At 45.5% G+C, this 144,179-nt stretch overlaps 1 pseudogene; it reads right to left on the bottom strand.

Moving 5' to 3' along the window:
- Positions 1–62,895: 62,895 nt before the first annotated feature.
- On the bottom strand, positions 62,896–136,344 carry LOC126416902 (PHAF1 protein CG7083-like; annotated as a pseudogene).
- Positions 136,345–144,179: the final 7,835 nt, after the last annotated feature.

The following is a 144,179-nucleotide window of genomic DNA, read 5'->3' as shown; positions in this document are numbered from 1 at the left end:
CAAAAAGAATACCACAACTTTAAAAATGTGTATTTAATGAAAGGAACATAATATAACCTTCTGTTATACATCATTACAAAGAGTATTTAAAAAGGTTTTTTTTCACTCAAAAACTAATTCAGAGATGTTCAATATGGCCCCCTCCAGACACACGAGCAATATCAACCTGATACTCCAACTCGTTCCACACTCTCTGTAGCATACCAGGCGTAACAGTTTGGATAGCTGCTGTTATTTCTCGTTTCAAATCATCATGGTGGCTGGGAGAGTTGGCCGAAACACCATATCCTTAACATACCCCCATAAGAAAAAATCGCAGTGGGTAAGATCAGGGCTTCTTGGAGGCCAGTGATAAAGTGCTCTGTCACGAGCTGCCTGGCGGCCGATCCATCGCCTCGGGTAGTTGACGTTCAGGTAGTTACGGACAGGCAATTCTCTAACATCTCCAGATACTGTAGTCCAGTTACAGTAGCACCTTCGAAGAAAAAGGGACGAAAAACTTTATTGGCTGAAATGGCACAGAAAACGTTCGCCTTAGGCGAGTCACGTTCATACTGAGTTGTTTCCCGCGGATTCTCAGTGCCCCATATACAGACATTGTGACGGTTGACTTTCGCGTTAGTGTGGAAAGTTGCTTCATCACTAAACACAATCTTTGAAACGAAAGATTCATCTGTTTCCATTTGAGCAAGGATAAAATCACAGAAATCGATTCTTTTAATCTTATCAGCTGCAGACAGTGCTTGAACCAATTTCAGACGATAAGGTTTCATAACTAACCTTTTTCGTAGGACTCTCCATACAGTTGATTGTGGAATTTGCAGCTCTCTGCTAGCTCTGCGAGTCGATTTTCCTGGGCTGCGAACAAATGCTTGCTGGATGCGTGCTACATTTTCATCACTCGCTCTCGGCCGTCCAGAACTTTTCCCTTTGCACAAACACCCATTCTCTGTAAACTGTTTATACCAACGTTTAATACACCACCTATCAGGAGGTTTAACACCATACTTCGTTCGAAATGCACGCTGAACAACTGTCGTCGATTCACTTCTGCCGTACTCAATAACACAAAAAGCTTTCTGTTGAGCGGTCGCCATCTTAGCATCAACTGACGCTGACGCCTAGTCAACAGCGCCTCAAGCGAACAAATGTACAACTAAATGAAACTATATAGCTCCCTTAATTCGCCGACAGATAGTGCTTAGCTCTGCCTTTTGTCGTTGCAGAGTTTTAAATTCCTAAAGTTGTGGTATTCTTTTTGAATCACCCTGTATTTATTCGAATGGGGCAGTAGCAGGTAGACGTAATGTACATGTATAGACAAGCAAATGATTACTACTGAGACGACACTTCGTATCATATGAGGAGCAAGACAGTCTGCGCAGAGACACACCGTATCCGGCTGAGGCTATCTCGGCCGATTCGCCAAAGGGATTAACAACTACAGCAACAATTAACCGTCTGGCCAGTTAGCCCGATCTCTATACGGCAGATAAGGATGAACCATAGCGACCTTGAAACAAGTCTCGCCTTCAGCCAGCACCAGCCTCGCGCCTTATTTAAACGAGCACGCAGTTCGCTACAGTCAGTTATCTGTGTTATGCTGCTACAGGCACCAATGATCGCATTTTGGTATATTCTATCATTCCGTGTCTACACTTGGCCAGACCTCCTTGACACTGTTCACGAAGCTGACTTTGGCTTGTGAGGCAGACTTGTGTTTTCGTGGTGTCAGTAGGAAACGTTTCTCAGTAACTGATTCTGTGTTCTCCCAATCATAACAATTATAATTTCAGAAAAACTGGATGATTTATTCAAGAGGAAGCGTTCACAAATTCAGCAACTTAATAACGCGCCGGTCCGCTTCAGGCCCCTCTGTTTGGCATTCATTGACGGAGTTGTTGGGTGTCCTGCTGAGAGATATCGTGCCAAATTCTGTCCATTCGGCACTTTAGATTGTAAGAATCCTCAGCTACTTGGAGGGTCCTGCGCATAATACTCTAAATTTTCCCAATTGGGGAGAGATTCTGCAACGTTGCTGGACAAGGTATGATTTGGCAACCACGAAGACATCTGTGGGTGGACATTATCTTGCTGAAATGTAATCTCAGGATGGGATGCCATCTATGCCAACGAAACGGAACGTAGAATATCGTCAACGTATCGCTGAGATGCTAGGGTCCCGAGGAAGACAAAGGGTCCCGCTATGAAAAGAAACGACATCTGAAACCATCACTCCTGGTTGTCGGGTCGTATGTCGGGCAATAATCGGGTTGGTATCCCACCACTGCCTGGAGTGGGTCCAGAGACCTCTTCGGCGTGGAATCTCATGACTGGAGTAGAATTGTCTTCAGTGATGAGTCCCACTTCGAACTAAGCACCAGTGACCAGAGAAAATGTATCTGGAGACGGCGGAGAGGAGTGGGATACTAATCTGATATCACCTGCCATACGATCTGACAACAGTTAGTAATGGTCTGCGGCTTCACTTCTGTTCATAGCAGGACAATTTTGGTTATCATACGCGGTACCAGAGCATATGTGGTCTAGGAGTAGCGTCTTTGATTCATCATCAAAAACTTCTACGGTCCCGGGTTCGATCCCCGCCACTGCCTAAATTTTGATAAATAATCAGCATTGGCGGCCGAAGACTTCCGGCATAAGAAGTCAGCCTCATTCTGCCAACGGCCTTGTCAAAGAGGGCGGAGGAGCGGGTAGAGGTTCAGGGCACTCTCTTGTCCTAGGGGTGGGAAATTGCCCCTAAAGGCGGAAAAATCAGCAATGATTAACGGCATGAGAATGCAGAAGGCAATGGAAACCACTGCATTAAAGACACGTAACGTGTATCCACAGGACATGTGGCCTGTAATTGAAGAAGTGTCATGATGATCTCTCCATTGGCAAAAGATTCCGGAATAGTCCCCCATTCGGATCTCCGGGAGGGGACTGCCAAAGGGGAGGTTACCATGAGAAAAAGATTGAATAATCAACGAAAGGATAACGTTCTACGAGTCGGGAAGTGGCATGTCAGAAGCTTGAATGTGGTAGGGAAACTAGAAAATCTGGAAAGGGAAATGCAAAGGCTCAATCTAGATATAGTAGGGGTCAGTGAAGTGAAGTGGAAGGAAGACAAGGATTTCTGGTCAGATGAGTATCGGGTAATATCAACAGCAGCAGAAAATGGTATAACAGGTGTAGGATTCGTTATGAATAGGAAGGTAGGGCAGACGGTGTGTTACTGTGAACAGTTCAGTGACCAGGTTGTTCTAATCAGAATCGACAGCAGACCAACACCGACAACGATAGTTCAGGTATACATGCCGACGTCGCAAGCTGAAGATGAACAGATAGAGAAAGTGTATGAGGATATTGAAAGGGTAATGCAGTATGTAAAGGGGGACGAAAATCTAATAGTCATGGGCGACTGGAATGCAGTTGTAGGGGAAGGAGTAGAAGAAAAGGTTACAGGAAAATATGGGCTTGGGACAAGGAATGAAAGAGGAGAAAGACTAATTGAGTTCTGTAACAAGTTTCAGCTAGTAACAGCGAATATCCTGTTCAAGAATCACAAGAGGAGGAGGTATACTTGGAAAAGGCCGGGAGATACGGGAAGATTTCAATTAGATTACATCATGGTCAGACAGAGATTCCGAAATCAGATACTGGATTGTAAGGCGTACCCAGGAGCAGATATAGACGCAGATCACAATATAGTAGTGATGAAGAGTAGGCTGAAGTTCAAGACATTAGTCAGGAAGAATCAATACGCAAAGAAGTGGGATACGGAAGTACTAAGGAATGACGAGATACGTTTGAAGTTCTCTAACGCTATAGATACAGCAATAAGGAATAGTGCAGTAGGCAGTACAGTTGAAGAGGAATGGACATCTCTAAAAAGGGCCATCACAGAAGTTGGGAAGGAAAACATAGGTACAAAGAAGGTAGCTGCGAAGAAACCATGGGTAATAGAAGAAATACTTCAGTTGATTGATGAAAGGAGGAAGTACAAACATGTTCCGGGAAAATCAGGAATACAGAAGCACAAGTCTCTGAGGAATGAAATAAATAGGAAGTGCAGGGAAGCTAAGAGGAAATGGCTGCAGGAAAAATGTGAAGACATCGAAAAAGATATGATTGTCGGAAGGACAGACTCAGCATACAGGAAAGTCAAAACAAACTTTGGTGACATTAAAAGCAACGGTGGTAACATTAAGAGTGCAGCGGGAATTCCACTGTTAAATGCAGAGGAGAGAGCAGATAGGTGGAAAGAATACATTGAAAGCCTCTATGAGGGTGAAGATTTGTCTAATGTGATAGAAGAAGGAACAGGAGTCGATTTAGAAGAGATAGAGGATCCAGTATTAGAATCGGAATTTAAAAGAGCTTTGGAGGACTTACGGTCAAATAAGGCAGAAGGATTAGAGAACATTCCATCAGAATTTCTAAAATCATTAGGGGAAGTGGCAACAAAACGACTATTCACGTTGGTGTGTAGAATATATGAGTCTGGCGACATACCATCTGACTTTCGGAAAAGCATCATCCACACAATTCCGAAGACGGCAAGAACTGACAAGTGCGAGAATTATCGCACCATCAGCTTAACAGCTCACGCATCGAAGCTGCTTACAAGAATAATATACAGAAGAATGGAAAAGAAAATTGAGAATGCGCTAGGTGACGATCAGTTTGGCTTTAGGAAAAGTAAAGGGACGAGAGAGGCAATTCTGACGTTACGGCTAATAATGGAAGCAAGGCTAAAGAAAAATCAAGACACTTTCATAGGATTTGTCGACCTGGAAAAAGCGTTCGACAATATAAAATGGTGGAAGATGTTCGAGATTCTGAAAAAAGTAGGGGTAAGCTATAGGGAGAGACGGGTCATATACAATATGTACAACAACCAAGAGGGAATAATAAGAGTGGACGATCAAGAACGAAGTTCTCGTATTAAGAAGGGTGTAAGACAAGACTGTAGCCTTTCGCCCCTACTCTTCAATCTGTACATCGGGGAAGCAATGATGGAAATAAAAGAAAGGTTCAGGAGTGGAAGAACAATACAAGGTGAAAGGATATCAATGATACGATTCGCTGATGACATTGCTATCCTGAGTGAAAGTGAAGAAGAATTAAATGATCTGCTGAACGGAATGAACAGTCTAATGAGTACACAGTATGGTTTGAGAGTAAATCGGAGAAAGGCGAAGGTAATGAGAAGTAGTAGAAATGAGAACAGCGAGAAACTTAACATCAGGATTGATGGTCACGAAGTCAATGAAGTTAAGGAATTCTGCTACCTAGGCAGTAAAATAACCAATGACGGACGGAGCAAGGAGGACATCAAAAGCAGACTCGCTATGGCAAAAAAAGGCATTTTTGGCCAAGACAAGTCTACTAATATCGAATACCGGCCTTAATTTGAGGAAGAAATTTCTGAGGATGTACATCTGGAGTACAGCATTGTATGGTAGTGAAACATGGACTGTGGGAAAACTGGAACAGAAGAGAATCGAAGCATTTGAGATGTGGTGCTATAGACGAATTTTGAAAATTAGGTGGACTGATAAGGTAAGGAATGAGGAGGTTCTACGCAGAATCGGAGAGGAAAGGAATATGTGGAAAAACACTGATAAGGAGAAGGGACGGGATGATAGGACATCTGCTAAGACATGAGGGAATGACTTCCATGGTACTAGAGGGAGCTGTAGAGGGCAAAAACTGTAGAGGAAGACAGAGATTGGAATACGTCAAGCAAATAATTGAGGACGTAGGTTGCAAGTGCTACTCTGAGATGAAGAGGTTAGCACAGGAAAGGAATTCGTGGCGGGCCGCATCAAACCAGTCAGTAGACTGATGACCAAAAAAAAAAAAAACGCCGTACCCATCAACACAACGGTACACTGACGGTATTCCACGAGCCATCCTGGGCTTACATTTCAGCAAAAACCGCAGAAGGCAAGAGTTTCTACGGCTTGTCTTCGTGATTTCCAAATCCTATCTTGACCAGCAAGGTCCACAGATCACTCCCAAATTCAGAACGTTTCGAGCATTACGGGTGGGAACCTCCAACGATCTCGGGATTTTGACGATCTAATGTGTCAGTTGGATAGAATCTGGCACAATATCCCTCAGGAGGACATCCAATAACTGTATCAATCAGAACGAAACAGAATAACTGCTTCTATAACGGCCAGAGATGGATCAATACGTTATTGACTTGCTCAGTTTGTGAAGCCCTTTCTCGTGAATAAATCATCAAATTTTTCTGAAACCGTAATAATTTGTTTGTCTGTATATGTACATCATATCTACCCCTATCTACCGATTTCCGGCCCATTCGGATAATTCCTTCATGGCACGTCGGTTTCTGCTTTTGCTGGTACAGTATTCTAATAAATTTTATGGTTTTAGACCATTTCTGAACTTTTTCTCGTTGTTTTATATGCGGAAGTTAGATTCTTTAAAGAATCAGAAGTGTGGGGCTATTGTTGAATGACCAATCAGTAGAAGGCCGATGTGGCCAAGCGGTTCTAGGCGCTACAGTCTGGATCCGCGCGACAGCTACGGTCGCAGGTTCGAATCCTGCCTCGTGCATGGATGTGTGTGATGTCCTTAGGTTAGTTAGGTTTAAGTAGTTCTAAGTTCTAGGAGACTAATGACCTCTGAGGTTAAATCCCATAGTGCTCAGAGCCGTTTCAACCATTTGAACTAATCATTAGTAGTGGTTTGCTGGCCTACGTCGTTAGCCATTTTCCCCCAACATCTATAGTCAACATTCGCTCCGCATGTTAGTGAAATTACAGTCACCTTCACCGTCAGCTAGCCCCCTGTATCTGAACACAGGGGTGTACGTGAAGTAAGGAAGGCGTGCTGGTGAAGACCCATACTGTTTCCGTTCTTCAATAACCCAAATCCATGGCATTTATAGAGGCTTATAACGAATTCGGTTAAAATTAACAGCATAACATAGAGTTACAAAAAATTCTAGTCTTATAATGAGGTTGAAACATCGCGTAGGAATATTTCCCGGTAAAATTCGTAGGACTTCTTTGATTCTATGCCACAGCGTTTACACTAGAGTGTATGGCGGAGTTCACCGGACCATTCTTTATTACTGGATATATCTGAATGATGCCAATTTCTTCAGTGTTTAAAATAGTTTGTTCCTGCGGTTTTAGTGGAGGTTTAATTCGTCTAAATAGCTCTGCTTTTTAACTAAGGATTTTGAAGATGATTATAAATTTACAATTGTTTCCAATGATGATCACTTGACCGTTTCTCACAGACATACTTTGCCTGGCTTATTTGGTGCTTTTGTCAAACAAAAATTATGTACATAACACAATGTTCGGTGTAATAGTTTTTTGCGTGTCTGTTCGTTGCCACTAACTAACACTTCGACTGATAACCATAATGGACCGCTGTCACAGTTGTGGTCTTTCTCAAGCTGAAAATAAAGTGTTGGTTGCTCACAGAAGCTAAAGATAGACATGGAAAAGATGAAACCAGACCTGCGCATACTAGCCTGAAGGAATATATTTTGCTACGTCTCAAAAAACCTTACTCACGAAAGGGGGGAAAAGTTACATCAAACAGCATTTTCACTCTCTCAAGCCCCCAAAAGAGATGAAAAAGAGTGATATCAACATTGTTGGCACTTTAAAGAGGAGTACGAGGAAGCAGCATTATCTCTGAGAAAAGAGCAGATGTACTTCATTTTAATATTCATTGATGACATTACTCTCACAGGTTATCAACAGAAGAATAAGAAAATGGGCTTATTTTAGTTTTATGCTCTGTAGTGTAACAGCTGATGAGACTTCAGAAAACATAACTCCGTAAATAATCAGTGTTTATAGTAACGCCAACATCGGCGTAGATGTGGTAGGTTCAAATGTCAGACGTATGTAGCGTAAGAGCGACTATGAGATCCTCGCACATATGTCTTGTATAACATTCTAGATCTAGCTTCGATCACTGTCCACAACTTGTAAAAGTTGATAAGTGGCTCTAGCATCTCTCGACTGTCTTTTATAATGATGTCTGCAGAAGAGTTAGTGGTACTAGTTACGAATTCTCGCTCTCAGCATATCCATATTCTATCAATTTCGTTTGCCGACAGAGAAGAAAAAAGATATAAATATGTTAAGAGGAAAACTTACCAAGCCGGTTGTGCAAGAAAAACAAAACTAGAGATAATTGTTTCACACGTAAAAAATGTGCATGTGGTTCATTTCCAAGCAAATGGATATACAAAAGGTGCAATTGAGATTCTCTGAATACACAAAGTTTCCATATAGATGTCTCTGACAAAACAAAATCTATTTGTTAGAGATTAAGAATATAATTACTAAATAGCTCGGCCATTGTATGATGAAATTTGTCACTTCTTGTTATACAATGGAATACACAAACACTTAAAATCTACGGAATTTTATATATATATATATATATATATATATATATATATATATATATATATATATATATATCACTTACTTTTCAATGGTGTAACGTAAAACTAAAATTTAGCTGGTTCAAATTAAAATGTGCCTACGTAATTATTACACATGAGATCATAATACAAGTCACATTAAAGACAATGAACACGAAATATTGTTACACTTTGTAAAGGCGTGCTTAAAATGCAATAAAACAACTTAGCGGTCAGTTGAGCTCTGTCGGGCTTTCTAGGGGATAATTTGAAGCTGGGCGTTCTTGTGTTACGATGTTCTCGTTGCACATTAGAAGTGCTCCACAAGTTATTGGATTCTCAGAATCAAAAATGGTTCAAGTGGCTCTAAACACTATGGGACTTAAATTTTGAGCTCATCAGTCCCCTAGAACTTAGAACTACTTAAACCTAACCAACCGAAGGACATCACACACATCCATGCCCGAGGCAGGATTCGAGCCTGCGACCGTAGCTGACGCGCGGTTCCAGACTGTAGCGCCTAGAACCGCTCGGCCACCCCGGCCGGCTTCCCAGAATCTATAAGACAATTTATTTCCACGCTGCTGCATTAATTATTAGTTACATGATGCTCGCATTTCAGCGATTTACTCTTGTTTTCCAGAGTAACTTATTGCTCTTCTCAAGTTAGCCTCAAGGCAACCATAACTTCAACATCCACCAGCAAGTTCAACGTTGCATCAAAACCTTGCTGTGGGATGTCTAGAATCAATTAAATCCCAGCTGGCGCTTAGGCTGCTATGCAGCCCAAGGGCTATTCACAAATCAAAGATGGAAGGACAGAAATGATAAGTACTTCTGCCACACTGCATAAGGTGGACTTCGGTGTGTAGATGCAGACTTATATGCAAATTCCTTCTGATTATCTGAATTTGACAACAAAAAGCTAACTGAAGAGAAAGGCTATTACACAACTGACACGCAACGTAGTGCTAACGAAAAGGTTCGTCACATTATAACGCATGAAACTACTCACGAACCTTACGTGGTAAACACCACACCTAAGAGTGGACTCGTAGCTCGACTGTGTACACGACTATTCATATCGCAGTCATGCAGTTCACCGCTATCGGTGCGCAGAATGTCGAATGTTGTCGTAACTTCCCGGAAACGGTCGCAGCCTTGCTACACTGGCATTTGTCATCCGGTATGTGTGGATCCATTTAAGGACGGACGGACACATATCATGGGTGAGACCTAAATTGCGAAGCTCAGATAATGGTCCAGTAATCGCCTGTCTGTCTTCCGAAGCGCGGAGTGGAGTACAGTTCAAAGCATTGCCACACCGCGCAGTCCGAGGTTACTAATTGGACCTGGGCGCATTGTCACGCGCTGCCACAAGGCACGTCGCGCGGACCACCATTATCACAGCAGGTGGCACTGCATTTAGTCTCTGGCGCTGGCTACGGCATAGCATTCTACCTGCACACGGTATAGATCCAGAACTCAACGACGGAGGACATCAAAGAACCGTCAAAAACTGCAGGTGGTAACAATCAACATGTCGCTCAGTTTAGTCGTTGTGCCGATTTACAATGAAGAACCAAAGAGGCTGCTACACCTGCCTAATATCGTGTAGGGCCCCCGTGAGCAAGCAGAAGTGCCACAACACGACGTAGCATGGACTCGACTATCGGCAGAAGTAGTGCAGGAGGGAACTGACACCATGAATCCTACAGAGCTGTCCATAAATGCGTAAGAGTACGAGGGGGTGGAGATCTCTTCTGAACAGCACGTTGCAAGACATCACAGATATGCTCAATAATGTTCATGTTTGGAGAGTTTGGTGGCCAGCGGAAGTGTTTAAACCCAGAAGAGTGTTCCTGGAGCCACTCTGTAGCATTTCTGAACGTGTGGGATGTCGCATTGTTCTGCTGGAATTGCCCAAGTTCGTCGGGATGTACAATGGACATGAATGGATGCAGATGATCATGTCAGAGTCGTATCTAGACGTATCAGGGGTCCCATATCACTCCAACTGTACACGCCCCACACCGTTACAAAGCCTCCCTGAGCTTGAATAGTCCCTGCTGACATGCAGGGTCCATGGATTCATGAGGTTGTCTCCATACCCGTACACGTGTATCCGCTCGATACAATTTGAAACGAGACTAGCCGGACCAGGCAACATGTTTCTAGTCATCAACAGTTCAATATCGAAGCGTAAAGCATTGTGTCGTGCAGTCATCAAGGGTACACGAATGGGCCTCAGGCTCCGAAAGCCCATATCGACGATGTTTCGTTGAATGGTCCGCACGCTGACACTTATTGATGGCCAAGCACTGGAATCTGCAGCAACTGGCGGAAGGGATGCACTTCTGTCACGTTGAAACATTCTCGTCAGTCGTCGTTGGTCCCGTTCTCGCAGGATCTTTTTCCGGCAGCAGTGATGTTGGACATTTGACGTTTTACCGGATTGCTGATATTCACGGTACACTCATAAAGTGGTCGTACGGGAAAATCACCACTTCATCGCTACCTCGCAGATGCTGTGTCCCATCGCTCGTGTGCCACGTTCAAACTCACTTAAATCTTTATAATTTGACATTGTAGCAGCAGTAACCGAGCTAACATTTGCGCCAGACATTTGTTATCTTATACAGGCACTGTCGACCGTAGTGCCGTATTCTACTTGTTTATATATCTCTCTGTTTGAATACGCATGCCTATATCAGTTTCTTTGGCTCTTCCGTGTACATCAAGGCGTGTTATCTATTATTTTATCTTCCTTTAGGCATTGTCTCGTGGAAGTCCTCTGCCACTCACCCTTAACCTCTTTATATAAGGCATGAAATACTCCGCTGAACCATGAGAGTTGAGTGATAACTTTTTTTATATTACCTGCCATCCCATTTCCACAGTATTTTCACTATCACCTGTGATAATTAGTTTTTAATTGTTTTTCAGAATCTTAAGCTCTCCAAAACCACTTTATACAGTGTAACGACAATAAAACAGTGAAACATTAGTTTTTTTCCACCAACCGAAACTGTTAGATACAGCAGTTGGAATATACCAATTACTGTCTGTTTATCCCTTTCATATTGAAGATCGATATCTCAGACATAAAGTTAAGGCGATATATTTGTCTAAATGGCTTATTACGAAACAGAATCGTAATCTATGACTGATTTGCTACTAACAATAATTTTTCTCAATCGTCGTAATTTTCTTTGTGATGGTATAACATACGATTTATTACATTCCGAGCAAATACGATTCAGATTTGGGATGGCGAACGGTTAATAAACTTCTCAGTCCTGTAATAAGGAAGAGTGTTGTACTTGGAGAATAGTGTACCTAGGAACACTGGCTGTTTCTTGGTCAGTGTTGAATCTAGAGATAGAATTTAAGATCACATGAAGGTATTCGCACTAGAGATAGACATAAGTGGTTTCCAGTATTTTATGTAGTTTCTGTTGTTGTGAGACCGGCGGTTGAGCTTTGTGCAACACTGGTACATATATTTAGCTCTATACATCGAAGATCCGCTTAATATAGTAAAGCTATTTTGAAGGTGTTGTTGGTTCTTCAGTTACGGAATTTCATGGTGAGTAAAATTCTGTATATTTTTAAAACCAATGATATTGTGTGTGGAGTGTTATGCTATACTTCATCAGTCGTGCACCACCTCGTATCTTGATACGGTAGAAGATCTTCTACCACGGAACATGTGACATTAGCAAATGAACTGAGTTTCTTTAACGTGTTAACAATATTACCTCTCTTGATTATGGAAGTTTGTGTTACTTTTCAAGAGCTTCTATTTTAAAATAATTTATTTTTATCGTATTTTTGATAACATTTTCTTGATTTCAGTTATTAGTTTCTGATATGTTGTAGAGCAATAATGTAAAGGTTATACTGTTAACTTCAATATTGGCAACAATTTCTTGACTGAAACATTTTGAAATTACAGTAGTTCCTAGGTACGCGACCAGTCTGTACTTTGGAACACTTTTACACATTTGGAAAATCTCTACTCTCAGGAGTAATTTTTCTAATTTCAGAGAAAGACTGAAGCTGATTAAAAGTTATTTCTACCATTTAAAAACCGAATAACCAATATTTTAAGCTATAGGCAGAAGTCGGAAAAGTGTTGCAAGGTACAATAGTCTCCCCTACTAAAGAAAACTAATTATGATTAACATTCGTTTGAAGCAATTTTGATTCTTTACCGTTTACTGTCACACGCCGTGTAGCACCGTGCAACATCTCTTTTATTCTGCACTAATACTGACCAATACTGTGGTTATCCTGTATTTAGATTGTATGAAGGCCACTTTTAACTGTCAGAATGTAAGGAAAATGTTTCTAAAAGCTGATGTCAAGTTAGTTTTTCAAATCTAGATTTTTCATTCTTGTTGTGTTCCTTCATAACTGTTCACCCGAGATATTTTTTGAACCGAAGTACCTGCAATATTTGTAAAGAAACTGCTCTACCTCCCGCGTTCTGTATCTTTCAGGACATATAGCATTTGTTCGCGAATAACTTATTCACCAAATTCTTTTTTTTAACTTTCTACTCGTAAAGAAACTGGTTACTTTTTGCAGATGTGCACGATTGTCTATCCTGTGCTACCTTCTTCGTCTCTTAGTAACTTCCACTACCTATATCCATTTGAATGTTCTTACTGTACTTTTTCCAAAGTCTCCCTTTACAATTTGTACCATACACAGTTCCCTTCATTACCTGATTGACTATGCCTTGGTGCCTAAGGAAGTCTTCTCAATTATTCCATTTTTTTAGTTAAGTTGTGCTACTAATTTCATTTTTATCCAAATGGATCAGTGTCTCTTTCTTAGTTATTGGCACTGTCCATCTAATCTTTAGCATACTTCAGTAACAACACCATTCACAAGCTTAGGTTCTCTTCCTTTCTTAGTTGTTTATACACCACATTTACTTCCGCACATGGCTGCATTCCAGGTAAATACCATCAAAAATATTTCTAAAATTTAAACTTATATTAGATAATGACATATTCCTCTTTTTCAAATATTATTTTCTTGCTATTGTTAGTTTGCATTTTATACCCCCGCAACTTCGTCCATCATCAGTTAATTTGCTTTTCAAATAGCACAACTAATATAGTACATTTTATCGCCTCCTTTCCTAGTTTAATTCCCTCAAAATCTTATGATTTTATTCGCCTGTCATCTATTACTCTTGATTTATCCTCGTCGGTGTCTTTCCAAGACACTAGCTATTCCATTCAGCTGCTTTGACCAGTCCTTTGGCGGTTCTTACAGAATTACAATATCATCGCCCAACCTCAAAGATTGTGTTTTTCTCTCTGAACTATAATTTCTATTGCAAATTTCTCCTTTGTCTCCTTCAGCGCTTGCTCATTGTACTGACTGGCCAGGATTTAGCAGCAGTATAGGCTGAGGACTGAAAGTGAGGGGGTTAGAGGTGGCCTATATATTTAGTATAAGGATACACAATTCGTTAGCAAGACAGTTCCAAACAAATGACAAACGCTGCTATTCAGAGTGTGCACAGTAATGGTAGAACCTCAACAGATCTTCTATAAACACACAATGACTATAGTAAATCCTTAATAGAAGAAAACTGCATGTAAGGCGCAAGAACAACGTATAAGGATTGTTAAATAGATAAAGGGTACTTGAAAACTTTTTGTGAGTGACAAAGACCAGTCACTGAGATTCACATAACAGTAATTAAACCCATAAGGAATAGAACAAAATTTTGTGACTGAAAAGCCAATAGTACTAAAAACAGAAGAATGAATTAAACAAGGCGAAGCCAATGCTTATGATTCATGTAACAGTATTAAAAATTCATAATAATAATAATAAAAGAAACTTGTATAAGTAAAAATTCAAATTTAATGCCACCAAAAATCAGAATAGACTGCACTCTACTCTAAACCAAAGAGTCCACAGTAATTTAGCTCTAGATGGACTTCCTTAAAAGCTATTGGAGACAAAATAAAACAACTGAAAGATAATGTGGACTAGTAACATGGCCATCGTTATTGAATTGTTTCTGAATAAAGACAGAAACAATTTTAAGTTTAGAATCAGGATTCAGGAATCCTGTTTTGAAAGAAGTGAAAATAAGGGAAGATCGCCACAAAATGCTTAGCAGATCACAGAAAAGTGAGACTGGCTTATCTCAACAAAATATCAGATGAATGAGTAATAAGGCAGAAGAGCGTCTTGTCGGTTCAGGTTCCAGAGAAAAGTAGCAACACACAAGGCATTACTGACTCTACGACTTATAATGGCCGGCTGCTTCGTGTCGGAAGATTCAAGTGGCATCCTGGAGACATTTTCGCTGGTGGCTCGGAAGCCGGATGCGAGAACCGACCTGACGCCCACAAACGAGCCACATATGAGTCACTCCAGCAAGAGGGTTAGTCATAATCTCATGCCTGCGCGATCGTTTTGCAGCTGAGTTGTGAAGCCATACGTCATGCATCTTGCTTCCATCTGCGGTCAGTTTCTTCCATTTGCAGCGATCGTCAGCGAGTTGCTCCCACTACGTGAAGAGGGCATAAGTGCCACGACCGACTGGTGGCGGCCTAGTTCAATAGCGGCTTCAAGATCAGCGATTTCACTTGTACTCTCTATGTAGCACAGACTTGGGACTGTTTATACTCAACAGATTCATTGTTTAGTATGTCACCCATTGCTTGCGACACATCTGTGTAATTGTCAAGGTATTGTAACTTTCTTATTGTAAGAAATTAATACGACTTGTTTGATTGTTTGTCTAGCGATCAGAGCGTGCAGGCTTCCTAGACACCACATAAATAATACACTGCACCTCAACAGGAAAAATGATGCACATAATTACCATACCAGAAGAAAAAAATGACTTTCATTACGCCACATTAAGATCGTCTGTAGCACAAACAGGGGTTCACAATGCTCCAACCTAAAGTTTTGAACACTTGCTCATTGATATAAAATGCCTGACGCACAGCAAAGTAAAATTTGAAGCAAAACTGAAAACATTTGTCTTTGTAAACTCCTCTTATTTTGCAGAATATAATGTATTACTGTGTGTAAATGGTGACGGGTAGAAATTACTGACTGACATCTGTGTGACTTTAAGTAAAAAACGTAAAAACTAATAAATGATCTAAACGGAGACATATTTTTGCAGGAAAAGAACGATATATAATGACTCGTTCCATATCATTACAATTTATCGTGCAAATGATACATGGAACTTGAAACCAAATAACTAACTATTGGTGTATCACAAAGCAATTGTAGACTTATACACACACACACAACAAAAAAGGTTTTGCATTACCCCAGTTCCAAGAACTCCTGAAGATAGACGTTGACTGTGGATATTGTGTCACAGACCTAGTCCCTTTGACTGTTCATAGACGTCACTAAACGCGCCCAAAGATGTAAACAACCATACAAGAGCTGCTCCTATTTGACGAAGGGAGTCCGACACCCGATAAATTCCAGTCATTCCTCCAGGAAGGAGGTACACGGCTCGTGTTGTCTGTAGTTCAACAATGCCTAGACGGTCAATACCGCGGTTCGATTGCGTCTGCATTGTTACTTTTGGCCAGGAAGGGCTCTCAACAGGGGATGTGTCCAGGCGTCTCGTACTGAACCAAAGCAATGTTGTTCGGACATGGAGGAGATACAGAGAGACAGGAACTGTCGCTCAGGCCGCCCAAAAGCTACTACTGCAGTGGATGACCGCTACCTACGGATTATGGATCGGAGGAACCATGACAACACCGCTACCATATTGAATAATGCTTTTTGTGCAGCCACAGTACGTCGTGGTACGACCCAAACTGCGTGCGATAGGCTACATGATGCGCAACTTCACTCCCGATGCCCATGGCGAGGTCCATTCTTGCAACCACGACAACATGCAGGGCGGTATGGATGGGCCCATCAACGTGCCGAATGGACCGCTCAGGATTGGCATCACGTTCTCTTCACCGATGAGTGTCAACCAGACAATCGTCGGAGACGTGTTTGGAGACAACCCCGTCAGGCTGAAGGCGTTAGACACACTGTCCAGCGAATGCAGCAAGGTGGAGGTTACCTGCTGTTTTGGGGTGGCAATATATGGGGCCGACGTACGCCGCTGGAGGTCATGGAAGGCGCTGTAACGGCAGTACGATACGTGAATGCCATCCTCTGACCGATAGTGCAACCACATCGGCAGCATATTGGCGAGGCATTCGTCTTCATGGACGACAATTTGCGCCCCCATGGTGCACGTCTTGTGAACGACGTACTTCAGTATAACGACATCGCTCGACTAGAGTGGCCAGCGTGTTCTCCAGACATGAAGGCTATCGAACGTGCCTGGCATAAAAAGGGCTGCTGATGGATGACGTGACCCACCAACCACTCTGAGGGATCTACGCCGAAATGCCGTGGAGGAGTGAGACAATCTCGACCAACAGTGCCTTGGTGTACATGTGGCTAATATTCCACGACGAATACGGGCAGCCGGCCGGAGTGGCCGAGGGGTTCTATGCGCTACAGTCTGGAACCGCGTGACCGCTACGGTCGCAGTTTCGAATCCTGCTTTGGGCATGGATGTGTGGGATGCCCTTAAGTTAGTTAGGTTTAAGACGTTCTAAGTTCTAGGGGACTGATGACGTCAGAAGTTAAGTCCCATAGTGCTCAGAGCCATTTGAACAATTTTTGAATAAAGGCATACATCAATGCAAGACGACGTGCTAAAGGGTATTAGAGGTACCGATGTGTACAGCAGTCTGGACCACTATCACTGAATGTCTCGCTGTATGGTAGTACAACATGCAATGTGTGGTTTTCATGAGCAATAAAAAGGTTGGAAATGATGTTTATGTAGATCTGTGTTCCAATTTTCTGTACAGGTTCCGAAACTCTCGGAACCGAGGTGATGCAAAACTGTTTTTGATGTGTGTACTTTGAAATCTCGAAATGAAATTCAAAAGTAAAATCAAGCAGATGATCGAAGCAGACGTACATTCCACTTGTGATACGTTTGGTTGTTACTGAAAAACTGGCAGAGTTATTAGTGAGAAATATTCTGGGAAAGGAATCAAATAGGTTACTGATGGAAAGGTAAACCTCCACCTTACACATGTTAGGCTACCATTACTAAAAGTTACGCACATACATGTTAAAAGGAAAATATCAATTTTAAGGGTCTAACATTCTGCGTGGTGTCTGTTGTTCTATGTCGTGTCTCCCTACCACTTTCGCGCAACGACGCTCTGAGCGTGTTTTTTAGGGAATTGACTAGTTTGAACCTGGGACCTGTTGCTGGTAAGGAAACGCCAGACCACACATGACATGTAGAGTTCAGAAGAGTTCAGTGAGACTAGCGATGATATAACCAAATACTTAATGATTTCAGCGTCAGCTCCACTGCACTCCCTGTAAAAGAATCTTAATACCAACTAAGTTTAGTGGAAGGGGTTCAAGGCTTTCCTATTTTTAGTTAGCTGGTAAAATAACGTCGAAAAAGCAGTTAAGTTTACCATTGGAAATTTTATTCTACTCACAAAACATTGTTTATAAATTGCACTATTGATAAAAGGAAATGTTTTGTTACAGGATGATAAAAACCTACTGCGTTCAACAAAAATGTGAACGAATATTCCCTGAATGGGTTTCCAAGTTCTACAATGGATCGAAGGATGACCTATGCCATATCACATCTTTAATCTAGGTTTAAATTAAGTTTCACAAAAGAGAAAACTATCAAAATGGTCTACAGTGACCCTCAATTATCTTTAATTACTTATCTAACTTGTCGTAAATTACAGTGGCTGATGTGGCTTCTCAATAATTATATAACAGAAAAATCATCGCGTTTCAGATTTTAACTTACGTAGGAAATGAGAATACCATGAGCTTCAATTAACGATCGACACTTGTATTACGTAAAAAGGGGATGTAACAGATGAGACTTCTGCAGTTCTAAGTGAAGCCTTATGCGCTCAAAAATGCGGCATCGCGTGCGTTCATTCCCTTGTCGGTGTTCGTCAGGGGGCAGCGGCCGGCGCAGCTCCATACAGCTCGCCGTCTCGGAAGCAACTCTCTCCTAACTTCTCCATGCTACAATTTATCGAAGTTGGCGTAAAAATAAAATATCTGGCTGTGTTTTCATCTGACCAATCAGGGTCTCAATGTTAACCTTAAGCTCCGCCTACAAAAATTCTGTCTATCCAATGAGAAACGTTATACTTTTCGTGGTGGGGCAATGTTTTTAAAGTTTGCAACGTAACAGAGACGCGAAAAAGTCTAACGCTAAAACTTGCAGCTGGTGTGGCCCTTTTAGTGTTATCGTAAGATCTATACTGTTCTTCTGGAGGGCTCTAGCTTTTAACATGGGCTGGGGGTGGTCCTGGTGGTTAGCTGGCGACGTGGGTGTCCGTCCCTTACCGTAGAGCCTTCTAGCTTAACACGGTTCTGTTCTCGACTTCTGTTCTCGTTTCTGCCCTCGGAACTGCGTCTGTCTCACGGTGGGAAGGTATGACATGCATTTAGGCATTCTTGTAGTACTCCATTTGCTGACTCGTTACTCGTATTACTTTGGTTAATTTAATGACACGATTTATTCGGAGCTATGTGACATACTACTGGATTTGCTTACCATGTCAGGGTTTTCATGGAAGGTGTTGGATTTGCCTGACACCTTATAAGGGCTGTTAAGGGTTTGGGAGCACCCTCTTAAAGCCATTTATAGCATGCCACAATGCTGGAAAATGTTTGAAAAATTATATCTTTTTTTTACCCCTTTAGTTGCTATTATTGGCCACACACTGAAGACGCAGCATAGGTAAGATTTCATAGTGAGAAGGTTGGTAAACTACGGCGAGACTTATGCACTGACAATCTAATAAAACAAGAAGTTTATTCAGCATGGAGGTATACTTCCAATATACTGCAGCATGCCTTGCTTCTTTCCTCATTCCGTAAGTTTATGGTCTCTCAAAGAATATCTAGGTAAGTTTATTGCAAATGTGAACGCAAAAAATTTTGTGCATGCGAGTTGAAAGTTGAATATGTAATGAACAAGAAGCAGTACCGGTACCAGTAAGCAAACAAACATTGGTTTCGGAGTTACACTTTCATTTCCTATCGATAGAAAGACAGTAAAAGCGGAATGAAATGTATTACGATAGCATGCTTTTCACATCGCTTCCTTCTGTTTCAGGTTATCCGAAATATAGCAGCAAATAAAAAAAAAAGAGGAACGTTAACCATGTCAAATGTGTAGTATTACTAGAGTAAATACGCATTCAAGAACAGAAGAACTCTCGAAATTGCTTTCCAGGCACTATGATATCCATGTAAGCTCTATAATTTCTTGTATTTAAACCAGTTGTTGCACTCACACTACAGAAATAGTGATCAAGAAGCAACCGTAAACAGTAGTCTGCAAATGATTTGGGCTACTTGAAATGGCGGATGGTCCGTCCACTCTGGCTTCATTGCAAAAATCGAAGATACAAGGCTTTTCTTTATGTTTTTATTTCTTAATGCTAGGCCGGCGCTCGAACGGGATCACGTGATGTCGCTTGATGTAGATAAACGACTGAGTGATCAGCACTGGTATTCAGTAGTGAGTTTGAATTTTGTTGCGAACACAGCTCTGCAGAATGCCCTTTTTAATCGAACAAAGAGTGTTTATTATTGACACGTTTTTGGATGTAAATCGTTTAAAACGTTAAATGAAAGGTTCGTGACTAAATATCCGGAGAAAACTGCCGCTGCAGAAAGTATTGTGCAGAAACTGATCACTGAATTTAGAGCAACTTTTCAGTCGTCAGCTCCAAACGTAACCGAGTAAAGAAAAGTTGTTCCCTCGAAAATATTAAAAATGTTCACAGGACTAAGATAAGAAGTCCAAGCAAATCAACTAGACGTATGTCATTCCATCCAAACATCAAACGGACGTCGTGGCAGAACATGTTGGAGCTGTTCTCAACAATCTTAGCGAACGCTTTGATGTGCCTCTGCTTAAGGATACAAAATGAGGGAGATGCAAGCAAGAAAACCTACGTATTACGCACTACGACAACACTGTTGCGAATTGTTACTCACACAGGTCTATGATGGTTATCTGGATCCGAATCTTTTGTTCTACTCAGACGAAGCATGGTTTCACCCTAGCGGGTACGCGAACTCTGAAAAAACTCGCTATTTCGCAACAGACAATCCTAGAGAATGCTTTGATGTGCCTCTGCTTGATTTGAAAGTAGGCGTTTGATGTGCAGTTTCGAGTCAACGGATTGTAGGCTCAGTTTTCTTTAACAACACCGTGAACACTCAAGCGTATGTAACTAAATTGTTGAAACCACTCATAGCATAACTAAATGAGGAAGAACGAGAGAATGCGTTTGTCCAGCAAGATTGTGCTACGATACATACTTAATGGTCTTCAATGTCATACGCCCTTGAACGTATAGCTTCCACAAACTCTCCCGATCTGTCTACCAGTGGTTTTGAATTGTGCGGTAATTTAAAGAGTAAATTCTGCAGTGACAACCCGCATACAATTCAAGAGTTTGTAACACCGAAAAGGCAGATAAAATACCTTCTGCACCCGGTAGCTGAGTGGTCAGCGCGACAGACTGTCAATGCTAAGGGCCCGGGTTCGATTCCCGGCTGGGTCGGAGATTTTCTCTGCTCAGGAACTGGGTGTTGTGTAGTCCTAATTATCATCATTTCATCCCTATCGACGCGCAAGTCGCCGAAGTTGCGTCAAAACGAAAGACTTGCAGCAGGCGAGCGGTCTACCCGACGGGAGGCCCTCGTCACACGACGTTATTACTATTACCATACGAAATTTTCGCCATTTAATAACCGTTTATAACTCGTACTGTAGTTCTGATTCTGAATCTGTAAGCCTTATTGCGGAAACTGTATTTAATACATAATCGATGTAATAGTGTATTTATTTCTGACTGTATGTAACTGATTGTAATCATAAAGAAAAAATTGTAAATTGCTGGGTAATAGCCAAGGGAACTTTATTTATAAGTACCGATAGCAACGACGAAATGGCAGTAACTGTGCCGTTATTTGTCTTTGCGTATGGAGAGTCTCTGTAGCGTTGCGAGCAGAGGGGAGGCAGAGCAGCTTGAGTCATGAATGACTGCAGAAGTGTTTGTTAGGCGCTCCCGCAGATGCGGTGTCCAGCCGTGTTCGCGCCATTGTAGGCGCGCCTAATTCGTTAACCGGCGAGTATTGAGAGCGCGGTAGGAGTGGACAGACGGAGTAAGCTGCAGTTCTAACTGTTGCCTGTCCCGTAATTATCCGTGTGTCTGAGGACGACTCGGTGTACTCAAACAGCAGCAACAGCGGAAGCTCAGGATTGTCGTCGGCTACTTTCTTTGTCGTCCGCACAGCTACAACATCGTAAGACAGTTACACGAAAAATTATAAACTGATATAGGCATTATCCAGCAGCGCTTCTTTTATAAAGTATGACTTACTCGAATAATAACCTGCAATAGTTAAAACTTGTAGAGCATCTACGTTGTCATTGTCCTGAGACATTATTACCAAGCAGGGTCCCTTTACCTTTCCACAAGCAGGGTCCCTTTACCTTTCCATACAATCACCGAGTGTCGTAAATATATGAAAACTGATCAACTACTTACTGCCAGTTTTGTGTGTTTGCCAATGATCAGTTTCAGTCTAAATTTTCTGCCCCAGTAACTGCCCATTCTTCTATTGCATAACAGAGGCTTTAATAATTTGTTATTTTGAGTACTGACGTCAGTCACTTAATTTAATGAAAATTTAGATTCACTTAAGTTAATGTAAATTTTCTGCCTCAGTAACTTTTCATTCTTGTATTGCATAACACAGGCTTAAATAATTTGCTATTTTGAGTACTGACTTCGTTCACTTCATTCACTGCACTAGCAAAACTAATAAATAAAGATGCAGCACAAATTAAGAGTGCGAAATTTAATTTCTTCCGTAATTAGCTTAGCGAGTGACTTCTGCTGGCATTGTATGTATTTTATTGTTATTATATTAAACGTAAAATCAGTTGCTTTATTGTTATTATATTAAAAGTAAAATCAGTTGCCTGTTTGCTAAAACTAAATTCAATTCAGTCTTTCAATAATCAAAAGTAAATTTCTGGTGCACTACGTTACACACAATTTGCTGAAAGTAATTTGTTTTACATAACAAAGTTTTAGTTACATTTATTTAACCAGTTACTCCATTTACCCTTACTTTCAGAACTTAGTATTTCAGAATAAGCAACTGAAAACTCAGTGGTTTCTGATTCGTTTACTTTTCTCGTGGGCTGTTGTGCTGTGGAAAAGCGTGGCAAGCCTCTGTTGCCACGCCAGTGATTATTGCTTAAATTTCTTTGCCATTACCTTTCTTAAGGCTCTGGAGATTCATTGGCCTAGCAGGCTCGCAACCGTTTAATTATCCCTGTTTAAGCTAATCGGTATTTTCTTCGTATTATCAGTAATTTTTGCAATAAATATTACTTGGTACCCTTTTGCCCCGTATGCGGTTCGTGAGCGATTGCATTATATGCCAGCCATTCCAAAATTATCATTAATATTAAACTTAAGTTCCTTCAGAAGAGTCTGTTTTTCACTTTCCTGCAACTAACAGGTGTCATTTCCCTTCGGCACCGATAGCCTTACTGTAAAATTTCGTTAGACATATGCGATCACGTTTAGTTATATGGCAGTAGAGAAGGTCTATTAGGAAGGGGGAGGTTACAAGTTTAAAACAATTATTTGCAGTTCTGCTGCGGAAATCACACCAAATGAATTGACAAGAGTTTCCAGAAACATTCTTCGGCGTGCTGAGTTGCGTATAGAAGTTTATGGTGAACGTTTTCAATACTTACTTTCAGCCGGCCGGTGTGACCGAGCGGATCTAGGCGCTTCAGTTTGGAACCGCACGACCGCTACGGTCGCAGGTTCGAATCCTGCCTCGTGCATGGATGTGTGTGATATCCTTAGGTTAGTTCGGTTTAAGCAGGTCTAAATTCTAGGCGACTGATGACCTCAGATGTTAAGTCCCATAGTGCTCAGAGCCATTTGAACCATTTGAACTTACTGTGAACTATTGACCTACTAAATGTTCAGTACGTTGTTTTTTATGATAGTAATTTACTACTCTGTGTTCTGTATCTACAATAAACGAGTGAATTGCCTTTGTGTTGTTTATAAGAAATGGGGTCTCTTTCCTTCTGATCACCTTGTAGATACGTTTTTCATTAGTAACCATTTGTTGCCCGCATCTCGTGGTCGCGCGGTAGCGTTCTCGCTTCCCACGCCCGGGTTCCCGGGTTCGATTCCCGGTGGGGTCAGGGATTTTCTCTGCCTCGTGATGGCTGGGTGTTGTGTGATGTCCTTAGGTTAGTTAGGTTTAAGTAGTTCTAAGTTCTAGGGGACTGATGACCATAGATGTTAAGTTCCATAGTGCTCAGAGCCATTTAGTAACCATTTGTTATTCAGTTGGGTTAGAAAGGCTTAAAATTGTGCTAATAAATATTAGTTCTAGGGGACTGATGACCTCAGATGTTAAGTCCCATAGTGCTCAGAGCCCTTTGAACCATTTGAACTTACTGTGAATATTGACCTACTAAATGTCCAGTACGTTGTTTTTTATGACAGTAATTTACTACTGTGTATTCTGTATCTACAATAAACGAGTGAATTACCTGTGTGTTGTTTATAAGAAATGGGGCCTCTTTCCTTCTGATCACCTTGTAGATAGTTTGTAATTGGTTACCATTTGTTATTCAGTTGTGTTAGAAAAGCTTAAGATTGTGCTAATAAATATTAGTAAAATGTACTGAACACGTAAGAATTATTTCACAAAACTAAATTTGCTTATTAAAAGCAAGTTTTATTGATAGCCTCCGTGGATTTAAATGTTTAAAAGTACGAAAGCTCAGTAACATCGAATCTGTAAGGCTTTATCACAGTTATGTTGTGCGTACCTGGAGTTTAACAGAATTGAGGTCTCCCGCGTGACACGTGGAAGTCTTTTGATGGATGCTGCTCCCTGTTACAGATGTGGTCTGAACCGAGGAAGCTGGGTGGGACGGCAGAGGTCCGTCGTAGCACAGCGGTTCGCAGTGAGAGAGTGCCGACGCTGCGGCGTGGCGCGGCTATAAAGCCGTCCAGTCCCGCCTCAGCGCCGAACAACCGGCACTAAACTCGACGGCTCCCCAGAGTCGAGTATTCCTCCAGTATCGCGGGCGCGCTATCGTTTCGTATCGTGTCGTGCCGTGAGTCACCCTAACGTTCTGAGTCTTGTATCACGTGGCTACAGTGGAGGAGCGTCTGTGTACTGCGGTACACGTGTAATTCTGTCGGATGGTTGTGCTCCTGGAGTAAGCTTCTCGCCGGATTGGCGTATCTGCCGGATCAGCATCCTCGTGGCTTCACTGTTGTAGCATTACGGAAAGGAAATACAAAATAGTTCAACAGCAACGTCAGACAATACTTAGATTAAGAAATTCGATGCAATGTGAAACAACTGCTTTACTGTAGAATATAATAATATCCAACACAAAGAACTGGGGGCGTCCGTTTTGCGGTGATATGCAGTTGTGCGAGAGGCTAACCGTGATTCAGTTGTAATAACCTACAATTATTTGCCTCCCTACCTTATAATCTTATTCTCATAAGAGCGATAGTGTTGAGTTTTTAATTATCTTGTCGATAAAATAAAGATACTTAAAGAGGCTGAACAATAATATGGAAACGCTGTACGAAGTACCAGCTTGAGCATCAATGTACACTACTGGCCATTAAAATTGCTACACCAAGAAGAAATGTAGATGCCAAACGGGTATTCACTGGACAAATATATTATACTAGAACTGACATGTGATTACATTTTCACGCAATTTGGGTGCATAGATCCTGAGAAATCAGTACCCAGAACAGCCGCCTCTGGCCGTAATAACGGCCTTGATACGCCAGGGCATTGAGTCAAACAGGGCTTGGATGGCGTATACAGGTACTGCTGCCCATGCAGCTTCAACACGATACCACAGTTCATAAAGAGTAGTGAATGGAATATTGTGACAAGCCAGTTGCTCGGCCACCATTGACCAGACCTTTTCAATTGGTGAGAGATCTGGAGAATGTGCTGGCCAGGGCAGCAGTCGAACATTTTCTGTATCCAGAAAGGCCCGTACAGGACCTGCAACATGCGGTTGTGCATTAGCCTGCTGAAATGTAGGGTTTCGCAGGGTTCGAATGAAGGGTAAGGCCACGGGTCGTAACACATCTGAAATGTAACGTCCACTGTTCAAAGTGACGTCAGTGCGAACAAGAGGTGACCGAGACGTGTAACCAATGGCACACCATACCATCACTCTGGGTGATACGCCAGTATGACGATGACGAATACACGCTTCCAATGTGTGTTCACCACGATGTCGCCAATTATGGATGTGACCATCATGATACTGTAAACAGAACCTGGATTCATCCGCAAAAATGACGTTTTGCCGCTCGTGCACTCAGGTTCGTCATTGAGTACACTGTCGCGGGTGCTCCTGTCTGTGATGCAGCGTCGAGGGTAACCGCAGCCATAGTCTGCAAGCTGATAGTCCATGCTGCTGCAAACGTCATCGAACTGTTCGTGCAGATGGTTGTTGTCTTGCAGGGATCGGGACGTGGCTGCACGATCCGTTACAGCCATGCGGATAAGTTGCCTGTCGTCTCGACTGCTATAGTGTGCGTCATTTACGACGGCGGCCGAGTTTAGGTTCGTTCTCTGCATCTGACGTCACAAAACACAGTCAGCCAATGAACAGAGAACGACGTTGCCAGAGCTCGACAGCAGTGCAGAGCATGGACGAGTGTCTTCAGTTTTAGAAACGTTCAGTCATAAAACAAGTGATTGATCAAAAGCAATGTCTTAATAGCAGACTTTCTTTTATAGAAAGTTTGGAAAAAGCATTCTTTACACCAATTGCTTGATATTCTATTAATTAATTAAACCAAACAAGCTTATTGCCTCCTAATTCAGGCGATAGCAAGGATAGGTTCAAATGGTTCAAATGGCTCTGAGCACTATGGGACTTAACATCCACGGTCATCAGTCCCCTAGAACTTAGAACTACTTAAACCTAACTAACCTAAGGACATCACACAACACCCAGCCATCACGAGGTAGAGAAAATCCCTGACCCCGCCGGGAATCGAACCCGGGAACCCGGGCGTGGGAAGCGAGAACGCTACCGCACGACCACGAGATGCGGGCAGCAAGGATAGGTGTTTGTATCATTCTCACAAAAGGCTTTTTCGTGGTTTATTTCCTATTGTACTTTGACGAAACGTGAGTAATTCATAGTCATACCAACAGTGTTTGTCGGTATTTTGCGTGATATTGTAGAGTTCTCCAGGAGTTATATTGAAGGCTGAGCTGCGTTGGCGTAATAGTTAAGGTGTTTGGATACTAAGCAAATGGCTCTGAGTTCAAACCTTGTTCGGTCCTTAAGAGTTTCTTTATTTAAAAACAATATCGAAATGTCTTACTTCATGAATTTTTTTCGTTTGAATGTAACTTTTTGATAATTCTAGTGCTTTGTCTCTTCATTATAATCATAACAAGTTTTCGGTTTTTCTAATTTTGGGGCCAAATAGTTTTTCTGAAATCGAATGGTTAAGTGTATCAAAGCAGTCGGAGCACCATGTGTCTGCACAGGCGAGCAGTGCAGTGATGACAAAATCGTGCACAGCGCCGAAGGCGGGAAGCACGTCTCTGTAGCAGCGAAAGGGTTAATGCGGCCGTTGTGGCTTTACTTCACAAACTGCGCGCTCCCCCCCAAACGTAAGTTTTCGAACTATACTATACTATGGTGCTGCTTCTCTTGGCGCGTGCGTCGTTTGCAACTGGCAACGCAGCAATCTTCCGCGTCTGGGCGGGCATGCGCGAGCCGACAAGATAAAAGAATTGAACTATAGTGATACGAGGCCGTTGGGATCCAGCACGGCGTTCCGTATTACACTCCTGAACCCACCGATTCCATATTCTGCTAATAGTCATTGGATCTCGACCAACGAGAGCAGCAATATCGCGATTCGATAAACCGCAATCGGGATAGGCTACAATCCGACCTTCATCAAAGTCGGAAAAGTGATGGTACGCATTTCTCCTCCTTACACGAGACATCACAACAACGTTTCACCAGGCAACGCCGGTCAACTGCTGTTTGTGTATGAGAAGTCGGTTGGAAACTTTCCTCATGTCAGCACGTTGTAGGTGTCGCCACCGGCGGCAACCTTGTGTGAATGCTCTGAAAAGCTAATCGTTTGCATATCACAGCATCTTCTTCCTGTCGGTTAAATTTCGCGCCTGTAGCACGTCATCTTCGTGGTGCAGCAATTTTAATGGCCAGTAGTGTAGGTGTTAGGAAAGTTTACAGCTCGCGCTGTTCTATACCACCATGAACGGCACGCGTGCAGCGTCCTCAATAGTATATCAGTAGTAGTCAGAACACTGTTCTGTACGGTTGTGAGTCCATTATGTCGGAACTAAATGAAGTCTAACGTGGGCAGACTGTTGGTGCTCGTATGGTCGGTGTTTCCGTGACCAAGGCAGCCAAAGTGTTTAATGTTTCAAGGGGCTCCGTATCGAAGATTTTCACCGCATATAGAGAGAGTGGGAAAACACCATCCATTTAGTCGCGACGCGGACGAAATTATCTTGGATTGACCGCGTCAGACGGTCACTGAAGATGACTGATGAAAGAAACGGGGCTGACAGCTGTGAAAGTCACTGCATTACTGAATGGCACACTTTGTCAGCACCAAAACCATACGGAGAGTCCTTATGCAGGGAACTGCTGGGCGATCTGAACTTCCAAAGCCACTCTTCACTAATGAAATGCCTGTAACAAGAAAATCTAGTGGTGAAGCCGAAAAACGTGGAATATGGAGGAAAAGGGGACTGTAATTTTGCAAGAATGAGTCTTGTTTCACACTGTTTCTAACACCTGCCCGAGTTTAAATACCAAGGGTGAAACATGGACGGGGTATTCAATGGGCGTCATGATTACTCTGCAAGGCCGCTTTGGTACCAAGGATAATCTGACCGTTTTGGCTGATCAGGTCCATATTTCTTCTAAAATGGTGATTTTGTGTACGAAGGCGACAGGGCCCCCATTCACATACTCTCATCGCCCAGGACTGACTGTGTTTGGCGATGAACTGTCGTACTTCCCTCGTCACCACAGTCGCCAGATCTCTATATCACTCAATCATTCTGATGTACTTTTGAGAGAAGGATGCGTGATCCCTATCCACTTCTATTATCATTACCTGAGTTTGCAGTAAGAATGATATAAGATTCCCTTGAAAACCATGCAGGCCCATCGAAGGGACAAACTCCTAGAGTTCCTTGTACGTCTGAACTTCATATACGTCATCTGAACATCATACTCACTATGACTATGGAGACCGAAAAAGAACCGCGCGACCGCTACGGTCGCAGGTTCGAATCCTGCCTCGGGCGTGGATGTGTGTGATATCCTTAGGTTAGTTAGGTTTAAGTAGTTCTAAGTTCTAGGGGACTGATGACCTTAGAAGTTAAGTCCCATAGTGACCAGAGCCATTTGAACCATTTTGAGCCGAGAAAGAAGGAAGACTGCCATTCCTGCACGTCAGGTCAAGATTAGGACTGCTTTCACTCCAGGCCATGGTATGCATCGGATGAAAACGCTCACTGACCTGTTTTTGCATGCCACCACCCTGCGCAGGAGAACAGGGTACTAAAAACACTATTACACAAGGCACATGCCATCTCTGACAGAGTCTGCCTCAGGAAATGCAACACCTCAGAGCCGTGTTTCGAAGAAATGGATACTCATAATGACAGATTAAGTGCAATCTTCGGCCCACCACTACCGTACAACCTGCGCAGAAAGAAGAAATCATGGACGAAGAGGTAGCTACAGCCTTTATGCCATACACCGGCGCGGTATTTAGAAAAGTCGGTTCTATGCTGAAAAAGCACCGCGTACGAACTGTCTTTCGCCCGCCAAATGAAACACAGGCATTGATGGGGAGTGCCAAAGATGACCTTGGTTTGCGGAAGGCCGGAGTATATTAGATACCGTGTCAATGTGGCAAGACAGATATAGGAAAAAGAATGTGATTGATCAAACATCGATGCTGTGAACACCAGTGGCACAGTCGATTAATGTACCCCACCAATTCGGCGGTCGACAAGCACCGTTGGTCAGAAAATCTTGCGATGGAATTCGACCGTGCCAGTATTTTTGAGCAGACTTCGAAATACAGGGTGACACACGGGAGACGGAAGGTTTTGAACTGCGTAGTACTGAGGGTGCGGTGGTGGGAGGTGGTCGTGGTGGGGATAGTTCTGATTCACACAAGACGCCATTTCGTTTACTCAGTCACTATGGAGCAGTGCGACTTGCAATGTCGAGTGTTTGTCTATGACAGTTTCGTGAAAAGCGGTGAGTCTATTATTGCTACGCAGCGATTGTTTCGTGCGCAGTTTAATGTCAGTCGACATGGAGCTGTTCTGAGGCGTAACAGAATCCTCAGATGGGTGGAAAACTTCAGATCAACTGGAAACATACTTGATAAGAACCACCCTGGCCCGAGACGCAGAGTAACGACACCAGAAAATGTTGAAAGGGTAAGGCAAGCGGCAGTCAGAAGCCCAGGACGGTCAGCTAGACATCATGCTAGTGAGTTACGAGTCAATCGTGAATGGGTTAGACGAATTTTGCATAAAGAATTAAAATTCCATCCCTACAAAATGCTCATTGTCCAACAACTTAAGGAAACTGATTTTGAAGTACGAGAAGACTTCGCTTACAGAATGCAAGTGATTTTGGGATCGAATGAAAATGAAATTTTATTGACGAGCGATGAAGCTGATTTTCATTTAAACCGGACCGTGAATAAACAAAATCTACGTTACTGGACTCCAGAGAATCCACACCTTATCCACCAGCGTCCTCTACACAGAAAAAGTAACAGCCTGGTGTGCTCTTGGCTCTGTTGGCGTTATTGGAAGCTATTTTTTGAAGAGAAAGGGGCCACAGTTACAGTTAATTCGGATCCTTACATTCGTATGCTTGAAACATTGTTGAAGCCAGAACTAAGAAGACGACGAATCAATTTAAATGCGTTTGGTTCCAGCAGGATGGGGCAACATCGCACACTGCAAACACTTCAATGACAGTCCTTAGACGCATGTTTCCTGGGCGGATTATCTCACGTTCTGGCAATGTTCCTTGGCCTCCCAGGTCTCCCGACTTGTCAGTATGTGACTTTTTTCTGTGGGGGTACCTTAAGAACTGTGTCTATAACCACAATCTACGAAATTTGGACGAGTTGAAGACTGAAATCATTCAAGAAATTGCTGCCATCCCTGCAGAGATTTTAGTACGTGTGATGGAGGATTTTGAGAAGAGACTTGAGTCCTGCATTCGAAATGATGGACATCACTTTGACGACATAACTTTTCACAAATAACTTCGTTAACTAAAATGGAAAATAATGAGCTTTTATTTTGTGTAAATAAACATGCATTAATTTTAAAGTTGGCTGAGTATTATTTCATTAAAAACCGTCCGTCTCCCGTGTGTCACCCTGTACTTGGACAGTGTTGTTAGAGAATAGATTGAAATTTTCACCAGAAATAATCTTATCAATCGGGACTATGGCTATGATGTCAGTAAGGCTTAGGAACCACCATGTGTATAATTAAGAAGAATCTCAACATACACAACGATCTGACAGAGAAACTACACTGAAGCTACCACAGACGCTGACGCAAGCGTCTCCACGACTGCCGACGCGCGCCCTCTGCCGCCAACTATGGGGGGTGAGGTTTGGGGTGGGAGAGAATGAAGTCGGTCACGCGTCCCCAGGAGCTTAGTTTTTCAACTGAAGATGGCTACATGGCTGATGCCAAAATATTGAGCCCTTTGGGACGCTATGGACGGCCAGTACACCCGTCGACTCTTCGTTCAGCAATTAAAATGTTCACAGTAATTATCAGATTCATCAAGAAATTCATTGCTACTTCTTTAAATACGAGTAAAACAGGGTTATCGCGTTGTAGAACATATATATATAGAAATGCATGTACATGACATTCAGAAAGAGGCTACCATTACTGAACTACTAAGACAGCCCACTATTTACTTGCTGTTTTATCTGTTTACAGAAAATGTAATAGAAATAAATCTGATAATCGGACAAAAAACAGTAGTATGCAAACACATTGGCACATCGTTCACGTAAATAGGACATAATCAGTATCATATTAATAACTCGTAGTTTATCAGCAGCATTGCATAACATACTGACAATAGGATACTAATGTTTGGAATGGTCACAACTCATTGCACCCTCGTATTATAGTTGGTATATTTTCGCTACAGTATTTTATTACTAAGTCCGAATGTGATACAAAGTGCTGATACAAATGTGTATATGGGAGCTGTCAAATTTCTTACTATGCGTTGTTCCAACCTGCCATCGGTGTCAAACTCTACATTATGAATAGCACTGGAATCGTCGTGGCTGAGTAACGTAGCGTCTGATTTATTCCTTTGCTTTTGTTCTGAACAAGTTGGGGGAAGAATATGAAGTGGCATTTGTATGCAGTTAAGTTCACATGCAGCCATAAGTAAGGAGATAATTTGCTACTGTAAACCTGTCTTTGCCAAATTACTTTGAGTACAGTAAATGTTCCGGGGAAAATCTAAATCAACAAGCACACTAACGGGTGTTTCTGTATCATTTGAGAGATGAAATGCTACTGCTATGCAGTGGACGCTTTCTTCTGAAAAAAAAATGAGAACTGAATCCTGAGTGCTAAACTTCAGTAAAAATTCAAGTTACTGTAGTGAACCTTGAGGGAACCGCTGCTATAAAAGATCTAATATAAAAATGCCCTGGAAAATTTATGTTATCAGTACAAGAACCACGACAGGGGTCCTACAGTACGCATCTGATTGGTTTAAATAATGCTCTGCCATCCCACGCTGCCCTAACAAAACCAGAGAATATTAAATGGCAAACAAATGGCAAGTAATTTTCCCAGATTGACGCAGCTATTTCGGAAAACTGGACACTACACTACATTTACTGAAAATAAATAATCTTAATTTAGAGGTAGTCATTCACTAAAGGATACGAAGTACACTGAAAACAAAAAAAGATATGAATCACCCGGAAGGGGAGGAGAAAACAAACTTGCCAGTTTGGGAGGGTATGTGATGTTAATTTAGTGGTTGCAAAATCAAATTAAATTTACAGAGAACTGGGCGATATGACCCCTTTCAGTTTGACGTCACGCCGCCTCTGACCTGGATGCATTCGTAGATTCGGTTGGGTATATTTTGTATGCTGTCCCTAGGGAATCTGTACCACAACTTTTGTCACTGGTCCTTGCCCTAGATACTGGCACAGGATGGAGCTCACTTCCGAGGTGTTACCACACATGGTCTATCTGGGACATATCTAAGGATTTTACTAGTCACAAAAGTACCTCAACATCACGCAGATTATTCATAGACACATATGCCAAGCCCAGTTGAGCATCGTTGTGTTGAAAAACGGCAGGACGATTCCGTCGCATGGAAAATAGCGCATGATAGGGCAGAATGCCGATGACGTACCGTTAGGCCTTCAGGGTTCCCTCACTCGCTACCGGCTGTGACCTGAAATGGTACGTGGTAGCCCCTCACACAATGACGTCAGAAGTAGCATCATTGTGCCTCTGTGAAACGTTGCAAGAATTGTATCTCGGCACATGTCACTACCACACTCGTCGACGATGGTCACCAGCGCAGTGCAGAGCCACGATTCATCGCTGAACACAATACGTCATATAGGCAGTCATTTTTCCCTCGTTCTGTTTGGGAGTGGAACAGGGAGAGAAGAAGCTAGTTGTGCTACGAGGTACCCTCTGCCACGCACCGTATAGTGGATTGCGGAGTATGTATGTAGATGTAGATGTAGACGTCGCCACTCCTGTGAAGTTGGTGCTTCCTAATCACGGCACCACTACTGTGCACGGGATGATAATCCCCTAGTCTGACTGCTGCTACAACCAGGCGAATGGTGCAGTATGACATAAAGAGTGGTCGGAAAATCCCGTTACAGACTTCTAGGATATGTAGAGAGTAGTGAGTACAGAACATTTTGAATAGGAACCCATGTCCGGAATCGTATCGTTTCCGTTCTACGACAGTTTCAATTCAGATGTGTACCTCGTCAACGTCTAAGACGTCTCAGAGTTCCCTGTCCTGATATGCAACAGGGTAGACACTATGACGTGTACTACGTCAAACGATCCCCAGATGTCACTTAATGTCCGCTTTGCTGTGAGACCGAGTCAATACCTGTGCATCACCGATAGAAGAAACATGGTGCAGTACACGTTTGCGGAATACACAGACATGCTCCTTGTGTATGGCGAAGCTGGAGGTAACGGAAGAGCTGCTAGTCGGCTGTATCACGAACGTTTTCCACACCGTCACACTCCATCACACAAACTGTTTGCCCAAGTTACACAACGGTTACGAGAAACGGGTACCTTCACTGTGAGGAGGCAGGACTGTGGTGCTCCACGGCGACGCCGCGCTCCCGAATTGGAAGAAAGTGTACTGCGTCGAATTGAAGATAGTTCGTCAACGAGTTCGCGAGCAATTGCGCGTGCAATGGCTGTTAGTCACAGTACCGTCTTGGACGTCCTGCATGAGTAACAATTACGTCCGTACCACTTACAAAAGGTACACGCTGTGGGTCCAGCAGACTTTCCACAACGCGTCGCCTTCTGCACATGGTTCCTGCACCGTTGCATAGACGAGCCACTGTTTCCACGTCTAGTTCTCTTCACAGGTAAATGTAGGTTCACAAGGAATTGTGTTCTGAATGTTCGAAACAGCCATGTCTGTGCGAACGAAAACCCTCATGCCACGCATGTTCAGGGATTTCAAGACAGGTTTGGAATTAACTTGTGGGCAGATATTCTGGACGATCATGTGATTGGACCATACCTCCTTCAAACCAAGCTCACGGGTCCCGCATACTTAGTCTTCCTACGACACGTAATGGACCCATTCTTGGAAGCTGTGCCATTGAATGTCCGTCAGGAAATGTGATTTCAGCATGATGGAGCGCCACCTCACTTTTCACCGGCTGTCCGGAGACATCTCAACAGACGGTATGGTGAAAGATGGATAGGCCGTGGTGGTCCAACCGCGTGGCCGCCACGATCGCCGAATTTAACCCCTATGGACTACCTCTTGTGGGGTCGTATGAAGAGCCTAATTTATGAGACACCTGTAGAGACAGAGGAAGATCTGCTGGCACGAGTTCTAGCCTCTGCACAAGACAGTGAAGGGACACCAGGTGGGATTGAGAGAGTGTACCAGAACATGCTTCGGAGGTACAATGTATGACACAACACATCGAGCCACTGTTCTAATGCATCGGTACGTTGCGGCTGGTGCCGTAGACGCTGGGTTCTTGTTGTTGCCGACTAATGTAAACCATAAGATATAAGTTGTAATGCAAATGCGTAAGTAGTAACGGAACGAGTGGGTCACGCCTCAGTACATTCCTCACGTGGGTGTGGATGAGATAATCATCTGCACTGAAACTGCCGTATAACGGAAACGATACGTTTCCGGACATGGGTTCCTATTCAAAATGTTATGTACTTACGACCCTCTACATGTCCTACAAGTTTGTAACTGGAATTTCCGACCACCCTGTATAATGTTGCTGTGTGTCCGTTATTTGTTCTCAGGCGTTGGCACAGACGCGGAGGAGCTACCAATAGCTTGAAGTACAATAACTTGATTCTGCCTTATGGTCGTCAGACGTCGTCGATCCAGATGGTGACAACGAGTAAGTCTGCCTTCAAGTTTCCATGCAGTGTAAAATTGGGCCACTGTCACTTCGGTATAGGCCACAAACCTGTATATTGCACGACTGATTCATGAAGCCAGATGGAGATCCAAGTAGGTGAATACACGCGATGTTGAGGCTCCAGCTGCGGTCCAGCAGCCAGATGAGGCACAGGGGGAATTCAGATTCACGTGATTCAGAATCTAGCCAGCGCCCTTAGCCCCAGTCTGCAAGACAAATCGTCGCCTCGCCCAGTAAGATCTAGAGGCAGTACAGCGCCCCCTCCTGGTGATTTCTGAATCCACCACACACACGCACACCAAGAAACCGTTTTCATGACGCCCCCACAAAGAGAGCGAGCTAACGTGCTTACCGCCCACCTTGAGAAAGCAGAAGTCACGCCACCCAAGCTCACCTCAGAAGTTAGCGCCGTTGAATGTCGGACCTCCATGTGGGCAGCTGTCACTGCGCAGTCCTCCTTCACCTGCCAAACGCTGCAGCACACGTCGTGAGAGGTGAGGTGAGCCACACTCCATCGTCTCACACGTATGTTGAAGACGTCCTGTTGTAGCGGACTGCACAGCATGCCCTCTTACACTCGACTGCAGTTCAATATAAGTTGATTGCCAGTAAGACCCTTGCAGTAAAGTCAGCAGTGTGGCGCTTCTGCCATCTGGGGGCTGGGATTAATTAGCAGCTTATCTGTTGCCATATTCTTGAGTACTCAAGAATAATTAAATCGCGACTGTGGTGTATATCTGCCAACGAGAGCCTAACATTCAAATCCCACATTATGCCCAATGGATATTTAATTAAATTGTCTGCTTCTAAATTTTTATCTGCCAGTGTGTTGAATTAAGTTCCTCCCTACGTAAATTCTGAAGTTCAGAGTTTTATTAGATTCTAGAACTTCCACAGAGTAAATGCTCCTGCTCAAATCGCGTAATACTTTTTACGTAATGGCACTGTCTATTGCTTTATTTTATTTTTTCGTGTCACGACAATTTCTTTTAACTTTTTTCAGCCCAATATCGGGCCACAACCAATGGTTCTTCCTTGTCAAGCATAGGTCGTCAACAGTGCACCTCGTGGGGCAGTTTTGAAAGTACAGATTCTGCTATGACATTTTGTCTACTAGAATTTGCACCTATGAATTGTTCATACAATAACCGTGTAAACGATGCACCTGTGCATTTGCTCTGAATTTACTCACTTTTTTTGCTGTATCGATCGTTAAAACCTCATGTCTACGAGATAGATGTAGACGATGGACTAATTTCGTTCGTCCGCTATTTTTTCCTGATGTTTCGAATAACCATCTTAGAGTCGCCTTTCGTGTGTTTCGTTGGTATGATACTGCAGCCATTCTGCTGCTGTCTTATAAATATTCCTAAGAAAATCTTGTATAACATTTCTTAATTTAAGACAATGTCCAAATTGTTCTGCCTTTCAATTACATTTTAAACCCCTCCATTCCTCTATGTTTGTTAATTCATATGATGTTTTCTCAGAGAGGTGCGGCTGGATCAGAGGAGTCGGCGGTACATTGTTAATGGACGCTAATGACCGAACACTTATCTTGTTCTCTCATTGTGTTTCATTGTGTAATACGCTGTACGTCCCTGAGATATCTTAACCGGTCACTGTAAATTGGATGATTCAGTCATTCGTCCTCTAACAAAGATGTCGTACTGTCTACAACGGTCGGACGTAGGACTCCACGATTAATTGAATTTTATGGTGGTTTTAATGTCTTCTGCATTCCGCTTCTCGCTAAACTCGCCAGGAAACGCTAAAAAAATTTTCTGCCCTGAGTCGTACGTATTGTGTACGACAATACGTGCGTAACCAAATTATGTTGCAATTTGTGTCAAATCTCAGAAATTTCAGTTTTAAAATCTATTTGCCGGGTAGTAACGCGCCATTCTCGTGGTCACACAAAATAATTTGCATTGTACCTATCTACGGTTTGTTTTATGTTGCATGTACCATACTCTGAGAACAGAAAACAAAGAACACCATTATAATGGCCAACGACCGTACCATTGATGAGACTGCTCGATGAATTTTATTAATATGTGTCAGCGTAACCTAATAGTTAATATTTTTATCTTGTCTTTTGTCTAGTATGTTCTCTTATGTAATGAAGTGGTAATCTGAAATCCACTGATTGAGGATATGGATCATCTCTTTAATTGCGCCACTAGGCAGAGAAATTTGAGTGTAATTACCTATACGAGGATGACTTAGTTAGCGTTGATCGCTATTCTATAATTCTCTATGAGGTACAGATCACTATAATCGGTCTATATATAGTAATTGTAAGCCGGCCGTTGTGGCCGTGTGGTTCTAGGCACTTCAGTCTGGAACCGCGTGACCGCTACGGTCGCAGGTCCGAATCCTGCCTCGGGCATGGATGTGTGTGATGTCCTTAGGTTAGTTAGGTGTAAGTAGTTCTAAGTCTAGGGGACTAACGACCTCAGAAGTTAAGTCCCATAGTGCTCAGAGTCATTTAGTATTTGTAAGACTAGGGAACTAAACACTTCAGGTGAAGTAATCTTCAGTGCTTGATTAGCAAACCAGATTTAAGTTCTATGATTTTGGGGTTGGCTTAAATGTATAGATGTATAGTATGATTTGTTTTTTCAAGTGTATTTTTATTAATGCTTTGTTTGTTTGAATATTTTGTCTCTGTCAATAATAATAATAATAATAATAATAACATGCACAAATTTTCTGAAAAAGGAAAGAATTGTTTTTTCGAAATTTTGTTGTTTTGTACATAATTAAGTACAGTTTACGGGAAGAACGAAATAATGTTTAAGTTATCGCTACTCTCCGTTTCGCAGCTTTGTGTAAGTGGTAGTTTTAGTGATTTTTTATTTCTTCTGACAAATGTACATGATCCCTACTTCGTGTATTAGGTAACGAATCGTCTTCCCGTTTGAAAATCAGGCATTCTTACGTTGCACCCACACAACAACTTACGCTTTTATACACCTCTTTGCCAAATGTTCACTTGTGGTCACGCTCATTTGATTTTGTCACTTTCTCAGGCAACGGATCTGACCTGGGAGGCCCTACTTCCTTTGTGGCCAACGTTTCTTGTTTCCTGGCTTAATACAGGTTCAACAGAGTTCGTGTTGACACGGCACAGGAAATCCCATTCCTGCACAGCAGACAACCAACTCCAAACATGAGCTGCCGTTTGCGGAAATTATTATACAACTAGTACTATCTACAAACAAGGTTACTTGAATAGAATGCAAATCAGATGCTGAAAGTGGTAAGGGCCGAAAGCACACCGTCTTCCTCCCCATATTTAAGTGAATATCAGAGAAATCTGTGAGATAGTTTTTCGTGATTGTTTGGATATACGTACATTGTGGGCCTACAGTACAGATAAACCTGACCAAAAATAAGATCAACCAACGTCAGAGACATGAATACATGCTGTAGTCTCAAAATCGACGATGATGTGCCTTATGGTTCTCAGCGCCTGAATCGCATTATTGTATGGCAAAACCCAAAAATTAATGTACTATATCTTATTCAGAATACCTCGAAAGAAGTTTTTCTATCAGTATAACTACAACATATTCTGACGACTGATCTAATCTTACTACATAGTGAGTGAACTGGCATATGTGTGGCGTTTGCTACCGCCTAGCGGGATTTATGTCAAGCGTGATGACTGGGTGTTGTGTGATGTCCTTAGGTTAGTTAGGTTTAAGTAGTTCTAAGTTCTAGGGGACTGATGACCATAGCTGTTAAGTCCCATAGTGCTCGGAGCCATTTGAACCATTTATGTCAAGCGAACGTGGATAAAAGTCGACTGCAGTGTGCTGCCACCTCACGTCATTGACCTAAACTTGTAATTGAGTGGTAAGGGCTAGCGGCGCACGCCGTGAACCACGCACATTGTTTATTAAATCTATATGTATTCGGTCTGCTGCTCGTGGTCTCGCGGTATGGTTCTCGCTTCCCTAACATGGAGTCCAAGGTTCGATTCGAGGCGGGGTAAGGGATTTTCATCTGCCCCTAGATGACTGGGTGTTGTTGTGTCGTCTACATCATCATCATTCATCCCCATTACGGTCGGAGGAAGGCAATGGCAAACCACCTCCATTAGGACCTTGCCTAGTACGTCTCCCGCTTCGTTCCCCTATGCTCTGTCAAGAGGCATGGAACTTCATTTCCATATGTATTCCGTCTGGAAGGCAATTACGTCACGCCAGTTGCGCATGTGCAGAAGCTCCTCAAAATGTGCACAAGTGAAGCTGTGCTCGCGACCCTGATGGCAAGTTTCTCCGAGTATAGAGGAGCAATATTGCACAGCGCGGTAGATTTAGTGCACTGTATTTTAGATTACCACATTTACATTACGTTTGACAGCATTCAAAGAAAAATAATCAATAAATCCGCAAAATGTCAAAAGTTAGTGTGTTCTAGTGCTCTTGTGCTCCTACACAAGAGCCGCCACTTTAGGAGACTTGATGTCCAAACTTTTGTTCATGTTCTTTTATATTTTAGACCATGGGCCTTTTGCAAGTGTCTGCTGGTATATTCCAAACTTGAAAAATATAGCCGATACTTAGATACCCTTTGTCACAATAATGGGACTAGAACGCAAACATTATCCACAGCTTATTTAAAGACAGATGTGTGACTAGCAACGGTGCACAGACATTTTATAAAGTGAATAAACAAGCTACCGTTTCGGCGAAGCAAAACTTTCTCACTTCCGTGTGAGATCACTAAACATGAAACAGGAGAATATATTACACGCGCAAACAAAGTTGACACGCGGCGCGTTGGCTGATGGGAGCGACCGTAAAAGCATTTCCCATTTGCAGACACTCCCACCAGCCACCGCGCCGAGTGTCAACTTTGTTTGCGCGAGTAATTTACAGTAGTGCTCTTCAATCGTCCCTGCCTGGTCTCGGTCGGATGCTGATGTATTTTGAATCCTGGGACATTGTAACCTTGTGTTCCTGTAGGTAGCGCATTTTTCACAGATGCTATCACAGATGAAACACACTCCGACGAGCTTAGAAGCTTCGCGAACTTAGATGTCTCGTGTCCGCGCGCGATAGCCGACCGTATGACTGAGCTATGAACCTGACTGTTGACACGGCGAAAGCAATCTTAAACTCTAAAACTTTCTGCAACAGCAGCTAAATTTACGTGTATGCCACATATGGACAACCCAGTGTGGATGTGGCGTCACCTTCTCACTTTAATATGAATGAGATTTTTAGAAATCTTTCTGGTCTGTTAAGCATTGTTGCTCATTTATGTTAAATGCTCTGAACGCTAATGACTCTCGAGTCAACAGGCAGACTGTATGGTAACAACCTACAGACAGTATATATAATAAACAAGTCACTAGTGCAGCGGATCGTGATCAAAGTTTTGTATAGAACAAGAGTGTGCATCCTGTGAGAGGCATCAGTTCAGAATGCAGCGTTGGCAGCATTGCGTGTTGACAACATTTCCGAGTCTTGCGATACACACTTGCGCACATACGCATCTTGCCTCCACATCCCGCCACTACGATGACGGTGTAGGTGGGCTGCTGCATGCGGTTATCAGCTGGAGAAGAGGGCACCTGCCTCTCTTCCTGCCTACCACTCTCACTCGAAGCATTTTCTTCCGAGTGTGCAGAATATACACTACTGGCCATTAAAATTGCTACACCAAGAAGAAATTCAGATGATAAACAGGTATTCATTGGGCAAATATATTATACTACAACTGACATGTGATCGTACTTTCACGCAGTTTTGGTGCATAGACCCTGAGAAATCAGTACCCAGAACAACCACGTCTGGCCGTAATAACGACCTTGATACGCCTGGTCATAGAGTCAAACAGAGCTTGGATGGGGTGTACAGGTACAGCTGCCCATGCAGCTACAACACGATACCACAGTTCATCAAGAGTAGTGACTGGCATCTTGTGACGAGTCAGTTGCTCGGCCACCATTGACCAGACGTTTTCAATTGGTGAGAGATCTAGAGAATGTGCTGGCCAGGGCAGCAGTCGAACATTTTCTCTATCCGGAAAGGCCCGTACAGGACCTGCAAAATTCGGTCGTGCATTATCCTCGTGAAATGTAGGGTTTCGCAGGGATCGAATGAAGGCTAGAGCCACGCGTCGTAACACATCTGAAATGTAGTTCAAAGTGCCCTCAATGCGAACAAGAGGTGACCGAGACGTGTAACCAATGGCACCCCATACCGTCACGCTGGGTGATACGCCAGTATGGCTATGACCAATACACGCTTCCAATTTGCGTTCACCGCGAAGTCGCCAAACACGGATGCGACCATCATGATGCTGTAAACAGAACCTGGATTCATCCGAAGAAATGACGTTTTCCCATTCGTGCACTCAGGTTCGTCGTTGAGTACACCATCGCAGGCGCTCCTCTCTGTGATGCAGCGTCAAGGGTAACCGCAGCCATTGTCTTCGAGCTGATAGTCCACTCTGCTGCAAACGTCGTCGAACTGTTCGTGCAGATGGTTGTTGTCTTGCAAACGTCCCCACCTGTTGACTCAGGGATCCAGATGTGGCTGCACGATCCGTTACAGCCATGCGGATAAGATGCCTGTCATGTCGACTGCCAGTGATACGAGGCCGTTGGGATCCAGCACGGCGTTCCGTATTACCCTCCTGAACCCACCGATTCTATATTCTGCTAACAGTCATTGGATCTTGACCAACGTCAGCATCAATGTCACGATACGATAAGCCGCAATCGCGATAGGCTACGATCCGACTTTTATCAAACGTGATGGTACGCATTTCTCCTCTTTACACGAGGCATGAAAACAACGTTTCACCAGGCGACGCCAGTCAACTGCTGTTTGTGTATGAAAAATCGGTAGGAAACTTTCCTCATGTCAGCACGTTGTAGGTGTCACCACCGGCACCAGACTTCTGTGAATGTTGTCAAGAGCTAATCATTTGCATATCACAGCATCATCTTCCTGTCGGTTAAATTTCGCGTCTGTAGCACGTCATCTTCATGGTGTAGCAATTTTGATGGCCAGTAGTGTATAAACTGCTAGTCTACATTGAGTTTACATCATCAAATAAATTTCCATAGACCACTACAGCAGATGACCAAGAGTCTGCTACGGTATTACACACATCCATTTTCTATGTAGATTTCAACACTACTCAACATGAGAAGACCTACTTTGCTTTTGTTCAAGTTCATCACATTTGGACGTTTTTTCTGTCAACCACCGTCAAAAGACTGTGAGTCGACTCTGAGTTACAGATTTACATTTCTTTGAACGATATTCCTAATCCATCCGTGAAGGATATCGTGGATACATTGTGTCTATATAAATCCAACATTTTCTTTGGACCATTGCTGACGGTCGATCCATGGAGACGTCGAGTCAACAGTGTATCAAACCAAATTTGTAGGAGTAGTCATTATTTGAATCACAATTAATCCACGATTCGCTCTAAACAGACCTACGTAATGAAATTATTGAAATGTGCTACACTATGTGTAGTTCACGCTGAGCAAGTTGATCTTCGTGATTTATTTGAAGCACTCTATATTTCTCTGAAAATTCTGATCATTTGAATCTGTGATTGATCCATGGATCTTCATATTCTCTGTAAAGATGCAAATGCTTTCAAAACTGGAAATGAATCACAGTTTTCTGTAGCGAACGCGATATATGTAAATAACTGATCAACTCTGTTGTCTGATCCTGCTGTCTGTGATACTCTCTGAATATGTTACAGTACATGTATGTTTAACCATTATCGATTGCCATTACCCACTAAAGTAACTTATAAGATGAAAACGATGCAACTTACGGTATCATGGTTTCACCCCAACGATGGTCGAAGACTTTAAGATATTCAGTGTTTAGTATACCTTCAAGCCTTGAGGGGACCATGTGATATTACATTTTGTCTGTCAGACATTGCACGTATGACTTTCTCGTACAATAACCATGTAAACGATACATCTGTGCATTTACCCTGAATTTGTCCACTTATATTGCTGTATCGATCGTTAAAACGTCACGTCTGCTACATAGATGTAAACGATGGACCAGATTCTTTCGTCCGCTATTTTTGTTCCGATGTTTCGAATAACCTTGTTAGAGTTTCCTTCCGTGTGTTATCTTGGTAAGATACAGCAGCCATTCTGCTGCGCTCTTGTAAATATTCCTACGAAAATCTTATGTAAGTTTCCGTACTATAGTACAATGTCAAAATTGTTCTGCCTTTCAAGTATATTTCAAACCTCTTCGTTTCTCTGTGTTTTTTAATTCATATGATATTTTCTCAGATTGGTGCGGCTGGAACAGAGAAATCGACGTTACATTGCTAGTGGACGTTAATGAGCGAACACTCATCCTCTTTGTTCATTGCTTTTCATTGCGTATTATGCAGTAAGTCCCTTAGACACCTGTATTGGTCATTTCTTGTGTCCCGTGGAATTTTTCTTGCAAACCATACATTGGAGGATTCGATCATTAGTCCTCTAACAATGATGTTGTACAGTCTACACCAGTTGGAGACAGGTCCACACGATTAATTGAATTTATTGGTGGTTTTAATAACCTACGCATTCCGCTTCTCGCTGAACTCGAATTGAAGCGCTGACTGATCTTTCTTCTTTCTTTAGAAAAAAAAAAAATGCGCTGAATCGTGCGTATTGCGGACGACAACATGCGCGCAACCCCCATCTGGTGACATCTACCCCGAGTACCAATTATTTTCCAAGTTGTATCACATCTCAGAAATTAAATTTTAAAATCTATTTACCGGGTGTTAACGCGTCAAGATGTTGCATGTCCTGGAGTACACCACAATCGAATTTGTTGCCTGCTTCGTCTTTAAGGCCCCATTTGGATATATTTGTTTTGACTGGCGATACACCAGAACTAATGCGATGTAGTGTGTTTGTTTAGCTCGGTTGTAAGATATCTCTAGCGTGATTTAAGTGTTCCAGGTCTGCATGAGGCACTTCGTAGAGGATGGCGGAAGATGGTGGAGCTCATCGAAAGTCTGTTAAAATTTTTCTGTGTGCTCATGTGCAATTCTTCATGACTGAGGATCTGAGAATCCGTATACTTAATACAGATTCCCAAGTAGTGTGGAGTTTATGCATTTTATTATTAGCCTACATATTTCATTTAGGCTTTTATTGACCTTTTTTTTATGTAGAGATCTGAACCGTACGGGTCATGCGTATACTGCGGTGGATAAACAAAGACAGTGAAAAGTTGTTCTTAAAACAATTGGTCTGGTTGCCCATTACTATTCGTTAGTTTCCTCGAGATGTTATTGGACAAATCAAATGGCTCAGAGCACTATGGGGCTTAACATCTGAGGTCATCAGTCCCCTAGAATTAGAACTACTTAAACCTAACTAACCTAAAGACATCACACACATCCATGCCCGAGGCAGAATTCGAACCTGCGACCGTAGCAGTCGCGCGGTTCCGGACTGAAGCGCCTAGAACCGCTCGGCCACCGCGGCCGGCCAAGATGTTATTCCTGGCGGCAATCTCTTGGCGTTGTGTTCCAGGCTGCTGCCATTCCAGGTGACTTTCAGTTTCCTGTTTACCCATTCCGAGCGAAGGTGAAAAGCGCTAATTTGTGTCTTCTTGGGGTTTGGTTTGACGGAATGCTCTTGGTAACATTCACACATGATGTTTAACAAGTTTTCCAGTTTTCATTCCTCTTCCTCAAAGCTTTTTCCTTGTTCGACGTTCAGCTCTCTGTTTACCTGTTGTGAGGGTGACAGGTAGCACAATCTGGTATTGGATGACCATTTGTGTATTTATTAAATAAAACGGAGGACGCGACATTGCTCTGGGCGAGACGTTTGTTTTATCGACGCCTTTGTTTTGTCGAAGCCAACGACTTTTTCTACCCACCAGTGTTACAAAAAACAGTGTTTTGCAACAGAGATCAATAATTTTTGTGACCTAATGGTTCTTAAATGCAGAGTTTATTCATGAGTATTCTATGACTGAGTGATTGACGGTGTCGTATGCACAATTTAAGTTTACCTGAGCTACACCTGTGAGTAGTTTGTTTTCAAATCCTTTCTCTAAGAGTTCTGTAAGGGAGAGGATTTGATTGGTGCCTAGTTTCCCAATATGAATCCAGCCTGCTGTGTCATAAGCGTTTGGTCTGCGATTTTTGCTTATTAAACATAAACCAGAAATGACATGCATCATTACCAATGAAATAATTCCAAACTCCCAATGAGAACTACGAAATACACATACCCATCAAGCACCTCTTTCTCCCTAATTATATTTAAACAATCAGTTAGTTTTATCATTTAGCTCAACGAATAATCCGGCTTGGTATAATATAAAAGCATTTTTGAGTGGCTACAGACACCCCCAGATGCTTCTTGGCTGCCGGTCCATTGTCGCAGTGCCGTAACCGTTCTTGCTGCTAGGGCCTGCTACTTCGTTCCCTATTGATTCAGAGAACAGCGTGGCAGGGTACTATTCTTATTACGACAGTTTTCAAAACTAGAAGAAGAGGTTAATTCGCCACTTGTAACTTAACCCTGCAACTTAGCAACAATTTTCATGTACATAATTAAGGCGAGACGGAAAATGATTTCTACAGTGTAGATGCACACCAAGCCCGACCTATTACGAGACTGGCGAAATTCCGCGAGTAAGGAGGGTAAGAGGCAAGGAGTTCTACATTAGCAGTGAATGGATAAGTTGAGAATTTGTGTCTGGCGGGAAGTTTGCTAGAGTGTCCCGTGCAGTTGCAATGACCTCTGTGTTTGGATGGCTTAGCGGTGAGAAAATTTGTCTCGTAAGCAGCAGACCCGGGCTCGAATCACGGTCCAGCACAAATTTTCAACCGGCGCTATTGATTTCAATCAATGCCCGCTCGTAGCCAGTGTCTTAATTCGTTCGTGTCTTCATTTTCTTTAGGTTTCTCTTGGCTCGTTACGTAGCGGAGAAACTTAAACAGGCGTCTGAACGGCCTGTGTAGGAGTACCGGACCAACTAGATCCAGTCCGATAACAAAAAATGTTATAGTGTCACTCAGTTCACGGCTGTAGCAAGCTATAGTTTTCGTGTTACTGCTTTGCAGACGAGAAATTATTTCATGAAGGAGTACCGGACCAACTAGACCGTTACAAGGTCTTAAGCTGATACAGTCCGATAACAAAAAATGTTATAGTGTCACTCAGTTCACGACTGTAGCAAGCTATAGATTTCGTGTTACTGCTTTGAAGACGAGAAATTATTTCATGAAGGAGTACCGGATCAACTAGATCGTTACAAGGTCTTAAGCTGATACTGTCCGATAACAAAAAATGTTATAGTGTCACTCAGTTCACGACTGTAGCAAGCTATATTTTTCGTGTTACTGCTGTGCAGACGAGAAGTTATTTCATGATGTGTAACAATAATGGTTCACGTTGGCAGAACGGATTGGTAAATACGTTAGGAGAGATATCCTCCGTTACGTTAATCTCCATGCCGTTACCTTGTACCGTCCTTGTTGTGTGACGCGATGTTCCAAGTGGAATTCAAACCTAGGATCATCTCTGGCCATTCGTGATGTACAATTATAGAAGCCTATTTTCATGCCAGATGACGCAGACCTAGCCCAGTGGTCACGAGAATTATAAACGTCAGTGACATTAATGATCAAGTCCTCATTAAAATGTTGGGAAATTTATGTTATTCTATAACTGTCATAGAACACTATGTAGACATCCTATTGAACACAGCTGTACTTAAAAATTGTTCTTTATTATTTCTATGTTTAGGTCCAGGTGCTACGAGTGGCATGGAAGATATCAATTTTCTGAGTTACATATTTCATTTTATTTGAGATTAGCTAGTAGAAATAACATTTAATAGAGTCCCTAACAAGAACGCAAGAAAACGTCAGAAGGTGTGGGCAAAACTTTCACAGATGCGGAATGAAAAAGTTTTGTCACCTTACTGCAATTAAAACAGGGAGATTCATGTAGTGTTCTTTGTCTTATTTATTGTCTATGCTTTTAATGTTAATCTAATTTGTGTTCTTGCTGTTTATCCTTATAAATTTGCTCAAATTGAACAAGTATATTTTAACGTATGTTACCTTATCTGTAAATGTGTTTTTTCGTTGTACTTTCATGTAATATTAATGTGCAAATTAGCCGGTTAGATAAAAATCAACGTCTATCCTATTAAATGAACAAAAAGACAGCTGAGAAAGTGGAAAGGTAGTCAGAGACTTGGAAGTACACTGACGCAAAAAGAAACCCCAACACCAAAAAAGTAATTAATGTGTAGTAATGAAATTTAGCGAATACATTTGTCTAGGTACACATTTAACTGATTAACATTGCAACATCACACGTTAATGTAAGCACTAGATAAGCCATTGCAAATGTGAAATGCTGGTACACCAATAACCAGTGTTAAGTGACGTACTGCTGAGTGCAAGCAAGCAGACGTGCATGTGCTGTGTTGTACTAGTGCCGGATGTCAGTTTGTGGGATGGAGTCCCATGCATGTTGTATTTGGTCATTCAGTACAGGGACGGTTAACGCTGTTTGTGAATGACGCTGCAATTATCGTCCGATAATGTCCCCTATGTGCACGACTGGGGGCAGATCTGGTGATAGAGCAGGCCAAGGCCACATGGTGACCCTCTCGAGAGCGTGTTGGGTTACAACAGCGGTGTGCGGGCGAGCGTTATCCTGTTGGAAAACATCCCCTGGAATGCTGCTCATGAATAGCAGCACGACAAGTCGAATTACCAGACTGAGTACAATTCTGCAGTCAGGGAGCGTGGGATAACCACGAGAGTGTTCCTGCTGTCAAACGAAATAGCGTCCCAGACCCAAGTTCGAGGTGCAGGTCGGTGTGTCTAGCACGCAGACAGGTTGGTTGCTGGCCTTAACTGGCCTCTTTCTAACCAACATACGGCCATCACTGGCACTGAGGAAGAACCAGCTTTCATCAGGAAACACAGCAGACCCCCACGCTGCCCTCTAGCGAGCTAGACACCACTGACGTCGCAAATGGCGGTTGTGTGGAGTCCGTGGAATGCACGCTACAGGCCGTCTGGCTCGGAGCCGCCCTTGAAGTAACCGATTTGTAACAGTTCGTTATGTCACTGTGTTGCCAGCTGCTACCCAGATTGCTGCTGCAGATACTGTACGATGCGCCGGAGCCATATACCAAACATGATGGTGTTCTTGCGACTGCACATTGTCGTGACCATCGCCGCCAGCTATCATGTACAGTGGCTACATTCCTGCCAAGTCTTTCTGGATTATCGAATAAGGAACCTCAGTTCTCGTACCCCTGCTACACGACCTCGTTCAGGATCAGTGAGGTTCTGATAATGGCGTCGTTGCCACCTTAAAGGCATTCTTGACTGATATCAACTCACCACGTCCAATGTCGAAGGTAACTAACGGTCACGACCGCTACAGCATGTATTTAAAGCAAACCTGGTTTGCATCTTTACAGTGGCGCTAATACACTGGGTGATGAAAAAGTCAGTATAAATTTGAAAACTGAATAAATCACGGAATAATGTAGATAGAGAGGCACAAATTGACACACATGCTTGGAATGGCACGGGGTTTTATTAGAACCAAAAAAACACAAAAGTTCAAAAAATGTCCGACAGATGGCGCTTCATCTGATCAGAATAGCAATAATTAGCATAACAAAGTAAGACAAAGCAAAGATGATGTTCTTTACAGGAAATGCTCAATATGTCCACCATCATTCCTCAGCAATAGCTGTAGTCGAGGAACAATGTTGTGAACAGCACTGTAAAGCATGTCCGGGGTTATGGTGAGGCATTGGCGTCGGATGTTGTCTTTCAGCATCCCTAGAGATGTCGGTCGATCACGATGCACTTGCGACTTCAGGTAACCCCAAAGTCAATAATCGCACGGACTGAGGTCTGGGGACATGGGAGGCCAAGCATGACGAAAGTGGTGACTGAGTACACGATCATCATCAAACGACGCGCGCAAGAGATCTTTCACGCGTCTAGCAATATGGGGTGGAGCGCCATCCTGCATAAACATCGTACGTTCCAGCAGGTGTTTATCAGCCAGGCTGGGGATGATGCGATTCTGTAACATATCGGCGTACCTCTCAACCGTCACGGTAGCAGTTACAAAACCAGAATTACGCATTCCTGGAAGAAAAAAGGCCCGATAACGGTAGATATGGTAAATCCAACCCATACCGTGACTTTCTCGTCGTGCAATGCAGTTTCCACGACAGTTATAAGATTTTCGGTAGCCCAAATTCTGCAGTTGTGGGCATTGACAGACCCTCAGAGCGTGAAATGAGCTTCGTCGGTCCACAACACGTTACTCAACCAATCGTCATCTTCCGCCATCTTTTGAAACGCCCACTCCGCATATGCCCTCCGCTTCACTAAATCGCCAGGTAACAGTTCATGATGCCGATGGATTTTGTACGGATAGCATTGGAGGGTACGCCTAAGTGCCCACCAAACAGTAGTGTATGGAATGCCGGTGCGACGTGCGACTGCACGAGCGCTGACTTCTCCGTGCATAGACGAACCCGCTACAGTCTCCATTTCTTCCTGAACTGTCTCAGCAGCATTACGCCTTGTGCTCGGTCGCCCACTACAGGGTCTATCGTCTAAACAACCCGTGGCTTCGAACTTCGAAATCATTCTCTCCACAGCTGCGTTTGTCAACGGACCTTTACCCGTTCGAATCCCCTTCCTATGGCGATAGGATCGTAACGCTGAACTAGCTCATTCCCCATTCTGATAATACAGATTCACTAAAAGCGCCTTTTCAGGTAACGTCAACATGCTGCGACTGCTGGCGCATCTGATTCTCTCTCTCATTACAGCTCCTTTTATACACGATTGCCATGCGCATTCTCTGACGCTTTGCTGTCCATCACCATCTGTCGGACATTTTGTGAACTTTGTTTTTTTGTGGTTCTAATAAAACGCCATGTCATTCCAATCATGTGTGCCAATTTTTACTTGTCTATCTACATTATTCCGTGGTTTATTAAGTTTACAAATTTATACTGACTTTTTGATTACCCGGTAAATAGGGGACACGCTTATGCGACTGGATGCTAAATATTTATAGACATCATCTTTCAGATGTAGATATATGCCTACCAACTTTTATGTCGCACAACTCCTTTTTGGTGCTGCGTTTCTTTTCCGCCGGTGTACTTTTATGAAGATACGGGTTGTGTGTTGAGGACAGAAACAGTATTTTGGGATAAGATCGAGCAGAAGGTGACAGAGGTACTGTGATGAAAAAGAAGTGAAAGTGAAGCAGTTTCGGAGGAGTTAACACTTAACGAAAAGTGTTGCTGGAGACTGAATACTGGCGTCTTGGTAAATATGTTGAAACTTGTAATCGAAAGTTAAGCGCTCAGAAATGGTGAAGGTGAGGAAGAGAAGAAAGGAAACGGATCTAAGGAGGAAGAAGCTTCCGCCTCCAGCAACTGTCGTCCATGTCATGTGTCATGTAGGAGAGTTCCAGATTTATATCTTTGAAACCAACACATTCAAAACAGTAACAAGAAAACATGTGTACGACGTAATATGTAAATACCTTCAATATGTCAGTGTAATTTAGTGAATTAACGAAATACTGGAAACAATTCTTTAGTAGTGGGAACTTAAACAATTAAAGTTAGACTAATTTTCAATGCTTGTGTCATGGAAAGAAAATTCGAGCCATCTGTAAACAATATAACTCTTCTTGTGCACACTGCAAAGGCGATTTATCTTGCAGTTATAATACAAACAGCTTTTCGTATATACTGTAGGTTTCACTTGTCCAGTAATTAACACATACAACATGATGTACTTGAGCGTTAGTATTGTAAATTATCCTTCTGCATTTGCATTAGCGTTGCGTTGTGTAAGTAGGTGTATGCGAGTACGGACGCATGTTGTCAATGGAGAGACATGAGACCGTGCAGTAATGGGAAAAGTTTTGTCTATCGGGGCTTTTGAGTAATAACCAAATTTAAGTGAGCGTCAGACGCAGAAGGAAAGAGCGCTTAGTATCTGTTTCAGTAAGACATTGCTAAGATAGTATAGAGTAACAGCTGTTTGTAGTGTCTGATAAGACGGTAGTGTGAGAAAAGTTCAGTCGGATTAGAGCAAGGTTAGCACATTTTTTGGACCAGCACGCACAACTCATTAAAACTTGTCAGCCCAAAGCTTGAACTAAAGTGACTCATGCTCTCTCTGCATTCTTCAAATCAAATTTATGTGGACATACTTCAGTGCGTTTTCCATCCTGGTATGGTGAAAAATCCACACAGAAGTTGCAACTTTTTCGTCCTACACATACAAATTTACATTTGTGAAAAAAGGTGCGTAAATTCTTCATTATTTCACGCGTAATCGCCATAAATGTTCATACATATAGCCCACTGCGAGGCAAGGCGGTCAGCGACTCCATGGATAAAAGTTTGCGGTTGCATACCGAGACACATGTTGCCAACATTATTTCGAGTAATCTGCAGACGTTTCGCTGGAATACCCTTACACATCAACCATACAGTCCCTACTCTTCCTATGCGATTTCCATACCTTTTATCGCTGAAGAAAGACATTCGTCGCCATCGGTTTACTTCGGGCGAACAGGCGCGTGCCTGGGTACAGCCATGGTTCAGTATTACAACAAACCAAGATTGTCTAGTAACTTTTCAGCTATGGTTGTACTTGTTTTCGGATACGAAATATCTGATTCATGGTTACTGAAATTTACACAATGGTTTAGTTTTCTGCCGAATCTCTGTCTTGTTCAAAGTCAGTCGAGTTTCTATGAATTATTTTACACGCTACCGGATTATGCTACGAAAATTAGTCTTCACATCAATGTCACAACAAAATATAGAATACAACCTTGTTTTTATGTCTGACTTATAAAATCAATGTAAGGTCTTCCACAAAAAAATACTGCTTACATTTCATTAATTTAGTAACTTATAAAATATACACCTGTGTCATAGCATTTACATGAAAAATGTCTAATTTATATTGACGTGACACAAATACATTTTGTTCCTATAAAAATATTTTCATTTGCAAAAGTTTTTCATTTTCGAAAAATATAGGCTTATTTGCAGTTGTATTAAATCTTAAAGCGGAGATGTGTGTACAATCAATCTGACTCATCGAATGTTCTAGATGCGTCTAGAACAATATTTAATTAATATATAATTGAACCTGGCGTCACTTGTAGTTCTGCTGTTTACCTGTTCACTTCACGACATTCTTTGGTATGAAGCTGGCAGATTAGTGAAAAATTGCATATTAATTTCTTGTGTGAGTATTGTGACATACTGCCTGTGAAAATACTTGTGACCTTTGGTGTCTTAAACTGCGTGAAGTGAACATAAAAAGTGGTTATCACAAATCATCCTTCAGCCACATCTAAATTAACGCTTTTACCGCATTCATTTTCAACAAGGTTAATGGAAGCTGCGCCTGGACGCTGACACCAACTGCAAGTTAAGTAAAACACGTTTGGATATAATGTGCTGCCCTTAATTCTACTCTAAAAATGTTGATTCAATAATCAACAATGATGTCTGAGGGTTGACTACTGGCAACCGCAAACATTTTTCCGTGAAGACATCAGCAGTCTTGCCCTATAGTGGTATAAATGTAATATTAGCTATGGCGATTACTTTTGAAATAAACAGTTCAACTACTTTTTCTCATCCGTCCCGTTTTCATGTAATTGCTTCTTATATTTCTGGTCAGACAACAGTTTGTCAGACGTCTGACTTTTTCCCAGTCTCCATGTCCACGTCTCTTTGTCCACCGTAAACCGACAACTTTGTGGTCAGGAATGAGTAATAGTCCTCAACATGCAAATTAACTTCAACGGTATACAATTCCTTTGGCTCTTTCTCTTCCGGAAAGCATCAGCTTTCACGTTCTTTGCCAATGTCCAGCTCTTAGCAAACAGATTTTTAGTGACGAATAGGATCACGCACCGGCAATTTTTAGGGAATTCCTTGCAGTTCGAGGTGTTTGCTGCCGCCGGTAAACCAGCGTTACCTTACGCCTCCCGAACACTGCCACAAGCTTCTCAGTATGGTCTGTGAAACTCTTGAACTGAATCACCGCCTTCTGTACTCCGTGACATAAACAAGGGTCGAAGTAATTCGCTCTTTGATATCTGCGCCTGAGGTGCTTGTAGTTCGCACACTCTCCACATGATCTGTAAACCGTCCTTCCGTGAAGGCTTCCTGGATTGATCCTAGGGCAGTATACGTCCGGAAACCATTTTCTACAAGATTCACATGTCATTCGTCCACAAGTTGCTGTTAAATAAATTTAATTGTCTTCGTATTAGACAAAGGAACAGATGAAACAAGTTTTACAGCTTTCCACCACTCGCCGTTTGCATAAGCGCCCGTCCAAACGTAAAACCATTTATCCCGAAAGGTTACGTATAATACACTACCGGCCATTAAAATTGCTACACCACGATGATGACGTGCTATAGACGCTAAATTTAACCGACAGGAAGAAGATACTGTGATATGCAAATGATTAGCTTTTCAGAGCATTCACACAAGGTTGGCGTCGGTGGCGACACCTACTACGTGCTGACATGAAAAAAGTTTCCACCGATGTCTCATACACAAACAGCAGTTGACGTGCGTTGCCTGGTGAAACGTTGTTGTGATGCCTCGTGTAAGGAGGAGAAATGCGTACCATCACGTTTCCGACATTGATAAAGGTCGGATTGTAGCCCATCGCGATTAAGGTTTATAGTATCGCGACATTGCTGCTCGCGTTGGTCGGGATCCAATGACTGTTAGCAGAATATAGAATCGGTGAGTTCAGGAGGGTAATACGGAACGCTGTGCTGGATCCCAACGGCCTCGTATCACTAGCAGTCGAGATGACAGGCATCTTATCCGCATGGCAGCCACGTCTCGATCCCTGAGTCAACAGATGGGGACGTTTGCAAGACAACAACCATGTGCACGAACAGTTCGACGACGTTTGCAGCAGCATGGACTATCAGCTCGGAGACCACGGCTACGGTTACCGTTGACGCTGCATCACAGACAGGAGCGCCTGCGATGGTGTACTCAACGATGAACCTGGGCGCACGAATGGCAAAACGTCATTTTTTCGGATGAACCCATGTTCTGTTTACACTATATGATGGCCGCATCCGTGTTTGGCGACATCGCCGTGAACGCACATTGAAAGCGTGTATTCGCCATCGCCATACTGGCGTATCACCCGGTGTGATGGTATGGGGTGCCATTGGTTACACGTCTCGGTCACCTCTTGTTCGCATTGACGGCACTTTGAACAGTGGACCTTACATTTGAGATGTGTTACGACCCGTGGCTCTATCCTTCATTCGGATACAGAAAATGTTCGACTGCTACCCTGGCCAGCACATTCTCCAGATCCCTCACCAATTGAAAACGTCTGCTCAATGGTGTCCGAGCAACTGGCTCGTCACAATACGCCAGTCACTACTCTTGATGAACTGTGGTATCGTGTTGAAACTGCATGGGCAGCTGTACCTGTGCATGCCATCCAAGCTCTGTTTTGAAACTTCCTGGCAGATTAAAACTGTGTGCCCGACCGAGACTCGAACTCGGGACCTTTGCCTTTCGCGGGCAAGTGCTCTACCAACTGAGCTACCGAAGCACGACTCATGCCCGGTACCCACAGCTTTACTTCTGCCAGTATCTCGTCTCCTACCTTCCAAACTTTACAGAAGTTCTGCAAGATTCGCAGGAGAACTTCTGCAAAGTTTGGAAGGTAGGAGACGAGATACTGGCAGAAGTAAAGCTGTGGGTACCGGCCGTGAGTCGTGCTTCGGTAGTTCAGTTGGTAGAGCACTTGCCCGCGAAAGGCAAAGGTCCCGAGTTCGAGTCTCGGCCGGGCACACAGTTTTAATCTGCCAGGAAGTTTCATATCAGCGCACACTCCGCTGCAGAGTGAAAATCTCATTCTGAAGCTCTGTTTTACTCAATGCCCAGGCGTATCAAGGCCGTTATTACGGCCAGAGGTGGTTGTTCTGGGTACTGATTTCTTAGGATCTATGCACCAAAATTCTCAGGATCTATGAACCCAAATTGCGTGAAAATGTAATCAAATGTCAGTTCTAGTATAATATATTGGTCCAATGAATACCCGTTTATCATCTGCATTTCTTCTTGGTGTAGCAATTTTAATGGACAGTAGTGTAACTCCATGACTCTGTTTTAGGGTCGGATTCCCAAAAAGTACTATGCAGAGGATTTCTATGAATAATAAAAGAAATAAATCGGACTAGTCTCATAATTAAGTTTTCGTATGAATCACTCAGAAATAGCCACCAAGCTTCCCGGAAAGTCAGTGGCGTCTGACTAACCTTGATGTCACTGAGTTCCACCCTAACTGACATTATTATTATTGATTAAGAAAAACTACCGTGGATGTATTAGTACACATTTGTTGTCTCACAGTCGAGTACGTTGTTTTAGAACAGTATACTGTAGCTTTTAGCCTGATTTGTTGTTTTCTTTAACTTCAGGCAACCTGATTATGTTATAAGAGAACGAAAACGGTTGTGACACAAGAAATGTTTCTTAATGTAGATGTGGTGCTTTACATTATACATTAATTATTAACTACTTGTTAAATTTTATTAATATCCTGAATTAACATCTCCTTAATGTTTCAGCTATTAGTCTTAGAGAACAAATAAATCGTATATAGTTTTAAGTATACAGGGTGTTACAAAAAGGTACGGCCAAACTTTCAGGAAACATTCCTTACACACAGGGAAAGAAAATATGTTATGTGGACATGTGTCCGGAAACGCTTACTTTCCATGTTAGAGCTCATTTTATTACTTCTCTTCAAATCACATTAATCATGGAATGGAAACACACAGCAACAGAACGTACCAGCGTGACTTCAAACACTTTGTTACCGGAAATGTTCAAAATATCGTCCGTTAGCGAGGATACATGCAGCCACCCTCCGTCGCATGGAATCCCTGATACGCTGATGCAGCCCTGGAGAATGGCGTATTGTATCACAGCCGTCCACAATACGAGCACGAAGAGTCTCTACATTTGGTACCGGGGTTGCGTAGACAAGAGCTTTAAAATGCCCCCATAAATGAAAGTCGAGAGGGTTGAGGTCAGGAGAGCGTGGAGGCCATGGAATTGGTCCGCCTCTACCAATCCATCGGTCACCGGATCTGTTGTTGAGAAGCGTAGGAACACTTCGACTGAAATGTGCAGGAGCTCCATCGTGCATGAACCACATGTTGTGTCGTACTTGTAAAGGTGCATGTTCTAGAAATCATGGTGATGAATCGAGGACATACTGACGAAACTAAAATGATCTCTAACATGGAAATTAAGCGTTTCCGGACACATGTCGACATAACATCTTTTCTTTATTTGTGTGTGAGGAATGTTTCCTGAAAGTGTGGCCGTACCTTTTTGTAACACCCTGTATATACATGAAATACTGAGCAGCTTCATCTGTTTAGCGTGATGTTGGCACAATACTCCACGGAAAAAAAGTTATAAGATACAGGGGAACTTACTTCGCAACATTCGCAAATATAATAATCCCGACAGCAAAATAGGCGTTGTTTTCTACGTACTAGCATAAAACTCAAAGAAAAAAACAACAGCCGCGCGGGATTAGCCGAGTGGTCTCGGGCGCTGCAGTCACGGACTCTGCGGTTGGTCCCGGAGGAGGTTCAAGTCCTCCCTCGGACATGGATGTGTGTGTTTGTCCTTAAGATAATTTAGGTTCAGTAGTGTGTAAGCTTAGGGACTGGTGACCTTAGCAGTTAAGTCCCATAAGATTTAAAAAAAAAACAACAACAACAACAGTGATACATATTGTACTTGATGCATTGATTCGGCAGTAACAGCTCGAAATTTCCACCTTCAGCATTGAAACAGGAGTCAGAGAACTATCAGACTTCGTCACTTATTTGGCTCAAAATGACAACAGCGTATTTCTTCACTAATTTCAAAGACACCAAACATATCATGGAGTTTGGTTATCTTTTTGACTCTCTAACACGTCCAATCCACCAGCCAAATTAAAGTGGTCTGAAGCTGATATAGCAATTTCAGTAGTCTACGTGTGAATATATGTATGCTACTGTCTTCCAAAGAGTGGGGCTTCCGACGAACTGCCGACATTCTTGCCCATACTAGCTGCCCGCATACATTGTTGTGACGTACTAATCCTGCAGCCAAATACACAACCATCCTGTGTTTCCGTACCTGCAGCTACACCGAGATAATTTAATATCGGTAATCGTAACAACATGTCAAACTAGTTACACTTCAATAGCATATTACTCGTTCTGCTAGACCATGTATATCGATCGTAATCAGATTTCGTTCATATGCACGAATTAAACTCATTTGTTTGAAAGGAATATTTAGTCGCCGTTAAATTGATTAAGCTTCAGGTCGCTGTCAGCGTTCACAAAGACTTCATTAAATGTACAGTTATTTAGAGTTCGAATGCGGGATACACTCGTAATTACAGAATTTAAAATTAATAAAACTAGTACGCGTCGGATGGTCTGACGACTGTAATAAAAACTATCTATGTCGCAATATATCGAAGACAATACTGGACCTGTCACAAGTGACGATTTAGTGTGAGCCTTAGCCAACTTTTTGTTAACATTATCTTCGGAAGTTTTTCATGTTTGGAGCTGCACCTTACATTCGTTACCGGTAAACGTGAAACATTTTCACACCTCTAAAACCACGTGAGCAAGATGTATGAGACAGGCGAAATACCCTCAGATTTCAAGAAGAATATAATAATTCCAATCCCAAAGAAAGCAGGTGTTGACAGATGTGAAAATTACCGAACTATCAGTTTAATAAGTCACAGCTGCAAAATACTAACACGAATTCTTTACAGACGAATGGAAAAACTGGTAGAAGCCGACCTCGGGGAAGATCAGTTCGGATTCCGTAGAAATATTGGAACACGTGAGGCATTACTGACCTTACGACTTATCTTAGAAGAAAGATTAAGGAAAGGCAAACCTACGTTTCTAGCATTTGTAGACTTAGAGAAAGCCTTTGACAATGTTAACTGGAATACTCTCTTTCAAATTCTGAAGGTGGCAGGGGTAAAATATAGGGAGCGAAAGGCTATTTACAATTTGTACAGAAACCAGATGGCAGTTATAAGAGTCGAGGGGCATGAAAGGGAAGCAGTGGTTGGGAAGGGAGAAAGACAGGGTTGTAGCCTATCCCCGATGTTATTCAATCTGTATATTGAGCAAGCAGTAAAGGAAACAAAAGAAAAATTCGGAGTAGGTATTAAAATTCATGCAGAAGAAATAAAAACTTTGAGATTCGCCGATGACATTGTAATTCTGTCAGAGACAGCAAAGGACTTGGAAGAGCAGTTGAACGGAATGGACAGTGTCTTTAAAGGAGGATATAAGATGAACATCAACTAAAGCAAAACGAGGATAATGGAATGTAGTCAAATTAAATCGGATGATGCTGAGGGAATTAGATTAGGAAATGAGACACTTAAAGTAGTTTTGCTATTTAGGGAGTAAAATAACTGATGATGGTCGAAGTAGAGAGGATATAAAATGTTGACTGGGAATGGCAAGGAAAGCGTTTCTGAAGAAGAGAAATTTGTTAACATCGAGTATAGATTTAAGTGTCAGGAAGTCGTTTCTGAAAGTATTTGTATGGAGTGGAGCCATGTATGGAAGTGAAACATGGACGATAAATAGTTTGGACAAGAAGAGAACAGAAGCTTTCGAAATGTGGTGCTACAGAAGAATGCTGAAGATTAGATGGGTAGATCACATAACTAATGAGGATTTATTGAATAGAATTGGGGAGGAGTTTGTGGCACAACTTGACAAAAAGAAGGGACCGGTTGGTAGGACATGTTTTGAGGCATCAAGGGATCACAAATTTAGCATTGGAGGGCAGCGTGGAAGGTAAAAATCGTAGAGGGAGACCAAGAGATGAATACACTGAGCAGATTCAGAAAGATGTAGGTTGCAGTAAGTACTGGGAGATGAAGAGGCTTGCACCGGATAGAGTAACATGGGGAGCTGCATCAAACCAGTCTCAGGACCGAAGACCACAACAACAACAAAAACCACGTGTAGATCCCGAAGCAACTGATTTAGTGAGCGGCTTGTTGCACTCAAATAGTCATGGCCACGGTAATGACTTCTTAGCATGAGACACTGTAGACATCCCGATTATTGACCGCTCAACCGTCGTTCAATGTTTTTGTCGTTGACACGAACGGGCTGGCGCTTTGTTTAAGACAATGGACTTGTGTTCAGAAGGACGCGATTCAAAAGCCGGCCCGGCCACATCAGTGGGACTGTGTTGAGAATTTGGTTAACAGTGACTCTTGATATTTTAGCCAAACGGCTGCTGAAGTTCAACAGTCCCTCGGCTACGATTCCAGTGCGAAGCCTGAAATGTTGCCTCACTACTGTCGCAACAATGGCAAGTACGAAAACTACTGCAACGTAATGGCTAGCGCCATTATTATACCCTCTAATTTGCCTTATAGGTTGCTATAGAAGACGAATTTTTATGTAACTGCACCTATTTTGATACCTAAAGTAATTTGTTTTAGTTTCCATTGTCATTTTACGACCCTGGAAACAGTAGTTCCTCTGCACGTTATGAAATTGTTTCTCTCGACATTTATACAAGTACCGCGCTCAAATTACTAAGTTGACCAACGTTTAACCTACATAAAATAAAAATATAAAAGAGAATCATTTAGCTTTATTTAATATTAATGTCGATAACGGAAACGCCGAGAAAAACAAAGGTTTTTTCTTTTTAAATGCACCAAGTAATTAATAATTATCATGTTTTCTATACCAAGAAGCCATAGACTCGCTAAGAAACCTGGCAGCTGCTTTTGAGCGGGAGTAGCGACCGGACATTCAACCCTACAATTCTTAAAATTCCCACTTCTCACTGTGACGAGCGCTTATAATCGGCGGGCCACTATGTGGTATGTCTGTAACCGAGTGAGAGTGTAAATGTTCGCCTTTACCGTTCTGCAACAAGAAGATGAGAATGTTATCAGAAGCCATACAGAAAGAAGGAAGAAATGTACCGTTGACGACAGGGTCATTAGTGTCTGACCAGACGAAAATACTTTCGTCTAGCGCAACAGTAGGTTCTGGAAGAAGGCTCCTCACACTAGAACACATGAAATACACTGAAGAGCCAAAGAAGCTGGTACACCTGCCTAATATCGTGTAGGGCCCCAGCGAGCACGCAGAAGTGCCGCAACACGACTTGGCATGGACTCGATTAATTTCTGAACTAGTGCTGGAGGGAACTGACACCACGAATCCTGCAGGACTGTACATACATCCGTAAGACTACGAGGGGTGGAGATCTCTTCTGAACAGCATGTTCAAAGGCATCCCATTTATGCTCAATAACATTCATATCTGGGGAGTTGGGTGGCCAGCGGAAATGCTTAAACTGTCACGAGTGTCCCTGGAGCCACTCTGTAGCAATTCTGGACGTTTGGGGTGTCGCATTGCCCTTTTGGAACTGCCCAGGTCCGACGGAATGCCGAATGGACATGAATGGATGCAGGTGATCAGACAAGATGCTTACATACGTGTCACTTGGCGGAGACTATCTAGACGTATCGGGTGTCCCATATCACTCCCACTGAAGCCCCACACCATAACAGAGTCTCCACCAGCTTGAAGAATCCCCTGCAGGGTCTATGGAGTCATGAGGTTGTCTTCATACTCATACACGTCCATCCGCTCGATACAATTTGAAACGAGACTCTTCCGACCAGGCAACATGTTTCAAGTTATCAATAGCCCAATGTTGGTGTTGACAGGCCCTGGCAAGACATAAAGCTTTGTGCCGTGCAGTCATCAAGGGTACACGGATGGGCCTTCGGCTCGGAAAGCCCATATTGATGATGTTTCGTTGAATGGTCAGTACGTTGACAATTGTTAATGGCCTCGCACTGAAATCTGCAGCAATTTGCGGAAGGGTTGCACTTCTGTCACGTTGAACGATACTCTTCAGTCATCATTGGTCCAGTTTTTGCAGGATCTTTTTCCAGCAGCAGCGATGTTGGAGATTTGATGTTTTACTGGATTCCTGATATTCAGGGTATACTAGTGGAATGGTCGTACGTGAAAATCCTCACTTCATCGCTACCTCGGAGATTTTGTGTCCCATCGCTCGTGCGCCGACTATAACACCACGTTCAAACTCACTTAAATCTTGATAAACTGTCATTGTAGCAGCAGTAACCGGTCTAACAACTGTGTCAGACACTTGTTCTCTTATATAGGCGTTGCCGACCGCTGCGTTGTATCCTGCCCGTTTACATATCTCTATATTTGACTACGCATGCCTACAGCAGTTTATTTGGCGCTTCAATGTATTAACTCAGTTTATGACATAACTTAAATATGACACAGACCTTTGTAACAGGATTGCTTGGTAAGTTATAATTATTGGCTATTAAAACATTGCTTGATAGATAGATTAACAAACTGTTCTCTTGCAGTACAATGTTCCACGTTTAAATGATGAAGTCTATCAGAAACTTTTACTATCTTTTCGGTCTTATACTATGATGTTCACTCGCTCAGATGAGGTCTGCAACTGTGCGAGATCTTACATCCTTGTCACTGTTTTGATATCAACCTGAGGGCACTGCAGAGCTGATATTGGAGGCGTGGTCTTCATTAGCGTCTCCTGTACGTCGTTGTGGATAGTAGCGAGGTAACACTAATGTCTCTGGTATCGATACGCCTTTCCGACTTTGGCATGGCACCGCGATCTCTTGACGATATCACAATTACACAAGACCCACCAGCTCGGATAGTATGGGGAAGGACATCAGTGGTGTCTTCGTCAAAGGAAATATTCCCTCTGTTACAGAGGCGACGCAAATATAGTTTTGCGGACTGGTATTTGAACCTGTCTTCTACTGAATGTCCACCCCTTTAGCTGAAAGTCAGCGCGCCTTACTGCCATGCAGCAGTCTCCGGATTGATTTACACTGGGTCGGGAATATTTTTCTATTGGGGACTGAGTGTTGTGTTGTCCTCATCATCTTTCCTCATTATCGAGAAGCAAGTAGCCAGTTTGGCGTCAACTGAAAAGACTTGCAACTCGGCGGCCGAACTTCTCCAAGTGGGAACTTCCGGCCATCAGTAACATACGATCATTTCGTTTCCTACCGAATGCGAGTCCAGTGCCTTACCATTGTAACGAGTCGATCGGTTCAAGCATATTACACCCTGTGTGGTACAATTTATATGCTCCCCTCAAAGCTAGATTGAACCTACGATAATCAGTTTTGAGCACTACGGCGTAATTAATAATAACAAACGGACTACTAGGAGATACAAAAATAGGAGGAGATCCAGTAGCAGAAGAGGGGGTAGAACCAGTTGGAATGTTCGTCACTGAGAGGAAAGTCCAACCAGAGTACTGATTAGCCGAACAACTGAAACATTAAAGAACTTTCAAGTGTTAATCTCAAGTAAGACCTGAATACTCGCTTAATCAGTACACGTTTCTCTATTGAAAGACTGGGGTGAAGAGACATCACATTACACAGCATTTCATTTTCTTAAAACGACAGCTGTATTCAAAATGATTCGTCCAAGTTACAGGCAAGAATGGAGAATTATTTTAAAATCGCTGTTGCATGGGAGCATGGTGGCTTGGAAGAGATTAGACTGTGTTTTAGTTTAATGACGAAGGAAACGAGCTAAGACATAGTGATATTAGAAGAAAGATCTGAATCTATACCCTTGAAATGTTAGTTCAAAATATCGGAAGAAATTCGAATGAAAATGCAACATCCCTGATAAATGAAAAACTGGGTATCAAAATTAGTAGCTACGAAGAAAGAGAACGAATACGTCTAGGGAGATGAAGAGAATTATGGGTACCGTAACAGGGAAACATCTGTTACCTAAAGTGAAGATATCCCAAATTGTTATACTAGTTACGGTTACACTACTGTTTATAAGAAATCTGCGTCCATTAGTCGTACAATTACATCCATGGAATTAATCATTGATCACACAGAAGAAACTTATTCGGCTGAACAACACTGTGGATGCAGTCCACCCCGGTGACTCTTGTCCTCTTCTTGCGAAGTCGTAGGAAGTTCCGCTGTCTTAATCGACATGGTCCAGGAGTCAAACTATATACGTGATTTTGCTACACAACATACTTACACCGTAACCGGTAACCGACATATTTAACTAGTAAAATCCAGATCGATCTCCTATTCTCGTAATTGTACGAAAATATTTCAATAAAGATCGTCATTCTCTCTTTGATTCACAACAGACGCTTATTTAGCCACAAATCCTATACCAGTTATTTTAATCGTAATGTTTTCCAATTGGGTTAGGAAACATGCTAGAATACACTACTGAACCTGAAGTTATACTCTTTGAACAATCTCCTACTGTCCTACTAACATGCTCGTTACGTTTTTTTTATTTTTATTTATTTATTCATTTCTTTTTTATTTTAAAGAGGTGGAGCCCCTCCATGCCCACAGCGGCAAGATGGCCAACACAAAAGGTCTACTGCCATCTCTGCATAAGGGTTAGTTTTCACTAAGGTGAAGTCTCGCAGGATATGGGTACTGCGATGTTTGCGTACGTCTGGTTAAGGTTAACCATTAATAAGCGCTCATCTGGATGTAGATTGGGTCGAAAGTTGAACGAAGGGTAGTGGTTTGAAGGGCAGAGGGGAAAAGTGCCAAGGCAAGAACCAAGAGAAAAAACACCTCTGCGATAGCTGGGTCGGGTAGTAATGCAACAGGTCATGCAGGAGTAGGCTTTGTTAATAGTGGGTATCATGCAGATCGATACCTTTGACGGTGTGCGTTGATGTTACTTGGCAGCTGCCGCTGGGTGCCGGTGTTCGCTTCTCGGTAAGCGTCAGCATACCTGTAACTGGTAGGTTCATCATCGTTTTGTGTATCGTCGTCCTCGGAACCTGAGGAAAGGCAAAGTCTCAAACATCTCATATTGTTCAGTGGCAGAGTTGTGTGTGGCTGGGGATTTAATGGCTAGAACCAAAATATTTTCATACAGGGATAACAACTCGCGAGTTTTGAGCTAATGGAACGTTATTGTCTGGGAAATAAAAATATTTAGTTTTGTATTACCACTGGACTCTGAGAACTTAGAGTTATTATACTGAGACTTACTTTCCCAGAGGGGCAGAGGAAGTTGTAACTTGTCAGATGGGAGATTAACTGCGGTCTCTAAGTAGTGTACAACGGCAGTTCCACCGGTCTGGTCTGAAACGTTTATGAACGCTGTCAGACAGCAGCAGGTCTCCTCTCACAGTTAATTAAAAGTCAAACGCGAACTTAAGATTACATAGTAATTAAAACACCACCAGCGATCTTCTCTTTCGCTTTTCTCATATCTGAAGAATTAACTGAGAAATAATGTCAAAGTTAATGCTTCTCACAACGGCTAAATAAAACCAGCCCTGAAAATATTTATAATATGGAACTGGTGCTTGTTAATGAATAGGAAAACTGCGCACCACAGAAAATTCTGGAAATTTTATTCTGAAGTGGCAATCGATTGCTGTCCTATTTCTGCATATACGAATGTAAGACATGATCTGCCCTAAGTATCCCGAGGTTATAATTAAAGTTCAGCTAGTCGCTAAGGTCCAGCGAGGACTGCAATTACCGTATGACAGCGCAACTTGGTAGATATGATAGCGCGTTAATGCGGAACCAATTTACCATGAAAATACGTTGGTTCTAGTTGTGATCAGCAGTTGCAAATCTGACGCTATAAACTGTTTGTATGACTATGACATCCACGCTTGCATTTGACAAGTCACTAACGCGAGTGAACAGTATAGTTATCGAGAAGAGAGACTGTGCGCCGTTAGTGAAACAGTTTTGTGTGAACGGCAGCAATTACAGTACTGCATTAAGGGAGTATTGGCGACAGAAAGGTGTCAGGAGAGGCCCGATGTCAATAAATGGTTTGGAGGAGCTGATAATGGTATTTCGAAACACTAGTAAGCTTGGTGTGGTGCCTGGAAGAGGAAGGCGTCTTATCCCAGTGGAAGTTATTGACAAGGTTGCTGTTGCTGTGACTGACCATGGAGCACGTGCCCTGGATATTGGTAGTGCTCGAGCAGTGTCACGAGAATTGTCTATTCGATGGTAAACGGCATAGAAAGTCTTGTAGACTATTCTGCGAGGGTCATTCCGGAAGTAAAAAACTCCTATTTTTTTGTGTCAACTTTGAATGTCCGCGCCAGACGTCGTTGGTGCAGTGCTAATGCTTGAACCTTCCTCTTCCATTCGCAGTTGGTTCCGTCGTTCTGCGGTAGTTGGCGCCAGCAGAGGAGTTTCCAAAATGGACCTGATATGGGCGCGCGTGTAAACCAGCGATGGGTGATTGAATTCCTCATTGCCGACTGAAATCCATCGACGCTTCCTAAAGGTGTATGAACACGATACAATAGGTGTGAGCAATACTCGTACGAGGAGATGGGTATGGTATTTTGAAGGTGGTGAAAATGGTGTGCGTCATGAGCCACGGCCCGGTCGACACTGCTCAGTGGTTCCCCGCAATGAAGAGCGTCTTGATCAACTCATCCACGTTGATCGGCGGATAACGACGAGAGAATTGTGTGCAAAGCTGAATGTCGGCTGTAATGTCTTGGAAACAACATTCGAACATCTTGGTAATCGCAAAGTCTGTACGACATGGGTCCCGCGGATGTTTACAGAAGAACAAAAAACTCATCGAATGAGAATCTGTAGGGACCTGCTGGGCCAATATGAAGCTGAAGGTGAAAATTTTCTGAATAGCATCCTCACCGAAGATGAGACGTGGTGTCACCGCTACGAGCCGGAATCCAAAAGACAGTCGATGGAATGGCCACATGCGAATTCTCTGTAAAAGAAGAAATTCAAGACACAGCCGTCTAAAGCCAAAGTGATGTGCACGGTTCTCTGGGATAGCGAAGGTGTGGTTCTTTTGGATGTCCTGGAGTCTGGAGAAACTGTCAATTCAACACGCTACGAGACGACACTGACTAAGCTGAAAACCCGAATTTCCGGAGTAAGAGCAGAGAAGAAGACCAACATCTTGGTTATCTGCGATTTACCTATGCGGTACTTTAAGTGCTGCAAGTTCGGCCATATGTCTTCCCACTGTACTTGCAGCGTCACATGTCGAGATTGTGGACGCCCATCACATCCCAATACTCCATGTGTCCCGCCTCCCATATGTGTCCACTGCGGAGAGCATCATTCCGCTTGCACGCCAGACTGCAACATGATAACGCAAAGCCCCACACCAGTTTTGCGACCAAGCAACTCATTGCAAAATTCGGTGCGACTGTCTTACCACATCCACCGTACAGTCCCGATTTAGCGCCTTCAGACTTCATCTCTTCGGGCCTCTGAAAGATGGACTACTTAGCGAAAATTTTCAATACTCGGATGCTCTTCTGAAAGCTGTAAGGAAGTGGTTGGCCTCAGCTGGTTCCGATTTTCACAAGCGCGGCATGCAGGCTCTGGTTCATCGTTGGCAAAAGTGCATAATAAATGCTGGTGGCTATGTGGAAAAATGACAGTCCTTAGATGAAATCTTGCTCTGTCTAGCTGTGCTGACGTGATTTATGTATCTCCTGTAGTTTCCATGATTAAAAATAGGAGGCGTTACTTTCGGAACGACCATCGTAAAACGGTACACGAACAAGATCCATACGGTGCAGAAACTGAAGCCGCATGATTCGCAGCAACGTTCTAAAATTGCTCTTCGGCTCCTGGCACGGATAAAAATTAATGGTATGCAGCCGGGCAATACTCTGTGGAAGTATCGAGGCACACTTCACACTCCAGGCGCACTGACTACACAGAACTGCCAAATTTGGTGTACTGTTAAACTGAATACTGTGAACGAAGAACCATCGCACTCGCTGCATATGACTGCGGTGTGGATTCGAAAGAGCCATTAATCTCAGCCCGTTCTTCTTTAAAGAGTATACATCCAGATGCGTGTCAGGTACACCGTGACTTCTGCGCATTAACGAGACCTCCTTGTACGGCATGCGATGCCTGCATTGGAAGAGCCAACTGTGTGGAAACCATCGCCTTCATGCAAGATGGGGAAATACTTGACGTCGCTCGCCCAGTGAAAGATCTGTTTCACGATATCTTCAACGAACGTGTTATCACCAGATCACCTGACATGTGCCTTTTGGTTGGGGAGATATCTGGAAAGACAGGTTTATCAGGGACACTTTAGGTCTCTACCGGGTCTAAAGGCCATTACACAGGAGGCGTTACTCAGATTCCACTAGAACTGCTGCAAAGATGTTTTCATCAAGTCTTTTGCGGATGCAGCATCTATCGACGTCTCCGGTGCTCATATTCAACAAATTGTGTAAACGGCAGTTAGTAGTAAAAGCAGCATAATATCTTTCTCATTTGTTTGACTTTTTATGCAGACGTTCAGTTCCTAATCCGTTACATATGGAAACATTTCTATACGCCTTTCTTGCATTTACAGCGCCAGATTTCCACCTGGTGGACATAATTGGCAGTAAATTTTTTTTAGAGTAAATCGGTTCCCCATTAACGCATTAGCATATATACCAAGTTGCATAGCCATACTATAATTACAGCGCACTTTTGACCTCTGTGAATAGCTGCACTTTAATTACAACTACTCGGTATTTCGCGCGTCATCACCTTTGAGTGAGTGAGACGAACAGACGGGTTTATTGACCAACTGAACACAAAACAAAATGGCGCTCATAGTAAAACTGCGTGTGTCCGCTGTTGAGCGTTAAGGGAAGCAAAATTCGTGGAAAATGTGTGCGGGACTGTTTGCACAAGAGTGGAAGTGTTTTGGACGAAGATCCATTACAATTCTTAGTGCATACCTTAGTGGCAAAATGGCATGAATCGGGCTCTGTAGCGAATAAGAAACATAACTATCCGAAAGGAAGCTTAACACTAGGAAAACTAAGAAATCTGAAACAATGTCCAACGAAATGCCTTAAAGCGTCCAGACAAACTTTCGGGTGTTGATATCTGCTGGTGGTTTGTAACTGAAGTGGAAACCTGACTTCTGGGTCCGCAGATTTCCATTTTTTCAGGTGAGGCCCGGTTCACCTTGTCAGAGTATGTGAACCCACAGAACATGCGGAATTGTGCATCAGAATATCCCCATAAGTACTCTGAAGTGCCGATGCATACTCTCATGATCGATGTTTGGTACTGTGTTTGCTGTCCACTTGGCAACAATTTCCTCTCACCGAAGTGTTGATGGGTACCAAGTATTTACAGAAACTGTTTAATCCATATGTGGATCAGCTCACAGCAGGTGAACGACATATACGATATGTGATGAGAAAGTGACGATAATATGTGTTTTTTTGTAAATACTCTTTATTTGAACCAGGATTTTGATTGTAAGACATTTCCAGGGGCAGATGTGGACTCTGACCACAATCTATTGGTTTTGAACTGTAGATTTAAACTGAAGAAACTGCAAAAAGGTGGGAATTTAAGGAGCTGGGACCTGGATAAACTTACTAAACCAGAGGTTCTACAGTGTTTCAGGGAGAGCATAAGGGAACAATTGACAGGAATGGTGGAAAGAAATACAGTAGAAGAAGAATGGGTAGCTCTGAGGGATGAAGTAGTGAAGGCAGCAGAGGATCAAGTAGGTAAAAATACGAGGGCTAGTAGAAATCCTTGGGTAACAGAAGAAATATTGAATTTAATTGATGAAAGGAGAAAATATAAAAATGCAGTAAATGAAGCAGGCAAAAAGGAATACAAACGTCTCAAAAATGATATCGACAGGAAGTGCAAAATGGCTAAGCAGGGACAAATGTAAGGATGTAGAGGCTTATCTCACTAGGGGTAAGATAGATACTGCCTACAGGAAAATTAAAGAGACCTTTAGAGATAAGAGAACCACTTGTATGAATATCAAGAGCTCAGATGGAAACCCAGTTCTAAGAAAAGAAGGGAAAGCAGAAAGGTGGAAGGAGTATATAGAGGCTCTATACAAGGGCGATGTACTTGAGGACAATATTATGGAAATGGAAGAGGATGTAGATGAAGATGAAATGGGAGATACGATACTGCGTGAAGAGTTTGACAGAGCACTGAAAGACCTGAGTCGAAACAAGGCCCAGAGAGTAGACAACATTCCATTGGAACTACTGACGGCCTTGGGAGAGCCAGTCCTGACAAAACTCTACCGTCTGGTGAGCAAGATGTATGAAACAGGCGAAATACCCTCAGACTTCAAGAAGAATATAATAATTCCAATCCCAAAGAAAGCAGGTGTTGACAGATGTGAAAATTACCGAACAATCAGTTTAATAAGCCACAGCTGCAAAATACTAACACGAATTCTTTACAGACGAATGGAAAAACTAGTAGAAGCCGATCTCGGGGAAGATCAGTTTGGATTCCGTAGAAACACTGGAACACGTGAGGCAATACTGACCTTACGACTTATCTTAGAAGAAAGATTAAGGAAAGGCAAACCTATGTTTCTAGCATTTGTAGACTTAGAGAAAGCGTTTGAGAATGTTGACTGGAATACTCTCTTTCAAATTCTAAAAGTGGCAGGGGTAAAATACAGGGAGCGAAAGGCTATTTACAATTTGTACAGAAACCAGATGGCAGTTATAATAGTCGAGGGGCATGAAAGTGAAGCAGTGGTTGGGAAGGGAGTGAGACCGGGTTGTAGCCTCTCCCCGATGTTGTTCAATCTGTATATTGAGCAAGCAGTAAAGGAAACAAAAGAAAAATTCGGAGTAGGTATTAAAATCCGTGGAGAAGAAATAAAAACTATGAGATTCGCCGATGAGATTGTAATTCTGTCAGAGACAGCAAAGGACTTGGAAGAGCAGTTGAACGGAATGGATAGTGTCTTGAAAGGAGGATATAAGATGAACATCAACAAAAGCAAAACGAGGATAATGGAATGTAGTCGAATTAAGTCGGATGATGCTGAGGGAATTAGATTAGGAAATGAGACACTTAAAATAGTAGAGGAGGTTTGCTACTTGGGGAGCAACATAACTGATGATGGTCGAAGTACAGAAGATATAAAATGTAGACTGGCAATGGCAAGGAAAGTGTTTCTGAAGAAGAGAAATTTGTTAAAATCGAGTATAGATTTAAGTGCCAGGAAGTCGTTTCTGAAAGTATTTGTATGGAGTGTAGCCATGTATGGAAGTGAAACATGGACGATAAATAGTTTGGACAAGAAGAGAATGTGGTGCTACAAAAGAATGCTGAAGATTGGATGGGTAGATCACATAACTAATGATGAAGTATTGAATAGAATTGGGGAGAAGTGGAGTTTGTGGCACAACTTGACTAGAAGAAGGGACCAATTAGTAGGACATGTTCTGAGGCATCAAGGGATCAAAAATTTAGCATTGGAGATGAAGAAGCTTGCTCAGGATAGGGTAGCATGGAGAGCTGCATCAAACCAGTCCCAGGATTGAAGACCACAACAACAACAGCTGGTCGGTGTGGCCGTGCGGTTCTAGGCGCTTCAGTCTGGAACCGCGTGACCGCTACGGTCGCAGGTTCGCATCCTGCCTCGGGCATGGATGTGTGTGATGTCCTTAGGTTAGTTAGGTTTAAGTAGTTCTAAGTTCTAGGGGACTGATGACCTAAGATGTTAAGTCTCATAGTGCTTAGAGCCATTTTTGAACCGGTAGGTGGGTGGATATGGTTCAGGTAACTGGGAGGTCTGAAACAGACATGACGATTGTAGCTATGATCAGAACCTCTGAAAAGTGAAGACTTTTTTTACAAAGTGGCTACTGTTTGAAAAAAAAACTAAGGTAAATCGACTTTGTTTGGGCATTCAAATGTAACAAAAAATCGATACTTTGAAAATGGGTTAATTTTTAGAGGTTCCGACGAGAGCCAGTTCAGTACTCTACCAAAACAGCTAAGCGGCATCAAAATCGGCCGAGTAGTTTTTCGGTAATTCAAACACACAGCTAAAAAAAATGTGACTTTTAGGAAATCGCGTTTGAAGTTGTCAAAAGCGTTTTCGTCGCTTCTCGACCGCGTAAATCTCGCTCGTGTGCACCGCTTCCTCCCGGGCTGCAGATCTTCTTTACCGGCCGTAGATGCGCGATGCTCTGAGCGAGCAAGGCTGTCCGCGTTGCGCCTTCTGCAAAATTCGAACTCGTGCAGCCAAGTTGAACGCCTATGACATTCATTCTCTGTGCGAGCCCAGCGAAGCCGTCGTTGAAGGTAACTGTGGCCAAACTGTTTGCAATTTCGACTACTTCTTTTCCGGAATATCTGTGTTCTGGGGAAAGCCTCCAAATCAGTGAATTTATCGGCTCGTTAGAGTTTTTACTGTTTGCGCCAACACATCTTTGCAATAAATGTCATTCGATAGGTCTTCGTATACAGGTCTGATTCCTTCAGAGCGCAGGCCGCACGCGCTCGATGACACGGGACTGCCGGTCCTATGATCGTGTATTTCGACTATATGTAAATTATGGGCAACACAGCTTTGCCCACGTGTTCTCCATAATATATGGTTTCGAAATATGCAATAAAAAGCCACTTTTGAAACTTCTAGACCAGAAAACTCCCTTAACATGCTGAATGGGTAACTGGCGTGTTGTTTTCATCACTCGTATTACTGCTTGCAAAATGCGTATGTGATTCCGCATATTGCGTACAGTCAAGTTAGGAGCTGCGTTGGCTGTTCAGTTCAGCCTGTCAAAAGCCGTATTTTTTCGTTTATTCGGCGCAGTAGCCTAGCAGAAAGAGACGGCCGAAGGATGCAAGCATTCGACCGTCGTCACGGCAGCAAACGTATAGATGTAAGTAGTCTTCTACTCTGTAGGAATCAGCATGGGTTTCGAAAAAGACGATAAAACCCAGCTTGCGCTAATCGTCCATGAGACTCAGAGGGCCATAGACACGGTTCCCCAGGTAGATGCCGTGTTTCTTGATTTCCGCGAGGCGTTCGATACAGTTCCCCACAGTCGTTTAATGAACAAAGTAAGAGCACATGGACTGTCAGACCAATTGTGTGATTGGATTGAAGAGTTCCTAGATAACAGAACGCAGCATGTAATTCTCAATGGAGAGAAGTCTTCCGAAGTAAGAGCCATTTCAGTTGTGCCGCAGGGGAATGTCGTAGGACCGATGCTATTCACAATATACGTAAATGACCTTGTGGATGACATCAGATGTTCACAGAGGCTTTTTGCGGATGATGCTGTGGTATATCGAGAGGTTGTAACAATGGAAAATTGTACCGAAATGCAGGAGGATCTGCAACGAATTGGCGCATTGTGCAGAGAATGGCAATTGAATTTCAATGTAGACAAGTGTAATGTGCTGCGAATACATAGAAATAAAGATAATTTATCATTTACCTACAATACAGCAGGTAAGCAACTGGAAGCACTTAATTCCATAAATTATCTGGGAGTAGGCATTAGGAGTGATTTAAAATGGAATGACGATATAAAATTAATCGCCTGTAGAGCAGATGCCAGACTCAGATTCATTGGAAGAATCCTAAGGAAATGCAGTCCTACAACAAAGGAAGTAGGTTACAGTACACTTGTTCGCCCACTGCTTGAATACAACAAACCGCTGTGGGATCCGCACCAGATAGGGTTAATAGAAGAGATAGAGATGATCCAATGGAGAGTAGCGCGCTTTGTTACAGGATCATTTAGTAATGGAGAAAGCGTTACGGAGATGATAGATAAACTCCAGTGGAAGACTCTGCAAGAGAGACGCTCAGTGGCTCGGTACGGGCTTTTGTTGAAGTTTCGAGAACATTCCTTCACCGAGGAGTCAAGCAGTATATTGCTCCCTCATACGTATAGCTCGCGAAGAGACCATAAGGATAAAATCAGAGGTATTAGAGCCCACACAGAGGCATACCGACAATCTTTCTTTCCACGAACAATACGAGACTGGAATAGAAGGGAGAACCGATAGAGGTACTCAAGGTACCCTCCGCCACACACCGTCAGGTGGCTTTCAGAGTATGGCTGTAGATGTACATGTAGAGTTACTGAACACAGCTTTTGGAAATTCGTTCACGAAATAAGACGAAGAAGATATTCAAGAATTCGAATCAGTAACAGCTGCCAACATGAGTAAATTACAAGTAGATATCCTGCCAGTAGCGAAGCACCTTAGATCGCTTAGTATAAGCTGATTTTATACCAGTTAGGATCCTTTCAGAGTATGCTGATCGAATAGCCTCAAACAATCATATACAACCGCTCGCTCGGCGAAAGATCCATACTCAAAGACTAGAAAGCTGCACAGGTCACACAAATATTCAAGAAAGGTAGTAGGAGTAAACCACTAAATTACAGGCCCATTTCATTAACGTCGATATGCAGCAGTAGTTTGGAACGTATATTGCGTTCGTATAGTATGAATTACCTCGAAGAGAACGGCCTATTGACACATGGTCGACACGGATTCAGAAAGTATCGTTCTTGTGAAACACAGCTAGCTCTTTACAAACACGAAGTGTTGAGTGCTGTCGATAAGGGATTTTAATTTGATTCCGTATTTGTAGAGTTCTAGAACTTTTTTGACACCGTAACTCACAAGCGACTTCCGAACAATTTGCGTGCCTATGGACTATCGTCTCAGTTATGTGACTGGACTCGTGATTCCCTGTCAGGAGGTTACAGTTCGTAGTAACTGACAAAAAGTCATCAAGTAAAACAGATTTCTGGCGTACCCCAGGATAGTGTTATACGTCCTCTGTTATTCCTTATATGTGTAAACGATTTAGGAGACTATTTGAGCAGCCATTTTAGGTTGTTTGCAGAGGATGCTGTCGTTTATCGTCTAGTAAAGTCATCAGAAGATCAAAACGAATCGCAAAACGATCTAGATACATGTATGGTGCGAAAATTGTAAATTGACCTCAAAGAATCAGAAGTGCGAGTTAATCCACTCATCCACATCAGTGCTGAAAGGTTCCACGATAAATCAATCAAATCTAAAGGCCATAAATTTAACTAAATACTTAGGAATTACAATTACGAACAACTTACGTTGGAAATAACACACAGAAATAATTGTGGGGAAGGCGACAAAAGACTGTGTTTTATTGGCATAGCCGGACGGAGTGGCCGAGCGGTTCTAGGCGCTACAGTCTGGAACCGCGCGACCGCTACGGTCGCAGGTTAGAATACTGCCTCGGGCATGGATGTGTGTGATGTCCTTAGGTTAGTTAGGTTTAAGTATTTCTATGTTCTAGGGGACTGATGACCTCAGAATTTAAGTCCCATAGTGCTCAGAGCCAGCCATTTATTGGCATAACATATAGAAAATGCAACATATCTACTAGAGAGACTGCATAGACCACGCTTGTCCGCCATCTTCTGGTGTAGTACTGTGCGGTGTGTGATCTGCATAAGATAGGATTGACGGAGGACATCGAAAAAGTTCAAATAAGGGCAGCTCGTTTAGTATTATCGCGAAAAAGGATAGAGTGTGCCACGGATATGATACAACAGTTGGAGTGGCGGTCATTAAAACAAAGCGGTTTTCGCTGTGGCAGGAGCTTCTCATGACATTTCAATCACCAACTCTCTGCTGAGAGTATGAAAATACTTGTTGGGACCTATCCACATAGGGAGAAATAATCATCATAATAAAAGAAGAGAAATCAGAGCTGACACGGAAAGAGTGAAGTGTTCGTCTTTTCCGCGCACTGAGAAGTAGCTTAAAGGTGGTTCGATGATCCCTCTGCCCGGCTCTTAATTTTGAATTAGAGTAATCAGGTAGATATAAATGGAAAAGGCGGTTCAAAAACTCTAATGTTTGCTGATTTCATAAGCAAGCACACTGAGACGAGTGATCATCACGCTCGGGGATTTGAACTCCCGCGTCCTTCAGTGCGTGGCGCTGTTTACTATTGTGGCGAGATCTGCCGGCCGTTTTCCTGGCGCAGCAGACAGACGGTGAGCGGCCGGCCACTATCTCTTGTCCCATCGACCAGTGCGGAAGCGGCTGTTGGCGTTATTGCCTGACATGGCGCGGTGTAGTGTACTTTGCGATGAACCGTTGATTTCTTAAGTGGTGTATACATAGTGTTTTTCCGGGGGTTGTTGAAAGCTAGAGGATGCCCTTCCTGATTTAGTACGACGTGGTCAAGGACGAGTGTGTACTTACAGTAAAATTCCGTTGGTGGTTCCGGACTGCAGTGACGCGTACGAATTACGCGACGTCGGGCACCTTGTTTAGAGACAATCTTAACCCTCTAACGCTAAATCACCTCTATCGGGAGGTGGTTTATGTATGCGTGGAGTATGTTTTCCGGCGCACAGTGACATGTTTTCGATGCTTGAGTTTCGTTAGGTGGTGGTGCTTCCACAGTTATGTGGCTTTGTTGTTGCAGATGTGTCTTTTTACTGTCATATGCAAACTGTCTGGAAGCTCAGTTGCTAGTTGCATTTGTTAGTGTAAACTCTCTTATCTGTTAATTAACGCCGTTGAATTACGGACGTTGGCATCATGGTTCAGCAATATTTCTATATTGCGGTGTGTGTGTGAGATTTGTGCAGACTGTGGATTGATTAAGACGTATCTTGTACGCTATACAATAGGAACGTAGCACTTGTGCTGGCTGTTGGTTTGCAAAAGCCGCTGTGATTGTGGTAGTCACTGTGGTCTCGATAACGTTGGCAAAGGTTTGTTTCGTTCAAGCGTGCCTCCGTCTGTTGTCTGTGCAAGGCACATTGTACAAGATTTTATATCATGCGTGTTGGTTTGTTGCCTCGATTTGATTTGCAGAATTTCGCTAGTGGTAAGAATTTTTAGGGAATAGTTTTGCTCACCTGTCTGTGGAGAAAGTTGATGACGTTGTCAGGATGTGAGTGCTTGGTCATTTGCAGTTTTTCAGTCCGTGTGCGTTGGTTGTCACTCGTGGCGTGTATTAACCCCCGTGTTTCCTAGCGCATGCTACCAAGGCGAGAGGCTGAATAATCGCTTCATGCCCACCAAAACAGAAATGAAAAAATTTAAAAATCGTTACTTGTTCAGTTTACTCACACAATTTTTAAGTAGGTACTGATGTACGAGAAGGGTCCAGAACCTTAAAATATCGTTTTACACAATCTCAGCAATACCAATGCATTTTCCTAACGTCTACACGGAGAGGAGAGGTACTTTCTGACCACTACAAGAAATTCTTTTGAAAATACAGATTTTCGTTAATTATCTTTAACATCAATTGACACAATACCTAAGATACGTAGCTGTGAGAAGGATCCTGAACTTAAAAACAAAAATGGCATTTGTTGGGGAAAGTCGCGTGTACTACTATGATTGAAATTTTTAGGTTACTTCTAACTGAAAAATTGAAAGTTATTACGAAATATGGTATAAGAAGTTATCAGAAACAACAAATATTTAATTTTAAAATATAAAGAACATTATTAGATTAAAATATTTTCAAACGGTGGACATTAAGTACCTAACAGCCGGCCGAAGTGGCGGAGCGGTTCTAGGCGCTTCAGTCTGGAACCGCGCGCCCGCTACGGTCGCAGGTTCGAATCCTGCCTCGGGCATGGATGTGTGTGATGTCCTTAGGTTAGTTAGGTTTAAGTACTTCTAAGTTGTAGGGGACTGATGACCTCAGCTGTTACGTCCCATAGTGCTCAGAGCCATTTTTGAAGTACCTACCCTTGGTTAGTCAATGTGGTGCACTCAGCGAACTCAGTTTCTACTGGATGTTAAGGAATAGGCGCAGTAGCGCAAATGGTTTCATTTGCGAATAGTGCTAGTGCGCTGACAACTGTCTAGTTCCTACTGAAAAGGTACCTTAACAGCTACTCGACCCACATTAAAATCAGTGTGGCAAGAGAGGTATGGTCCCCACACTTACCTAAAGTAAAATCAGTGTCGCAGGCTCTTGCGCCCTGAGAACGTATGGGTTGACACATTATAGTATACGTACTAATTGTCATAATGTCGCAAACGTTGTTGGTTCTAGGGTCTTGTTATTGGAACATTTAATACTGGATCCATAGTGAAACTGTTCAGTGTGCACTAACCTTTCTGTAATGTTGCCCAATATACAATCGCTCTTGTCAACTGTTGACACCTGTTGGTTACCTGTTTGTCGGGTTTGTTTCATAGTGCAGTGGTGCCTACCAATCGGTAAAATTTCTAAAGATTACGCCGTCAGTCAAAGTTTAAGCTATTTAAAGCGGATGTTTTTACTGTTTCAGGGATCTTGCTGATTTTTAAGGACTTTGCGAAATTTTGTTAAGTCTTAAATGTTGTAACTTACGGATGCTTTCTTAGCTATAGGGCTATTCAGTATTTAAATTTTGCCATTGGCAAGAGTTGCAGCCTTTCGGTAGGGAGCGAGCCAATTGAGAAGGCCATGTTATTAGTACAGTTGCCTGATGCAGGGTAGACTGTTTCCCGTGACTAGTTGCTTTCCAGTTCTCTAGCGGTGCCAGGAAAGAGGAACCAGACATCTCGAACTTAGGTGACCTACTTACTATTAAACCATTAAAACAAAAGAAATACTCACCTCAGCCATCTATCTGTCAATAAAATCCAACATCCAATCCCTAACCAAATTTGTACAATACCAAAGAGGGGCCCAAACTCAACCTTAGCAGAAACGGCTTTCATAGGCAATTTTCTGTCGCATCGTACCTTCGAGTTCAGGAGAACGAGGTACCACAGGGATCTGTCATAAGTGTCGGCCTGTTTCTAACTGCAATTAATGGGCTCGCTGCGGCGGTGGGAACGTCTGTCTCGGCTTCCTCGTATGCTCACTTCTACCTCTACTATTTTCCATTGACATTGCAGCTGCTGAACGTCAGCTGCAGGACGCTATCCGCAAGGCACAGTCTTGAGCTGTAGCGCATGGCTTTCAGTTTTCGGCAGCCAAGACCTGCGTTAGGCATTTCTGCCAGCGACGAACAGTCCACCCTGAGCCACGGCTTTATCTTGCCGACGAACTTCTTGCTGTGGTGGAGTCACATCGGTTTTCGGGTGTGGTTTTTGATGCCCAGTTGACTTGGCTCCCTCATAAATGGCAGCTTAAATAGATGTGTAGGCGGCATCTTAATGCTCAGAGATTCTTGAGCCACACCAGCTGGGGCGCCGACAGATCTACTATCTTACGGCTCTACCAGGCGTTAACAAAGTCCTGCCTGGATTATGGGAGCCTGGATTATGGTTCCGCATCCCCATCTGCGTTGCGCATGCTGGACCCAATCCTACACAGCGGGATCCGACTTGCCACTGGTGCTTTCCGCACCAGCCCTGTGGACAGTGTGTCCCTCCACTGCGGTTACGTCGCCAACATCTACTGGCCGCTTATGCTGCGCATATTTTTAGCTTGCCTGGAAATCCTAATTATCGTCTCCTGTTCCCGCAGTCCGTCGTCCATCTCCCAGAACGTCGGCCCCGGTCGGTTTGTACAATCGCCGTCCGCGTCAGAGAGCTTCTCTTCGGGCTTGGGGTTTACCCTCTTCCCCCTCTTCCCCCTCTTTTCCGGGCCACACTGTGTACACCCCAGTAGTGTGTGCCCCGCCCTTGCCTTCGGCTGGAATTGGCACAGGGTCCGAAGGACTCAGTCGCCATCTTTCGTGCCTTAGAGTATATATGCTCCTGCTCAGGTGAGTCCTTCGTTATCTGTAGCGACTTCCTGAGCAGTTTACGAGCTATCGACCAGTGTCTCCCTTGCTCTCGTCTGGTGATGGCTGTCCAGTAGTCCCTCCATGCTCTTGCCCATTGCGGCCGCTCTGTGGTCTTTGTGTGGACCCCTGTTCATGTCTGTATCACGGGCAATGAACATGTTGACTGCCTGGCGAAAGAGGCCAACAGTAAACCATCTCCGGAGACTGGCCACCCAGACTGATTTGAGGGCAGTCTTACGCCGCGCAATTGTCACGCTTTGGGACGCTGAATGGCGCGATCTGACCACACGTAATGAACTCCGTGCTGTCAAGGCGACGACAGCTGTGTGTCGATCAACCATGTGAGCCATTCGCACGGACTCAGTCTTCCTTTGTCGGCTCCGCAATACACATACCTGGCTGACGCATGGATATTTACTGAGCCATGGGGACCCGCCTCTCTGTCGCTGCGGGGCGGTTTTGCGGTGGTGCACGTTTTACTGTCCTGTCCACTTTTAGCTGTGCTCAGGCAGACATTTGCGCTGCCTGATACGCTCCCTCCCCTTTTAACTGATGACCCTGCTCTGGCATGCTTAGTTTTGCATTTTATTCAGGCAGGGGGCTTTTATCAACTAATCTAAGTGCTTGTCTCCCTGTGTTCATTCTGGCCTATGGCCTCCGATTTTAGTTTGATTATTTAGTGTGTGTCTCTGTGGTTGGCTTTTCCCTTTTTGTCTCCATGGTCTGCCAACTACTGTCACACTCTGTGATTTTAATTCCTTTTGTCTGATCTCTGAGTCATTCTTATCCTGTGTCGTCTGCCATCTTTCCTGTTGTTCGTTTTTTATTATCTGTTGAAGTTTTAAGTTTTTTGGAAAAAGGGACTGATGACCGTACCAGTCCGGTCCCTTTAACCCTCCAAACCAACCAACCAACCAACCAACCATTACAAACAACACTCTTGCTGGTTGGCTGCAGCGTTTTCACTGCTCAGCTGGTCACCATCTTTCGTGCTCTAGAGTATATCCGCTCCTGCTCAGGTGAGTCCTTTATCTGTAGCGACTCCCTGAGCGGTTTACGAGCTATCGAACTGTGTTTCCCTTGCTCTTGTCTGGCGATGGCTATCCAGGAGTCTCTCCATACTCTTGCCCATTGCGGCTGCTCTGTAGTCTTTGTGTGGACCCCTGGTCATGTCGGCATCCCGGGCAATGAACGTGTTGACCGCCTGGCCAAACAGGCCACCAGTAAACCATCTCTATCTCTGGACGTTGGCCTCCCGGAGGCTGATTTGCGAACCTTCTTACGCCACATACTTTTTGCCCTATGGGACGCTGAATGGCGCAATCTGACCGCACCCAATAAACTCCATGCTATCAAGGAGACGACTACTTTGTGGCAGTCATCCATGCAAGCCAATCCCAGAGACTCAGTTGTCCTTTGTCGGTTCCACATTGGCCACTCCCAGCTGATGCACAGTTATTTACTGCGTTGGGAGGACCCTCCTCTGTCGCTGCGGGGCAGCTTTGACAGTGGCCTGCTCCATTTTAGCTATGGTCAGGCAGACATTTGTGCTGCCTGATATGCTCCCTGCCCTTTTAACTGATGACACTGCCAATGCAGGCTTAGTTTTGTGTTTTATTCGGGTAGGGGTTTTTTATCATTTAATCTGAGTGTGTGTTCTTTTGTGCTGGTTCTGGCCTTTGGCCTATGGTTTTACACTAAGTTTTCAATATGTTTCTCGGTGGTTGGCTTTTCCTTTTTTTTCTATGGTCGGCCAACTGCTGTCACACTGTGTGATTTTAATTCCTTTTATCTGATCTCTGTCTGAGTCTGTCTTGTCCTGTGTCATCTCTTGTTGTCTCCATAGTTCGTTTTTCTTCTGTGTGAGTGTTTGAAGTTTTTGAAAAAAGGGACTGATGGCTGTAGCAGTCTGGTCCCTTCAGTCCCACAAACCAACTAACCAATCCTCCATGCGGTCCTCTCACAGGGATTCTGCGGTTCTCTGCCAGCTCCGCATTTTCCATGCTTCGGCTACCCATGGCTACCTCCTGCACTGTGAATACCTGCCTCAGTGTCGATGTGGCACCTGGTTGACAGTGGCCCATAATCTGGTGCACTGTCCTACTTTGACTGCCCTGTGACAGTCTCAGGTTATGGGACTCGTTGCTGTTAATTTTTTCTTACAACGCCTCATCAGCTGAATTAGTTTTACATTTTATTCGTGAGGGTGGGTTTTATCATTTGATCTAAGTTTTTGTTCCTCTGTGTCCTCTACCCCAGTGCTTTTAGGCTGGAGGGTTCAATGTGTTACAGAGTGACTGGTATCTTGCTTTTATTCTCATGGTCAGCCAGCCATGGTAAGTTGGTTTGTTATTTCTTGCATCTGTCTGTGGTTTTCTTGTCCAGTTTTGTCTGTTTTAGGATTCGTTGCTGTTATGTCCTTATTGTGGTTTTCCTTTCTCCCTGTTTTGTGTTGTAAGTGTCAGTTGTTTTATCTTCACCCTTGTGGCATTTTTTAATCGGAACAATGGGTCGATGGGTCGATGACCTAGCAGTTTGGTCCCTTCCCCCCCCCCCCCCCCCCCATTTTAAACGAACCAACTGAGCGGTAATGAGGCTGTGTGGGTTTGGGCTCTGTATCTTAATTTTCTCGTCAGACTTATAAAAAAACTCGCAATGGTGCACCAACACGTGTAGCAACATCCTGGCATATGTCAGCAGGCATTGCTTCCCTGCTAAGATTCTGCTTACTTGGCTCAAGCACACGAGATGAACTTCAGTGAAGAGATACAAACGAAGGTAACATGTTTCTCCTAATATTCTTGGCATGTTCCAGATAGAGCTAATTATGACAGCAACACAATGGTACCTCTGGTGTGACATACGCTCAGACTGGTACTATTGTACAATGATGTCCGAGAGACCACCAGTGAAGTTCGCTTAGGAAATCGAAGTGAGCCCAAGCCATGTGCACACCTGGCTGGAATTCTGATTCAACAGGATAACGTAGTGAAAGGCCCCCTAAAATTCAGAACAAACAACCTTTTCTCGGTGTCCAGGCTGCTAGGATGTGTAGCTCCAAACCACCTCACAATTTCTCCATTACATGGCAGCTCTTCTGGGAAGTTGAACATACGACCACAGTGTTTTCTGTGACCAGCTTCATGTTGTAAATTTCTATGATCTTCAGTCCTATCCTGTGGTAAGTTAATAATATCTGCACATAGTGTTCGAATCACTGTAGATCATCTGAACACATATATGAAGTCCTCTTGTGACTGCATTATTGCTACTGCTTGAGAAAAGTGCATTCCGAAAATAAATTCCTATTTTTCACGCCTCTTATATCTTTCTGGCACCAATCTATCTCCATTATTTCTTCAGCATTTAGCGACAGAACGTTAACTTAGATTTCTATTCCAGTCACACAGTGACAAACACGAATAACGCAAATTTTATGTTTAATAGGCAGCCCCCTTTGTCTGATCTCTATGGCATCATCTTACTTCCAGCACCCTGTCAGTGGACCGATACATTATTTATGTAAATTTACTGTTGGCAACTCGCACGTTGGAACAGACACCACATCTACCAATTCCTGCCCCAGCAAATCAGCCATCGCTCTTGAAAAAACTGATATATGACCAACTTTAGTTGCTCCAACGCTAGGGTAAGTTGGTGTCATTCTGCCATTCTGCTGGGTGGCCTGCAGAGGACAGGATGTGGCAGTGTTCTATTCCCTTGCACGCTATCGATTTTGAGCTACACAGGAAGTTCATGCCGCCCCCCCCCCTCTCCGCCTGCGGGTTTGAAGGTTAGAGTAGGCCCAAAATATTCCTACTTGTCGTAAGGGGTGACTAGGAGTAGTCTCACAATATTCGGCCTACTCATTTATCATCCTCTCCCTGTGGATTCGAGGGCTACAATTCGCCCACAGTATACCTGCCTGTCGTAAGAGGCGACTAATAGTAGTCTCTCACGTTTTAGCCTTTATGTGTTGGTCCCCTGTAGGGTTAAACCACCATTCTTTAAATTTTTTCCGAATAGCGAGACAGTTGCGAAGGGCACCTTACATGGTGCATAGTGTCTATAGTGCGTTGAGATATTTGGACCCCTTTCTCGTCGTCACATTGCAGTCCCACTCATTGTCCATCTCTTGGTCGAGGATAAATTCCTGGGTGCCGTTTACGCCATGCACTATGCAGTGTCGCTTTCTGCACTGATGACAAGCATAGACTTCTTTGCACCTTATATCCGGCAAGGTAGCCAGTCCATTGAGCTGGGGCCGCATTGTACCCTGTTGGTTGCAGCCCCCTGGCAATACAGGGATTGGTCTGCTGATGCTTGCGCCGTTAACTCCCCAGGTATGCCAATGAGTAGATGCCTATCTCTCTGGGGTGTTGGGACTTAGGGCAGTGGTCATCCTGCCAGGGGGTCCTTGCTGATGCTGGGTGGCACCTGTGTGGAGGGCCCTTGGTTGGAGTGGGTGATATCAGGACAGATGACATGCAATGAAGTGTGGTAAATCATCTCTTGCTGGTGGCCAGCTGCCAGCCTCCAGCAGTCTCTAAGTGATCGACGGCTCACTTAAATGTGCAGAAGTATGACCCCAAATTGTTCTCTTCCCTGGCCACCCCATCCCCCCAGCAGGTTCGGGGGTAAAAATAGGCCCATGATATTCCTGCCTGTCGTAAGAGGCGACTAAAAGGAGTCTCAAACGTTTTGGCCTTAATGTCATGGTCCCCTAAGGGGTTTGACCACTAGATTTCAAAATTTTCTGTTAGTGCATACCATTTGGGGAAGGACGCCTTACGTGGTGTATTCTATATCCATCTTGCCCTAAGACCTGGCACAACCAATAGTGTCATGGAGTTGGCCTACCACCGAGCTTCTGGCCACATCAGCTGCTGTGTGTTCCAGGTAGCATACATGCCCTCCTGACACATATGGATATTAGACACCCAACAACCAGCACGGTAGCCAGTCCATTGTGGTGGGGTCATCGTGTACCCTCTTGGTGGTGGCCCCCTGACTACACAAGGACGCACTGCTGATGCCTGAGCTGCTACCTCCCCATGTATGCCGAGGAGTAGATGCCTATCCCTCCGGGGCATCGGGACTTCCGGCAAAGGCCATCCTGCCAGATTGTCTGTGCTGTGGGTGGGTGGCGCCTGTGGGGAGAGCTCCTGGTTGGAGTGGGTGGCATCAGTGCAAATGACCCGCAATGAAGTGTGGTACATCATCTCTCGCTGGTGGGCCTCCACCAGCAGTCTCTAAACGGTTGAGGTCTAACCTCAATGGCAAGCAATACAATCCAAGATCATTTTCCTCCCTGGCCACTCCATGGCAGGAACATATGGCTAAAGACAGCAGTGGAGATTATTCACCCCGGTACATTGTCTGTAGCGAGTTGATGGTGAATCTTTTATGCCAACCAACCCTCAGTTTTCTGTGGAGCATTTAGAGGACAAGTTTGGGGAGGTGGAGGGCTTGTTCAAAATGCGCTCTGGGTCAGTTCTCACCATAACAGCATCCTCTGCCCAGTCCCAGAGGTTGCTCACTTGTGACAAGTTGGGGATGTTTCCGTCACCATCACTCCCCATAAGAACCCCCCTGCGGGTTCGGGGGTAAGAAAAGGCCCATGGTATTCCTGCCTATCGTAAGAGGCGACTAAAAGGAGTCTCACACTTTTCGGCCGTATATGATGGTCCCCTGTTGGGTTTGACCTCTATGTCTCAAAATTTTTCTGAAGAGCGAGCCGATTGGGGAAGGGCGCCTTACTTGGTGCATTGTGTCCATCTTGCAATCAGACCTTTCGCCAGCTTCTTTGTCATTGCATATCAGTCCTGCCCACTCTCCATTTCTTGGGCATGGATATGTTCCTGCGTGCACTTTCCACCTTGCGCTGTGTAGTGCCACTTTCTGCACTGACGGCGACCATGGACCACATTCACCTAACATCCAGCACGGCAGCCAGTCCGTTGTGGTGGGGCTGCCATGTACCCTGCTGATTGTAGCCCCCTGACAACACAGGGATCGCTCTACTGATGCCTGCGCCATTAACTCCCCACGTATGCCAAGGAGTAGATGCCTATCCTCCTGGGGTATCGGGACTCCCGGCAATGGCCATCCTGCCAGGTGGCCTTTGCTGTGGCTGGGTGGCTCCTGTGGGGAGGGCCCTTGGTCAGGGTAGGTGGCATCAGGGCGGATGACCCGCAATGAAGCGTGGTGCATCATCTCTCGCTGGCGGCCAGCTGCCAGCAGTCTCTAAGCGTTCTCGGGCTCAATTTAAACCTCAGAAGTATGATCCGAAAACGTTCCCCTCCCTGGCCACGCCGTGGGAGGAGCGTAAGTCTCAGGATGGAGGTCACAGTTATTCGCCCCGATTCTTAGTTTGCACGAGAGCTGATGGGGAGTTTTCTCTATCCACAAAGCCTCAGTTCTTCGTCGAGCATTTAGAGGACAAGTTTGGGGAGGTGGAGGGCTTGTCCAAAATGCGCTCTGGGTCAGTACTGATACAAGCGGCATCCTCTGCCCATTCACGCAGGTTACTTGCTTGTGACAAGTTGGGGGATGTTAACGTTACCATTACACCACATAAGAGCTTAAATATGGTCCAGGGGGTTATTTTCCATAGGGACCTCCTTTTGCAGTCTGATGACGAGCTGCACGCCAACTTAGAGCGTAGAGGTGTTCATTTCGACCGGCGCGTTCGTCGGGGTCTGAGGGACAATCAGGTTGCTACCAGTGCCTTCATCCTGGTCTTCGAGGGTGATACATTACTGGAGAAGGTCAAGGTGATGGTCTAGCGTTGTGACGTCAAGCCGTATATCCCTCCCCCGATGCGGTGCTTTAAGTACTGGAAGTTCGGCCATACGTCTTCTCGCTGCACTTCCAGCCTCACTTGTCGAAATTGCGGACGCCCATCACATCCCAATACTCTATGTGCCCCGCCTCCCATCTGTGTCGACTGCGGAGAGCATCATTCACCTTGCTCGCCAGACTGCCAAGTCTTTCAGAAAGAGCGAAAAATCATGGAATATAAGACCCTGGACCGACTGACCTATACTGAGACCAAAAGGAAATATGACAGACTCCATCCTGTGAGAATGACCTCTTCTTACGCAGCTGCTATAACAACTGTGCTAGCCCCATCAGTTTCGAGAATTCCAGCCAGCTCGATGAGCAGTACAACTCCTCCTGCCCCTGGCCCATGGGGGGTTCTACCCAACCGGTTGCTCCTGCACCACCTACCTCGGGAGCAACATCCTCCCACCCATCGGGGACGTCCGTCTCCACTTCTCAGGCGGAGAAGCGTCTAACTTCTTCAGCTGCTCTCGCCCGTAAGGGTTCACTTGGGACCCTCCCTTCCCAGGCTTCCACCAGCCCGAAGGATGACGCCTGAAACGCCAAAGAACTTGCAGTGGCACTGACCGCACCGCACCCTTCGAGCTCTGCGTCTGAGGATGAGGTCGAGATTCTGGCGTCCGCTGAGGACCTTGACCTCGCTGGTCCCTCAGACGCCATGGATGTCACTCGGACTGGTACTGAATCGGTGGCAGCGAGTGAACAAGCGGCGTAAATTGCCTTCCCCGTCCCTTCACGCCTTTCTCAGCCATGGACAACACCATCCTCCAGTGGAACTGCAGCGGTTTCTTCCACCATCTAGCTGAGCTCCGCCAACTTATCAGCCTTCATCCTTTCCTCTGCATTGCTCATCAGGAAACTTGGTTTCCAGCAATGCGAACCCCCGCCCTCCGTGGCTACCGGGTTATTATAAGAACCAGGCAGCTTATGAAAGGGTGTTGGGTGGCGTCTGCATCTATGTCCTTAACTCTCTTCACGGCGAGTATGTCCCTCTACAAACATCTTCAGTGGCTGTCGCTGTTCGGGCGTGAACGCCACAGGCAGTTACCGTCTGCAGCCTTTATCTGCCACCGGATGGTGATGTTGCGCAGCATGTCCTGGCTGCGCTGATAGCTCAATTGCCGCCACCTTTCTTGCTACTGGGCGACTTCAACGCCCATAATCCTCTGTGGGGTGGGTCAGTGGCAACAGGTCGAGGCGCCATCGTTGAGCATTTATTGGCGCAGCTCGATCTCTCGATTTTAAATGATGGTGCCTTCACACACTCCAACGGCGACCTCAGTCTGGGTATTCCATAGCTGTCCGCGTCCAGTCCCTGCTGTCGGAACTGGGGTCATTCCCTCTTCTGCCTCCCTTCCGGGTCCGTGCACCTACGCCTCCGTGGTGTTTGCCCCGTCCGTCCGTCCATCCGTCTGGACTTGGCACAAGCACTGAAGGACTCGGTTCCGCCTGTGGCCCTCCGTCGCGGTTTTCTTGCGCTGCTCGCCTCATTTCCGGGCTGTGAGCCTGTCTACACTGATGGTTCCCTGCTTGATGGTCGCACTGCCTACGCTTTTGCTCGCGCTGCCCATGTTGAACAGCGCTCCTTGCCGTCTGGCTGCAGTATTTTTACTGCAGAGCAGGTGGCCATATTGTGCGCTCTTGAGCATATGCGTTCCTGCTAAGGTACGTCCATCGTCATCTGCAGTTACTCCCTGAGCGGCCTCCAGGCCATCGACCGCTGCTATACCTCCTCTCCTCTGGTATCCTCTATTCAGGAGTCTGTTTCCACCATTACCCGCTCTGGTCGTTAGGTGGTCTTCGTTCCCCAGGATGCCAACGTGACCTGGCGTCCAAACAAACGTGTCGACAGGCTGGTCAAAGGGGCGACCGACGCCCCAGCTTTGCAGATCGGCCTCCCGGCTCATGATCAGCAGTTGGTGTTGCGCCATAAGGTGCTTGGGATGTGGACTGATGAGTGGCGTGTCCTGACATCCCCGAATAAACTGTGGGCGACCGATGCGTGGCAGTCCTCCCTGTGGGCTTCTCGCAGGGACTCTGTCGTCCTGTGTCGGCTCTGCATCGGCCATACCTACCTGGCGCACGGCCATCTTTTGCGTCAGGAGGATCCCCCCCGTTTCGGTGTGGGTCCCGGCTGACGGTCGCCCACATTTTGTTGGAGTGTCCCCGACTGCACACCCTCTGGTAGTCTTTTAATGTCCCGGGCACTTTGCCTTTGGTTTTATGCAACGATGCCTCCATGGCTGACGAAGTTTTAAATTTTATCTGTGGTAGTCCTTTTTATGGTTCCACTTAGGGAAGTCCTGCACCTTTCCCTTTCTGTGTCTCTTGTCCTCGGGTCTCTCATAATTGGTTGCAGATTTTAGTGTGTTGTCGGATGGTTGACTCTTTGCCTTTTTTTGTTCTCGTTGTCAGTCAACCAGTCTCCAGCCATCTTCTATTCTTCTGTTTCTTTCTGTCTGGTGTTCATCTGTACTCTTCTTGTCTGTAGTGTTCGTTGCCGCATTTGTGTTCTTTTAGTGCCTGGGGGGAGTCTCCTTCCCCCTTTGGTTTTTTACCTGCTCCGCAAATTTTCGGCTCGCCTGTTTTTGGAATGGGGGACTGATGACCTTCGCTGTTTAGTCCCCCTTAAACATCCCAACCACCACCACCACCACCACCACCACCACCACCACCACCACCACCACCACCAGTCCGAAACCGCGTGACTGCTATGGTCGCAGGTTCGAATCCTGCCTCGGGCATGGATGTGTGTGATGTCCTTAGGTTAGTTAGGTTTAAGTATTTCTAAGTTCTACGGGACTGATGACCTCAGATGTTGAGTCCCATAGTGCTTAGAGCCATAAGAACCATTACATTATATGTTGAATAGTCTCCTTTTTTGTGTATTGAATGGCACACCAGTTTCTCATCGTTACAAGTTTAGTGATGAACGTCCACAAATATTTTCTGGTTATACAGATCACATAACTTTCTCATATGTCCGCATTTTACAAATACAGGTATTGTACGCAAGTGAGCATACATTGTTTCAGTTTTACATAAATACAGATAAATGCATGGAAATGTGTTACAGATAAGTTCTTTTACATAGGTACAAATACGTAGAAAGATGTAACATTTTGGATATTACACAAATATCGCAACATATTTCTCGTTTTGTTTTACAAGCATGATTGGTTAAATAAAAACATTTTCAAATAGTTTTACATGAATTTTACAATCATGACAGGTTCAAATTTTGTGGTTTGCTTTGTGCAAATGTCACCTGAAATAAGAAGTGGTTAGACACCACATCTCGTACCAGCATTAAGACCAAGCACATATCTACTAATAGGCAAAAAGCAAAAGCATGAGCTAACATAAGTCTCAAAAAACTCGCGACACGAGTGTAAGTGTGCCTCTTAAGCATGGCCTTAACTGCTTGTAAGTATGCAAGTTCAGTGGTGAGAATCGTATCCGGTTTCTGGATGAAAATGTCAGCTGTAAAATAATTAAGTCTTTTACGTCAATCAGTCGTTAGTAGTTGAATACTGACGTTGTAAATAGTCAATCTCGTAGGCTGAAAATATGTCTACTTCAGACCTGTTTTAAAGTTAATATATAATTTACTTTAATGTTTTGTGTGCCTGCTGTAAGTATTCGGCAAAGACGAATCTCTTCTTTCCGCTTCTGCTGCTAACACGAACAGCTGAAATAAACTTATTATTCTACGCAGCTTCTCTGTGGAAGTACTGTGAGGTACGTGTATTTGATAGTTGTGTATAACTTAAGCATGATCTATAGGTGTGTGTATCGTTAAGCTTAGTATACTTTTAGATCACGGTGAGCATATAGTCCAATAGTTTTGTCTGTCTTAGGATGCTGCAGCACATATGCATTGGGATGTGGAATGCTGAAAATGATATAAGGACCGTCGTGTAGCAGACGCCACTTCGCGTTGCGCCGCTGAAGAGTTGATGATTTATGGTAAGTACGCACAAGTAGCTTAATACCTATTCTGTACTGTCGCTTCCTTCTGATAGTGCGCGCATAAGCTTCGATTCTTCTATCGGCTTCCGCAGGCAGCGACGCGCAAACTTCTCTTACCTTTTCTTCATGGGTTGCATGTTGAAAATAAAATTTAGTTAGTGGTGTCGTCCAATCGTTCTCTTCCTTACGATCGAACATGAGTTCATTAGGAGTGTAGGGAGTTTCGTAGATGTTGAGGTTATTGTGCACCACCTCGAATAACGACAAATACCCGATTGGTATGCTTATTAGAAATGTAAGTCCTCATAAATCGGTTAACCACACGGAACACGCGTTTAGTGGGATTACATTGTAGACTGAACCTGGAAATTAATATATTTTTAATGCTATTCTCTTTTAGAAATTGTCGCCACTTGTATCCAGTATAATATGCGGCGTTGTCGGATAGAATGGCTTTTGGTTTTCCCACGTGAGGAATGTAGTCACGTGAGAAATGTCGGATGATGGTTGTAGCAGTAGCTGATCTTATGCCATACAGTTTAACGTGTTTGGTGAATAGATCATAAAATGCGAGGATGTATTTTACACCCCCACTGCTTGTGGGATGTGGACCACTTATGTCAGTACTTATTATTTCTAAAGGTTCGCTGGGTAAAATGGAATGTAGATCAGTTTTTTTTGGATAAGTTCAACGGTTCAGATTTCTGGCAGATCACACACGTCTTGAGTACATGGTGGATCTTGCGTCTCATATTACTAAAATAGGTACTGAGTTTCGCTAAGCACTTCTTGGTACCATAATGACCCCAAACAAAATGTGTGCCAAATTAGGTTTCGTTCAGAGTCTTTGGGAATGCAGACACACCAAATAGTGGCTCCAGGATGTCGGCGATAAAATAACACATCATTATGTATTAAATATCTGTTTGATATAGGATGGTCAGGTTGATTCGTGAGTAAAATTCTTACCTTGTCCAGTGCGCATCGGATTTTTGCAATGTTGACATATTTCTGCGTAAGTCAATGTAGTATTGGTGATATTGTTTATCCTGCATTCTCCAGGTCGGAATTACTCTGATTCAAACCTTGTGATAAGCGAGACAAAGCGTCGGCTGTGACGTTGTCTTTAGCCTTAATGTGTACAATTTCAAAAGAATAATTCTGTAGTAATAGAGCCCAACGTGATAATCTGGGATGTACTAGCTTACAGGTTAACAAAAATGTGAGAGCTTGGTGGTCAGTGTAAATCTTTGAGTGCCTACCATGTAAATAGTAATTAAATGTCCTGAACCCCCACACTATAGAGTGTTTAAAGTTCTGTGATAGAGTACGACCGTTCACATTCACTAAGTGAGCGTCTCGCAAAACTAATAATTTTCACCAGTTCACGCTCTCCATTCTTCGCAACTTGGAACAAACAGCAGCCTAATCCATATAATGAGGCATCACAAGACATACAAAAATCTAAATTAAAATCACGATGTTCCAAAATGTTTGCATTGACTATTGCATGCGTAATACTACCGAAATCTTTCTGGTCAGACCGTACCCATATCTGGTTCTTTTTTAGAAGATTGCATAGATATTTGCTGTTTAAAAGTTGGTGTGGTACAAATCGTCTGAAGAAAGAACATGTTCCAAAAAAGATTTAAATTGTTTTCTAGTCTGTTAACTAGGAAAATTCCTGATTGCGTCTAATTTGCTTGGATCAGGTCGTATACCGTGAGCATTAATAATGTGCCCAAGATACTAGATTTCTCTACAAGCAAATTTCGACTTTTTGAGATTAGCTGTCACTCCAGCTTGTGCAAATTTGTGCAGAATCCTTTGTAAGGTGTCGATTTGTTCGGACCATGTTCTGCTGGCTATGAGCAAGTCTGCTATGTAGTGAGTGATTGACTCAACTAATTCATCACTAAGTACTGTATCTAAAGCGGTGATAAACACGCCAGAACTGACGTTCAGACAGAAGGGAAGAACACAAAATTGATAAGATCCCTCCATATATGAAAGCAGTATATTTTCTACAATCTGGGGTGTGCGGTACTTGTCAGAATGAATTTGTCAAGTCTACGCTGGAAAAATACCTAGAATCTAAACTTTCGGAGTTGCTTTTCTAAATTTTCTGGTTTCGTGCGGGCTCGTAAAATAATTTAATTAACTGCACGAGTGTCCAGAACAACTGATACTTCCATTGGGTTTCTTTGCGACAAGTAAAGGACTGCAATAAGATGACTTGGAAGGTTCAATAATTTTCCACTCTAGCATTTGCTTCAACTCCTGCCATACTGCGGGTCGTTGTGACAGTGGCACATTATTGTTTTGTGGAAGAAAATCTGGAGAGGCCTTACTTCTAACTTATAAATATACATGTTAATCACACCTGGTCATTTGCTGAAAACCTGTCTACAGAGTCTTACAGAAAGGTACGGCCAAACTTTCAGGAAACATTCCTCACACACAAATACAGAAAATATGTTATGTGGGCATGTCTCCGGAAACGCTTACTTTCCATGTTAGAGCTCATTTAATAACTTCTCTTCAAATCACATTAATCATGGAATGGAAACTCACAGCAACAGAACGTACCAACGAGACTTCAAACACTTTGTTACAGGAAATGTTCAAAATGTCCTCCGTTAGCGAGGATACATGCATCCACCCTCCGTCGCATCGAATCCCTGATGCAGCCCTGGAGAATGACGTATTGTATCACAGCCGTCCACAATACGAGCACAGAGTGTCTCTACATTTGGTACCGGGGTTGCGTAGACAAGGGCTTTCAAATGCCCCAATAAATGCAAGTCAAGAGGGTTGAGGTCAGGAGAGCGTGGAGGCCATGGAATTGGTCCGCCTCTACCAATCCATCGGTTACCGAATCTGTTGTTGAGAGGCGTACGAACACTTCGACTGAAATGTGCAGGAGCTCCATCGTGCATGAACCATATGTTGTGTCGTACTTGTAAAGGCACATGTTCTAGCAGCACAGGTAGAGTATCCCGTATGAAATCATGATAACGTGCTCCATTGAGCATAGGTGGAAGAACATGGGGCCCAATCAAGACACCACCAACAATGCCTGCCCAAACGTTCACAGAAAATCTGTGTTGATGACTGGATTGCACAATTACGTGCGGATTCTCGTCAGCCCACACATGTTGATTGTAAAAATTTACAATTTGATCACGTTGGAATGAAGCCTCATCCGTAAAGAGAACATTTCGACTGAAATGAGGATTGACACATCGTTGGATGAACCATTCGCAGAAGTGTACCCGTGGAGGCCAATCAGCTGCTGATAGTGCCTGCACACGCTGTACATGGTACGAAAACAACTGGTTCTCCCGTAGCACTCTCCATACAGTGGCGTGATCAACGTTACCTTGTACAGCAGCAACTTCTCTGACGCTGACATTAGGGTTATCGTCAACTGCACGAAGAATTGCCTCGTCCATTGCAGGTGTCCTCGTCGTTCTAGGTCTTCCCAGTCGCGAGTCATGGGCTGGAATGTTCCGTGCTCCCTAAGCCGCCGATCAATTGCTTCGAACGTCTTCCTGCCGGTACACCTTCGTTCTGGAAATCTGTCTCGATACAAACGTACCGCGCCACGCCCATTGCCCCGTACTAATCCATACATCAAATGGGCATCTGCCAACTCCGCATTTGTAAACATTGCACTGACTGCAAAACCACGTTCGTGATGAACACTAACCTGTTGATGCTACGTACTGATGTGCTTGATGCGAGTACTGTAGAGCAGTGTCGCATGTCAACACAAGCACTGAAGTCAACATTACCTACCTTCAATTGGGCCAACTGGTGGTGAATCGAGGAAGTACAGTACATACTGACTAACATGGAAATTAAGCGTTTCCGGACACATGTCCACGTAACATCTTTTATTGATTTGTGTGTGAGGAATGTTTCCTGAAAGTTTGGCCGTACCTTTTTGTAACACCATGTATATTTACACAATACATCAAAGAGTTCATTGCATTCGTCTTGTGACAGCTGTGGTTCGTGACAACTTATCACTAATTAGAACTTTAAGATCCTCGATCTCGGTATCAGGTGCGTGTTTCTGTGCATCAACTTCATCAGTGTCGTGTATTAATTGAATCTTGTACCCTGTACAACATTTTTCCATGCTTTAGAGGCCTGGTATCCAGATCAATTGAAATTTCACTGCCGTTATCTCTAAGTATACATTTACGTCTGAAGTCAATTGTGCTACCCTTCTCACATAAAATATCTAAACCTAATATGCGATCTGTAACCAGGTTTTGGACGACTAGGAATGGATATTGTACGGTTCCATTACCTACCTTTACAGTCACAAATTCCTGTTTCTTAACTCTAAAAGACTTACTACCTACTACAGTTAAAATTTTGCAATTCTTGACAGGATACTCTGGTATAAGTTCAAATGCACACATTCACACATTCTCTTATAAAAATCATATGAAAGACACTAATAGCAGAGCTTCTGTAAAGTTTGGAAGGTAGGCGACGAGGTACAGGCAGAAGTGAAGCTGTGAGGACGGGGAGCGAGTCGTGCTTTGGTAACTTAGATGAATAATTATTATGATACATACGCCAACTTCCTCAGAAGAACAGTCATGTCAACTCCATTTTCGAGGATGCGATTGAGAACATGAAGAAACGAGACACAATTTGATCTTTGAAAAACAAATACGTTCAAGTGACGAACATCACTATCTGGTTTAGACTTGGATTTTTTTTTCTAAAATGTTAAGGGACCTGTAATTAATTTGTTTGTTTTATTACTTTTAAAAACAGTTGAAAATCATGGACTACTGTGGAATGTTATGATCAATACATTGGAAAAAAAGATGGTAGGGCACTTGACCACGAAAGGCAAAGGTCCTGAGTTCGAGTCTCGGTCCAGTACAGAGTTTTATTCTGCCAGGAAGTTTCATCATTTTGAGTATTTGTTACAATGTCCGAGTCGAATAGTGTCACAGTTTGTCCTTTCTGGCTTTTCATTATTGCAGAATGCATCCTGGTTACTACCATGTCACACAATATCGCTTGTACACGTATGTGTTGTAATGAATGTAAATATTAATTTCGCAGCGAGACAATGCTTGAACAAAAGATTTTGATTATCAAGCGTATTGATTAAATTTTTACATCTAACGACTGCTTGCTATCTTAAATCGCACAGAACTGAAGTCGACTGTGTTCCGATAAATTCCTATTGTCGTAAAATATGCCTGATAGAAAATAATTTTGTGACCGGAATTCAACTCGAAATTCACACTTTCGTAAATGGGAAATTTTGATAGTGAGTAAGCAAGCTACTATTACGCAAAGCCCTTGGTCAAACTGCTGATGATGTGCAGATGCGGTGTCTTACCTTGAATCCGAGATTGCATCATAATTTAAGGTCCACACATCCGTTCCAATTATTGGCATTAGTTGAATGGTCAACAATAGCGTCTCGAATCCAATTTGTCGTTTCCGATAAAACATGTAACAAAGGAAAACAATGTAGTATATACAATAATGCGTCCAGACACGAAGTCGCCAATATAAATATATATATTTTGGTATTTTTCGTATCTGAACTTCATACACAGAAGAGATAACAATACGGATATTATGTTCTATATTTTACGAACTTTGCTTTTTTTTATGTGCTTGGACAAGGCATCTTCGTCCGTTATGTTAATTATGACCGCGCTCTTGCAGATTCGCCTTTTATGTATATCGGACTTCGTATTTGAGATCAGCACCCGAAGACATCGATGGTTCGTGCTGGATGACTATCTTTTTAATTTACGGATCCTTTCTTTGCCAAGCCAACACACTTAACAATCTTACAAATAACTAGTGACACAAAAGAAAACATACATGAATTAGTTATAATTCTATTCTGAGATAGAAACATAGTTTAAATACACACTTACATCATGTGATTACGAGTTCCGGTGATTGCAACTCGTGAATAAAATATTGAAATAATACAATGTTAATGGCGGTGTGCCACACACGTCCGATCTGCACAGGACCTATCAAACAAAACGTCCTATACTTTTGTCATCTGACGATCGTAATTCTTCCTCTGTTTTCCAGCGGCTGCAGGCAATGCTTGCACAGCCGTGGATTTCATCTGTGGTTTTTTAATATATCTTTATTTTTCAACTTATTACAAAGACTTTTTCCTAAATAACCGCTCAGCCTGCAAATAAGCCTTAAAATGTTGATAAGCAACAGCTGTGACATGGTCTTTTGTGTGGTGTTTTCTACACCTCTAGCTACTCTGTCAATAGATGACAAACCAAAACATTACGACCGCTTACTTAATAGCGTGTTGTACCGCATTTGGAACGCTATACAGTAGCGATTCAATTTAGCATGGATTTGATAAGCCTTTGGTAGGTCCTCAGACGTATGTGGTAACACATGCCTAGGCTTAAGTCACGCATTTCCTGTATATTACAGGGTGATGCTTTGTGTGCACAGAACTGGTACCTAATAGCGTCCCAAACGTTATCAGTCGGTTTCACATGTGGTGAATTTGGTAAAAAGATATCATCAGTTGACAGTCTTGCCAAACAAACCACTTTGGCACCATTCTCGCCTTGTGACACAGGCAGTTTCCTTCCCGCAAAGTGCCATCCCTGTAGGAGAGATGTATAGTGCGTTGGGATATGGCTGGTCAGCAGTAACGTTCATACAGCCTATAGCTGGCATAGTGCCTTAGATTACTACCACACATCCCGTGGCATACCAGGTGAATCTAACTTAGTAACATAATATTGACTCAACTGGCCTGCATGCTTGCAGTGCTACATGTTTCGAGAAATCGTTCACCTGGATAAGAGCTTGTCTGGGAATGAACATCGACCTGGTGAGCAAGACATGTGATTCGTCTGGACACATGAAACGTTTCCACTGATTCATGGTCCAATCTCGAGCCCTCGTGCTACCTTCAGTTGTAACTATGTGGTAGTGTGAAAATAGCTATGTGTAACGTTCGTCTGTAGTGGATCGTCATGTTCAATAGTGTGCGCTGAACAACAAGGTTAAAACACTTGTACCTTCACCATTATTGTAGTCTGTCTTCATATAAGCTACAGGTCGTTGCCTGTCCTGCTTCACGAAGTGGATAAGCCTTCAGCCCTCTGTGGTTAATGAATCTTCAACACCTTGACCCCCCTCGTCGTTTTACTGTCTTTCAGCCACTTCACATAGAGGATAACGATACTAGCACGCAAAGAGCCGACTAGCTTAAGCGTTCCCGACATGCCCGTTCCAGCGTTATAGACCATAATAATCAGCCCCTTTCCAAAGTCTGCTACCTCTTCAGATTCCCCCCCCCCCCCCCCAGGGGCTCAGCATTCATTTGCTGGGTACGGGCTTGGCGACCCCGGGGTTAATGAGCTGGGGACTGGTAAGCGCCGCCCGTCCCCTGTCACCGTAACCTCTGAGCATGCTTCAGCGACCACCGTGCGGCGCGGCGGTGGAACGTTGTGTGTCTCAGGGAATGGGGATCTTGGCTTGACCGCCCGGATCGTGAGGATGGAATAAACCTCTATAAAAAAACCCTCAATCTCAAGGTGTGCTGCGTGCTGATGAGATGCATGGCTGTTGAGGTGGAACAGTCGATAGCGGGCAACCTCTGGGGAACCTGCCGCACCTCAGTTGTATAAGGCTTACCCAGGCATGCGGGGCTCTGTCTGGGCTGACGTTTCGTTCCCTAGCTGCTCGTGGGACGCACATGGCAACCACGTAGTTCCCTTCACCAACTTCGCAATCAGTCAAGCGCATGAGGGAGGCTAGTCCTCCAGATATGCATATGGAAAAGAGTAACAGGGCTCCTGGAGTCGTAAATGACAATGTTTTCATCGTGATTAAGAGGAAGGAGGGCTCATTTGAAAAAGTGTCTCCTTTCTACATACATAAAGGTTTAGAAGGACTCGCAGGTACACTGAAATCTATCAAACGCCTGAGGAATGGTACCCTGTTAGTTGAGACTACTAGGGCATCGCAAGTGGAGCTGCTTCGGAAGTCACCCAAGTTAGGCGAGTATGATATCACTGTCGAGTTGCACAATTCCCTCAACTCCAGTAAAGGCGTTGTCACCTGCCGTGATTTAATGGATATCGATGTCGACGAGCTGAAGCAAGAATGGGCAACACAGGGGATTGTAGACGTGGAACAAAGGACACGTAGAAATAATAGCGTCACGGAGAAATCTGCCACTTTCATTGTGACTTTCAATTCGCCTGTCTTACCTGAATACGTTCTGGCTGGTTTCCTCAGACTTAGGGTTCGGCCTTATATACCTAACCCTATGCGCTGTTTCAAATGTCAGCGATTTGGCCATACGACAATGAGTTGTGGGGGTGAACCAACCTGCGGTATCTGTGGCAAGGCAGCTCATGAAGCTGACACCAACTGCACATCTCCAGCGCTGTGTATAAACTGCTCTGGGAGCCATCCCGTCTGGAGCAGAGACTGCCCCGTCTTTGCGGAAGAACGCAAAATTCAGGAGATCAAGGTGACAAAGAGGCTACCTTATGTGGAAGCCAAAAAAGAGTACAGGGCTACAAAACCCCCTGTCTTTGCCACGTCCTATGCCTCCTTGGTGCACAACCGTGCGTCGCGAGTCGACGCTTCGATGCAGACCATGTCCAGCGTCGCAGTATCCTCCACCAATACCTGTACCTGTGTTTGTACCTGCCAGAGCACTCCCACTAACGGTATCGCTATTCAGGCTGCTCCGCCTGCACCCACCGCTATTGCAGAGACAGCTCCAGTGAAACCTTCGAAGGCCCTCCAGAACCAGAGTGCCTCTTCACTTCCCGCATCCTCAGCTTCCACAAAGAAAACGGGACCAGGGAAAGGGGCACGGCGTTTGACGTCACGCCTGCCAAAGGCACCATCGGATGTCGTCATGGCATCCCTGACTGATGAGGAGGACATCGTCATGGATTTTGATACCTCTTCCCCAGAACCTGGCAGCCCCTCTGCTGCCACTCGCTCTACAAGTGCCTCACCAGCGCAGCGCAAAGACAGGGGGAAATCTAAACCGAAACGCTGATATGGCTCCCATACTTCAGTGGAATCTGAATGGAGTCAGACCTCGCCTTGCAGAATTGCGGCTGTTAGTACAGGCAAAACCCATTTGCATCTCTTTGCAAGAGACACATTTTAAAGAGACTGACACGCCTGTGCTTACGGGATATCGCATGTACAGGCAAGACGACCTGACTGGTAATAGGGCTCAGGGTGGGGTGGCAGTGTTCATTAAGGACACATTCCACTCCTCACCTGTGACCTTAACCACGACGCTACAAGGGGTTGCAGCTCGGATCCTGGCCCAGGTTCATGTAACAGTGTGCTCCGTGTATTTACCACCCGCTGAGCTCATTGACAGTGAAGCCCTTGCACGGCTCATTGATCAGCTACCCCGTCCCTTTCTCCTTTTAGGAGACTTTAATGCTCATAATGCATTATGGGGTTCCAACAAAACCTGCCCCAGAGGCCAGATGATTGAGCAGTTGCTCAGGACTTCCGACGTCATACTGCTGAACACAGGTCAGGCCACGCATTTTAGCACCGCTTCAGGTTCGTCTTCTGCCATAGACCTCTCTATTTGTTCGCCTGTGCTTGCGGACATTGCTCAGTGGGTCGTCGACGACGACCTTCATGGCAGCGACCATTACCCTATCTGGCTCCATCTGCCAGTTGAAATGGGTCGTGTCGCACAGCCGCCGAAATGGTTGTTCCGGAAGGGAAACTGGACGCTCTACCGGCAGTTGGCTGTTTTTGAACGGTGTGAAGGCGTCCAGGATTGGGTGGATCACATTACGGCGGTGATGCACCATGCCGCTGATGTATCCATACCAAAGTCAAAGGGAACACCTGTGCGGCCTTAGTGGAATGACGACTGTCGTACCGCCATCAGAGACAGGCGGGCGGCTTTGAGGAGATTCCGTCGGTGCCCCACTGCTGCGCATCTGACAACTTTCCGGATAGCACGGGCGCGGGCGAGGAAAATCGTTCAGGAGAGTCAACGGAGGTCTTGGCGTGAGTTCCTGAACTCCATCAATAGGTCCACATCTTCAAGCAAAGTATGGGAAGCCATTAGGAGGATCTCAAGGCGATACTCTCGACCGCCACTAGCCGCTATACGTGAGCGGGGGTGTCTCCTAACATCTCCGAGAGACATCGCCCGGGCGTTGGCAGAATCTTTTCAAACTATTACGGCCGATTCTAGCCAGGACCCCGAATTTCTGCGCTCTCGGGGTACACAGGAGAGGGCTGGTTTTGATTTCCGTTCACAGAACACTGAGGAATACAACCAGCCTTTCTCTTTGTGGGAGTTGGACTCTGCACTGTCCATATCTCGGGATACCGCACCTGGTCCAGACCTGATATCGTATAGCATGCTGCAGCAGTTGGATCTGCGGTCAAAGGAAGTCCTCCTTCAACTTTTTAATGAAATCTGGAAGACCGGCGACTTTCCTAGTTCGTGGAAAGAATCGATTTTAATTCCGCTTTTAAAACCAGGGAAGGATCGGACCGAACCCAGTAGCTACCGTAGCATTAGTCTCACGAGCTGCGTCGGAAAGACATTTGAGCGTATGGTCAATAGGCGCCTGGTGTGGGTTCTCGAATCTAGATCCTTACTTACCCGCTGCCAGTGTGGTTTCAGGAGGTATCATTCCACCCTAGATAACCTGATCCTACTCGAAACAGCGAAACAAGATGCTTTCCTACGTAAGCAACACCTTATCGGGGTTTTCTTCGACCTGGAGAAGGCGTACGATACTACCTGGCGGCATACCATTTTGCGGCAGCTTTATGAGTGGGGTTTCCGTGGGCGTTTACCCACACTCATCCGATCCTTTCTGTCGGACAGGTATTTTAAGTATAAGGTTGGGAATGTCCTGTCTGACCGTTTTAAGCAGGAGAACGGTGTCCCTCAAGGAAGTGTCCTCAGTGTGACAGCTTTCGCAATTGCCATCAATAGTATTGCGTCCACAGTGCGCCGGCCAGTGCAGTGCTCCTTGTTTGTGGACGATTTCTCCATTTTCTGTGCGTCTTCCTCCGTCACAGCTGCTACACGCCAATTACAGCTGACACTCGTGCGATTGGAGAAGTGGTCTAAGACCACGGGCTTTAAATTCTCTTTGTAGAAGACCATTTGTGTAGATTTTAACCGTTCCCGTTGTCTTTTTAATCTCCCTGTTTTAAAACTAGGAGACGCTGTTCTCCCCTTTATGGAAAAAGTGAAATATCTCGGGCTTCTTTTTGATGAGAAGCTCACATGGTTGCCACACTTAAAGGATCTAAAGGTCCGCTGTTTCAAGGCTTTAAACGTCCTTAGATGCGTCAGTCATAGATCCTGGGGCGCTGACAGGGCACGTCTGCTCCAACTTTATAAGGCCTTTGTGCGACCTCGACTGGAATACGGATGTCAAGCTTATGGCTCTGCAAGACCTTCCTACCTCAAAATGTTGGATGTGATTCACCATGAGGGTATTAGGCTTTCAACGGGGGCTTATCGCACGAGTCCGGTTGCTAGTCTGTGTGTCGAGGCGGGAGAGCCTCCGCTGTCCATTCGGCGTCTTCTCCTCGTGGTACGGCACGCGTACAGGACCAGGTCCACTCCTCTTTCATTGGCGTCCAACACTTTTTCCCAACCGGCACTAGCACGTCTCTTCCGCCACCGTCCGGCGGCGACAAAGCCGTTTGGCATCCGTGCAAAGGAGAGTCTCGAGTCGGTACACCTGGAGGGCATTAAGGTCCTCCACCAGGGATGGAGTAGGGGATCTCCCTGGCGACTACAAAGGCCCAGATTACTTCTTGATCTGGCTGCTTACAGGAAGTATTGTACCCCGGACCACCTTTTTAAAATTAAACTTACTGAGATTTTAGAACGCCATTCCGATTTTACTCCTGTTTACACGGATGGTTCTAAACAGGGGGATTTTATGGGCTGCTCTGCTGTGTTTCCCCATACTGTCCATCGGATAGGGCTCCCAGAGCAGTTCTCAGTTTACTACGCAGAACTGTTTGCCATTCTGCACGCATTAGAGCATATGCGCCGACATCGTGGCACGAAATTCATCATCTGCTCCGATTCCCAAAGTGCTCTACACGCTCTTCAACAAATGTACCCTGCAGATCGGATGGTGCAAGAGGAGCAGGACGCACTCCTGCTCTTGCAACAGCAGGGTAAGGATGTGATTTTCTGCTGGTTTCCAGGGCACGTAGGGATTCCTGGAAATGAACTTGCAGATGCGGCTGCCAAGGAGGCTTGCTCCATCCCACCTCCTGCTCGCTGTTCCGTCCCCCTGCAGGCCATTATGTCTTTCGTGACTCGGAAGGTCACGCGTTGGTGGGAGGCTCAGTGGCTGGACGTGAGGGATAATAAGTTGCGAGCGGTGAAGGATTCTGTCCGACCGTGGCTCACCTCCTTCCGACAACGACGCGCTGAGGAAGTCGCCCTTACACGGCTTAGAATAGGACATTGTCCTTTGACTCATGGTTTTCTGTTACGTCGTGAGGAGCCACCAACGTGTCAGACATGTGGGGCACAGCTGTCGATACGGCATATTTTAACTGAGTGTGTTTTATATGCAGGTTTGAGGGAAGATTTCAGTTTCCCACCGGACCTACCCTCTCTTTTAACTAATAATGAGGCGAGTGTCACTAGAGTTTTACGTTTTTGTGTGTTGTCTGGCCTTCTTCCCAAAATATTGGGATTCAAGTCTTAATGTGCTGTCCCGTCGTTTGGTCACCCATTATTTGTAAGTGGTCACTCAGCCACCGTTACTTATTTTTCCCTGTTTGTACTGCTATTTTATTTTTAGTTTTATCTCCCTGTTTTGATGTGCTGTGTCCAATCTTGCAATTTGAACAATACCACTTCTCTCACGATTCGGCTCTGAATTGAACTTTTGGGAACGGGCGCTGATAACCTCGCTGTTGTGCGCCCTAAAACACTAATCATCATCATCATCATCATCATCAGATTCCCCATCTGTATTCACTTTTGTCAGTAAAATTATTTCACCATTCGTCTCTGACTGACGCATATCCAGAACCGTGTCTCGTCCCTGGAACACCACCAATTTCTCGGTGGGCAGTTGTGAGACTTTTCCTCAGCACTTTATGTGAGTACCTACTAATGTAGGACTAGAAGGTTCCACAGCTTTCCAGAGGGTAGCAGTACTAAGACATTTAGGGCTGCAGCGAATAAAATTAGTTCTTGTGAGAGTTTGTGTTCGTGAGTGACCTGCAAACACATTAGGTCAAGAATTCCACAGATTTTTAACATCGGTGCTGGCGGTGTTTCAGTACGGAGAAGCACAGTACCGCGTCGTTTATATACAGGGTGTTGCAAAAAGTTACGGAGAAACTTTCAGGAAACATTCCTCACACAAAGAAAGAAAATATGTTACGTGGACATGTGTCCGGAAACGCTCTCTTTCCATGTTAGAGCTCATTTTATTACTTCTCTTCAAATCACATTAATCATGGAATGGAAACACTCAGCAACCGAGCGTACCAGCGTGACTTCAAACTCTTTGTTACAGGAAATGTTCAAAATGTCCTCCGTTAGCGAGGATACATGCATCCACCCTCCATCGCACGGAATCCCTGATGCGCTGATGCAGCCCTGGAGAATGGCGTATTGTATCACAGCCGTCCACAATACGAGCACGAAGAGTCTCTACATTTGGTACCGGGTCTGCGTAGAAAAGAGCTTTCAAATGCCCCCATAAATGAAAGTCAAGAGGGTTGAGGTCAGGAGAGCGTGGAGGCCATGGAATTGGTCCGCCTCTAACAATCCATCGGTCACCGAATCTGTTGTTGAGAAGCGTACGAACACTTCGACTGAAATGTGCAGGAGCTCCATCGCGCATGAACCACTTGTTGTGTCGTGCTTGTAAAGGCACATGTTCTAGCAGCACAGGTAGCGTATCCCGTATGAAATCATGACAACGTGCTCCATTGAGCGTAGGTGGAAGAACATGGGGCCCAATCAAGACATCACCAACAATGCCTGCCCAAACGTTCACAGAAAATATTTTGATGACGTGATTGCCCAATTGCATGCGGATTCTCGTCAGCCCACACATGTTGATAGTAAAAATTTGCAATTTGATCACGTTGGAATGAAACCTCATCCGTAAAGAGAACATTTGCGCTGAAATTAGGATTGACACATTGTTGGATGAACCATTCGTGAAAGTGTACCCGTGGAGGCCAATCAGCTGCTGATAGTGCCTGCACACGCTGTACATGGTACGGAAACAACTGGTTCTCCCGTAGCACTCTCCATATGGTGACGTGGTCAACGTTACCTTGTACAGCAGCAACTTCTCTGACGCAGACATTAGGGATATCGTCAATTGCACGAAGAATTGCCTCGTACATTGCAGGTGTCCTCGTCGTTCTAGGTCTTCCCCAGTCGCGAGTCACAGGCTGGAATGTTCCGTGCTTCCTAAGACGCCGATCAATTGTTTCGAACGTCTTCCTGCCGGGACACCTTCGTTCTGGAAATTTGTCTCGATACAAACGTACCGCGCCATGGCTATTGCCCCGTGCTAATCCATAGATCAAATGGGCATCTGCCAACTCTGCATTTGTAAACATTGCACTAACTGCAAAACCACGTTCGTGATGAACACTAACCTGTTGATGCTACATACTGATGTGCTTGATGCTAGTACTGTAGAGCAATGAGTCGCATGTCAACACAAGCACCGAAGTCAACATTACCTTCCTTCAATTGGGCCGACTGGCGGTGAATCGATGACGTACAGTACATACTGACGAAAGTAAAATGAGCTCTAACATGGAAATTAAGCGTTTCCGGACACATGTCCACATAACATCTTTTCTTTATTTGTGTGTGAGGAATGTTTCCTGAAAGTTTGGCCGTACCTTTCTCTAACACCCTGTATATAAATTTCTTTGGCAGCTGGAAAAAACCGTACTCCTCTGTATGTGCAGCATACTGACATTCGGGCACGGGTCAAACATTACACTTTACACCGTGCATACAAGAAATGACTGTAACAGTGGCTCACATAAAATAATTACAAATGAAAAAGTTGCAGTTTCCTTAGTAAAGTAGTTGATACTGCTCATGTGAACGTTTGGTACTCCTTTTTCTTCGCGTTGACAAAGAAGAACGTGATTACTTCTTTCTTTACGAGACATACAGCCACAGGTGCTGTGTTTGGCGTAGAGCTATTAGCAAACAGTGGGCGGCGGCGTCTGGTGGGTGCCAGTGACAGCATGTTGAGCGATGGCATTCCCTGGAAACTGCCGCTAGCTAACAGTAAACTGAGGCGGTCTTCACGGCAGAAAGGTGAGGCAGGGTGACAGCAATGGCGTCGCGAAAAGTAGGTTAGGGTGCGGGCCCGCACGTGCAAGAGCTAAAATTTTCGCGGTTGATTCTTCTGCATGACCGAAGCTATCCATCCTCTTTAACATAGTGACATCACACACGACGTGAAAGCGAGCGTGTACTAGGAGCTGTTCGAGTTTCATGAGAGTAGAAACTGTAATTTAGACCATACATGATACGCACCGTGCGTGACTGGCGGCATCCTTTTATAGGACTTTTAGTGTACTGTCCAGTTTATTTTAAGTGTATTATTTTCAGTGAATGTTTCTTTATTACAATGATGAAATTTACTGCAGCGTTTGTTTGCGCAGGAAGATATGTGAAACTGAGTAGTATTTCGCTCCACGGTAGATTTGTTTTCAAACTACAAAATTAACAAAATATGTGAACAGACTTGGCGAGATAAAGTCGGTGAACATTCTGGTTGAAGTACAGAGTGAGATCGTTACCAAGGAGATGGGAATGGGTTTTTTGTATCTGAAAATTACGAATTGAATGGTATAGGTCGTTAAGGAAAAGGAGACCTAAATGACTTAGGGATATGTTAATTGTCTTTCACAGCTCATTTGTACAATTTAAAGTTACATAAATGCCATTTTACATTAGACTGTCTTTCTAAGAGTAACATATGCATAAAAATTCAAAATAAAATAATTGGTTACACTATAAAATCATGACTTCACAAATGTTGTCAACATGGCATTTTTTGCTGCCTGGCAAAATGACACTCCGTTTCTCTCGAATGAGTTGTTTCTTTATATTTGTTTTAATATTGCAGAATAAACATAAATTGTAGCATCAAGATCAATTACAACATGCACACATCAAAAAACGTTTTGCATTACGCTAGTTCACAGAACTCCAGAAGATAGACGTTGACTGCGGATATTATCACACACACACACACACACACACACACACACACACACACACACAGTCCCTTTGACTGTTCAGAGATGTCACTAAACCCACCCAAAGATATAAACAACCATGCATGAGCAGCGCCCATAGCCGATCAGTTCGTCATTGCAATAGGAATGTGGTACACGGGTCGTGTTTGTAGTTCAACCATGCCTAGACAGTCAATATCGCGATTCGATCGCTTCCGCATTGTTACTTTGTGCCAGGAAGGGCTCTCAACAAGGAAAGTGTCCAGGCATCTAGGAGTGAATCAAAGCGATGTTGTTTGGACATGGAGACACAGATGGACAGGAAATGTCCATGACATGCCTCGCTCAGGCGGCCAAAAGGCTACTACTGCAGTGGATGACCGCTACCTACGGATTATGGCTCGGAGGATCTTTGACAGCAGCGCCATCATGTTGAATAATGATTTTCGTGCAGCCACAGGACGTCGTGTTACGACTCAAACTGTGCGTAATAGGCTGCATGATGCGCAACTTCACTCACGACGTCCATGGCGAGGTTCATCTTCTCAACCACGACACCATGCAGCGCGGTAGAGATGGGCCAAACAACATGCCGAATGGACCGCTCAGGATTGACATCACGTTCACTTCAACGATGAGTGTCGCATATGCCTCCAACCAGTTAATTGTCGGACACGTGTTTCGAAGCAACCTGGTCAGGCTGAACACGTTAGACACACTGTCCAGTGAGTGCAGCAAGGAGGTGGTTTCCTGCTGTTTTGGGCTGGCAATATTTGGTCATGGAAGGAGCCGTAACGGCTGTACGATACGTAAATGCCATCCTCTGACCAATACAACAACCATGTTGGCAGCATATTGGCGAGGCATTCGTTTCATGGACGACAGTTCACGTCCACATCATCCTCATCTTGTGAATGAGTTCCCTCAGGATAACGACATGGCTCGACTAGAGTAGCCAGCATGTTCTCCAGACATGAACCCTACCAAACATGACTGGGATAGGTTGAAAAGGGATTTTTATGGCCCGCCAACCTTTCTGAGGGATATACGCCGAATCGACGTTGAGGGCCCACTGCAGGTTTGGGGGGTAAGAATAGGCCAGCATATACCTGCCTGTCCAAAGAGACGATTAAAAGGGGGTCTCAAACGTATCGGCCTTTGTGTGATGGTCCCCTTCCGGGTTTGACCTCCATATCTCTCAATTTTTCCAGAGAGCGAGCTAACTGATGAAGGGCACCTTACGTCGTGCACTGTATCCGTCGTACATTGAGACCTTTAGCCGGCTTTCTCGTTGTTGCAATGGTGTCCCGCCCGTTTTCCACCTCTTGGGCGAGGATACGTTCCTGGGTGCGATTACCATCATGCACTGTGCAGTGTTGGTTTTTGCTGAGACGACGACTTTGGACATTTTTGCACCTAAGATCCAGAATGGTAGCCAGTCTGTTGTGGTGGGGCCGCCATGTACCCTATTGGTTGTAACCCCCTGACAACACAGGGATCGCTCTGCTGATGACTGCCCCGTTTACTTCTCACGAATGCCAGGGAGTAGATGCCTATCTCCCTCGGGCATCAGGTCTCCCGGCAATGGCCATCCTGCCAGATGGCCCTAGCTGAGGCTGGGTGCCGCCCATGGGGAGGGCCCTTGGTGAGAGTGGGTGGCATCAGGGTGGATGACCCACAATGAAGCGTGGTACATCATCTCTCGCTCGTGGGCCTAAACCAGCAATCTCTAAGCGATCGAGATCTAACCTCAACGGGAAGAAATTTGATCACAGATAGTTTCCCTCCCTGCCCACTCCATGGGAGGAACGCCTGGCTAAAGAAGGCAGTGGGGAATATTCGCCCCGGTACCTCGTGTGTACGCAGGTTGATGGGGACTCGTTTATGTCGACCAAGCCCCAGTTTTTTTTGGAGCATTTAGAGGACAATTTCGGGGAGGTGGAGGGCTTGTCCAAAATGCGCTCTGGTTCTGTGCTTATCAAAACGGCATCCTCTGCCCAGTCACGGATGTTGCACAATTGGGACAAGTTGGGGGATGTTTCAGTTAGCATCACGCTGCATGAGAGTCTCAACATGGTCCAGGGTATTATATTCCACAGGGATCTTCTTCTGCAGTCCGACGATGAATTACGCGCCAACCTCGAACGACGAGGTGTTCACTTCGTCCGGCGCGTCCATCGGGGTCCGAGGGATAATCAGGTAGCCACCGGTGCCTTCATCTTGGCCTTCGAGGGTGATGTCTTACCCGAAAAGGTTAAGGTGATGGTTTACCGCTGTGATGTGAAGCCATATATCCCTCCTCCAATGCGGTGTTTTAAATGCTGGAAGTTCGGGCACATGTCGTCTTGCTGTACTTCCGGCATCACCTGTCGAGATTGTGGCCATTCTTCCCATCCCGATACTCCATGTGCCCCGCCTCCTATCTGTGTTAACTGTGGAGAACACCATTCCCCCTGCTCACTGGACTGTAGGATCTTCCAGAAGTAAAAGGAAGATAATGGAATATAACACTCTGGATCGCCTTACCTACACCGAGGCAAGGCGGAAATATGAGCGGCTACATCCTGTGCCCATGACATCCACCTATGCCGCTGCTGCAACACCAGTATGAACCTCTCCCATGTTGTCACGTACTGTTGCCTCTCAGCTATGTCAGAATGAACCGGCCCCCTTGGTTGTGGGGGCACTTCCCCCTCTGTTGCTCCATCTACTCCAGGAGCAACACCACCCCAACCTCCCCCAGGGGGTCCACAACTCTTTTGTGGATACGTGCGTAGTGAGCACGGGACCCCGAGCTAATGTGACCCTCCTTCCTTTCCGGGCTGCATACCTTCCTTTTCTGCATCCTTCCCTCTCCCCCATCTTCGCCCCTCCTCCCCTCACCTCTGGCTCTTTCCTTCCCTTTCTCCCCCTCTGGGAGTACGGTTTGTGCCTACGTCCAGAGACGGACGCTCGTAACTGTACCGCATTCTTCGCCTTATCTGCTTGTATGTCTTCATCCTTCCTTTGTCCTTCTCTTTTCCTTACCTCTTCTCTTTACCCTTTTATCCGCTGCGGCGTATCAGACCTCTCCTCTTTCCTTTCCCTTTCTTTGCTTCTCCCTTTCCCTTTCTCTTTCTTCTTCCCTGTGCGTGTCTGAAGGCCGACCCACGCATTTTTGTGCGTAGCCAGTGACGGAGTAACGCGTAATTCCCCACCCTGGGATGACAGGTAGGACACGTACGTACCCCCCGGTAACGGCCAGGCCCAGGGAGGGGTGATTACCCGAGCTGATACCTTCCGAAAGTGCCGATTGGTCCCTCCGTCTGTTTGTCGGGAGCTGTGACCTGAGGTGTGAACAATCACCTAAGGCGGGAGTGCCCTCAGAGAGGGTCCCCACAAGGGAGGAGCGCGCCATCGGAGACGCCGGTAATCATGGGGATTCTTCCACAACGGTTTCCTCACCTTCCACTATGTCTGCTCACAAGCGTAAGTTCACTGAGTTTCAGCCACAGACAGTTTTTCCATCGTTGCCACAGTTCCTTGTTGTTTCTCGGTCTGACGAAGGTCACGACTTCTCCCCTGTCAACCCTTTCATTATTCAGAAAGGTGTCGACGCAATTGCAGGTCCTGTAAAGTCTTGTTCCAGATTACGGAATGGCACCCTGTCGTTAGAAACTGTCAGTGCCCTCCAGGCACAAAAATTGCTGCGTACTTCTCTGCTCCACACCTTCCCTGTCCGCGTTGAAGCGCACCGCACTTTAAAATCCTCGCGTGGAGTCGTTTATACACGCTCCCTCGATGGATTGTCTGACGAAGAAATTCAGCACTACCTGTCTGACCAGGGAGTAGCGGCTGTTCATAGGGTTATGAAATGGGGTTGACACAAACATCATTCCAACCCGCACTGTCTTCTCGACATTTGACAAAGTTCAACTCCCATCGAAAATCAAAGCATGCTATGATATAATTTCCGTTCGCCCTTACGACCCAAACCCTACGCGTTGCTATCGATGTCTGTGGTTCAATCACACTAGTCAGTCCTGTTCCAATCCAGCCAAATGTGTTACGTGTGGCAAGGATGCCCATGAGGGTGCTTGTCCACCTCCATCCCCTCGCTGCATGAACTGTATGGGTGACCACGCTGCTTCCTCTCGAGATTGCCCCGTTTTTAAGGACGAAAAGCTCATCCAGGAAATCAGAGTGAAGGAAAAGGTGTCGACCTTTGCTGCTCGAAAATTATTCGCCAGTCGACAGCCCACCGTGCCTCAGACAGGAAAATACAGCTCTGTCCTTGCTTCTCCTCGGCCAACAAAGGAGGCGGCCACGCAGACTTGCGACCTCACCTTTAGTGCCACAGTCGTCAGATCGGCCAGGGCAAAGAACGCCCGTTCAACATCACCACTTTCGCCTGCCCACTCTCTGGCTCACCCTTCGTCTGGTTCTGCTAAATCTCGAGCCCAAAAGTCAGACACTAACACTTCGAAAAAAGAGCATACTCGAGAAGAGTTCTTACGTACCGTAATTTCCCAACCATCGGTTCCTCCTTCATCTGAACATCATACTTCCAAGAAGGCTACAAAGAAACCCAGTTCCTCTCCTTCTCCGTCAAGGCGTGTCCCATCTACAGCACCACCTGGCGGAATTCGACCTTGGCCGTCTTCTGTATCGCCGAGGCGCACTGCTGGCGGCCGATCAACCGGCCGATCGCTGGTGGCAGGAGCTGCTCCTGAATGAACAACCTATGGATCAGGATCTTCTGCCTTCGGCTGAATGCCATTCCATGCTGTCGGTCGCAAGCTCTGAGCAGTCGTTGAGTTGACAGCAACCTTGGTCACATTCATCCATTTTCTGTTCACCCTATGTTCATTATCCACTGGAATATTCGCGGTATTCGAGCCAATCTGGATGAATCTTCGATCCTCTTACGATCCTACTCGTCGGTCATCTTCTGTCTTCAGGAAACAAAGCTGCGTCCCCATGACCGCTTTGTTCTCCCTCATTTTCAGTCCGTCTGATAAGATCTCCCCTCTGTTGAAGGCATTCCAGCGCGTGGAGGACTCACGATTCTTCTCCATGAAACTCTCCATTATCACCCAATCCATTTAAACACTTCCTTCCAAGCTGTCGCCGTCCGTCTTTCCCTTTCCGGATACACGTTCTCTCTTTGTACTGTATACATTCCATCGTCCACACCAATGGCACGAGCTGATTCCCTTCATCCTTTTGGTCAGCTTCCACCCCCCTATTTGCTGGTTGGGGACTTCAATGCCCACCACCCGCTTTGAGGATCTCCACATCCTCGTCCACGTGGCTCACTATTGCTAGACGTCTTCCACCAAGCGGATCTAGTTTGCCTCAACACTGGGGTCCCTACATTTTCGTCTGCCTCCACGAGAAATTTATCTCATTTGGACCTTGCGGTCGGTACTGTTCCGCTAGCTCGGCGCTTCGAATGGTTCGCCCTTGATGATACACACTCGAGTGACCACTTTCCATGTGTCCTTGGACTGCAGCCTCAACTGCCCTATATGCGCCCGCGACGCTGGAAGTTTGCCCAAGCTGATTGGACACTTTTTTCGTCTCTAGCGACATTCGATGACCGTCACTTTCCCAGCGTCGACGATGAGGTAACACATATTACCGACGTTATTCTTACAGCTGCGGAACGTTCAATACCACGCACCTCCGAATTGCCCCGGCGCCCCAGTTCCCTGGTGAAACGAGGCATACCGTGATGCACTACGTGAGCGGCGACGTGCTCTCCACTTTTTCCGCCACCGTCCTACTTTGGCCAACTGTATCCGCTTTAAGCAGTTCCATGCGCGATGCCGTCGTGTCATCCGCGATAGCAAGAAGGCAAGCTGGAAATTCTTTATTAGCTCATTTAACACCTTCACTTCCTCCACGGAAGTTTGGAGTCGGCTTCGACGGTTCTCAGGCGCGCCTAGTTTCTCCCCCGTCTCTGTGCTCACTGTCGCGCATGATACATTAGTGGACCCCGTCGCAATTTCTAACTCGTTGGATGAGCACTTTGCTGAGATTTCGAAGTCTTCAAATTACCCGCCAGAGTTTCTCCCGAAGAAACGCGCAGCGGAAGTGCGACCTCTTGCTTTCTCCTCTCAAAATCGCGAAAGCTACAGTACTATTTTCTCCATGCGGGTACTAAAACATGCACTTTCTTCTTCTCGCCCCCTCCGCCCCAGGACCGGATGGTATCCACGTCCAAATGTTGCTGAATTTATCAACCCATAGTCTGCGTTACCTCCTTCGCCTTTATAATCGAATTTGGACCGACAGTACCTTTCCCAGGCGATGGCGGGAAGCAATTGGCGTTCCTGTTCCGATACCTGGAAAGGGCAAACATCTCCCCTCTAGCTATCGCCCCATTTCTCTCACGAGTAGTGTATGTAAGGTTTTGGAGCGTATGGTGAATTACCGTTTAGCGTGGTGGCTGGAATCCCACAGTCTTTTAATACCTGCCCAATGCGGATTCCGAAAGCATCGTTCTGCAGTTGACCATCTTGTTGCTCTCTCCACTTATATCATGAACAATTTTCTCCGGAAACAGTTGCAATATTTTTTGATCTGGAGAGAGCATACGATACCTGTTGGAGGACAGGCATCATCCGCACACTGTTCTCTTGGGGCTTTCGAGGCCGGCTGCCCCTTTTTCTTCGCGAATTTATGGCAGGGCGCACATTTAGGGTACGGGTGAACACTACTCTCTCTCGTACTTTCTCTCAAGAAACCGGGGCACCCCAGGGCTCCGTGCTGAGTGTTGTACTGTTTGCCATTGCCATAAATCCAATTATGGATTGTCTCCTTCCTGATGTCTCGGGCTCCCTCTTTGTGGACGATTTTGCGATCTACTACAGCTCTCAACGGACCAGCCTTCTTGAACGACGTCTTCAAGGATGTCTCGATCGCCTCCACTCTTGGAGCATCGAAACCGGCTTCCGTTTTTCACCAAGTAAGACCGTTTGTGTTAATTTTTGGCGACGTAAGGAGTTTCTTCCGCCCTCCTTACATGTAGGTCCTGTCAACCTTCCGTTTTCAGCCCCCTGCTGGTTCGGGGATCAGACTAGGCCCGCGGTATTCCTGCCTGTCGTATGAGGCGACTAAAAGGAGTCTCACATGTTTCGGCCTTATGTGATGGTCCCCTCTCGGGTTTGGCCTCCATCTTTCTAAATTATTCCGAAGAGCGAGCCAATTGGGGAAGGGCGCCTTACATGGTGCACTGTATCCGTCGTGCATTGAGACCTTTAGCCAACTTTTTCGTCGTTGCAATGGTGTCCCGCTCGTTTTCCGTCTTTTGGGCTTGGATACGTCACTTTGTGCGATTACCACGCTGCACTCTGCAATGTTGCTTTTAACTGCGACGACGACCTTGGACATCTTTGCACCTAAGATGCAGCACGGTAGCCAGTCCGTTGTGGTGGGGCCGCCATGTACCCTGTTGGTTGTAGCCCCCTGACAACACAGGGATCGCTCTACTGATGCCTGCGCCGTTAACTCCCCACGTATGCCAAGGAGTAGATGCCCATCTCCCTGGGGCATCGGGACTCCCACCACTGGCCATCCTGCCAGGTGGCCTTTGCTGTGGCTGGGTGGCGCCCGTGGGGAGGGCCCTTGGTTGGAGTAGGTGGTATCAGGGCGGATGCCCGGCAATGAAGCGTGGTACATCATCTCTCGCTGGCGGCCAGCCGTCAGCAGTCTCTAAGCGTTCCAAAGCTCACTTTAAGGCTAATGTGTATGACCCCAAATCGTTCCCCTCCCTCGCCACACCATGGGAGGAACGAAAGGCTGTGAATGAGAGAGAAAGATACTCGCCCCGGTATCTCGTCTGTAGCAGAGCTGATGGGGACTCGTTTGTGTCTGTGAAGCCTCAGTTCTTTGTCGAACATTTAGAGGACAAGTTCGGGGAGGTGGAGGGCTTGTCCAAGATGCGGTCTGGATCGGTGTTGATAAAAACGGCATCCTCTGCCCGGTTACGAGCCTTGCTGGCTTGTACGAAGTTGGGGGATGTTTCTGTTACTATCATCCCACATAACAGCTTAAAGATGGTCCAGGGAATTATTTTTCACCGCGATCTCCTTTTACAGTCCGATGACGAGCTGCGCGCCAACATGGAGCGCCGAGGTGTCCATTTCGTCTGGCGCGTCCACCAGGGTCCGAGGGATCGTCAAGTTGCCACCGGTGCCTTCATCTTGGCCTTTGAGGGTGACACGTTACCTGAGAAGGTCAAGGTGATGGTGTACCGTTGTGATGTCAAGCCGTATATCCCTCCCTCGATACGGTGCTTAAAGTGTTGGAAGTTCGGCCACATGTCTTCACGCTGTGCTTCCGACCTCGTCTGTCGCGATTGCGGTCGACCATCCCATCCTGATCATCCCTGTGCCCCGCCTCCAATCTGTGTGAACTGTGGTGCGCACCATCCGCCTTGCTCGCCAGACTGTCCGATTCTGCAGAAGGAGTGGCAGATCATGGAAATCAAGACTCTCGACCGCCTGACGTACACTGAGGCGAAGCGGAAATATGATCGGCTTCATCCAGTGCGCATGACAGCTTCTTATGCCTGGGTGCTAATGACCATAGAAGTTTTGTGCCCTAAAACCACAAACAAAAAAAAAAAAGCTTCTTATGCCGCAACTGTCACTCCTTCTACAATTCCATCCGCTCCAGTCAGCTCTCTGAGTCGAAGTCCCACACCTGCCCCCTTGATGGTGGGGGGCACTAAACCCACTGTTGCTCCTGCTCCATCTACTTCAGGAGCAACACCCCCTCCCCCCCCCCACCCATCGGGGACATCAGTTCCCCCTTCCCAGCCGGAGAAGCGTAAGACTTCTTCGGCTACTCTCGTAAGGAAGAGGTCCCTTGGGGACCTCCCTTCGCCCGTTCCGACCGGTTCCAAAGCCGACAGCCGCAAGTGGCTCAAACAACCGCCAGTCCCTGATCGTCGGGACACAAAGTCGTCGTCTGTCCCTGAGACTGACCCAGTGATGCCCTCCCAGCCGAAACCACCCAAGGCGCAGCGCGAGAAGCAGAAGAAGAAGAAACTCCCCAAGGCTACCGACAGTGCGGTGGCACCCATTCCACCGCTTCCTACAAGCTCTGCGTCTGAGGATGAGTTGGAGATGCTGGCGTCCGCTGAGGTTATGGATCTCGCCAGTCCCTCGGATGCAATAGATAGCTGTTGTCCAGGTGGTGACTCAGTAGCAGCAGGGGCCCCGGAGGCGTAATCTACCTCCCCAGTCCCTTCACGCCTTTCCTATCCATGGCTAATACCATCCTCCAGTGGGACTGCAGTGGTTTCTTCCACCATCTAGCTGAGCTCCGCCAACTTATCTGCCGTCATCCTTCCCTTTCCTTTGCATTGCAATGCAGGAAACTTGGTTTCCAGCAATGCGAACCCCCGCCCTCCGTGGCTATCGGGGTTATTTTAAGAACCGGGCAGCTTATGAAAGGGTGTCTGGTGGCATCTGCATATATGTCCTTAACTCTCTTCACAGCGAGTTTGTACCTCTACAAACAGCTTTAGAGGCTGTCGCTGTTTGGGTGTGGACGCCACAGGCTATTACCGTCTGCAGTATTTACCTTCCACCTGATGGTGCTGTCACGCAGCATTTCCTGGCTGCTCTGATAGCCCAACTGCCGCCACCTTTTTTGCTGCTGGGCGATTTCAATGCCCACAACCCTCTATGGGGTGGGACTGTCTCCGATGACCGCGGTCGGGCCGTGGAGCATGTGTTGGCTCAGCTCGACCATAGCCTCTTGAACACCGGTGCTCCCACGCATTTCAGTGTGGCCCATGGCTCGTTCTCGGACATCGATCTCTCTATTTGCAGCCCTGGACTTGTCCCATCCCTCCACTGGAGAGTGCATCCTGACCTGTGTGGTAGTGACCATTTTCCCATCTATTTGTCACTGCCCCAGTGTCATTCTTCTGGGCGCCTGCCCCGCTGGGCTCTGCACAGAGCTGACTGGCCGGCTTTTACTTCCGCTGCAACCATTGAGTCTCCCCCACAGGGTGACATTGACGAGGTGGTCCGTGTTTTAACCACGTCCATCATTTCAGCGGCCGAGGCTGCCATCCCCTGTTCGTCTGGCCTTCCTCCCTCGGAGGAAGTCTGTACCCTGGTGGTCGCCGGAGGTTGCTGAGGCTATTCGCGACCGTCGGCGGGCCCTCCAGCGTCATAGGCGGCACCCGTCTCTTGAGACTCTCATCACCTTTAAGAGGCTCCGTGCCTTCGCCCGTCGTCTTATTGCACGGCGTAAGCAGGGGTGCTGGGAGAGGTATGTCTCATCCTTGGGCTCCCATGTCTCCCCCTCGCTCGTGTGGTCCCGGATACGGCGGATTTACGGGTACCAGACCCCTATGGGTGTCCCTGGGCTCTCCTTGGGCGGCGCTGCCTGCACGGACGCTGCCGCCATTGCTGAACGCCTTGCCGCGCACTTTGCTCAGAGCTCCGCGACTGCATCCTATCCCCCCGCCTTTCGCTCTCTAAAGGAGCGCGCCGAGCGGACGCCGTTCTCCTTCCACACGCGTCGTTCTGAAACATACAATGCTCCTTTCAGCGAGAGGTAATTCCTCGCTGCCCTCGCCGATTGCCCTGATACAGCACCAGGACCGGACTGCATCCACGCACAGATGCTGAAGCATCTCTCTAGAGACTGCCAGAGACACATCCTCACCATCTTGAACCGCATTTGGAGCGAGGGCGTGATCCCGTCGCAATGGCGAGAGGGTCTTATTGTCCCCATCTTGAAGCTCGGTGCGGACCCACTGGCGGTGGACAGCTATCGTCCCATTACCCTCACCAACGTTTTGTGCAAATTGCTCGAACGTATGGTGGGGTGGCGTTAGTGTTGGGTACTTGAGTCGCGTGGTCTCCTCGCTCCATCCCAGGGTGGCTTCCGCCGGGGCCGGTCTGCCACGGACAATTTGGTGCGGCGGGAATCAGCTATCCGTACAGCCTTTGCCCGACGTCAGCATCTCGTTGCTGTATTTTTTGATTTGCGGAAGGCGTATGACACCACATGGAGGCATCACGTCCTTGCTACGTTGCATGAGTGGGGTCTTCGTGGTTGGCTCCCGGCTTTTCTTCAAACCTTTTTATTGCGCCGCTCTTTCCGGGTGCAAGTCGGTGCCACCTCTAGTTCCTCTTATACACAGGAAAATGGGGTCCCGCAGGGCTCGGTGTAGAGTGTCTCCTATTTCTAGTGGCCATTAATGGTCTGGCTGCAGCCGTGGTGTCATTGGTGTCTCCTTCTTTGTATGCCAACGGTTTCCGCATCTCATTTAGCTCCACGACTATGGGAGTCGCCGAACGCAGGCTGCAAGTAGCCATTCGCAAGGCAGCGTCATGGGCTCTGACTCATTGTTTTCAGTTCTCTGCAGCCAAGACTCGAGTTATGCACTTCTGCAGGCATCGGGCGGTCCACCCTCATCCTGAACTTTACCTCGACGTCCACCTGCTTGAAGTGGTGGGCACTTGCTGTTTCTTAGGACTCGTCTTTGATGCCCGGGTCACATGGGTTCCTCATATTACTCAGGTGAAGCAAAAGTGCTGGTCACACCTCAACGCCCTCCGCTGCCTGAGCCACACGTCTTTGGTTGCAGATCGCCGAACGCTGTTGCGATTGTACAGAGCCCTTGTGCAGTCCAGGCTTGATTATGGGAGCCTGGCCTATGGGTCTGCATCACCCTCCGTGTCCCCCCTGCGGGTCCGGGGATTAGAATAGGCCTGAGGTATTCCCGCCTGTCGTAAGAGGCGACTAAAAGGAGTCCCTCCCCCTCAAGGGGGTAGTTAGCACCTGCGTCCGGAGACGGACGGTTCCACGACCTCTGTTTGCGGTCATTTTGTTTTTTCACAACTCGTTTCTTCCTTCCTTTGGTTGGTTCCTTTCTTTGCTCTTCTCCATCTCACTGTCTTCCTTACTCTTTCCCTTGTATTCTTCTCCTTGCCTTCTTCTCCTTGCCTTCTCTGGTCTCCGCCTCGGCGTTTGAGACAGTCTGTCCTCTCTCTCCCTCTCTCTCTTCTTTTTCCTCTTCTTCCTTCCTCCCTGTGCGTGCCTGAAGGCCGACCCACGCGTTCGCACGCATGGCCGGTGACGGGGTAACGCGTAATTCCCAGCCCTGGGTAGACATGTAAGGCACGCACGTACCCCCTGGTAAAGGCCAGGCCCAGGGAGGGGTGATTGCCTGAGCTGATACCTTCTGACCATGCCGATTGGTCCCTCCGTCTGTTTCTCCGGAGGTGTGACCTGAGGTGTAAACATTCACCTAAGGCGGGAGTGCCCTCTGAGAGGGTCCCCACAAGGAAGGAGCGCGCCATCGGAGACGCTGGCAATCATGGGGGATTCCTCTGCAATGGATTTCACTCCATCTCTCTCGACTTCTGCCCAAAAACGGAAACTTGACGAGCCACCAGTGACAAAAGTACTACCGCCTACCCCACAGTTCCTCGTCGTTTCTCGATCTGAGGATGGAAAGGATTTGTCCTCTGTCAACCCTTTCGTTATCCAGAAGGGCATATGCCATAGCCGGATCTGTCAAATCATGTACCAGGTTGCGTAACGGTACCTTATTACTAGAAACTGAGAGCGCCTTTCAGGCACAAAAACTGCTTTGGGCCACACTCCTGTACACGTTCCCTGTCCAGGTGGAGGCTCACCGCACTTTGAATTCGTCTCGTGGTGTGGTCTATACTCGATCACTTGACGGATTGACTGACGAGGAGATTCAGTCTTTCCTCGCTGAGCAGGGCGTAACGGCTGTCCATAGGGTCATGAAAAAGGTCAACAATGACCTTGTACCGACCCGGACACTTTTCTTGACCTTTGACAGTGTTCAGATGCCGTAGCGTATCAAAGCGGGCTACGAGGTTATTTCTGTTCGCCCCTATGTCCCGACACCCGCGCGCTGCTACCAGTGTCAGAGTTTAAATCACACTCGCCAGTCTTCTGCCAATGTAGCTAAATGTGTCACTTGTGGCAGGGATTCCCATGAGGGTGACTGTCCACCTCCGTCTCCTCGTTGTGTGAACTGTCGGGGTGACCATGCAGCGTCCTCCCGCGACTGTCCTGTCTATAAGGAAGAACGCTGTATCCAAGAAATTCGGTCAAAGAGAAAGTGTCCACCTCGGCTGCTGGCAAGCTATTTGCTAGTAGGAAGCCCGCGCTGCTCCCAGTGGGAAAGTACAGTACTGTCCTCGCCTCTCCTCGGACTACCAGGGAGGTGGCGACGCAGACATGCGATATGACCTTCGGCACCACGGTCGTCCGTTCGGCCAGTGCTAAGATCGCGCGGTCGACGTCTCCTCTTCCTCCCGTCACCCCTCCAACACAAGCACCTTCATCAGCTTCTGCCAAGACGAAGACCCAGAAATCAGATGCACGGGCCTTCAAGAAGGAACCGTCCCGTGCAGACTTCCTACGTCCCTCGCACACCCAGCCGTCGACCAGTACTTCCACTAAAAGACCTTCCAAGAAGGCTCATAGGAAGCACAGTTCTCCTTCTCTTCCACGGCGCATTTCTTCTCCTGCGCCACCCAGCGGTTGCCGCCCCAGGCCGTCATCCGTTTCGCCTGGCCGCACCGCTGGTAACCTAACATCTGGCCGTTCACCGGCGGAGGAAGCTCCTCCTCCCGGCCATCTTAACGAGATGGCCGATGAACCTATAGAACCGATGGACGATGACTGTCCGCCTACTGATAGCGGCGGCAGTACTCGCTCGAAGCCAGGCCCTCAGCGGCCTTCGAGGTGACCCCTTCATTCATCTTCCTTTTCTTCTCAGGATGGTACTTATTCACTGGAATATTCGCAGCATTCGCTCCAACCGAGAGGACTTGAAGTTGCTGCTCCGCTTGCACCGTCCGCTCGTCGTAGCCCTCCAGGAAACGAAGCTCCGCCCATGCGATCAAATTGCCTTGGCACACTACACCTCTGTGCGTTTTGACCTACCCCCTGTGGTAGGTATTCTGGCTCATGGAGGGGTTATGTTGCTGGTCCGGGATGATATTTACTACGATCCCATCACATTGCACACTGGCCTGCAGGCAGTTGCCGTCAGAATTACTCTCCCCACTTTTACATTTTCTATTTGTACCGTTTACACTCCATCATCGTCTGCTGTTACCAGGGCAGACATGATGCAACTTACTGCTCAGCTACCTGCACCATTTTTGTTAACTGGAGACTTCAATGCCCACCATCCCCTTTGGGGCTCTCCAGCATCCTGCCCGAGGGGCTCCCTGTTAGCAGACCTTTTCAACCAGCTCAATCTTGTCTGCCTCAATACTGGCGCCCCTACTTTTCTTTCGGAAACATCTCACACCTATTCCCATTTAGACCTCTCTATATGTACTACCCAACTTGCACGCCGGTTTGAGTGGTATGCACTTTCTGATACATATTCGAGCGACCTCTTCCCGTGTGTCATCCATCTCCTGCATCATACCCCCTCTCCGTGCTCAACTTGTTGGAACATCTCCAAAGCCGACTGGGGGCTCTTCTCTTCCACGGCGACCTTTCAGGATCAAACCTTCACAAGGTGCGATCATCAGGTCGCACACCTCACGGAAGTCATTCTCACTGCAGCTGAATATTCCATCCCTCACCCTACTTCTTCTCCACGTCGCGTACCGGTCCCCTGGTGGACCACAGCATGTAGAGAGGCTTTACGTGCTCGTCGACGTGCTTTACGCACCTTTAAACGCCACCCTACAGTGGCGAATTGTATCAATTATAAACGATTACGTGCGCAGTGCCGTCGTATTATTAAAGAAAGCAAGAAAGCCAGCTGGGCTGCTTTCACAAGCACCTTCAACAGTTTTACTCCTTCTTCTGTTATCTGGGGTAGCCTGCGCCGTATATCTGGCACTAAGGTCCACTCACCAGTTTCTGGCTTGACGGTCGCGAATGACGTCCTTGTGGCCCCTGAGGATATCTCCAATGCCTTCGGCAGCTTTTTCGCAGAGGTTTCGAGCTCCGCTCATTACCACCCTGCCTTCCTCCCCCGAAAACAGGCAGAGGAGGCTAGGCCACGTAACTTCCGCTCCTCGAATCGTGAAAGTTATAATGCCCCATTCACCATACGGGAACTCGAAAACACACTTGGCCAGTCACGGTCCTCCGCTCCAAGGCCTGATTCTATTCATATTCAGATGCTGAAGAACCTTTCTCCTGCGGGTAAAGGTTTCCTTCTTCGTACTTATAATCGCATCTGGATTGAGGGACATGTTCCCGCATGCTGGCGCGAGTCTATTGTTGTACCGATTCCTAAGCCGGGGAAGGACAAGCACTTGCCTTCCAGTTATCGACCCATCTCGCTTACCAGCTGTGTCTGTAAGGTGATGGAGCGCATGGTTCACTCTAGTTTGGTATGGCTGCTCGAATCTTACAAATGTACAATGTGGATTTCGTAGGCGCCGCTCTGCTGTTGACCATCTGGTTACCTTGTCGACCTTCATTATGAATAACTTATTGCGGAAGCGCCCAACCGCGGCTGTGTTCTTTGATTTGGAGAAGGCTTACGACACCTGTTGGAGGGCGGGCATTCTCCGCAACATGCGTACATGGGGCCTTCGCTGTCGCCTCCTTATTCGTTCCTTTTTAATGGATCGACAGTTCAGGGCCCCCCTGCGGGTTCGGGGATAAGAATAGGCCCGCGGTATTCCTGCCTGTCGTACGAGGCGACTAAAAGGAGTCTCAAATGTTTCGGCCTTATGTGATGGTCCCCTCTCGGGTTTGACCTCCATCTTTCTATATTATTCCGAAGAGCGAGCCAATTGGGCAAGGGCGCCTTACATGGTGCACTGTATCCGTCGTGCATTGAGACCTTTAGCCGGCTTTTTCGTCGTTGCACTGGGGTCCCGCTCGTTTTCCATCTCTTGGGCGAGGATCCGTCCCTGGGTGCGATTCCCACGCTGCAATCTGCAGTGTTTCTTTTAACTGCGACGACGACCTTGGACAGTTTTGCACCTAAGATCCAGCACGGTAGCAAGCCCGTTGTGGTGGGGCCGCCATGTACCCTCTTCGTTGTAGCCCCCTGACAACACAGGGATCGCTCTACTGATGCCTGCGCCGTTAACTCCCCACGTATGCCAAGGAGTAGATGCCCATCTCCTTGGGGCATCAGGACTCCCGGCAATGGCCGTCCTGCCAGGTGGCTATTGCTGCGGCTGGGTGGCGCCCGTGGGGAGGGCCAACTTAGAGCGCAGAGGTGTACATTTCGTCCGGCGCGTTCATCGGGATCCGAAGGAAAATCAGATAGCTACCGGTGCCTTCATCTTGGCCTTCGAGGGTGATACGTTACCAGACAAGGTCAAGGTGATGGTCTACCGATGTGACGTCAGGACCTATATTCCTCCCCCGATGCGGTGCTTCAAGTGCTGGAAGTTTGGCCATATGTCTTCCCGCTGCACTTCCAGCCTCACATGTCGAGATTGCGGACGCCCATCTCATCCCGATACTCCATGTGCCCCGCCTCCCATCTGTGTCAACTGCGGGGAGCACCATTCACGTTGCTCCCCAGACTGCAGAATCTTCCAGAAAGAACGCAAAATCATGGAATATAAGACCCTGGACCGACTGACTTATACTGAGGCCAAACGGAAATACGACCGATTACATCCCGTGAGAATGACATCATCCTACACCGCTGCTACAACACCTGTGCTCGCCCCATCAGTTTCGCGACTTCCGGCCGGATCGCTGAGTGGTACAACTCCTCCTGCCCCCTTGCCAGTGGGGGGCTCTACCCACCGGGTTGCTCCTGCGCCACCTACCTCAGGGGCAACACCATCCCCCCCATCAGGGACGTCCGTCCCTGCTTCTAAGCCAGAGAAGTGTCCAACTTCTTCGGCTCATCACGCTCGCAAGGGGTCCCTCGGGTCCCTCCCTTCCCAGGTTTCCACCAGTGGGAAGGCTGACGACCGACAGTGGCGTAAGTGCCCGCAATCAGCTGGTCGACGGGCTTCACCATCCTCCTCAGTCCTGGAGACTGAATCGGTGAAGCCCTCCCAGCCTGTTAAACCCAAGGAGCAGTGTGAGAAATCAAAGAAGAAGAGCTCTAAGACCAAGGAACTCGCGGTGGCAGCCACCCGACCGCCACCTTCCAGCTCTGCGTCTGAGGACGAGGTGGAGATCCTGGCGTCTGCTGAGGACCTCGATCTTGCCGGTCCCTCAGACGCCATGGATAACACTAGCATGGGTGCTCAATCGGAGGCAGCAGGTGACCCAGCGGCGTAATCTGCCTTCCCAGACCCGTCACGCCTTTCTCCGCCATGGACAATACCATCCTCCAGTGGAACTGCAGCGGTTTCTTCCACCATCTAGCTGAGCTCCGCCAGCTTATCAGCCTTCATCCTTTCCTTTGCATTGCTCTGCAGGAAACTTGGTTTCCGGCAATGTGAACCCCCACCCTCCGTGGCTATCGGGGTTATTATAAGAACCGAGCAGCTTATGAAAGGGTGTCTGGTGGCGTCTGCATATATGTCCTTCACACTCTGCACAGCGAGTCTGTCCCTCTCCAGACGCCTTTAGAGGCTGTCGCTGTACGCGTGTGGACGCCACAGGCTGTTACCGTCTGCAGTCTTTACATTCCTCCGGATGGTGATGTCTCGCAGCATGTCCTGGCTGCACTGGTCGCCCAATTGCCGCCACCTTTCTTGCTATTGGGCGACTTCAACGCCCATAACCCTCTGTGGGGTGGGTCAGTGGCCACAGGTCGAGGCGCCATCGTTGAGCATTTATTGTCGCAGCTCGATCTCTCGCTGTTAAATGATGGTGCCTTCACACACTTCAGTGTGGCGCATGGCACCTACTCCGCCATTGACCTTTCCATCTGTAGCCATAGCCTCTTACCGTCTGTCCAATGGAGTGTGCATGACGACCTGTGTGGTAGTGACCACTTTCTGCTCTTTTTGTCACTACCACAGCGTCACTCTTCTGGGCGCCCTAGCAGATGGGCTATGAATAAGGCTGACTGGGATTTGTTCTCCTCCACTGCCGCTTTTGAGCCTCTCTCTACTGATGACATTGATGCGGTGGTTCAATCGGTCACCACCGGCATCGTTACTGCCGCCGAATCTGCCATTCCCCGTTCTTCTGGGTCCCCTCGGCGGAAGGCTGTGCTTTGGTGGTCCCCTGAGATCGCTGAAGCGATTAAAGGTCGCCGACGGGCGCTCCAGCGTCACAAGCGACATCCCTCCTTAGCCCACCTTATCGCCTTCAAACGGCTGCATGCGCGGGCCCGCCTCCTCATCCGCCAAGGCAAGAAGGAGTGCTGGGAGCGGTATGGGTCCACCATTGGCCTCCATTCGACGCATCTACGGCTATCGGACCCCTGCCAGCGTCCCTGCGCTCTCACTGAATGGAGCCGTTTGTACTGACTCCGACGTCATTGCAAATCGCTTAGCAAAGCATTTTGCTATGAGTTCCGCTTCTGCGAATTACCCCCAGGCCTTCTGCTCCATTAAAGAGCGGATGGAACGTCGGAGCCTTTCGTTTCGCACCAACCACCCAAAATCTTACAATGCTCCATTCAGTGAGTGGGAATTTCGCAGTGCCCTAGCTGCTTGCCCTGATACTGCTCCTGGGCCAGATGGCATCCACTGTCAGATGCTGAAACACCTTTCAGTGGACTGCCAGCGGCGCCTTCTCGATCTTTACAACCGTCTTTGGGTCGAGGGGGAGTTTCCGTCGCAATGGCGGGAAGGCATTGTCATCCCCGTTTTGAAACCTGGAAAGACCCCTCTGGAGGTGGACAGCTACCGTCCCATTAGCCTCACCAACGTTCTTTGCAAGTTGCTTGAACGGATGGTGAGCCGGCGCTTGCATTGGGTACTGGAGTCTCGGGGCCTTCTGGCTCTGTCTCAGGGTGAGTTCCGTAGAGGCCGCTCCGCCACCGACAATCTGGTGAGCCTGGGGTCGGCCTTCCGTACTGCTTTTGCCCGCCGCCAGCACCTGGTCGCTGTCTTTTTCGACATGCGGGAGGCGTACGATACGACATGGCGTCATCACATTCTTTCTACGCTTCATGGATGGGGCCTTCGGGGTCCTCTGCCGATTTTTATCCGCAATTTTCTGTCGTGTCGTACCTTCCGCATGCAAGTCGCGGCCTCGTATAGTTCCTCCCACGTCCAGGAGAACGGTGTGCCACAGGGCTCTGTTTTAAGTGTCTGTCTGTTTTTAATAGCCATTAACGGGCTTGCTGCGGCCGTGGGAAATTCTGTCTCCGCTTCCCTGTATGCTGACGACTTCTGCCTTTACTACAGCTCTACTGGCATTGCAGCTGTTGAAAGTCAGCTACAGGGCGCTATCCGTAAGGCGCAGTCTTGGGCTGTAGCGCATGGGTTTCAGTTTTCGGCAGCCAAGACCCACGTTATGCATTTCTGCCGGCGCCGAACAGTCCATCCTGACCCGCGGCTTTATCTTGCCGACGAACTCCTTGCTGTGGTGGAGACCCACAGGTTTTTGGGGTTGGTATTCGATGCCCGGTTGACTTGGCTGCCTCATATCCGGCAGCTTAAACAGACGTGTTGGCGGCATCTAAACGCTCTGAGATGCTTGAGCCACACCCGCTGGGGCGCCGACCGCTCTACCCTGTTGCGGCTCTACCAGGCGTTAATCCAGTCCCATCTGGATTATGGGAGCCTGGCTTATGACTCAGCATCCCCATCTACGTTACGGGTGCTGGACCCAATTCTCCACAGCGGGATACGCCTTGCCACTGGTGCTTTTCGCACCAGCCCTGTGGACAGCGTACTAGTGGAGGCAGGTGTACCTCCACTGCGGTTCCGACGCCAACGTTTGCTGGCCGCTTATGCTGCCCATGTTCTAAGCTCGCCCGGGCATCCAAACTATCGTCTCCTGTTCCCGCGGTCGGTCGTCCGTATGCCAGAACGTCGGCCCCGGTCTGGTTGTACAATAGCGGTCCGCGTCAAAGAGTTTCTTTATGGGCTTCAGGTTTTCACTGTTCTACCTCCTTTCCGGGCTACTTTGCATACACCCCCATGGTGTGTTCGTCGCCCTTGCCTTCGGCTCGACTTGGCACAGGGCCCTAAGAACTCAGTCCCTCCAGAGGCCTTCCGCCGCCGCTTTTATTCCATCCTGGCCACGTATCAGGGCTCTGGTGTTGTTTACACTGACGGTTCGATGGTTGCTGGTCGTGTCGGATATGCGCTCACTCTAGGGGACCATTCCGAACAACGTTCCTTGCCGGATGGCTGCAGTGTTTACACTGCTGAACTGGTCGCCATCCCTCGTGCCCTAGAGTATATCCGCTCCTGCTCAGGTGAGTCCTTCGTTATCTGTAGCGTTTCCCTGAGCGGTTTACGAGCTCTCGACCAGTGTTTCCCTCGTTCTCGTCTGGTGATGGCTATCCAGGAGTCTCTGCATACTCTCGCCCGTTGCGGCCGCTCTGTGGTCTTTGTGTGGATCCCCGGTCATGTCGGTATCCTGGGTAACGAACATGTTGACCGCCTGGCGAAAGAGGCCACCAGTAAGCCATCTCGGGAAGTTGGCCTCCCAGAGACTGATTTGCGGGCAGTCTTCCGCCGCAAAATCTTGGCACTATGGGACGATGAATGGCGCGAACTGACAATGCGCAATAAACTCCGTGCTGTCAAGGAGACGACGGCTGTGTGGCGATCGTCCCTGCGAGCCACTCGCAGGGACTCAGTAGTTCTTTGCCGGCTCCGCATTGGCCACTCCCGGCTGACACACAGTTATTTACTGCGCCAGGAGGACCCTCCTCTATGTCGCTGTGGGGCGGCTTTGACAGTGGCCCACATTTTGATGGCCTGCCCCCTTTTAGCTGTGGTCAGGCAGACATTTGCGCTGCCTGCTACGCTCCCTGCCCTTTTGACAGACGACTCCACTATGGCTGACTTGGTTTTACGTTTTATTCGGGCAGGGGGTTTTATCATTTAATCTGAGTGTTTCTGCTTTATTTTATTGGTTTGTGTTGATTCTGGCCATTGGCCTATGATTTTAAACTGATTTTTTAATGTGTTTCTAAGTGGTTGGCTTTTCCTTTTTTATTTCTATGGTCGGCCAACCACCATCAAACTCTGTGCGGTCTTAGTTCTTTTTGTCTTGTCTTTGCTCAGTTTCTCTTGTTCTGTATCGTCTGTGGTCTCTTCTGTTCCTCGTTTTTCTTCTCTGTGGGTGTTCTTTGTATTTGGACAAAGGGACCGATGACCGTAGCAGTTTGGTCCCTTTAATCCCCCAAACGAACCAACCAACCAACAGTTCAGGGTATGTGTGGGTTCTGTCCTGTCGGACACCTTTCGCCAGGAGAATGGGGTGCCACAGGGCTCAGTTTTGAGCGTCGCTCTCTTCGCCATAGCGATCAATCCAATAATGGATTGCCTCCCAGCTGATGTATCAGGCTCCCTTTTCGTGGACGATTTTACCATCTATTGCAGCACGCAGCGTACATGTTTCCTGGAGCGCTGTCTTCAGCGTTCTCTTGACCATCTTTACTCCTGGAGTGTCGCCAATGGCTTCCGTTTTTCTGCCGAGAAGACGGTCTGTATTAACTTCTGGCGCTACAAAGAGTTTCTCCCACCGTCCTTACGACTCGGTCCCATTCGTGGAGTCAACAAAATTTTTAGGTCTTACATTTGACAGGAAACTTAGCTGGTCTCCACATGTGTCTTATTTGGCTGCCCGTTGTACCCGTTCTCTAAATGTCCTCCGTGTTCTCAGTGGTATATCGTGGGGAGCGGATCGAACCGTCCTACTTCGCCTATATTGGTCGATCGTCCGCTCCAAGCTGGATTCTGGGAGCTTTGTATACTCCTCTGCACGGCCGTCCATCTTCCGCTGCCTCAACTCCATACAACATCGGGGTTTACGTCTTGCGATCGGAGCATTTTATACTAGTCCCATCGAGAGTCTTCATGCTGAAGCCGGTGAATTGCCACTGCCCTACCGGCGCGATATACTGCTTTGTCGGTATGCCTGTCGGCTACTGTTAATGCCCGACCACCCGTCTTATCGTTCCTTTTTTGACGACTCCCTCAATCGTCAATATGGGTTGTATGTCTCTGCCCTGCTTCCCCCTGGAGTTCGCTTTCGCCGCCTCCTTCAACACCTTGATTTTTCACTCCCTGCAACCTTTAGAGTTGCCGAGAGATACACTCCACCTTGGCTCCAGGCTCAGGTCCGCGTTCACCATGACCTCAGCTCGATCCCAAAGGAGGTTACCACCGATTCGGTATACCGCTCCCGTTTTGTCGAACTTCGTTCGAAGTTCATTAATATGACCTTCATTTATACAGATGGCTCTAAGACCAATGACGGGGTCGGTTGTTCTTTTATTGTCGGGGCACAAAGTTTCAAATACCGGCTCCATGGCCATTGTTCGGTCTTCACAACTGACCTCTTTGTTCTCTACCAGGCTGTTCTTTACATCTGCCGCCACCGACATTCTGCTTATATAATCTGCTCTGATTCCCTGAGCGCCATCCAGAGCCTCAGTGATCCGTATCTGGTTCACCCTCTCGTGCCCCAGATCCAACGCTCTCTTCAGCAGCTGGTGGACGACGGTTCTCTGGTTAGCTTTATGTGGGTTCCTGGCCATGTCGGTATCCCTGGGAACGAAGCTGCAGATGCCGCGGCCAAGGCTGCGGTTACGGAGCCAACGTTTGCTGACCGCTTATGCTTCGCATGTTTGTAGCTTGCCCGGGCATCCTAATTATCGTCTCCTGTTACCTCAGTCGGTCGTCCATCTCCCAGAACGTCGGCCCTGGGCGGGTTATACGTCGCGGTCCGCGTCAGAGAGCTTCTCTCTGGGCTTGGGGTTTTTCCCTCTTCCACCTCCTTTCTGGGCCCCTCTGTGTACACCTCTGATACGCTCCCGCCCTTGCCTTCGGCTCGAATTGGCACAGGGCCCGAAGGACTCCATCCCTCCTGAGGCCTTCCGCCACCGCTTTCTTTCCATCCTTGCCACGTATCAGAGCTCTGGAGTTTTTTACACTGACGGTTCAATGGTTGCTGGTCGTGTTGGTTGTGCTCTCACTCTAGAGGATCATGACGAACAACATTCATTGCTGGCTGGCTGAAGCGTTTTCACTGCTGAGCTGGTCGCCATCTTTCGTGTCCTAGAATATATCCGCTCCTGCTCAGGTGAGTCTTTCGTTATCTGCAGCCAGTCCCTGAGCGGTTTACGAGCTATCGATCAGTGTTTCCCTCGCTCTCGTCTGGTGATGGCTATCCAGGAGTCCCTCCATACTCTTGCATTTGCGGTCGTCCTGTGGTCTTGGTGTGGACCCCAGGCCATGTTGGGATACCAGGCAATGAACATATAGATCGCGTGGCCAAATAGGCCACCAGTAAACCACCTCCGGACGTTGGCCTCTCGGAGACTGATTTGCGAGCATTCTTACGCCGCCGTTTTCGCGCTTTGGGACTCTGAATAGCGCGATCTGACCACCCCCAATAAACTCCATGCTATGTGTCTCGCAACGAGTCTGTTGTACTCTGCCGGCTGCGCATTGGGGACACACGGATGACGCACGGCCACTTATTGCGCCGTGAGGACCTACCTCTGTCACTGCGGATCCGTTTTGAAGGTGGTCCACATTTTGTTGGAGTGTCCCCTTTTAGCTGTGCTTAGTCAGACGTTTGCGCTGCCTGATACGCTCACTGCTCTTTTAAGAGATGACACTGCTATTGCAGGCTTAGTTTTGCGTTTTATTCGGGCAGGGGGCTTTTATCACTTAATCTAAGTGTTTGTCCTTTCTGTATTGATTCTGGCCTTTGGTTACGATTTTAGTCTGAGTTTTTAGTGTGTCTAGCGGTGGTTGGGTTTTCCTTTTTTTTGTCTGTATGGTCGGCCAACCACTGCCGGACTCTGTGATTTTAATTCCTTTTGTCTTGCCTCTGTCTAAGTCTTTCTCGTCCTGTGTCGTCTGTCGTCTTTTCCTTTGTCGTTTTTATTCTGTGTGGGTGTTTTTAAGTTTTGGAAAAAGGGACCTATGACCGTATCAGTCGGGTCCCTGTAATCCCACAAACCAACCAACTAACCACAGCCTGCATCTATAAGTTCGAGGTTGAATGACCGCAACTCCATAAACAACTTCAGACGCGATGTCACAGTCGCCCTTGATGTTGCTCCGCAAAAAGGAGGGACTTGGCGTTACTGTCCATTGTAATGAGTGTTTTATCGCTAAACGTTTTACAACCCAACTCAGATGAATTAAGTAGTCACCTGCTAGTAATCTAAACTGATAATACAAGCTAATTCAGTACCAAATAGCTTCATAGAAGTGAGTTCAAACAACAGTTACGTGTTCTGTGAAAAACGGTGTTAATTGTTTTAGTAACTTTTTGAGAATTATTATGGCAGAGATATGAATGAATGTTATCCCGTGAAATTATCTGTGCAGTTACAGGAAGACCAGAGACATAGTCGAAGGATGCGTTGGGCAGTTGCATGAAATTGATATAAACATCCTCCTTGTCTTCTGCCAATTTACTCAATTCTTGTACGACCGTGAAACTTCTGTAATTAATATAATCTACTTTGAATTAACCATTACGCATTGCTTTGGGTAGTAACGGTTATTGGGCCAAGCTGCGACGCTTCGAACACTTCACTGCCTTACATAACCACTATTTCTCCTTTCTTTTTTTTTTCAAAATGAAATAAACTTCCCTGTTTGCATTCAGCTGGCATCGTCCAATGTGTCAAACAAGTATGGGGATCACTGAGCCCTTGTTCAGATGATCTGAAAGAGTCTACGTGTAAGTCTTCAAAGATGGCGATGTGCTGCTGGTGCCACATGGATGCCCAGACAGCACAAGTTTCCTAAGCGTGACCGTTATAGATGTGGATATGTGGTCTAGAAACTCTTACGAACTCATTACATACACAGTAATTATTACGTAGTTCACAAGCATGATCTGCTAGATTTCTAACAGAGGATGAGGGAGTTATGTTTATAGATCTTAATGTCTATCCTATTTTGGGTATTAACTGGTGGACGTCTTCCTTCACGACCGACAAGCATGCGATGGACTCTCTACCGACGCGACTTCTTCATTCATCTTCGCCGAAACGCTAACAGGGAGAGAACCTCTGACTTGCGGAAGTCCTGCGTTGATAGTAGTCTCTGTCTTCGCTCTGCGTCCCTTTGCATCTTGTTAGGTGGTATGTACTTGGAGATCCTACTAAGCGTTGCCATAATCGCTTCTTCGCATTCAACGCTTGAAAAACGTTGTGTACACGAGGAACTGCCTCTCAAGAGTTTTACACATTCTTTTTTTTTTCAAAGGACCGTCTGGTGGTTTCCTTCCAGTAGGACATGTTTTTCTATAAAGTCCCTCCTTGCTGCATTGGGCAAAAAGTGAAATCTTATTTCGATCACATGGATACATGTGAGTAATCCTCAGACATGGTGTATTTTGGAAGTGCTACATGATGTTCAATAAATATAGAACTGCAGCTACTGTATATTCTCCTAGTCTTGACTATTTGTTTTCTGATATTTTCTGGAATTTCGACAACATGGGGAACTGTATGCCGTTCTGCTGAACCTAACTTAAATCATAACTCTGATTGACTTACACAGTTTTGTTGACATGCTCTGTTCACTATTTTGACTAGAAATGCACTCAGTGAGGTCATCTGCTTCCTGAAGATCATGTTGCAGCTCGAAAATGCACAATGTACGACGGTTACTCGCTTGTAGCTATATGTGGTACACACAAGAATTCAGTTTTTACCCACTGCAGCGAGGAGTGATATCATCCAATAATGTCATACAGTATATTATCATCTAGTTTTGCGTTTAATTGGGCAGGGGGCTTTTATCGCTTAATGAAAGTATATGTCTTTTTGTGTTGATTCTAGCTTGTGGCCTACGATTTTAGTCTGACTTTTTACTGTGTTTCTCGGTTGGCTTTTCTTTTTGTCTCTATGGTGGGCCAACCACTGTCATACTCTGTGTGATTTTAATTCCTTTTGTCTGGTGTCTGTCTAAGTCCTTCTTATCCTGTGCCGTTTGTCGTCTTTTCCATTGTTCCTTTTTATTCTATGTGGGTGTTTGAAATTTTGGAACAAGGGACCGATGACCGTATCTGTTTGCTCCCTTTAATCCCCCAAACCACCCAACCAACCTATATTGTCATTAAAATTCGTTTTCTGGGACGTTCACAAACTAAGTTTCCCTTAAGTTCACAAGCGAACTTCTCCTCTGTTCTGGTACTGTTTAAGAATTTCTCAAGGTCTTGTTTATTTATTTTTTTTCAGTTTCTACGAAGTGTGCATTTTTGCAGTACAAATTGCGATGATTCATATATTGTCAATTTTTTGGTTAACACTCTTTCCAGAATTATCATTGATATTTTTATTAGAATCTTCGCATTTACTTGGTTTCATAAACAGTATGTGTGTACTTCGTTGTATATTGGATTTAATTTGGCCTTGGGGTGTTGGTTTCGGTGCCGGTATAGCAGCAGCTGCAACATATGACGTTGGTGCTGGCCCAGTGCTCAGCATTTGAGAGGATTTGAATTCCCGCCTCAACCGGTAGCGCTGTAGCGCTGCGCTGTTTACATTTGTGGCGAGCCCTGGCGGTCGTTTTCCATGGAGCGGTAGACGGACCGAGACAGAGCCGACCAGTCTCTGTCTCTACTGTCCCGCTGACTGGTGTGAAAGCGGCTGTTAGTGGACATCGCCTCCCACGTTACCGAGCCGTGTACCTTACGATTAACCGTTGACGTCGTCCATGGCGTATGTATACGTCGTGCTGATTGCTGTAGGAGAGTGCACTTGCGGATTCAGTACAACCAGGCATGTGTATGAAGGGGTCCGAAGGTGATTGCGGCTGGCTGTGACTTGTGTACATGAGGTATGTTTCCGAGGTGCTCCACGTCAAGGCTGTTAATGCGTACTTCAGTAAGTTTTCCTGGAGCGCGGTATGATCACGTCTTAGGAAGTAGTTCGTTTAATGGTGTGATTTCCACAACTGCGCTAGTTTGGTCGCATGCCAGTCGATGTGCGGGTGAGTGCATGTTCCGGAGCACAGTGAAATCATTTTGTGTGAAATCGGGTTCTTTAGATAGTCATTTCTACAGTTACATGACTTGGGTTTCGTTGATTTATTGCCTGATTCAAGAATCTAAGTTGCGTTTCTCCGTTGGTCGCATTTGTCTGTTTGTACTCTCCGCTGTTGATCACGTATCGTAGGCATTCGCATCACAACTGTATTCTATTCCTCGATTGCGGTCGCTGTGAGTACTCAGCAGGCTGCCGATCAGTGAAGATATATCCTGCATATCGTAGAAGCGCAACGTCACGATAGTATTGGTCGTCTTTATTTCAGAAACTTGCGACGTTGTGTTGACACGGAACTGTTGGCAAGTGTGCTCCGGTCTGTCATCCGGGCGAGGTCCGATGCGAGTAGTAAGAGTGAGGTACGTGACATTGTTTGGATTCTGTTTTACGTATCTTGGATTGCTGCTTGGATTTGTCTTATCAAATTTCACTTGTGCTGAGAAATCTTAAGAGCTGTTGAGTGGCAGTAGACGGAAAAATTCGTTGTTCAGATGCGACTGTTTTATTCTATCCTTCAGTTTGTGGTGGAATTCTTGTCTGTTGTGTTGGTTCGTTGCCATGCACGACATGATTTACTGTATGCGATATAATCACCTTGTTCGTCTCAATGCATCTTACGCAGTATGCGCTTTAGAGCAAAACGTTTCAGTGGAGAGCAGTGTTGGTAAGACAACTGCCTAGTTCCGATTGAAGTTGTACCGTAACAAATATTTGACTCAAAATAAAGTCTGCTAAGGAAGACGGGGGCTATCCCCTAAAAGTAACGAAAATATCAGTGCAGTAGGCTAATGGTACCAGAGGACAGGCAGGAGAGTCCCAGATGGGCTAAGTGAAAACTAGCCATAAAGGGGTAGTACGGGTCTGCTTACCAATATTTGTCTTCAGTTAAGAACTGTAATTTGCGCTGTGGAGTAGGTATTAGTTGCGTCATCTTGCAGCAAAGTTTTTGGTGCTGGGTGGTGATATCAGAAATTTAATTACTGCAGGCACAATGAACAGGCTGCACGTGAGCTAAAACTTATTATCGTTTACCTGTATTTATTCTTGTACGGTGTTGACGTGTTGGTTACCTTCCTGTTTTATGGGATACTTAATATTTAAATTTAGCCACCTGTGGCAGTTATAACCTTGCTGTAGTCTGTTAGGAAGGCCATGTTACTTGTATGTTCCTACGTAAACTACGTCTCTCCTGTGGTTGCTTTCCACCACTGCAGTGGCGTCGTCGCCCACGATCTGCGATCTGGAAGCAGGAAGTTGAGATCCCCAAGACATGGGCGGACCTACCTTGCTGTTAAGGTTTAAAATGAAAGTATTCAGCGCAAGCGTCTACCAGTCACTAAAGCCCCTGTCTCCATTCCCCAGCCACTTCATATGGTGTAGTACTGCTTGTTGCTGTCGAAGCCTTTCGTTTTTTTCTTACGTGGGCAATAGACTAATTCGTTTTAAGTACTCTCGTCAGCCCTGGATTCTTTCCATGTCCTACACAGCTGTTAGGACGTCATACAGTTTTTCTCGAGTTATCACGTTACTACTCTTGACTGTAGCATTACGTACGGAAAGTGCTGCTTGACGTTGCCCTTGTACGATGTGCAGAATACCTCTTCACTAATCAACACCCTGCTGAGTACTCAGTTGGGGCTGGCGCCTGCCAGCATTCTCTCTTCACCATCTTATAATGGGTGAGTTTCAAGTTTTTTGTATTCTAGCTTCCAGTTGCTTCGCATTTGTGCAGCGCCTTACTATTCCAGAAGGCAGTTGTTCAGCGGGAGTTCATTATTTGGCTTCATGCAGTAGATCTGGCTACATTAAGAAAACTGTTGTTCCAAGTTTCCAATCAAATTTTTACCTGTAGGCCTCTCTTCATTAAAGGCTGTATTCTATACAGCTTAAAAAGCTTGAATACTCATCCTTTAACAATTACGTAATTAGTTTTACAACACCATGTTAGCTATATGCATTTCTAAGAATAATTCTGCGATTCATGTCCCTCCGTTGTATGGGGAACGCGATCTGTGGAGCGGAGAAACCTGACAGCTGACGTAAAACAGCTGACTTAATTTACTACTTGACTACCTAAAATTGCACTGTAGCAGGTTAGGGCAGAGGAGTTGTTCTTACTATGGTGCGTTAATTTCAGCAAGTAACAGTTCGTAATTTACAAATAATGGATCTGAGAATATATATATTATAGCCTACTCTCTGCTACCTCAAACTCTGTTTTGCGTCTTTCACCTGGAATGCTGAAAAACAAAATCTTCCAGACAGAGCATCGTCAAGAAACCATGGAGCTACCAAACGACCTCTACCTCTGATGAAAGTTTCTGGTTGTTCAACACTGAAACGAGCAACAGCAACATCTCTCTCCCATCTGAACGCCTATTCCTCCTCAGTGTAAGAGCTCCATACTGACTGCCGTCAGGTAGCACTACAGCTTCTCAATTATGTACAGGACGTGACTCTTCAGAGAATGGGGGTAGAGAAAATGTCTCCTTCGTAGCCAGGACACATTCTGCTGGCGGTTCTTTCATCTTACCTTTGCTTCCTTTTGGCTAGACTCTTAACTTGTAAAAGTATTAACATCGTTGTACCGATGACGAAACGTGTATTGCGTACTGTCAGGAAAAGTTTCGTGAAAACTATTATGGTTTAAATTTTCGTTTATGGAATTATGTTTGATCTGGCACTCGCTGTAATTAACTGTTTAATGAGTGGTCCTAAGAATCCGTTTAGAAGTTAGTAAACTTGCAGGATTACTGTTCTATGCTGCGAACGATTCGGCCTATATATGTTGGTCCCCAATCGCGATTGACCTCCATATTTCCAAGGTCCACTCCCCACCCCCCCCCCACCCCCAAAGGCCCAATCCCCCGTCCCCTATTATAGCACTGTGACTGGATGGCCATTGGTCTGGTGACTTCAATCTATGTGTTATCCTTTTTGCTGAACCGTAAGCACTTACCTGATGGGTTGATACCATGGGCAGAAGACATCACCATTGCTCTTTCTATGCATCCATTTAATTACACACATTTCAGTCATAATGGACAGGCGTATGTAACGACCCTCAGCCTGCCATAGTAAGTTCCTTGTCAGTTTTGAGTCTTCCGTCCTTGGGTATTCTTCTCATACCAGCTTCAGACTGCAGAAAATATCACGATAGATTGTATGTCCAGGGGTAAGAGTTTTGGTCAGCTGGATTAGAGCCGTTTTACCTATGCCAAATCCTTGATTAGGCACGGTATGTGGTGTCCCTCTGATAAAATGTAAAGTCTGTGGAAATACGGAAGCGTCCGATACCACCCGTCTACTTTGACCCATGACGTCACAAATATGGCGGAAGCAACCATAAACGAAAATTCCAATATGTCAGATATAAAGTCGTTACTTATTATAAAGACGAAAATACATCGAAAAACACACAAAAAATAGTAAACCACCTACACCCCACCCCAACCAATCCAACCTCGCCCCCCCCCACCCCAAAACAAAAACCCGCAAACAAAAACCAAATGCAACATAAAAAATCTCAACCACACACAACTCAACAAAAACTTCAACAAAATAGATCCTCCACAACAAAATAGATCCTCCACTACAAAATAGATCCTCCACTACAAAATAGATCCTCCACAACAAAATAGATCCTCCACAACAAAATAGATCCTCCACAACAAAATAGATCCTCCACAACAAAATAGATCCTCCACAACAAAATAGATCCTCCACAACAAAATAGATCCTCCACAACAAAATAGATCCTCCACAACAAAATAGATCCTCCACAACAAAATAGATCCTCCACAACAAAATAGATCCTCCACAACAAAATAGATCCTCCACAACAAAATAGATCCTCCACAACAAAATAGATCCTCCACAACAAAATAGATCCTCCACAACAAAATAGATCCTCCACAACAAAATAGATCCTCCACAACAAAATAGATTCTCCACAACAAAATAGATCCTCCACAACTAAAACACACTCCCCCCACCTTAACAAATACTCTACAACAAAATAAACCACCTACCCCACCCTGAGGCGCAGCCACCCACCTACCCAGGCCACCCTAACTAACCAATTTCGACCTATACATTTTATCCACAGCCCTTAAGAAAACCCGAACACCACAATAGCCCTCTGGGACACTCTTTTGCCAACAGTACTTATCTAAATGAGACTGAAGGTTGGAAGAGCGCCTCTTCCCCCTCCCATAAACTGACTTAACCGCCCCCCCCCCCACATCCCCTCTATTGTATTAGTACAAGCCCCCGTCTCATAATTCTTAAACTCTAAACTATGGTTCACTACTAAATGATTAAATCCACTCTCACCCAACCCCCTACATGAAGAAAAAGCATCAGAAACTATTGTGGACCCTGGCTCTATATATTCCTCGATTAATCCCACTAATTCGGGGTTGGACCTCCCTTCCACAACCCTAAAAACACATTCGGAACACCCACCCCCCTCGGAACAACAGCCCCCCACACCCAAAGACCAGCCACAGACTTTCCAATCCCATTCTTCCTCTTCCCAAACTGTGACTCGTCAACCTCCACAACCTCCCCATGCCCCCCAACTTACCCTGTACTTAATAAATTCTGAACACACTTCTCGACAAAACGAATACCAATCCAGAACGCTCCTCTCACTCACACCGGTCTCATGCGTGCAAAAACTGTGGGATCTATAAAAAAAATAAGTAACAAGTACAATCTTGCATATGCCCAACCTAGACTTCTCGAACCAGGTACCGCCCCATATCGAACGCCATATGTCGTCTTTCCGACAGCGCCACACATAACCGTCCCTGGTCCGAGAGGCTGGAACTTTAACCAACTTCATTGCTTCACGACACTTCACCACCTCGGCAATTAGGCCAAAAAGCTGCAGGAACTTAATCAGCTCTAAAACTGTCCCCCATCATAGCTCTCAAACTTGAACTATTTATCTTATCTTTGTTATCCATTCCTGAACAAAAAACCACAACCGATTAAAGTTAATAACAATACCACCCGACGTACAGCGATGATCAATACATTAACCTTCACACAAAACCGTTAACTCACTGAAACGAATTCCACTTAAAAAATACGCCAACAGTACTCGACATTGAGCAACAGCAAACTGAGCCCAATACACCAAACAAACGAAAACCCTGAACATACCAACAGAGACTAGAACAAACCACAACACGACGACATCTACAAACACGCCACACTCACAAACCAAACTCCGCGCCGTCATGACGTCACACAACACAACACCCTTACGTCACCGGTCAAAGCCGACGCGTTAGATCGGACGCTTCTGTCGACCCAAGTCTGTCACAAGTACATTGAGATTTGAAAGAACACACCATCTCACCTGCTGACACATCTGCCTTTTTTTCTTACTTCAAACAAACTTCTCTAATTTTTGTGATCAAATGGCGTAATTTCCATAGCCTGTCCATATTTGCTTCCTTTTTCGACGTCATCAAACACAGCTTGCAAACTGGTCCTAATTACGAAGAATCTGTTCATAGCAGTGTTATCACTTACCACAGGTATTCTCCGTCTGTTACCTCAATACATACGGATAAAACGATAGTGTAAGCAGCTGACGACCAGGCATACACCAATAAATATTTTCAGTTGTTAAATCTAAACCCGAAGGCATTCCATTTATTTTAGCGTACGTTTGACACGTTCTCTCGGCTATTACTTCGAATATGTTATCGGACAGGTAGTGTTTAAAATAATCAATGTATCTGTAGTTATTGGGTGTTGCACGCAGTATTCATTGGGAAATTGTTACTGAAGCTGGGTTCAAAGATCTTCGTCAGTAGCTCCTCAGTGCAGCCGAAGGAGGAACGTATAATTCAAAATTAATTCAATTTATTTGAATACAAGTTGGCTCCTAATCTGTTCATACATGAGCTCTTAAAACAGGAAGGGGAAAACCTTTGCGCACACGTCGGGACAGGAAAGTATTGTTTATTCCTCTTCTACAGATTCGTTACAACAGATTCCTCCTCTGATTCTTCACTTTCAGGGTAACACACACGTCAATGATCGGAGGGACAGTTCATAATTTTGTGGAAAGTCTCTCCCACTTCAAACGCCGTAGCACTTAAGATTTGCGCTGTGTTGCTCATCCTGAGCTTGGACGGTTCACTCTTTCTGTTCTGCCCCTTTTTGTTTTTTGTTTTTTTAGGTCAGAGCACCTTCTGGTTTTAATGCTTGTTCTGGGTTTTGCTTTTGGCGAGCTGTTCACTGGGCCATCTGCCAACTAAATTGTGAGGGTTCAGAAAAGTAGTTTCTCTTGTTAGCAGTTACTGAAGGGTGAGATCGTAGAGAATTCCTGCATATAGGGTTCCCCGTAGACGACCCTTAGCAATTCCCCTACAGCTCTACTCGATTTTGTACCCCACTCCATTGTGCGTCCATTACAGTAAACTAGGAAGCTCCAATACTAACATATTTGGACGTGAAGGCGTAGTTCACACAGATGCAGTAAAATTTCGGTAGAGAATGCGTACGCAACCCGCACCGGCGGAACACACAAACTAATGGAAGCGACGTAATTGGTTCACAATAGAACGTCGCGATACAACAGCGATCTGCATGTCTACCAGATCAATCCGCGCAACATAAGCATGCTGTTGCTTCATACAACTTCCGTCATACGCTGGAGGGAAATTTAGTCATCAGATTTACCTCGAAATAACTGTAACGTAGAAGCAGTTAAGCTACATCTACCTGTGTAGTTAGTTTCGCAGAAGAGCTTTTAATTTTCACATAAAAAATAACCACAATTTTCGGATTCACTCACGATTCCCACTAAAGTATGTCATTTTGAGGGACTATGCTTGAAAAAAATATAAAAAATAACTACCTTTTACAGTTCACATTTATCTGTTAGTTACTGCACTAGCTACTGTGATGGTTCGAACTACAGCGCTGTACATACATTCCACATTTTGCAATGGAGAACGTTGCTGCCAGCCACTTCACTGGTGCTGCATATTGCAGCGCTTATTGCTGTTTAAAACATGTAGCTAGCATACCTAAATTGTTTTTAACGCTGGACGGAAAACTGTAGCTCTTACCAGTCTCGAATAAATGTGATACTTTTTGGCATTAGACCGCGATTAGATATGACACTCCACACCGTGCGGGTGTCATAACACGTTCAAAGTGTTTCGTAAAATTATTGGGAGACGTTCCCTGTGTGTTAACAGGGTGACTGGCTTACCTGTCTTTTGTAAATGGTCTCCCGGTCATAATTTCCTATACCGTTATTATAGCTAGTCTGTCGTTTTACTTAAAATTTTGTCCCAAGTATAGCTTCCTTCTCCTAGGGCGTGTGTGGATCAGCACGAGTGGAGAGCGAGAGCGTGAAAGCCATTTTGTATGTTTACTCTTCACTGTGTGATAGCATTTTTAACCATTTTCACCACATCTGGCTGCCTTACTATTTGTAAGGGCGTTCACAACCTTGCCACAGAGAATATGTAAACTACCCACATTGACACTCACATTCTCATCTTTCCGGTGAAAACTATTCCTTATTGTTCTCTCATCACGGTACTTCCTTTCCGATTTGGAAGTGCTGACGCCGTTCTCCACCATGAAGGGAGTCAATATCTTAGCACTAAATGTACGTGTGTGTTGCGTACAGAAGAGAAAATTTTCGTTACTACTGGTTTGCTTTAGATTTTCATTTAAGGGACATAAATTGTTTCAGGAAGTACTCATAACGATCCGTCAAGAACATTATTTGATCTTGCAGGGCTTTGATCTTACGCTGTGAGTTCGTAAGTTCTTGCGGAAACGAGGCATCTATTGGCACAGTCACTGCAACTAGTGCAACAGTAATAAACGCATTTAAAATCGTCGCTGTTGGTAGTGAAGTGTTCCTCTGGAACCTCACCTTTGTACAAAAGTCGGATAGGTGGCTAACGAATGATCTTGCCTTCTCGTCAAAGGCGTGACACCTCAGGGGGCTCCGTTCCACTAGTGTGCACACCAGGACGTTGAATCGTGGCGTCAGAAATCGCACAAGAAGCGAAGACACGAACGTGGCATCCATGGTTTTCACAAATACGCTGTTTCCTTTTTTGTCATTTGTGCCACAGATCCAGGTCACAACTCCGAGGCAACAGTGCAGTGGGGACCTATTTCACATCCACCTGTTGACACGTCTGTCTACATTGCCACTGCTGTTGCTCTAATCATTGCTGCCTCAATTGCAGCACCTGTGGAAACGTACTGGAGCCCGTCGCCCACAGGTGTGCAGGTCGTTACCACTATCTTGCTTACCCACTGCTACCAACATAGCTGAACTAAATTTGGAGTGGTGTTGCGGGGTTGAGAGATAATTACACAAAAGGAAACGAAAAAATTAATCAAATAACACACAGAATGTGTCTTCTCAGTCGTTGCTTGACCAGTTGGGTCCACATTGCAGAATACCTGCCTTGAATGCATTCACTTTAAATATTATGTCTCTTAATACTATTGAAACGATTACTGGCAACCGTCCAGAAAAGTCCCGAGTCATTCATTAATACAGTATAACGTACCAAATCAACAAATTACGGTGCCATACCGTATTAAATATTAATTGCAAAGGGGAGGGGTACCAAAACTTACCAAGAACTGACATTAACCAAGCAATGCAACGGCGTCATAAAATAACTATGTAATCAGCTGGCCGATGGAGAATAACACTCTCGTAACTATTAAAGGATTTTTATGGATACTAGCATTGGCGATTCACACCTTTTTTTACTAAAACGTCACTCTGTTAATGATTGATCACGCAAACCTACTGCGACAATCATTTTATATTCTTATGTCGACGTCACAATAAATTTATCTTTCTAAAATACACTCCTGGAAATTGAAATAAGAACACCGTGAATTCATTGTCCCAGGAAGAGGAAACTTTATTGACACATTCCTGGGGTCAGATACATCACATGATCACACTGACAGAACCACAGGCACATAGACACAGGCAACAGAGCATGCACAATGTCGGCACTAGTACAGTGTATATCCACCTTTCGCAGCAATGCAGGCTGCTATTCTCCCATGGAGACGATCGTAGAGATGCTGGATGTAGTCCTGTGGAACGGCTTGCCATGCCATTTCCACCTGGCGCCTTAGTTGGACCAGCGTTCGTGCTGGACGTGCAGACCGCGTGAGACGACGCTTCATCCAGTCCCAAACATGCTCAATGGGGGACAGATCCGGAGATCTTGCTGGCCAGGGTAGTTGACTTACACCTTCTAGAGCACGTTGGGTGGCACGGGATACATGCGGACGTGCATTGTCCTGTTGGAACAGCAACTTGCCTTGCCGGTCTAGGAATGGTAGAACGATGGGTTCGATGACGGTTTGGATGTACCGTGCACTATTCAGTGTCCCCTCGACGATCACCAGTGGTGTACGGCCAGTGTAGGAGATCGCTCCCCACACCATGATGCCGGGTGTTGGCCCTGTGCGCCTCAGTCGTATGCAGTCCTGATTGTGGTGCTCACCTGCACGGCGCCAAACACGCATACGACCATCATTGGCACCAAGGCAGAAGCGACTCTCATCGCTGAAGACGACACGTCTCCATTCGTCCCTCCATTCACGCCTGTCGCGACACCACTGGAGGCGGGCTGCACGATGTTGGGGCGTGAGCGGAAGACGGCCTAACGGTGTGCGGGACCGTAGCCCAGCTTCATGGAGACGGTTGCGAATGGTCCTCGCCGATACCCCAGGAGCAACAGTGTCCCTAATTTGCTGGGAAGTGGCGGTGCGGTCCCCTACGGCACTGCGTAGGATCCTACGGTCTTGGCGTGCATCCGTGCGTCGCTGCGGTCCGGTCCCAGGTCGACGGGCACGTGCACCTTCCGCCGACCACTGGCGACAACATCTGTGTACTGTGGAGACCTCACGCCCCACGTGTTGAGCAATTCGGCGGTACGTCCACGCGGCCTCCCGCATGCCCACTATACGCCCTCGCTCAAAGTCCGTCAACTGCACATACGGTTCACGTCCACGCTGTCGCGGCATGCTACCAGTGTTAAAGACTGCGATGGAGCTCCGTATGCCACGGCAAACTGGCTGACACTGACGGCGGCGGTGCACAAATGCTGCGCAGCTAGCGCCATTCGACGGCCAACACCGCGGTTCCTGGTGTGTCCGCTGCGCCGTGCGTGTGATCATTGCTTGTACAGCCCTCTCGCAGTGTCCGGAGCAAGTATGGTGGGTCTGACACACCGGTGTCAATGTGTTCTTTTTTCCATTTCCAGGAGTGTAGAAACTGGGAACTCTTTTATAAAACATTATACAGCGGAGACTCTGCACCGGTCCCTTAAACGTAGGGAGGAAACTCATTGACCTTCTCACGACAATGAGGTTCATGACTCACAGCCTGTTCTGTGGCCTAAGTTCCGCCTGCCGCCTTCCAGCATTGTATCTCCTCACAATCTTCTAATGGAGGAGTTTCAAGTTTTTTCTATTCTCGCTTCCAGTTGCTTCCCATTTCCCTATTCCAGAAAGCAGTTGTTTAGCGGCAGTGCACTATTTAGCTTAATGCAGTAGATCTGGCTACATTAAGAAAATTGTTGCTCCAAGTTTCTAGTCAAATTTTCACCTGTAGGCCTCTCTTCATTAAAGACTGTATTCCTTACAGGTTAGAAAGCTTCAATACTCAATCTTCAACAATTACATAATTAATTTTACAACACCATGTTAGCTATATGCATTTCTAAGAATAATTCTGCGATTCATGTCCCTCCGTTGTATGTGCAGCTGAGATAGCTAACGACTGACGTAAAGCAGCTGACTCCATTTATTCCTTCACTATCTAAAATTGCACTGCAGCA

The sequence above is a fragment of the Schistocerca serialis genome, chromosome 8 (genome assembly GCF_023864345.2).
Source record: "Schistocerca serialis cubense isolate TAMUIC-IGC-003099 chromosome 8, iqSchSeri2.2, whole genome shotgun sequence".
NCBI classification, from domain to species: domain Eukaryota; kingdom Metazoa; phylum Arthropoda; class Insecta; order Orthoptera; family Acrididae; genus Schistocerca; species Schistocerca serialis.
The sequence above is the reverse complement of the archived record's forward strand: the minus strand, read 5'-3'. Positions and strand labels throughout refer to the sequence as shown.